The sequence below is a fragment of the Gadus morhua genome, chromosome 2, assembly GCF_902167405.1.
Source record: "Gadus morhua chromosome 2, gadMor3.0, whole genome shotgun sequence".
NCBI lineage: Eukaryota > Metazoa > Chordata > Actinopteri > Gadiformes > Gadidae > Gadus > Gadus morhua.
Genome location: NC_044049.1, coordinates 21357315 through 21498211, shown reverse-complemented (window position 1 = coordinate 21498211; position 140897 = coordinate 21357315). Strand labels below are relative to the sequence as shown.

Below are 140897 nucleotides of genomic sequence, written 5' to 3'. Positions count from 1 at the left end.
TACTGGAGGAGATCCAGAAGCTGGGGGCCACCGGGGCGGAGAGACTAGAGGAGGTGCAGAGGGTGGAGGAGGGGGGGGGTCCCCGTGGGTCTGGACCTCTCCGCAGAGTGCCACCCGGCCCCGGGTCCGGTCAAAGGTGTAGACCTGGACGTAGCGGTCAACCCTCCAACGTTGTCTCTGGTTCCAGGAGCCCTTACCGACCCCTCGACCCCCGGGCCTAAACCCGGTCCGGTCCGGACCCCGGCCCGCGCCCGGGCGGCCCCCACCAAGGGCCGGCGCTTCATCTGCCCCACGTGTAACTTCAGCACCAAGACCTCGCAGGCCATGGCCAACCACGCCAAGACGCACAACCGCACCAAACCGCCCGCCCGCCGCAAGTCCCAGCGCGCCCCGTACTCCCCCGACACGGACCCCCCCGGCCCGAGCCCCCCCGGCGCCCAGTCGGGGGCCACCTCGTCTTCCACGCAGCACCTCCATCTCCCGCCTGAGGTGACCCAGACCTCGAGGCCCACCCTGGACCGGTCCAGGTTCGACCCGGGGTTGACCAAGGAGCTGGTGTTCAAGTGTATTGGGAACCGGAGAACCAACCGGCGAGAACGGGTCTGGACCGAAGGGACACGGGCCGGGCCTAGAGCAGAGGGCAGGAGGCGTCCCGGGGTGACGGAGGAGGAGGAGGAGGAGGAGGAGGAGGAGGAGGGAGGAGGAGTAGGAGGAGAGCTCCGGGCTGTGGCGGAACAGAAGTCTTCTGGGAGGTTGAAGTCTCACACAAGGCCCGCTTTCACACAAGGTAACACGGACTAAAATAATCCTACCATACCACAACAAAGACCATCAATGACCAAACACTTGTGGTGGTTTAATATGAGAGAGCATCTGATAATGAGCAGGAAGTGGCTCCTGACCAAACCTCAGCAGACACCTTGCTCTGAGGAGCATAGGAGATGAGAGCTGTCTGTGGATCCTTCTTGTTTGTCGTTGGCCTCATAGCATTATTGCCATAGTCCAACTTTTAGGTTTGTCTTCTATACAGCGTTTATTTAGACTTAGAACGACAGTGGTTATGGAATGTAAAAAGCCCTCTGATTGGATTCGGATATAGCCAATGAGGCACAGTGAATAAGCAGGGTTAGGAAAGAAGAGCGAGGTTAGATATCACAATTTGGCCAAAATATCACAATTATGCGCTGAGGTTAACGCTGTATTTCTCCTAGATGCCTCGGGTTTAACCCAAAGTTCTGCCGCGTCACCTCCTCTGGAGAAGACCGTGAAGGAGGAGGAAGAGGAGGAAGAGGAGGGAGCAGAGCAGAACGGCCGGCTCTCCTTCTTACGGAGGAGGAACCGCCTCCTGGCACCCGCTGAGGAGGACAGCGAGGAGGAGGAGGAGGACATCGACGAGGAGCAGATGCAGCGCTTCCTGTCGGAGGCCATCTTGGAGGAAGAGGAGGAGGAGGTGGACGAGGAGACGGGCCGCCCCCGGAGCGTGGAGAGGAGGTGCCCCTACTGCCCCGACCGCTTCCACAACGGCATCGGGCTGGCCAATCACGTGAGGGGGCACCTGAACCGCGTGGGCGTCAGCTACAACGTGAGACACTTCATCTCCGCGGAGGAGGTCAACGCCATCGAGAAGAAGTTCTCCTACCAGAAGAAGAGGAAGAAAGGTCAGTGCTCCTCTCCCTCGCCCTGCTGTGAGGCCTGATGTTACTTTAGGTCAGACCTGCTCTTTAATCTGATGAGAGGTAAGAAAGCTGAGGTTTTACGCACTTTATCAGCGCAACACTGTCGCTGGGTTCATACCCACTAACAGAGTGTTGATACGACTTGAAGAAGAGAACGTTGAAGTAATGTTAACAGAACACATAACAACAGGAACTCCCAGGATAGGAAGGTTACTGTGTTCTGAGGGGTCACCTGTACGGGAAACAACTTGTCACGAGACTGAGGCTCAAACATCTACGATAACAGTTCCATACACTATTACAACTTTATACACTAGTACAAACGCAACAATCATTATCTTAACCACAGTTAGTTATAGTAGAGCCCTTAACCAGCTATGAGTAGAGCCCTTAACCAGTTATTATTAGAGCCCTTAACCACGGTTACCGTCTCAAACGAACCTACAGGCCACATATGGATGAGTCAACAGTCCTCTGAGGTCAAAGGTCACCCTCTGCCCCTCCCCCTCTCCCCCCAGTGGCTAACTTCGACCCGGACACGTTCAGCGTGATGCGCTGCGAGTTCTGCGGCGCGGGCTTCGACACGCGGGCGGGGCTGTCCAGCCACGCACGCGCCCACCTCAGGGACTTCGGCATCCTGAACTGGGACGTGACGGTCTCGCCCATCAGCATCCTCAGGGAGATGTTCTCCTCCCGGCCCGACCTGGTCATCCCCACAGCCCCGCCCCGCAGCCCCCCCTCTCCCGGACCCCTGGACCCCTGCGGAGACGACGAGGACGACGAAGACGAGGAGGAGGAGGATGAAGAGGAGGAAGAGGAGGAGGAGGAAGAACAGGGACGGGGGAAGAGGGTGAAGTTGGAGGAGGAGTCGGGTGGAGGTGGAGGAGGAGTAGCAGGAGCCAAGGTCGCGAGGAACAAGTTCAGAGTACTGCCCCCGGCCTGGAGCCGAGGGGAGGAGGAGGAGGAGGAGGAGGGAGAACCAGGAGGTAGGAGCTACTGGGGCCGAGTGGAGAGAGTCTGCTGGTTATAGTGGTTGTACTGGTGGCTGTCGTACTGTTTGTAGGAGGCTTCTGAGGCTGATTGGAGAGCCTGCTGGTGGTGGAGGTGTGGTGGTGGCTTTCGTACTGGTTGTACTGGTGGCTTTCGTACTAGTTGGTCTGGGTTGGCCGCTGGGTGAACTTGTGGTGGACTGGGAGTCTGGGAGAAGCAGAGAGATGTGTGTGTCTAGACGCTGGCCAGACAGAATCACACCCCCTCAAACGTGACCCATATTTTATTTATTTCCTTTAAAGTCACTTGGCAGCAGGAGATGGATTGGCTCTTTGTGTGTGTGTGTGTGTGTGTGTGTGTGTGTGTGTGTGTGTGTGTGTGTGTGTGTGTGTGTGTGTGTGTGTGTGTGTGTGTGTGTGTGTGTGTGTGTGTGTGTGTGTGTGTGTGTGTGAGAGTGTGTGTGTGTGTGTGTGTGTGTGTGTGTGTGTGTGTGTGCGTGTGTATGTGTGTGTGTGATTCCCGTGGATGTGGCACGCGGTGCCTTTATCCCAACCTCTGCTTTGACTCGATTGGTTACGCCTTAGCTCAGCACTGCTTATGGGGGCAAAATGGCTGCTTCCACCTCCCCGCAGACCCAAACAATAGCGGAGGAACGGTCTGGCTTTAGCGGTCGGGAGTCCGATGCACTGCAGCGTCTGACCGGTGAGTACCGACAGAGGATTCGCGTGCACCGCGTGCCCCGTTTTATCACTTTGTTGCCGCGTCGATGCCGCGCGCATCGCGCTTTAACGTCTCGCAGCGTAGTCTGCTCATTGGCAGAGAGACACAACATTAATAAAGTCTGGAGATCAATCTTGCGCTGCATATAATATATATTTAAATATATATATTTATTTATTTATTTATACCAGTGTGGCTGCACAGGTAGCGCATGTCATGCACAAAGCGAGCCATTGTCATTGTCTTGTGTTACCATTGTGCGTGCGTAATAACGCGTCGATCTCTTTATTGTAGCAGTGTTATTGTTTAAATAGTGAGAAGACGTCCGACTCTCATCGGACCCACGCAGCGTCCTGTGTTCAGTGCTGCAGGATCTCTTAAAGAATTACCTTCAGTTCCCCACTCCTCGCCATTTTACTCTGATTGTGATCGAGGAGCGGAATGTGTTGAGCGGTCACTAGAGAGGGCTTCGACCTGGTAATGTAGTGCCTCTTAAATCATAAATCACCGTGTCTGGGAGCAGATCTAATGTTACGATCACTGTCCGGAGTGGAGTATAGGCTGCCTAGAAGTGTTACTTTACTTGGAAGTATCGGGTTGCGAAATAAATATCTGGCGCAATGGATGCAAACTCAACTGTAGTTCGCTGGTTTTGGTTCGAAACCCGCCGGTGTGGTGGTGCGCCTCTATGTGCCTCTATGCGCCTGGTGAAGGAGCGTTGTTGGTGTTTTTAAGAGAGTTATGAGGAGACGGGAGCTCCGAGTTGCCGCGCGCACCCGCCTCTTCACATCGCGTCAGCGCCGCGCAGACGCGGCATCATTGTCTGTCTGCGCGTCTCTTTTGATTTAGCGATTTGTCGCAGAAAATGGCACTTTAGTCCCAGGAACGCGGCGGCGGCGCGCCTCCCCTGCCATGTTGGTTCTAGACTCGTCTCTCTCTGCCTGAACCACCGAGCCAGGCAGCTGAGACCCACTTGGTTCGGGATTTGATTTTCTGGGTTGTTTTATTAACTAGATCGCAATTAATTAAGCATCCGTTTAGATTGTTATTATTATTTATTTCAGTATTAACGTTATTTAACACACAGTAAGAGTAATAATAGAGCAAACTATGAATGATCTGTCGTATCATTTAAATTACGTGGACCTTTTTTAATCTAAAATGTTTTTAACCTGCGCTAACGTTTAAACGGGAGTCGCTGCCGCTCTGCTGCCCGGCGTCGTTCCGCTAGTTTGCCGCTCCGTGTAACGTTAACGATGGGGAACATTGCAGGTCATGCGGGGGGACTAGAGGCGGACGACGAGACATTGTTTCGGATCCCCGGGTCGGACGCGGTGGTCTCCAGCGCTCCAGAGGAGGCAGACGACAAGGGTGAGTGGAGAGGAGGGGGGGGGGGGGGGGGGGGGGGTCTAGTGATGCTATTAATAACTGTGGAGAATCTGTCTGGAGTGTTTTACAGCAGGAGGGGGTCCTGACAGACATGTAGGCTATATCATTCTAAGTACCGTGTAATAACCTGATAGTATTGGTATATTTGGAGAATATTTTCCTGCTTGCCGATTGGGTGGTTTTAGACCCGAGCCCGAGAGGAGACAGAACACCGCAGGGCTTTGTGACGTGTGTGAGCTGAGGGACCGACCTGTGTGTACTGGAACCATCTGCCTTTATCCTCACACCTGCTGGTGAAACACAGCCTTAAGAGAAGAGCAAGGTTGGTCCAGATGTTGGCTCTAGCTCACATCTGTCTCTCCTCCTCCTTCTGCTCCTCCTCCATCCCCTCCTCCTCCTCCTCCTCCATTCCCTCCTCCTCCTCCTCCTCCTCCTCCTCCTCCTCCTCCTCCTCCTCCTCCTCCTCCTCCTCCTCCTCCTCCTCCACCTCCTCCTCCACCTCCTCCTCCCCCCCCTCCTCTCCCTTTAGCCGCTCCAGACCTGACGTGCCGTGTGTGCAGTCTGCGGTTCGAGACGCGGCGGGGTCTCTCCAGCCACGCCCGCTCCCACCTGCGGCAGCTGGGCGTGTCGGAGGGCAGCGGGGCCCCCATCAACCTGCTGTACCGGGTCATCCAGGAGCGCCTGGGGCCCCCGGACCCCGCCGCCCCGGGCCGGGACCCCGACCTCGAGGACGACATGGACTTCGAGGAGAAGCCCCTCCCACTCTCCATCCTGGCCAAAATGGCACCGTCCCCGTCCCCGTCGTCGTCGCTGACCTCGGTGCTCATGGGGCCCCCGGGGGCCTACCCCCCGCGGCTCCTCTCCTCGGTGGTCCGGAAGGCGCCTGTCTCCTCGCTGCTCCCCGTCTCCTCCCCGCTGCGCTCCCCCGACCACAAGGGCAGCGGGGTCAAAGCTGTGACCTCTCACCTCTCTCTGGCCGGAACCGCCCCCTCCACCAAGCCCTTCTGGGCCCCCCAGGAGTCGGACGCCCCGCTCAACCTCAGTAAGTGTTGGGGTCCCCCCAGACCCCTAGACCTGATGAACCTACTGTGTGTTACCTCAGTAAGTGTTGGGGACCCCCTGCTCCCCTAGACCTGATGGACCTGTGTAACCTCAGTAAGTGTGGGGCCCCCCTAGACGTGATGAATACGTGGAGCCTCTCAGGTTCTTGGGTCAGAGCTAATATACATAAAACGTACCTAACATTATCACATTATTGCATACTTAGTGGAGGCTGAATCTTTTTCTGGTTAAAGAAACATTAAAAAGGTCTTGACATGTGTATGCTATCTATTGGAGAAATAATATTCAAACATTAGAATACCAGAAATGATGGAGTTTCTTTCTCTGGTAGTGGGAGGAGTTTCTTAGTAGAGTACTGTGAAGTGGGCGCGTCCCTTGGCTCCTCCTCTTCCTCTCTTTTCCCGAATATTGTGGCAGTCTGTCCAGACGTCCTCAGTGCCTCTCCCCTCCCTTCCGACTGCACTGACGCCGTCTCTCTCCCCCCCTGCAGCCCTGGAGGGAGACCCCAGCAAGGACATCATCTGCCACCTGTGTGGTGCTTGGTTCGAGACCCGGAAGGGGCTGTCCAGCCACGCCCGGGCCCACCTGCGGCACTTCGGGGTGGAGTACTCGGAGTCCAAGGGCTCCCCCATCACGCTGCTCAACCAGCTCATCCACACCGACGACTTCAAGCACAAGGCCAGCGTCCTGCAGGCCACGCCCCCCGGCCCCCAGGGCCCCGCCTCCAAGCGGCCACTCCTCGCCTCCTCCTCGCTCCTCTTCAAGGGGGCGGGGGGGTCCCCCTCCTCCAAAGCTACCTCCATGTCCTCCTTGCTGGGACCCTCCGCCAAGCGGCCCAAGTCCTCCATCCAGGTGTTCCGGCTCAGCAGCGGGGAGCTGCTCACTCTTCCTCACAGTAGGTCCCCCTCCTCACTCTTCCTCTTCCTCACTCTTCCTCCTCCTTGCTCTTCCTCACAGTAGGTCCAGACATCCTCACTCTTCCTCCGCCTCAGTCTTCCTACTAGTAGGTCCACCTCCTCACTCTTCCTCCTCCTCACTCTTCCTCACAGTAGGCCCAGTCTCACCTCCTCACTCTTCCTCCTCCTCACTCTTCCTCCTCCTCACTCCTCCTCACAATAGGTCCAGCGCCTCCTCACTCTTCCTCCTCCTCACTCTTCCTCCACCTCACTCTTCCTCCTCCTCACTCCTCCTCACAGTAGGTCCAGTCTCACCACCTCACTCTTCCTCCTCCTCACTCTTCCTCCTCCTCTCTCTTCCTCATTGAATTGTATTTAAAGAGATTTTCGTTCAGTCTTAATCTCTGTTTTAAGGCAATATTGTAGTTCCTGTTAATTGATCAATCTCAATTAGTAACCTTGGTTTGGTGTTTTACTTGAGGGGTACCCCCCCATACTCGAGCCCATCCTTGTCTTCATTGAGGGGTCACCCTGGTGTTGGGGTCTCAGAGGGGTACCCCCCCTACTCACCCCGTTCCTGTTGTCTTCCTCCAGATGAACCTCCAAAGGAGATCGGCTGCGAGTTCTGCGGCGAGTTCTTCGAGAACCGCAAGGGCCTGTCGAGCCACGCCCGCTCCCACCTGCGGCAGATGGGCATCACGGAGTGGTCGGTGAACGGCTCGCCCATCGACACGCTGCGGGAGGTCATCGCCAAGCGGGGGCTCCCCTGTGCACTGCCCCTCAAACCCCGCAAGACCCCGCCCCCGTCCTCTCCCGGCCCCCCCCGCTCCCCGCTGGCGGCGGCCTCCTCCTCGCCGCCTGCCTCCGCCCCCCTGCTGGGCCGTCTTCCCTTCGCCTTCGCCCGGCCCTCCAGCCCCCACCCCCCCGCCGGGTGCCGGACCTCCCGGGCCACGCCCCCCTCGGCCCCGCCCCTCTCCTCCTCCGGGGGCGTGGTCCTGAAGCCCAAGCCGGAGCCGGAGCCGCTGGAGGTCACCATGCCCGGGGCCGTGGGCGCGTCCGGGGGGCTTCCTGCCGAACCGCTCAACTGCAGCTGGAACAGCAGCGACAACATGCTGCCCCTCAACCTGGGTGAGTCTACTGAGCCTAGATCTAGAGCGTAGAACCTGCTGCCTCTCAACCTGGGTGAGTCTACTGAGCCTAGATCTAGAGCGTAGAACCTGCTGCCCCTCAACCTGGGTGAGTCTACTGAGCCTAGATCTAGGGCGTAGAACCTGCTGCCCCTCAACCTGGGTGAGTCTACTGAGCCTAGATCTAGAGCGTAGAACCTGCTGCCCCTCAACCTGGGTGAGTCTACTGAGCCTAGACCTACAGCGTGGAACCTGCTACCCCTTAACCTGGCTGAGTCTACTGAGCCTAGATCTAGAGCGTAGAACCTGCTGCCTCTTAACCTGGTTGAGTCAGACCCTAGATCCAGAGCAGAGAACCTGAGTCTAGAGGGTAGAACCTGACCAATTTAATCTGGTCTTTAGGTTCTTTAGGTCAGGGGTCGGCAACTAAGTTTGGCCTCTTATCCAGCCAGTAGGTGGCGGGCAAGAACATTATCAAAGTTCAAGGAATTGATTAATGAAAGTGCATCTGGAACTGCGACGCAGGCCTGTCGGCTGGCTTAGTCATATGCCTACCAAGCACTAGATGACTCTTAAAAGACGTACATATAAACAAGTGTATGCCCTAATCACGTAAATGTCATGCCTGATCACGTTGGGTAGTGGTGTTGCTGCGCTGTCTCCACAGAGACAACGCAGCGATATCATCATGAGCCGTTCTAACTGGAGAGAAAGTGAAACCCTCTAGCTGCTGATCATGTAAGAGAAGGTGATGCAGTCGTATTAAACAAAGACATTGAAAGATGGTGCGATCTACGAGAGAGACGCAGAGGAACTGTCCTTACGAGGCTTTTGTCGGGATAAAAAACCCTAACATGTCCCTAACCCAAAAGTGGTCAGCAAAATAAAGAATATGTTGCCGTTCTTGCACTTGTAAATAGTTAATCGCGTTTGTAGCCTTCAGAAATCATTCTTCATTCACAAAAAAAAAAAGAAAAAGGGAATATGCATATTATTCATATTATTATGCATAAGAGGTCTAGACTCCGTGCGCAGCCCCGCCTACTCCAGTGAACCAAGAAAGCCCGCGCCGCGACTTACGGGGGATATTATCCCCTCGGTTTTACCCAGGAAACTTGAGATAAGACGGTGAAATCGCCGGGCGTGCCAAGCCTGACCGAACCAGCTTGGCAGTGTAGAAAGGCCTTAAGCTGGAGAGAAAGCAGTAGAACGTACCTAAAAAAGCAGCCAACCACTCTTAAAACAATTGACACAACACAACAAAACACAACACACACACACACCACGGCGGTTGCATACGGACTGCACACACACAAACACACACACACACACACCACGGCGGGTGCTGATTGACTGCGCGCACATATACACACAACATTGGCGGGTGCTGACTGACTGTGCACACACACAAACCTCCTTTCCTAGCCTACTCACCGTTAGAAGAGCTGTAGGCGAAGTAGCCTCATCAGAAACTCTACTTGCGTTAAACAGCTTAAATATTTTGTATACTTTTGTCAACGGCTCCTGCCTTTCTCTACGTGCAGTATCACACAAAAATACGTAACGTCGGGTCGCCATGGTTGTTGTATATAGGCCTATGAAGGGGGGTTCAATTTCATTGAATATTGCATAGTTTCCAATAACTCCCGCTCAGCCCCTCGCAGCTTACGCGTGACGAGTGTGTCTCTAACCTTCCGGGAGTGGTAGCAGGATTTGATACAGTTAAATTCAAAAAATGGTTGTGAAAGAAAAAAAAGTGAGATAGATATTCAATATAAAAAACAAACAAACATATAACTTCAGAATAATCTGGCGGGCCAGATATTATGTCTGGCGGGCCAGTTATGGCCCGTGGGCCGCCAGTTGCCGACCCCTGCTCTAGGTAATAATAACAGAGTGAATAGAAGAACATTGAGTGAATAGAATTGTTTGAGTTTGCTGGTGTCCAAAGGGGAAATACATGACAGAATGTTGACAGTATTCACTTCTTAGCTCGGTTTTGAACCTAGTTTATGTCGCCGTGCGTGAAGTGTGATGGGGTGACCCCATAGTGAGGTCACCACTGTCTCGTTTCAGAGAGTGATCTGTGGCTGTTGCACTCCTCGGAAACCTTCATGAACAATTCCTCCAAATCATGGATGTGATTGGAGTGTTTCAGATGACCTCCAGGTCAGGGGTCAGGGGGGGGTCGTCAGGGGGGGGGGTCCTCCTGCTGAAGGGGGCTCATCGGCTGCAGGTTGATGTCCTGAACCCTGGTGTCATGTTAACCTCCACCTCCCCCCTCCCCCCAGTGGTGTCCCACGAGACGGAGCCCCCGCGGGAGATCCAGTGCGAGTTCTGCGGCGAGTTCTTCGAGAACCGCAAGGGCCTGTCGAGCCACGCCCGCTCCCACCTGCGGCAGATGGGCATCACGGAGTGGTCGGTGAACGGCTCGCCCATCGACACGCTGCGGGAGGTCATGACCAAGAGGGGGGACGCCCTGCCCCCCGACCGGGGGGTGAAGAAGGAGGCGGGGAGGCGGGGCGCGGCCAGCCCCGTCTGGGGGGACCCCCCCGGGGGGCCCGGCAGTTCCGAGGGGCCCGGGGGCCCCGGCTTCCAGCTCACCAAGTTCCGGAAGTCGCCGCTGAGCCTGCTGCACTCCCGGCTCCAGAAGCAGAGTGCGGCGGTGGGGGGGCTGGCCCCGGGGGGGAAGGGCCTCCAGGGGCCCCCCCTGGGCAGCAGGGCCCCGCTGGAGGAGCCGGGGCTGGCCGGGCAGGCGCCCCCACTACTGCCCAAGGCCCTCGCCGCCCTGCCGCCCGGCTTCCTCTTCAAGAGGAAGGGGTCCCCCGACAAACACGGAGCCTCACCCCAGGGTAACACACACACACACACACACACACACACACACACACTAGTGGTGGATTGATTGATTCGTTTCCATGATTCAGTTTGCGTCGGTCAGTTCGCCAAGATGAATCGTTCGTTCGTTCGTTCAGTCGAGTTTCCGGTAGCGGTGAATCGAATCATGGAATGCACGGTTCTCAGACTCAGCTCCTCCCTCCTTCTCATTCTCAAACGTCAACATTACAACTTTAACCAAACACAGCGGCGGGATGGGGAGTGTAGTTGATTATCGGATGTTTAACATATCAGCAAGATAATAGACTTGATTTAGCAATTATGGTGGGGGTCCCGGGTGTTTTAGGCTCTCATAAACAGAACCCTGTGCAGCCCAAGACTAAATCTAAAATAGCTGCCAAAATTAGGTTGTGAAAAATGAATTAAACTGTATTCAGACCACGCAATTATCTGCTATAGACCCTAGAGTATCTGTAGTATGAAGGCTGGGACGAATTACAAATTACAAATATGTAAACTTTATGTTCAAATTATAGACAGTTGCGATTCCCATTGAAACGAATGACGCCGTGACTAGTCTTCACAACGAGAGCTGGTAGGTTGTGAAAAATGAATTAAACTTTAATCAGACAATGCGGTTAGATGCTATAGACCAGGGGCGCCCAACCTTTTTTGACCCAAGATCTACTTTTCAAGTAGCCAACCTCCCGAGATCTACCGGCCTAGTGTCAATATTGCAAACCTACCTTCAAGGGGGGGGGGGGGGTTGTATCGTGAACCTACGGACTTCAGTTGACGGCTTTCAACAGCTGTTAACAGCGCATGCGCTACCGCGCGTACGTATATGTCCCGCGCAAATTCTATTTTATTTAAAAAAAAATATATATATCTTTTTTTTTTTTTCTTCTTCTTCACCCCTCGCGGTCGACTTGGGATCTGTCGGCGGTCTACTGGTAGACCGCGATCGACTGGTTGGGCACCCCTGCTATAGACCATAGAGTATCTGTGGTATAAAGGCTGGGACAATGACGCAATTCCACTATATATCAGGACCTAAGAGAGAGCGTGATATCAAAAGGATACGACAAGCCCTGGAATGTGTGTACGGGTCGCGTGCGGCAGAACGAACCATGAAAGAACGAGACAGATTGACGAGACATTCAAATATATTTATATTTTATATTTATTAATTTGGCATGACACATACAATACAAAGAAAACATGCATTTAACATTTCACTGATATTTAATTGTATTATCGTACGCTCGCTCACTAAGCCCATTTGTTTTTTTTCCCAAGAAATCGGTTGATTTCTGTCTCTCATTGGCTAAAATTCAACAGGAGCGTCCTAGACTCAGTCCTAGAACAGCATACAATTTGCTGGCTCTCGTGAGTCGTGACGTCTCTTAGTCGGTCCCTCTTCACCACTCACACAGTGAGTTGACAAACTGTGTGTTCACAGTGGGTGAAAGAACTGTCAGCGAGTCAACAAGTCTGCGACTAGTGGGTCTGGGAGGAGTCGAGTCTGAGAACGAACAAAGACGAACGAGAGAGAGGAACCAGTTCGGTTCGTTCGTCTTAAAGATTCGTTCATTCGAACTGATTCGTTCGCGACCGAGCCACCTCTAACAAACACACACACACTTGCGTTTCAGGAATGCAAAACATAAATTCCTTGTTACTAATTTACAAGCGATATAAATACGCAAAACATTTCAGGTGTTCTACAAGCTGTTTTTCAGAACGACATTAAAACAAGTCAGGGTTCTGTTTCTCTGCTTTGGTCAGGAATAATTCCTAACACTCGTCAGCAATCATCAGCAATCATTTCCATAAAAATGAAGCATTCCTGTGCATGTATGTAGATACATACTGTATATCTATGTTGTTGACATTGTTAAACTATATATCACAGTTTGTAACCGGTTCCCCAACATTATGTTTAATTCTCAGGAATAATAATTTATTTATATTGTATTCTCCCCCTTTCTCCCCCGGTCCCCGGTCAGACGCCAGTTGCGAGCTGTGCGGGTTCTACTTTGAGAACCGGAAGGCGCTGGCCAGCCACGCCCGGGCCCACCTGCGTCAGTTTGGCGTGACGGAGTGGTGCGTGAACGGCTCGCCCATCGAGACGCTCAGTGCCTGGATGCGCACGCGGCCGCAGAAGGTCCTGGAGATGCACCGCAGCTACATGCAGGTCAACCGCTCCAGCCTGAAGAAGGTACCTCCCCCTCCCTTTAGAAAGGTACAGCAGGGCACCACATGAGTTACAGTGGGCTAGTTTTAGACTGGTAGTTAAATTGGTTTGTAAAGTTACCTCTTTAAACTTAGCAGGTCAACCTCCGGCCTGAAGGGCATTGGTTAGCTACAGTATAGCTAGTTAGGTGAGATAGTTGGGTAGTTAAGGAGTAAGCCAGCGCTGAGGGAGGGGGAGACGTGGTTGAGTCTAATCTCACAATCAGATGTTGGATTAATATCCTGAGTAATCTAGAGTCTGATGACAGAGGAGCTCAGATCTGGGTGGACGAGTCGATGCACATTCCTTCTCCTCACATATTTTTGTTGTTAATCGTGTGTGTGTGTGTGTGTGTGTGTGTGTGTGTGTGTGTGTGTGTGTGTGTGTGTGTGTGTGTGTGTGTGTGTGTGTGTGTGTGTGTGTGTGTGTGTGTGTGTGTGTGTGTAGGCGTGATTTGAATTGGGCAGGTGAAGAGTCTTTGACATCCATTATATTCCAAATGCCACCGAGTGTTTACCCTCTCCCATCGCAGTGCCTTAGTCTGTCCAACACAAGGAGCCACTTAGGAACTGCCCAAGACAGACAAATCCAGAAGTTTTATTCTGCGTTTACATGCACTGTGCACGCTCAGTGCGCAGTGCAGACAGTGGTTGTGTTTTTGACAGTGGTTGTGTTTTTGGAAATGTGATCATTCTGAGTGCAGGGCAACATTTCAAAATGCATTGGAACACCTGAACATTAAGTTCTTATATGGAAACGTTCACGTGTTGGCCAGTAGCAAGAAAGGAAACAAAGGTCAGGGTTGTGACCATCCTGGATAGTTTAGACACGTCTGCCCGGCTGCAAGACAGTTGGCCCGGCTGCAAATCTACAGTCAGTCAGTCGATTGGCCTCAGCACCAGACTACAGTGGAAGTGCAAATGCAAACTACCTTAACATATTTCCATAAGAGAGAGGATGGGAGACATCTCTCGGTCAAAGGAGAATGCCTTTTCAATTGACTAGTAATGATATAAACAGGGTTTATATCATTTGTATATCATTTTATATTAAAGTTATGATTAATATTTCTATAACAAACTCCCCCCTCCTTTCGAGAATTCTGAGCCCCAAATGATTATCTTGTATCTAATTTGAGCTGATAAAGGGGGCATACTTACATTTGAATGGATTAACTAAGGGGTTATTTATAAAGATTGTATATAAAGCGACCGTCATTGTTCACTGCGTCGGACTTCAATGCGTCAATAGGGGGATAAAGATGCAGGGGGCAGCATTAAAGGAGGCGTCTGTGAGGGTCTCGGCCACCCTGGTCAGTAGATCAGGTTTCACGCCATCATGCATCCGTGACTCCACTGTCTCCGAGCCTGTGACACAGACCTGCCACCGACGCACTTTTTCTCCTCAGCCTGCCGCGCTACAGACCCTCAGTGTAGATTGTTACACCTTTGGAATATTACCGCAGCCAGGGACATCAAGACAACCCTGCAATTGGCTCGATGGTTGCCATAGTAACTGTGGTATGTCTGACAGTGAACGTTTCATCTCCGGATAAACGATGGCGTGCCGATGCAGTGAAATGCTTTGTTTTTCATCTGAATTACTCAGAGGCGCGGTCGCGTCAGCAGCACAGTCTCGCTGGGCTGTGATGTGACACACATACCGAATACGTTACCTTGAAACAACCTCAGGGGCTGAATACCTGCAGTTCTACTACAGTGCAGGCTCTGTAGACCACCGGTGTGAGTGAAGGACAGACTGGTGTACAAAGGACACATCTCCGCCAAGCTTGAATATTGGAGCCAGTTTATGTATCGCTGCTATTTATCAGCATTGATACGTTAATATAGTTTGTGTGTACATTTACATTTACATTTTAAATTCACATTTAGGGTTTTAGCAGACGCTTTTATCCAAAACGACTTCCAATTAGTACATTTGTTAGAAGAAAGAGAAGAAAGAGATACAACAATTTTAGTCGCTACAGTTAGGATGGTCATAGAACCAAGAATTATGTCGTGTTGATTTTGTCTTTTGGTCATGGTCTGTTCTTGGTATTAAAGGCATAGTTTAAGTATTGGCCACAGGGCCTGCTGCTGCTTAGGTAGGTACCATAACAAGAGTGCGGCTCACTGGATTGGTTAACATATAATCAATCCTCATTCATTTAAACTAATCTAAATCTCCAAGTTTTACATTTGGAAATGATTGTCCCAATAGGGAGGTGATACAGGAGCTCTTCACCAGCCTGGTTTCAGTGGTTCTCTGTGAGCTGGTGTCTCCCTGGTTCTCTTCCTTAACGCTGGTCTGTTCCTCCTCCTGGCAGAAGAACGTCTCCCCTCTGTCCCCGTCGTCGGACCACCTGATCTCCATCCCCGCCCTGAAGCCCTCCTCCTCCTCCACCTCCTCCGGCTCCTCCCCCTGGTCCTCCTTGGCCCCGCCCCGTCTGCCGCGCTCCGACCGCAGCGAATTCCTGTCCCCGCCGCTCCACGCCACGCCCAAGGCGGGGCCCGGGGGCCGCAGCCCCTCTCGCCAGGGGCCCGGCCTGCCGCTGCACGCCCAGGTGGCCCGCAGCGAGCTCAACGTGCGCCTGCCCAGAGGTACGTACACACACACACACACACACACACACACACACACACACACACACACACACACACACACACACACACACACACACACACACACACACACACACACACACACACACACACACACTGTGTTCTATGTGTGTGTGTGTTCTATGTGTGTGTGTGTGTCCCCCCCCCCCCCACACACACACATCCTGTTCATCTCTTCGTTGGTTTCCTCCCCAGGTTTTGAGCGGCGGCCCCTGAAGCACCCCTCCCTCCCCGAGGGGGCGGAGAGGGAGAGCGCCCCCAGGCCCCCCCGCTCCGGGACCATCCCCTCCCTGGTGCCCCACCCCCCAAGCTACCCCCTGGTCAAACTGGTGGGGGCGCTCTACACCCTCAAATGTCGGTGAGTGACTCTACTCTGTACTGGGAGTAAGCTTACATTTCCCATCGTAGTTAATTCAAAGGAAGCAAAGGTGAGGGGGAGTGACCATCGTGGAGAGTTTTTGATTGGTCATGGTGGGAGAGTGTGGTTCACACTACGGGTGAAGTGGACATGTCTGCAAGGCTGTAAGACCGTTGAAGTAATACACAGAGAAGTCCGTCAATTGGCCTCCGCATCAGACCTCGTGGCTACAGTTGAAATGCCAACCCCGTCCACACGTAGCCAAAACGGGCGAAAACTATCCGGTTTCGTTTTATGCGGTTCAGGAACATCATATACCAGTTACATATGTCATTGCGAAATCGCATCGATCTGTAGAAACGCTGTAGTACACATTCCAGGCCCATGAAGGGCGCTGTTTCTGCTACAGAAATCCAGGAAAAAAAGAAGAAGAAGAGGCGAGCATGCGCATAAAGGCTGCTCGTTGTTTAGAAACATACATTTCGAGAAGAACCAGTAACACGAACAGCTCTTCTACGAAGATTGATCTATATATATTTGGTGTATTTGTCCGTCCGTAATCATTTTTCGCTCATTTTGGTCGCGGATTCTCATTAAATAATGCCCTAGCAACCCAACAAGGGACATTATCTGCTGCAGAATCATCACAAGCATGTAGTCCGCCATCTTTGTTGTTGTGAGTTCTGAGAGGTCATTGGCTAGAGGGTCGAGGGGTGGGCGATGACGTCATCGTTTGTGTTTCAGGCACCCACACGAATCCTAAGGCAAAACCGCATAGGTCCGGATAGATTTAAAACGGATTCGCCGGCTCCGTCGACCGAAACGCACTTGTGACTTGGCGGTTCCACCAAAAAATCGGCTCCGTTTGGACGGGGCTTAAATCCGAGAGGACAGTAGGGATCTCTAGGTCGACGGAGAAGGTATGGAAAATCCTTTTCATTTCTCACTGGCTCTGCTGTGTTTGTTGTGGCCCCCAGGTTCTGCGAGGTGGAGTTTCAGGGGCCCCTGTCCATCCAGGAGGACTGGATCAGGCACCTCCAGCAGCACATCATCAAGATGAACTACAGCAAGCCTGATGGGCCCCGGGGCCCTGCCTCCACCGACCCTCCAACGCCCCGGGGCCCCGCTTCCACCGACCCGCCCACACCCAGAGGCCCCGTCTCCACTGACCCGACCACGCCCAAGGGCCCCGCCTCCACTGACCTGGCAACACCCCGGGGCCCCGCCTCCACTGACCCGACCCCTCCCAGGGGCCCCGCCTCCACGGACCCACCCACGCCCCGGGGCTCCGCCTCTTCAGACACTAAGACCCCCAAGGGACCAACGTCAAACGGCCCTGCTCCCCCCAGCGGCCTCTCCTCCCCCCAACCCGCTACACTCCGGGCCCCTGGCTCTACAGACCCTCCCACACACAGAGGGGCCACTGACCCTCCTACACAACAGCCTCCTGCCTCCACAGACTCTGCTCCCCCTGGGGGGCCCCGGTCCACCCACCCTGCTGTACCAAGGGCTCCTCCACCCCCAAGCCCTCCGGCGGCCCCCCACAGCGCCCAGGCTGAGGGTCTGTCGGCCGGGGCCCCAGCCCAGGATGAGGAGGGGTCTTCTGTAGAGGAGGGGCCCATTCCGGACGGGGGCCCCCCCGCTTGTGTTTCTACCTCTTCCACTGCCGCCGCCGTAGCTCCCCCCTCCGACCCCCCCTCACAGAGACCCCCGGCCCAGGGGGCCCCCACCGTCCCCGGCCCTCAGGGGCCGGAGTTCCCAGAGGAGCAGCCCATGACAGACTCCGCCCCCGCCCCTGCCCCAGGCCCCGCCCCATAGGTGTAGACACGCCCCCTCCTGGTCGTTCCACAAGCTTGCCTTTACTCCGCCTTCTTCATCTGCTTCTTTTATTTGGCCTTCACTGAGATGTTCTGAGGACCGCCCCCCCCCCCCCCCCCCGCTCTAGCCTCTCAGACCCCCCAAGCACCTTCGCCTCGCTGCGTCCCTCGACTGTTACTACGGCCCGTTGCCAGGGGGGTAACTCCGATGCTCTCGGGCCGGTCGTGCGTTACCATGGTGCGACCGTCCCGTCTCGGACTGGCCGGTTTGCGTTGGGTCGTCCTGAATGTCTGACTGGGTATGGACCCTCTGAGCAGAGGTGAACGAGGACTCACCGCACAGTGACCATCCTACAACCTCCTCCTGACAGGTACACCTTACTCTACTGGTGCTTACTCCCATTATGCATTGCAAACGGTTTGTAGAGGTATCAGGGGTATCAATGGTATCGTTAGCAAGGGTTTGGTTTAGGTGAAGGTTAGAGAGTGCTAATTTAGGGTGTTAGGCTAGAGATGGTTAGTTTAGGTATGTTTAGTTTAGGGGTTAGGTTAGAGATGATTAGTTGAGGTACTTGGTTATAGTTGGTTAAGTTAAAGTTTAGGTTAGCGATGGTTAATTTAGGTACTAGGTTAGAGATGGTTTAGTTGAAGTTTAGCTTAGAGATGGTTAAGTTGATGATGTAGGGAAATGCGTAAGAAGTGCAGTTCAAGGGGACCTATTATGCTTTTCGACTTTTATGACCTATAAACGTTATAATGATTGATAGTCATGTTTAACCATACACAAAAAACGATGTAGATTTTCGGGAAACTCTTCCTCTCATCTGGGCGCTTTCAGCATTCTCTGTCAACGCTCGGTTTCGTCCTTCTCCGCCCCCTCGCCCCCCTCCTGCCAACCCAACTCCGTTGTGATTGGTTACCTTCCTTGAAGCGTGCGCGCGGGCAGATTTGACCAGGCATATGGGGGGGCGGCAGGAGTGCCTCTACGTAGATGATTTCCCGGAAATGTGAACAAGTGAATCGCAAACGTTGTCCCGAGTGTTTAGCGCTCTGTCACCAGGGAATACGTCGAAATGCATGTACGTCATTATTTGACACTTTAGTATGGTTAAACATGACTATCAATCATTATAACAACGTTAATAGGTCATAAAAGTTGAAAAATCATAATAGGTCCCCTTTAAGGTCCAGGATCTGAGTTGGAGCGATGCATGATGGGAATATCGATCAGAAGAGAGGGTATAGTCGCACCCCGATGCCACCCTGACGCACTTTACCACTGGTGACCCGATTCTCCGCCCCTCTAGAAGCACTAGTAGCTTTAGCCTTTGTGATTTCACCAAGAGAGCATTTGACTGAGATTAAGTGACACTTTTATAACCTTTAACAATGTAAGTCTCGAGGTAGGGACTTTAAACACATAAAAACGGTTTAGAAACATGAATCAAATACTGAGCACTTAACCCATTGTCCCTAATTTACCAGGGCGCAGCAGACGAAGCTGAATTCTGATTGGTTTAGGTAGCAGGAATTGAAAGCACACCTTAAAAGGGAAACAAACCTTTGCTCACTTTTTGACGGGTGGACATCAACTAAGTCCCTAAATTACTCTGTTGCCTGAATGTAGCTGAAGCACCTAATCGATGAATATATTTATATGCACACATTTGTAAACAATCAAAGATCTAACTTTTGGCCCCAATTCTCGTGCCGTTTCTAATGTTTTGTGGCGTTTCTACTCGCACTTTGCTGTGGCGGCCACCAGAGGCGCTGTTGTGCCGATGGCGCACAAGCTCTTTTTAACTCGCAGTTTCACTTTTTTATATTTTCCATACCAAGTAACGCCATTTCTTTGTCCTGCCTTTTTCCTTGTAATCAAAATTCTTTTATTTATTTATTTCACATCTGAATGTGTTAAGTTTAGTCATTTTTAAGCTAAAACGGAAAAGTCTGACGCTTGAGAACGGTTGTGTGTGAGAGTGTTTGTACCTGGACGTCGGCAGTGTGTGTCCTGCGTCTCCCTCGGACCCTGAACAGAGTGCCGTACTGAGTGCTCCTCCTCAGTCTGTCGGCTCTCTACGTCTGTCCTGTCTTACCTTTGGGACCGGATGTGCCAAAGAGTGACTTTACTTCCGCGTCTTGCCTCTGTAAAACCTGCTGTTTCCATCGGAGGCCTTGAGAGAGTACTCCCAGGACCCCTGGGCCCCTGGCTGGACGGCGCGGGGCGGGGGGGGGGCCTGGGGGACCGCCGGGGTCCCACACACCCGCAGCCTCCACTACTTGAATTACAGAGGGGACGCTTTCAGACTCGTTGAAATCCAGTAACTCCAGTAACTGTCCAGTAACTGTCTTCAGACGGACGCCACGCAGACGACCGCCAACCAAAACTCTTTCAGCGCAGGGGGCCGCGGCACCGAGGGCCCCTCCTTCCAAACACGCAAACACACGTATGACCTCGAACAGTCGCCGTTCCACAGACCTCGGGTGTTTTATCCCTGCAGTGTCATCGTTATCGACCCCAACCCGCGTCTCTGGGTCCGTGTTGACCAACCACATCTCAACCACGTGTTATTTTCTCCGTAGGATGACCATGTTCCAACATGACTGTTTAACCCACACACACCCCTTCCTCTGATGTTTTATGGAGAATATATATATATCTATACTATATAACTACATGTACTTAACTAAACTGTCGACGCTAGTAGAGCTATCAGCGGTTTTATTAGCAAGCTAGTTACAAGGGAAAAAAAAGAAGTGATCTTAAAATCCTCTGTTGTGAATTGATTTCAACATTTGATGCTACGTATTTTTATTGCTCTGTGCATTTCCGTATTTGCAGTCCTGGAAAGGGTGACTCTTAGAGTGTTTCTTATTTTTTATTCCGTAAGATAGGTTCCGAAACAGCTGAGAGGTAACTGGTGCTGGTGTGAATGAGACGACGGTGAAGTATGATTGGTCCTCTCGTCCTGCTCACAGGACGTTAAACTAAAACATGATAAGCCCACGACGACTAGAAACACTCCTCCAATGTCCGTGTTACAGCAGCCAGAGTCTGTCCCCTCCGGGCATCACTGGTCAGTTACTGGGCTAACAGTAACTAATGCAGCCAGTCATGGTTTATCTGAATGTGTCGCTATACCCCAGCTAGTACAACTGGCTATAAGGGTTGTGTGTATGTGTGTGTTTGGGTGTTTGTGTGTGTGTGTGTGTGTGTGTGTGTGTGTGTGTGTGTGTGTGTGTGTGTGTGTGTGTGTGTGTGTGTGTGTGTGTGTGTGTGTGTGTGTGTGTGTGTGTGTGTGTGTGTCTGAGGTAAAAAAAAAACAAGATTGTTATGAGATGACAAAGTAGGGGAAGGATGCCAAACTGTTTTGTACTCAAAAGGTCAAGGTTCATCATGTGAGTCAATCAGCTCCTAGAAAAAACTAAAATAAATGTGATTTCAATTTCAAAGATGCTTGTCTTTATTTTTTAATAGTTGTTTTCTTTAGATTTGGTTTAGACCTAACGTTACATTTCAGTAACGTCTGGGTTCGCGGCAGGGGCGGATCTACTGGGGTGGCATGGGGTGGCAACTGCCACCCTAAAAAAAGCCTTGCCACCCCAGCTGCCACCCCAGTTGGCTGCGCAAAACTCTTTTTTTTTGCTTTTACAAGACATTTACAAAAGCGAGTTTCAAAAGTCAGACTGCAAGTGAATGCAACCAGGAAATATTGCCCCATCCCGCCTGCCCCCCCTCCCCGAGACTCCCGCCGGCACTGATTTTAAATACAAGGAAGGCGCGAGAGTCCTCCAAACGAACGAAGCAAGCGGCGCGGCAGAGAGACTACATTCTTGAGGTAATACTGATCAACCGTCTATCTATGAAGAAATTATAATAATTAGAAAAGAGCAGGGCTGTGTATTACAGAAACATCATAGTTAAAGACTTAAGTTAAGATTGGAATGCCTTATTCGCGGCCTTATTCAGTATGCTGTCTTCTGTAGCTGTGATTCCGCCAGCAGGGGGCGCTATTTGTCAAGTTTCGACGAACGTATCAAAGGTAAGGCGAAACGCACCCCCTTCTAATCATGAAAGAAATATGTCGTTTCTTAACAGTAAACGATTGGGAAAATGCTCGAGCCTCAATATCCACAGTAGTTCAAATAAAATGTGGTTATCTATTGAGGTAGAAAAAATGACCACTTGTGGCATCGGTCAACCGAAAGCTTACCGACCGCAACTAATCAAGGTCAACTGCCATTTCCACTTAATGCCTGAGGCCCACTCTCACGCTTCTGGCGCTTAAATCAGGCTCTTATCTCCAGGCAGCCTCACACTTTCATCTCCGGCCTCACGCTCTCACCCGACCCAAACAATTTGAACAGAAGTCCTTTAAAATGTGCTCGAACCCCTGGTGATTACGTGGTGTTTCCACGGAGCGTCTCTTAATTTACTTCCTGATTGGTGCGCGAGGTTCATCTCAGAGTAACATGGACAGCTGGTCAAGTTCACAACAGGGAGCGAAGAACTTTCATCAGTGAACGAACCTCGTGGCCTTTCATTGGGTTGGTGTTTGTCTAATATTGTGGTAGGCTATTTCACTGACAGGGATTCAGGCTATTTCCTTAAATCTCAAACCTCTGGCTCCAAGCACAGGTTAAAGGTCCATACCATTATGATCCTGGTTAATTGATTCCAAATATTTGCACGTGCTCGTCCGCGTGATTGAGCCCATCGCCTCACATCTCACTCCACCTCCCTCCATCAGGTACCAAGGCAGTTCACCCTGACCTGACCAGATGAGAGGGTGAGGAGGTCTAGGGGTCGGACCAGGTGACCTCCAGGAAGAATTAAAGAGAAGAGTTGGAGCGTGCTGTCCTCGCCAGGTACCCCTCCCCTCCAAGCTTTTCCATGGCTGTAAGAACGTGTCATCGTCGTTAGCACATTAGCTCGTTAGCTACACTTTGACCACTGTTTCCTTTCGTTCCGTTATGTAGAATCAATTTAATTAATATTAAATATGGCTGCTTTGGCCGTCTGTGTTTAACTAGCGAGCTTTATAATTTAAAATACTGAAAACTCCACAGAAAAGTTGTATTGTAGCTTAGCTGCATTTGAGCTTGGCTAATCATAGCTTTCATGGTAAGTCTATTACCAAGGAGAAAATATTACAATATATTTTGATAGCTATTTGTATGTTGTAACTGTGTAACTTGTGCTGCCTTTTTTGCTGCTTCTTGGCCAGGACTTTCCTGGTTAAATAAAGGATAAAAAAATAAATTATAATAATAATGATAATAATTACAGAACTTTTAAGAGAACCTAAAGGTAAGGTATTATCTAAATATTTAACTGACGGATGGAAGACAGCCTTTTATTGAGTTCTCTTTCTCAAAACACTGGTTGGTTTTTGTGTGGCTTGCGATGACTTGTATTTGCGATGACATGCAGTTTCTTGCTGACGTTCCTTGTCAACTTTTCCCATGAAGGAGACATTTTCCATCTTCTGCCGTCGTGGTTTAGTGGGGTTCCAGGGGGCCATGTGGGGTTTTAAATGGAGGAGTTATGGGGTCAGCCGCCCTGAAACTAAGAGTTTGGCTCTTATAAATTTCATGACAACAACCGTGACGCAACACTCTAACCAGCGTGTGTGTGTGTGTGTGTGTGTGTGTGTGTGTGTGTGTGTGTGTGTGTGTGTGTGTGTGTGTGTGTGTGTGTGTGCGTGTGTGCGTGTGTGTGTGTGTGTGTGTGATGCACACACACACCCTGCACAATGTGCATGCGTCTCATTTAAACCTTTTTATGACTCAAAACAATCTTTTCTCTTGTAGTACAACATCGATAAAAACAATATCATATAAAACACACAAAGCCCATAAAAGCACGCAAACAAACACACACACACAAGTGTGTTATTATTTGTTATGTTTACCAGTGTTAAAATGTTTACAGTACTACTCCATAAGCCTGGAATAGCACCAGGCTTATCCAGTGAATGTTTTATCTGTTGACGTCTGACTCACGCCTCCGTGCCAGTGTAAACGGTCAGGAATTGCACCAACGACACTTCCATAAACAAGTCTTGTATGCGCTGTTTTGGAATTCAACTGAGATGGTTATTTTTAGCACAGGAGTCGCTTTGACAGAGTTCTGTAATTACCACTTTTTGGAGCGATAAAATGTTGCAAATATGTTGCAATTAAATCCCAGAATCAAGATACCGATCATAATAACATCAGGACAAGATCTTTGAAGTGGAACAACAAATACTTAGCTGTATTCAGGCCTGCCTCAACTTGCCATTGGGCCCTCGGGCTGAGAGGTTTCGTACGCCCCCTGAGGGGGGGGGTGAGACGACTGTGGTTGTGGTGTCAAGGGGCCACTGGACCCAGCTACCACTAGGGTTAGGGTTAGGGCCCTCTTTTTTCTTGTATCATGATAGGCCTCTGATCTTTGTAAGCCCCAAACAAAAAATCACATTGTCTTGGGCCTTCGCCGATCGGGGGGCCTATCGTGGGCCAGTATAAAAAAAGAAATAAAAAAAAAAGACAAAAAGGTTTTGTTTGTCATGTATATTTGACATGTATTTTTTACTGCAGCTCATGATAGGGCCCCTAATCGACGTAGGCCCTGGGGCTTCAGCCCAGGCAAGCCCGTGCATTAAGGCGGCCTTGTGTATTTGGGCTTCACAAAATGTACACTTTTAAAGGGGAACTATGCAACTTTTTTGGCAAAATGTAACTTAATATAACAGGTTAAGAGTCATTGTGATGGTTATATAAAACTTTATGGGTTGATTGGTCACTCTTTCGACTCCCCCTAGCGCTTCTGGGAGGAGAAAGGGAATATGCAAGTTTCTGCCGGCGACCCGCCGCCCACTCTCGCAGGAATCTTGGGTCTCGCGATGTAACGAATTGTTTTACGGCACTACAGACCCACAAACACGGAACCGGCCCCGATATAAACACAAGTAGCGAAGGGATTGTTACATTCATCATGGATCAGCAGACTAAAAAGAGACTGAGAAACCCAATGTCAGAGGAACAGAAGAAGAGAAAAGGGAGACTGACCGACAGAGAGGCCAGACACGAGTAAACGTTGGGCGAACTTCTCAGGAATAGCATGAGCTGAAAGAAAAAGACTGCATATCGGATGCCGACTTGGCCGTGTTGTCCTTTAGATCTTGGAGAAAAAGTCATCCTTTCCATTGTAAAGATCTCCTTGATTATATCCCTCCACTGTTGAAGGCTTGGAGGCTGAGGTTTGTACCAATGCCATGTAATCGCTTTTTTGCAGGCAATAAACAATATTTTACACAAATACCAGTCCTTTTTATCAATAACATCATCTCTTACTATACCTAAATACAGGACCTTAACATCAATAGCTAGATCGTATCCCAGAACCTTTTTCAAAATTAAAAATATTTTACTCAAATATTTGAATTTTGGGACATATCCAGAAAATGTGCGAGTGATTGGCATCCATTTGTCCACACTGTCTCCAACACTGTTGTTGTGACTGAGATGATTTACTTTTAATTTGGGGAGTGATGAAGAAGCGGATCTGATTTTTCCAGCCAAATTCTCTCCACCTCTTGGAGCATGTTGTTGAATGTTGTGTTCTCCAAATTAAATGCCAATCCTCCTGGGGTATTTCAATTTTCAATTATTTTTCCCATTTTAGCTTAATATATTCAGTATTGTTTCCCTTGTTTTTGGAGACCCTGATATAGTTTGGACATTACTTTTTGCCCTCTTTATATGCTTTAATAAAAAAAAAAATAACTTCATTGCCTTCCTCAGATAATTCCGGTTTGATCTCTCTATCATAATCTCTCATTTGTAAATATTTGTTTCAAATTCCTTCCGTAGTTCTCCAAAATTCTTGAATATATTCCCTTTGGTCAAAGTGCATAACGCTGTTATGCCCCTATCCCACCATTGTCTGAATCCGACGTCTATGGAGAGAGAGAGAGAGAGAGAGAGAGAGAGAGAGAGAGAGAGAGAGAGAGAGAGAGAGAGAGAGAGAGAGAGAGAGAGAGAGAGAGAGAGAGAGAGAGAGAGAGAGAGAGAGAGAGAGAGAGAGAGAGAGAGAGAGAGAGAGAGAGAGAGAGAGAGAGAGAGACCCCCTCATTGGGCTGGGAGCGAGCTTGTTCTTGGTATAGAGAGAGGGAGAGAAACCTTTGGGCTGGGGGAGTGAGAGTTTGGCAGCTAACATCTGGAGAATCTCTCTGTCGTTTATCATCCTGTCCCTGGCCGATAAACGTCCATGTTTGGTGTGAGGAGGATAATCTCAGCGTTTCCAGGTTTTTAATCCCCAAAATGCCTCCTCCCACGCTGCCCCTGACCTGGTCCAGAGAAGGTTGTTGGTGTGAGTCCTTTCCCTCCGGCTGTTTCCACTGCTAATCGCTTATCAAGATAAGTTCCTTCCAGACCTTTCCGTTGGACCTTCCTCTGTGCCCGGGCTTCGTTGAGCTCTTCCGGGCATTTGTTTCCAATCCCGGGCCGAGGTGTTCTGTTGGCCAAACGAGTGTGGAGGATCAGGGTGAGGGAGCAGTAAGGAGTCTGTACCCCCCCCGGGACCCCCTGGGGTGGAAGAAGAAAGAAAGAGAAACGACAATATATCGCTGTCAGTAAGGATGTTCATAGAGCCAAGTGCCAAGCACCAACAACCACTGGGTGGACCCATTCCCCAAATACAACAAAGACAGCTTAGATAAGATGCTACACGACGCTGAGTACTGTTTTTAAGTGCCAGGACGTACAACATACATAAGTGAGGGGTGTGTGGGGGGGGTGGGGTTGAGGTCTTCTCACAGAGCTGAGACCAACCACCCTCCAAACCCTCGAGAAATGTGCATCAAACATGGAGCCTGAACCGACCTCCCCAGGACGGGGACGGCAGTGTTTGTTGAAGGTTTTCTTTAAAGGGGACCTATTATGCTTTTTCGACTTTTATGACCTATAAACATTGTAATAATCATTGATAGTCATGTTTAACCATACTAAAGTGTCAAATAATGACGTACATGCATTTCGACGTATGCCCTGCTGACAGTCTGGGGTGGCTGTGCAGAGCGCTAAACACTCGGAACAACGTTTGCGATTCACTTGTTAACATTCCCGGGAAATCATCTACGCAGAGGCACTCCTGCCCCATATGCCTAGTCAAATCTGCCTGCGCGCGCGCTTCAAGGAAGGTAACCAATCACAACGCAGTGGGGTTGGCCGGAGGGGGGCTAGGGGGCGGAGAAGGACGAAACCGAGCGTTGACAGAGAATGCTGAAGGCACCCAGATGAGAGGAAGAGTTTCCAGAAAATCTACATCGTTTTTTTGTGCTGTGATTCGTGTCAGGTTGCGCTATACAGAGCTGCAAACTTGTCGCTTTTCGGCGACAATCGCCGTTTTCTTGGTCAATTTGGTCATTCACGTGAATCGTGTAGAACCGGAGAGTTTTGTTTCTGGGGGGAGGGGGGGGTCCAGAATTGCGAAAAATTATTGGATCGTTCTTATAATTGACATTTCTCTGGGCCAATCGGAATCTCAGCACTTGCTTCAGAATCTTTCTTATAATTGACATTTCTCTGGGCCAATCGGAATCTTGAAGCACACAGCGCCAACTGAGCTCGCCATTGGATGAGACGGTCACCTACCGCTCATGCGCGCCAAACAACGCAAGAGAGCTTGCGAAACCCTCGTCCAGAGGGGTGTTCCACGAACGGAGGTTTACCAAACACTGAGTTAACGCTGAACTCTAGGTTGATTTACCCTGTGCCGACTAACCCAGAGTTTTCGGTTCCACAGCAGCGGTTATGCATTAGTTCAATCAACTCGGTTGGAACACAGGGTTGTGCGCGTCACCGCCAAACCTAAAAAGATGTGATGTATGGTTCATGGAAACCCTGTTCGAAATGGCGAAACGGGCCGCTTATTTCAATGAAATGGAACTTCAGGTTCTCCTGGAGAGCTATGACGAGGAGAAGGACATTATCACAAGAAAAGGGAACGCTAAAGCCTCTGCAACCCGGAGAACCAAAGCCTGGCAGCGGATCGCTGACCGCGTAAATGCGTTAGTTACACCTCAAAAGCATGATCCTTAATATTTGAGCCATGAATATATAAATATCCCAGTTAAGCATTCTTAAAGATCCTACCACATAACCCCTTTCTTCTAAAAAAAGATGTACTCCGATGGCTTCCAAGCGGTCAGCGGATCAAGTAGGCCTATAGAAATGAAGTATAAAAAACATAAAAACTGGTAAGCTTTTGCCACCATCGTATTGGTATAAATTTAAATTAGCCATTTTTTTAAGCAAATCGTGAATAGGCCGACAGTCGGCAGACTGGATCTGGCCCTCAAATTGTCTTGACCCCGGTGGAGGAGCTGTTAATAAACATAAATTCAGGGCGCCCTGGCATGGAGGTGGTACCTGGAGGTACCTACCTCCTCAGAGAGTCAGGGGCCATACCCCACTGGTTGAATGTAGGTTTTTGTGTTTTCTTGTATTTTAGATTTTTTTTGCCTTCGAAGTAACGCATGCAAACCATGTGCTTGCCACAGCGCATACTATTCCAAATGTTTATTTTTTTGGTAACTGGGTAGAAAACCTAAAAGTGACAATTCATGAACTTCACAGAATAATAATTATTTTTTGTCTCTCCAATAATAAGAGACAAAAAAAAAAATGGTGACAGTTGTAAATAAAATATTTTTTATAAGCCTTAAGGATGTTTTGACATTGATTTTTTGATAGAGTTTTGTTAAGTCACGCTTAGAGTAGTGTCATTTGTATATTACAACAAAAAAATTTTAGTAATTTGGTAATGGACAAATGAAATGAGTGTGCCTTGGCCCTTGACTCTCTGGTGGGAATAGTGGTGAGACTTCAGCCCCAAACAGATTGTGTTGTTCTGCATCTACAGGCCTTCCAGGGAGGAATCTGATGATTGATTATCAGGAGGTCAAGATTGAGTGCCAGATAAGGCTTATGTTTGAGGTCAACTTTGCTACAGATGGTGTGTGTGTGTGTGTGTGTGTGTGTGTGTGTGTGTGTGTGTGTGTGTGTGTGTGTGTGTGTGTGTGTGTGTGTGTGTGTGTGTGTGTGTGTGTGTGTGTGTGTGTGTGTGTGTGTGTGTGTGTGTGTGTGTGTCTGTGAGGTCATGTGATTTCCAGACCAGGCTAAATTCTCCTCGAAGTCTCCTCCAGCAGAATTTAAGTACACTAGGCAAGGCAATAACTCAACATTATCGTTTGTCTTTTAATGGCATTGCCATGAAATGAAGGTATCGATATCGATCATGTCTCAATTATTTTTTTCTTTTCCACAAATGATAAATATTTAATAACAATGTTCACCCTCACTCTACAGTATGTCACAGAGCACTTGCTCACCACAGGTTTTAATCAGTCCATCTTTTAGGCTAATTGCTAATGTTAGGAAAATGCAAAATAAGGAAGTACAATAGCTCAATTACTAATTGAATATATCTTGCTGATTGAAACTGAGAAAGTTGCTTCACAGTTTAACTATTTTCCCCTTCAAAACATGTATTCATTATTCCACTGTGTAAGTCAATAGTCCAGTCAGTTGTCAAATTCGGTGAGCCCATTTATTCATAAATATCAGTGGACTCTACTGTAGCAATCACACTTTACTGGTTACTCTTAGGCTATACATAATTTTCCTTTTTTGTAATTTTGTATTATATTGCGCTGTGTATGTTTTCTGTTTACTGTGGTGATAGACTAAAAATACTAAAAATAAAATTAAATGGAAATGTGAGTGCAATGTGGTAAACTTGACTTTTTAAAGTTTTATTCAAAGTAGCATTCAGTTTGCCAGACAGCAATAACATTCATTACAGTAACATTCAGTTTCAATAGAATAATAGGACATGACATGACATGATGAATTTTACCATCATTGTTTACATGATGCCAAAGGAACTTTTCACTTGGCGTCCAATTACTTTTTATCTCACACAATATTTTAGTTTTAAAGAGTTAAATGTTGCAGGTGAGTTACGACCTTTGACAGGTGAGCTATGGTGTGGTGCTGAAGCATATAGGCTATTTGAAGGAATACGCCTCCAGCTTTCTCCAAATGTTAAATGCCTTTTCAAATTACCCCTAACAATTGAGTAAGTGTATATGTCCTTATGATTTAATAATGGACTCGTTGATAATATCTCAGAACTTCCGTGGAACTTCAGTTGATGTTGTCTTTGTTTCTCCCAATGTTTTCCTATGCTTCCTGATTCATCATCTGAGAGGTATTCCAAGTTGTCTAGGCTTCTTGAGAAACACAGACGATTTAAGATTATATCTGCTTCTGTTATACACTCTGACCAAAATGTCCCGCTATTTTTAACCCATCGCCTGAATCGCTCGCTTCCTGATATCCAAAGCGACGAAGTCAGTGAGACACTGAGCAGAAGACAATTGGAGTTCAGCTCAGTTCATCTCCAGCAGAACCTTGGATCAGGGACACAGGTCCCGGCCTCGTCTCAGAAACACGTTCCATCCTCCCGGAACGCTGAAGGAGATGGACGATGAGGAGGAGGAAAACTCTGTGATTCATCATCTAAATGTTTAGCTTCTTCCCTCTTCCTCTTTGAAATCCCACATAACTTTAAACTCAGACCTGATCCTGCAGAGCCCTCTCACACATAGTTGACGGTTTCTGCTGCTCTGGTGTCCTTTGTGTTTCCAAACTCCAGCAGGGTCTCCCATTAATGTATTTTTCTCCATTTTCCGCCTCGACTATTGCAACTCCCTCCTCGCCGGCATCACCACCACCTCCATCAACAGACTCCAACGGGTCCAGAACGCAGCAGCCCGTCTCTTTACTCACACTAAATCGTGGCACCACATCACCTCAGTCCTCAAAAAACTCCACTGGCTCCCCATCTCCCACCGGATCCACTACAAACTCCTGGTCATCACCTACAAAGCCCGCCACCATTTGGCCCCCCCATATCTCTCTGACCTTCTCTCCCTCTATCAAGCCCCCCAGGCCCTCAGATCCTCCTCAGCCAGTCTCCTCTCCACCCACACATCAAAACTCTGCAGCCTTGGCGACAGAGCCTTCTCCAGGGCAGCTCCCAGGCTCTGGAGCGCCCTCCCCAAACATATCCATGACTCCGAGTCCCTCACCATCTTCCAGTCCCACCTCAAGACCCATCTCTTCTCCTCCGCCTACCCCTAGATCACCCACCAACCCAAGCCCCATCAACTTTACATTTCCTTTTGTTTGTTTCTTGTTGTGCTCCTATGTAAAGCGCTTTGAGTGTGTTGCGTTTTTTCTTGAAGAAAGTAGTCCAATCCTTGGTCGCTTTTAACTCACTTTATTTGTTAAAGTAGGCTTATTTCGGTATGGTAACTATGAAGCATAAGGGAGGGAATTGTAATTCACGCGTATTGGAATAATTTCGGGCACTACTTTGAGTCCCGGGCAAAGGCCCAGGACTCTCGGCCGGTCTCCTATTGATTCTGGCCTCTCAATCTGAATTCCGCGCTGTGTTCGTCAAGTGAGCGTGGCCTATGTGAAGTGGGCGTGGCCGGTGTGACGTAATGGCTCCACCATCCTCACCTGTCTAAAGGTGCTGCCATCTGTAGCTGGAGTAGTTATTGCAGTTTATGTGTTCGATCCTGCTTCCTAGTGGCTATGTGAGGGTAATGCAGCTTGTGTGTTCGATCCTGCTTCCTAGTGGGTATTTGGGGGCAGCTTATGTGCTTAAAATACGTAACAAGTGTGAGAAAAGCGCTATATAAATTGAATTATTATTGTGATTATTATTATTCTAGAAGGAAACATTTCAGATCGTCAACCTGGTCAATGTCGGTGCTGTTGGGTTCCTCAAATGTAGCTACCAGAAAACCAATATTGCCTAAACACCAACGTAGAATGACCAAAGAACTGTCTGAACAGCAAATTCACCTTTAAAGGCCTTTGGAACTCGAACAAACTGGTAGAGCATTAAGAGCAGAATACACACTAACTACAGCTAAGACTACTGAACTTGTAACACTATCGACCGAATTGGCCAATTCTTTACTTATAAAGCATCAGAAATTATGCCCTCTTCAACATGGCCATGGCAACGGTCTTTTGACAGTAGCCTGATAACAGTCAGTAGGTCTTCACTGCTCATTGTCCAATTGTTCTTGAATAACTTCTCAGTGGCTCAGACTGTCATTTCTATGGCACTCTCATAAGATGACCTCTTTCGTGAATGTGGTTGTTAAAGGGAAACTTCACCCATTTCCATTAAGCTTTGTATCGTTAGAAACCCACTCATATTTTTGAATGGTCGTGCATCATTTCCTTATTTTCCCCTGAGACCAGAGAGATCTGTATCGATCTCTAACACTTCCTGTTTTAAATGACACAATATGACGAGTTTTGCGTCATTTAAAACAGGAAGTGTAAGAGGGGAGGATTCTCGTAAGACTACAAGCACTACTAAACACTGACGCTACAGACCTATTAGATCAGTGCCAGTGGGTGGGACTTCACCAGCAGAAACTAACATCCACAGCGTCTGAAGCTAAGCTAACATACGCTGTGGAGAAAACTGAATTAACGACGATGGCCGAAGGTAATGGATCTGATATAGATGATGGGGATTTCGAAGATCTGATGCTCAAATCAGATGTTCATGGCTACCTTTACGAGCTGTAATATAGCGACGAGCAGCTGAAGCGGATGGTTAGAGGAACAGGAGGCGGCTGCTGCGGCTGCTACAGCCGAGGCAGGAGACCTGCCTGTCGCGGACGAGGATCCCGGATTAGCTCGAGCTGGGGCGGATTGGTGGTGCCTGTGCTCTCCCTGTGCGCCTATGGACGCAGATGTAGAGTCCGTCTACTGCAAAGAATTTCAAAGATGTCGTTTTCTGCTGGACGAAACCTCTCAATCAGGCGAAGACGTATGTGTTGTGGAGCATCCTAGTTTCGCACCACATATGGACAGCGGAATCCTGGAGACCTATTTCAGAATCCCAAAGGTGAACTGGAAACGTCAGCCAAAGCCTGTAGGGACGAACGGATGTCTGGCTGTAAAGAGTGTTTTAATTTTCTTTCTGTTACTATCGTTGCATGTTAATTGCATAAAGACCATCTGTGGCTAAATTTGTGCTCAATGTTTTGTCTAGACGATATCGCCTAACAGCCTACCAACACTTTCTGGAATGGGTCCTGCAAGGCGAGAGATTGAGCAGGCTGTCGTGTCATTTTACCTACTTGCGTCGTGCATACCATCCTACTGAATTCATCTCAAATGTATTATAACCAGCATGGTATTTATTAACTGATTGCACTTTATATTTATGTCATATTTTACACATATGACACTTTTAGAGTCAGTTCTCCATTTATAAACATGCACTTTGCATATTTTATGCATATTTATATAAATGTGTGTATTTGTAGACACCTGTGCTTGTGTGTATTGTCTGCCAGGTAGCAATGCTGTGTTTTCGTTTTTTTTTTGTTTGGACATGGCCCTTTTCTTTGTAATGCTGCTGCTATGTGCCCTCAATTGCCCCCTGGGGAAAAATAAAGGTTTTTTTGAGTTTAATTTGAATTTTGACTAAAATATCCAGCTCCAGACGGCCAGTACTGCGGGCACCAAGAAGCTGACGACGCTCAGGAGGAACTATAAGTTTCATTGTTTACATTTTTTTGTTCAAATTCACATTGTTGTAGTCCATAGTAGTGTCGCTACTTGTGTATATTCGAGAAATAATATTTTTGGATGACCAACATTTCACAAGTGGAGCTACTAAACTACTGTCGCCTTAGATGAAACCAATAGCAGAATAACAGTCATACATCATTTTTATAAAGTATTATAAGTCTAAATTGCACTATAAGTTAGTTGCATATCACAGGGATGCAAACTTGTCACCTTTCGGCGAAATTTGCCGTTTTTGTTCCGAAAAAGGTCATTTGTGTGATTCATGGAGATCTGCAATAAAAATATTTCGGGGGGGGGGGGCGTCCAAGTAATCGGCGAACGCAAGCTGTCATAAATATTTATTCCAAGCTTGTTCGTTTGGCCAACCCGTGTAATCATGTCATCTTCGGGTCTGTAGCTGCCTTGATGCCGTACTAGACAGGAGTGACGTTGGTACGCTTCAAAAACGTCAGGCTTTCTAACGTAGGCTAAAGCCCAGTTCAGACCAAAGATTCACCTTGCAACGACTTGCAACACGCAACTCCTTGCGACGCCTTGCAACGAGACGGGCTGCGACGTTCTAAAACTGGGCAGTTCACACTGGCTGCAACACGCTGCAACGGTCTGCGGCGGTAGGTGGTTTCCCTAGCAACTGTGAACGCAAGTTCACAAGTTGATCTGGCTGCCTTTCGTGTTTTCACGAAGAATTTATATTTTTTTTGCGGAAAATTTCTATGTGGGTTTACGGTACAACAGAATGAAATCCGACCTTATTAATATTCCACCTCACGATAGTATGAGTTCGAATCCCGTAAAGTATCATATTTTAAGCATTCGTTTTTCATTTATTTCGGCTTTAAACGGTTCTACGTGACAGGTTTTTTCCAATTACACTCCAAATACGAATGAGATGGGAATGTTTTTGACATTTTATTGAAAGACAAATCAAAGAGGCATTCGCAAGGACGGCTACGTGTCTGCCCCGATTTCCAACAGCTGGCGTAGCCACGACAACAAACGACGCATTCGGCTAATGGTCACCAGTTAACACGGTCACGAGTTGAACTTAATAATAATAATAATAATAAATGACATTTATATAGCGCTTAATATGGTACTCTAAGACGCTTTAAAACACCACACCAAGTGCCACCGCAATGTCGCAACAACATGCCAACGTCGCAAAGGACAGGTTGCTCCTCCAGCAAGCGAATTCAATTATCCTCCCTCTCCTCGGACCAGAAATCTGCCATCTTCGGATATTTGTATGCTGGAGTGGACAGTACGGTACCGGGACGGAGTAAGGCCGTGACGTACAAGTTGTTCTGTGCTGTGATTGGCTGAAGAGAAATAGTGAAATCGCCGCGTTCTAAAACTGGACCGATTTGACATGTGCAATCTCTGGCGACTCCTTGCAACTCCTTGCAACGGCTTGCAACGACCCGTTCACACCGCCCCTGCGACGTTCTAAAACCGTCTCGTTGCAAGCCGTTGCAAGGTGAATCTTTGGTCTGAACTGGGCTTAACGTGCTAATGTCAGACAGTTCGCTGACATACGCATCGCAAATCACAACCATTTTTGCTGGTTACAATAACGGTGTTATCGGATAGTACAGTGTCTATTTCTCAGGAACCTTTGAAAAATCTAAGCGAGAAAACAACGTCAAATGTACCTACCATACCTTCACATGAAAAAAAAAAACCTAAAATAAATAATGGAAAATCAACGGAGCAAAGGCTTACTCTGATATCGATGTAATGTTAGCGAATGAGGGGTGAGAAGCCCCCTACCTCCCCTTGCTAATATTTATTCCGTTCGTCCAGAGTCAAATCTATTCTTGAGGTTCGAAAAATTTTCAAAGCAGTTTGTCTTCTGTCTTATATATATATATATATATATATATATATATATATATATATATATATATATATATATATATATTCCGCGAGGGGGTTTGGGTCCTTGTCACCTTTTTCATCCCTGATGAGTTTGCACCCCTGATATCAGTTACCTCCTTCCAAGTTTATAATGTTGAACTTTGGTGTAGACAGACAGAGCAGGAGTTACATTATATTTTTTATTCACAAAATAAAAAAAAAATCATAAAATGAAAGAATTGTGTCATGGGTAGACAACAAATTAAAATAAACGGGATAAAACTAAATAAATTATAATATAGAGGGAGAATCTAAAAAGGCACTGCTGGAGGTAAGAGCAGAGTAGAGAGAGATGCGTTAGAGTTGGGCGCTATGGGAAGAGGTCTCAGAAGCGGCTTTGGAACAAAGTTGTGGGAGCCTTCTTTTGGTGGTTTAGGTACAGGGACAATGTTGGGTGACAAAGCAGGTTGTGGCAGGGTGAGTGAGGAGGTTGGGACTTCGAACTTGATGTTAGGGTCATGTCTTCTGTCCATGACCCTCTTGGTTAGATGTCCGATAAACTGGGTGGTGTGGCGTGAATATTTTTTTCAATATCCATTGCTTGGACTTCTTGCAGTACACCTGTTTGAACCGTGGTTCTCCTGTAAAAGGAATATGATTACACAGAAAATCTGAATGAAGATTTGTCTAGTAGACTTCTCTCCCCAAGAATAGATTAAACCTTTCAGCAACGTATGCCTATTGAGTTAGCTGTGTACTTTCTAATTTTGGTTATTATACATGGTAACACACCTGTCACTGTGGTGGCTTGTTCCCTTCTCACAATGTTTTCATTGTGCTCTAGGATAGCGAGATAGTACCTCTCCCTCATTCCATCATATGAGAAGGCCTGGCGTTTGGGGAGGTATTTCAGGAGAGCACTATGAAAGATCTCCAGTGGCCCTGTGTGCAATTAAAAGGAGAATGGATAGGACACATTAAAATATGTTCATTAGTGTCGTGGAAATATCAATCATAACTAAAATATTAAAATTATATTAACCTTGTTTATATAATTACTATTCAAATTAAATGGAATTGCATTCATTCTCCCTTTCGGCCCAATTTTAGCGGTCTGAAACGCAAGTGAGAAGTGCCAAGCGCAAGTAGTTTTGTGGGCAGTTCTATGGCGATGTCGCTATTTTACCGGCGCAAAAAATGACTCTTGCGCCCGGCTCAAATCTAAAAAGGGTTGGTCTGAAGTAGCCTAATTACCCGTAGGTGTGGTTTGGGCGTAATAATTGGTATTTTGACAGCGCGTCTGCAGTCTCCTATGAGACAGATTCACATGAATTTCAAACTTCAAATAACTCAGTTTATGGCCAAATAATAAATGGCCTAATTCACACATTGAATAAGGTTTTCTTCCACAACTTCAGAAATACTGTCCTCAACTAAATTTCGGCAAAGAAAACGTATATGATATAACATATGATATGCGGTAACTGTGGTTCTATTTAATGATATACGCAATGCATTATCAACAATGTTTCTTATCAGTATTGTATGCATTATCGTTATCGACTTGTGTTCCTAATATGCATGTGTCCCCCGTTATTTGCCATGGACTGTATTATGCGTCCGGCATTCATTCATTCAACACTCACTCGTGGTAAAACAATGTTTCCTCACGATCAAATACTCATCCATCCTAAAAGTTATGGTCATAATAATTTCCCAAGAATGTGTGGCTAGGTAGATAGCAAAGTGTATGCGCGAGGTGCATAAACAACATTATGCATGCGCCCTTAAAATAGCATCTGAACAACCCGCCACTGACTTTAAACCAGGTATTTCCTGGTTTGTGGCGCAAGTGGTTTCTGAAACACGCCTCCTCCTTTCGCCGAACCGCCCCTTGGGGCGCAAGATCTTTCCCTAATTTACCGATGCGTGGCGCAGGAGGGAAAAGAACGCTCTGCGCCAGTTGCAAACTAGCAACGACACATGTGCCAGTGATTAAGGCCCCGATTAATACTGATTAATACTCTTCGCTAGAAATGTTGTGTAAATTGATTTTCAAGCTGTCTTGCGGTATCAGCTTGGTAGATGGAACCGCGAGGTCTCTGATAGGTGGAGATCTAGATCAGCGGGAGTGGCCTGCGAAGCTGTGCATCGGGGTGCATGGTGGGAGTTGTTGTCTTCAATCCACAAGCGCTAAAAAAAAGTCGCTTTCTGCCTTTTCTCGGTCAAGGCGGCACAAAATTAGGAATTAATTTCCACCAGTGAAATTCCCCTTTAAGGTTATCTGTGATACAATTCAGCTTAAGCAATGTTTATTTACGAAGAAATGTTGATACTAAACGGGATTTAAGCTTCATCCTAAAGCCCCAGACCCCCCTCGAGGGATGGGAGTCCATCCGCTACGGTCTCTAAGGATCCTGTGGGAAACACGGTCCTGCAGAGCAAACCTCAACCCACATCTGTCTCTGTCAGCGGCTGCCTTCCCCTTCAGGTTTTAGCTGTTAATTAGTGGTGGTTGAATCTGAGTCAATCAGATTCAAAGATCCGAATCCTTACATTCACCCATGAGTCACGAGTCCGTGGTCTCAATTAACCCGAATCTTTCGGTTCTGGCTGCTACGGACGACATTATTAAAACAATGCACGAATGTCATCAAACTGTAGGTCTATAACAACATTAACGCATCCGTTTTTCATCTGCATAGTAACTTAGATTAAGCATACGGACCCGGAGCTGCCAGCTGCGTGGTTGAATAAGAACTTCCTGTAGACAGAGCTGTACACAGATCCAGATCCATAGACTGAGCGAATTCATGGGTCGTATTCGTATCCGGTTGAGTGAAAGACTAACTCAAAGGATTCAGATGAAATGGGTCTGACTCGTATCCGGCTGGGTGAAAGACTAACTCAAAGGACTCAGTTGAAATGGGTCGGACTCGTATCCGGTTGTGTGAAAGACTAACTCAAATTACTCATATTGAATGGGTCGGACTCATATCCTGTTGAGTGAAAGACCAACTCAACGGACTCATACTAAATGGGTCGGGCTCGTACTGAATGTAAATCGTTAAACTCTTTTGTTACAAAGGCATTATTTTACGAGAGATTGTATTCTAAAATGAAAGTAGCTTATTAAAAATAAAGTTGTTTGCTGACTATGTGAACTCTCAGAATATTTCTGTGTTTAACGAGCTTCGAAGAGAAAAAAAATTAATCCATACGTTTTTTTCCTAATTCAAATAGCAGTCACGTTGGCGACATCTCCGATGTTTGCAATGCATCCTTTTTAATATTCAAATATGTTCCATAATGTTCGGCCTGCGCTGAGAAAGTCCTTCTAGAGCAGGTGACGTCAAGAGTTAATTGGAGACGGACGCTGTAGGCTATCCATAATGACGTCAATGGTTTTGGTTTAACTCAGCTGTCAACGAGCTGATATTGAATATAATTCCAATATCAAATATTTTATATATTTGATATTGGAAAATAATATTATAAGGAAATTCACTTTGTAGCATGCAGGGTATAGTTTTCAATGCTGCATATTTGGTCCTCTGCTGCTGTGGTCCTTATCCTTATCACCATCAATAACAATGAAAATAATAATAGGCCTAATATCAACAAAAATGACTGATCATGACTAAAAGTGGGAAAGGTTTATTTTGAAATAGAACTTTAAAAAAAAAAAAAAAGCAAAACACACAACAAACAAAAGCAAAACATGCAAATCAGTTAAAACAATAATAAAAACAATGTATGGTATAAAAAAGTGCAAAATATGCAAAACAATTCACACACAAGTAAATAGCCTTAAAACTCTTATTTCCCCTGGATATCCTCAAAACTGCATTACAGTGGTTTGCTGTGAGCGTGCGCATTAGGCACTAGGGAGTGGGCTGCTGGGCTCATTCAGCGACAAAATTTCAACTGATTCAGATTCAAAGGACTCAAAAGATTTGGATCTTTTTAGTGATTCACTCAAAGGACTATGAATCTTCTAAGTGAATCGAAATTCCCATCACTACTGTTAATACCATAACTCCTGCCTCTATTACTGCCCTATGTGCGCCGGTGCGAGGACGTGTGGAAGGTCTTCCTGACCAGCAGAGGACTGGGTGATCCACTGGGACCCACTAGGACCTGTCACAAGAGGAGGTCCTGCCTCCACCCTCAATGTCTCACTGGTCCCAGTAGCGCGGTCTCACTGGTCCCAGTAGCAGTGTCTCACTGGTCCCAGTAGCAGTGTCCCACTGGTCCCAGTAGCAGGGTCTCACTGGTCCCGGTAGCAGTGTCCCACTGGTCCCGGTAGCAGTGTCCCACTGGTCCCAGTAGCAGTGTCCCACTGGTCCCAGTAGCAGTGTCTCCCTGGTCCCAGTAGCAGTGTCTCCCTGGTCCCAGTAGCAGTGTCTCACTGGTCCCAGTAGCAGTGTCTCACTGGTCCCAGTAGCAGTGTCTCAGTGGTCCATGTAGCAGTGTCTCACTGGTCCCAGTAGCAGTGTCCCACTGGTCCCAGTAGCAGTGTCTCCCTGGTCCCAGTAGCAGTGTCTCACTGCCCGGGCCCCAGTAGCATTGTCTCCCTGTTCCCAGTAGCAGTGTCTCACTGGTCCCAGTAGCAGTTTCTCACTGGTCCCAGTAGCAGTGTCTCACTGTGTTTATGCCGGCCCACGGTGACGCCTGAGATTGGAGCTCAAAACTATCTTTTTGTGTTTATAGAAAAACACGCTATTAGAAATGTTTGTCCTAGGAGTCTCCTGAGAGCGGAGTTGTTTAGAGTGGATAATTCAGTGTCTAAAACAGTCAAATCCGCAGCCCTCCCCTCCAAATTGGAACGCACAGCAAGGTCAACCGATTCGGGACCCCATGAACAGAATATCAACGTGCAGTTTCCTTTTGGAATACATGTTTTCAAGATTAGACAGGAAGGAAACAGTAGGTGTGGTTTCAGCCGTTCCTAACCATTAGAGAAGGGAGGTTTCATTGAGAGGACAGAGCCTTTTATGGACCAGAGTTTTACAGTAGACTCCCTAACTTCACCTGCCACAGTAAAGCTAGCATTCCACTACTTGGATGGCAATCGGTTCATCATCGTCCGCTCGCTTTGCCGGCATCAACCCTCATCGCTCCACTGGCAAAGACCGAAGAGTTCTTTCACTACCATGAAGGAACCCGATTCAGAACCCGGCAGAACCGGGCCACCTGTAGAAGCCTGGTCCATTAACTGGACTCTGGAGGACTCTAGAGGACTGAGAGAAGCTGTTTGACCTTTGCTCAACAAGCATCACTGCCAACCGTTGACCAGGAACACCTGGGAAAACCACAGTGCTTTAACATTTGGGATTAGATTTATTTTAACCGCATACTCAGCATACTTCACACATTTCTCAAAACTCTGACTCAGTCTTTCATGTAGAAGCCAAGAACCCTGCATTGTCAAGCTCTGTCATTAGCTCTTCTCTGGAACTCCCCTGATCCGCAGATGTTTGTGGTGGCCGATGGCCCAGCTAATGAAGTAATATAAGTAGTAAAGAACTACTGTTTTTTCTGGTCAATTTGTTTCCTGTCAAAACATTATTTTGAACATTTCTTCTTTAGAAATCATTGCTTCTCTGGCTCGCGCTCTGACACTTTTCAAGGTCAAGCTGTTTCAGAAGTTTGGCTCTCCTGCTCCACAGAGGATGAGACTCAGCAAGAAGCCAACTGAGTTGTATTGATGGCTTTATATGATTGGGTTTGAATGGAAGGAGACTTTAGTTTGTTATCTAAAGTCTGGTCACAAACAGGGTTTTGAAGATCATCAACACACCTCCGTGAAAATGGTATCTAAAATTGTATGTAGGATATGTAACAACACAGCGGCCTGTACTGGAGAAACAATTGCATTTATTTGATTTTACTCAAATGCAAGAAGAGGAGAGGAGAGGAATAGGACAGAAGGGGTGAAGACAAGAGGAGAGCAGAGAAGTGGGAGAAGAATCCCTCAGTTCTGTAGAAACCTCCAGGTCGGTCTGACCTCCACAGTCCACAGTCCAGCATCCCTACATCTAAGGTCCTGACAGATGAGGAGATGATTTATCTGTCAGGACCTTGTGGAGATGCCTGCTGTTTCCCTCATGCATGCTTCTAGCCTTCCCCTATCAGAACACTGGAGATTTTCTCTTCTCTTATTTCATTCTATGACCACTACTGGTCCCTCTTGGTTCAGACCCCATACCCCCCCCCCCCTCACTGAACCAGAGGATGCAGCCCCCCCCCACAGACTAAATATCCTCCTGTTCTGTGAGACTGGTTCCCAGTACCCAGACCCGGGTCCCGGCCCTGGAAGGGGATGTGATTATTGTCTCTCCCACACCTTTCCCCCCCGGACCCGGTTTCATCCGAAGCCCCCCCGCCCAGGTGCATTCTGGGATGAGGTTTTATTAATAGTGCTCCCCTGGCTTCCTGTTTCCTGGGATGAGGAGTCAGTCTGTAACGAGCCTATGCTAGCAGGGTAGGGCCGAACGCCCCCAGTCCAGATACAGTAGAAACCTCGGCCTGCCCTGATAATGTTTTGGTTTTGCTAATTACTGTTTGTTTTCTGTGTATGTGATAAACATCGGAAACGTTGCGTGTTTGTTTCTGTTGACACCGGGGGTCTTCAACAGATTTCCTTGAGGACGGAACGTTTATTTTCCAGTTAATTCCAGTAGGTTGTGTGTTTCTTGTGTGGATGTGTGTGTACCCTATATGAACAATTTTTGCATTATTCATATTTTCTCATTCAAATCCTTTCCTTGAAGAGGCAAAGAGAGCAACGATGAGCACCCTCTTCTAAAACCATTTAATCAGCACTCAGGGTGCATTTAGAAATCATAAGCATATCTCTTTCTATATGTTTGTGTTGTTTTATGAATTGCTTGTAAATGTCCTTCTGTCCGGTAAAGGATCCATCATCAGAACAACTTGTCCTTATGGCCATGAGTCAGCCTGAACAGTAAGGATCAATAGCTTTATTGATCTGCTTATTGCAACTTCCTGTCCGAGTATCAGTGGCTCTGAGGCACACACTAGTATTTTGTGTAGTCATTATGTTGTGTAGGGCTCACGAGCCAATAGTACTGCAGAGCCTTTCAGGACCATGTCCTTTGTCCAGCCATGCTGGACATGGTCCAGGATGCTGTGCCAGTCCAGACTTGAGTCGGACATTTGGTTCTACCTCCTCCCAACGCCTTCATACCACAGTTGCTTGTTAAACTCTCTGCCCGTATCCCTAAGGATCTCATGAAATGCAATTTCATGAGGGTCACAGGGTTCGCAGATCCGAGCCATAGGATTGAGACTGTGATGTTAAAGTTCAGTAAGTGGCGAGGAGAAGAATGAGGTCATGACTCACTGGAGGTGAGTGTTTAGGTTGAGATACAAATTTGAACATTTACTTTTTTGTCTTTCTGATCTCATCTTCGTCTGCTTATCCGGGGTCGGGTCGTGGGGGGAGCAGCTCAAGCAGGGGGCCCCAGACTTCCCTTTCCCGGGCCACATTGACCAGCTCTGACGGGGGGATCCCGAGGCGTTCCCAGGCCAGTGTTGAGATATAATCTCTCCACCTAGTCCTGGGTCTTCCCCGAGGTCTCCTCCCCACTGGACGTGCCTGAAACACCTCCCAAGGAAGGCGCCCAGTGGGCATCCTTACCAGATGCCTGAACCACCTCAGCTGACTCCTTTCTAAGTACAGGAGCAGTGGCTCTAATCCGAGTTCCTCACGGATGGCTGAGCTTCTCACCCATTCCTAAGGGAGACGCCAGCCACCCTTCTGAGAAAACTCATCTCGGCCGCTTGCACCCGCGATCTCGTCCTTTCGGTCATCACCCAACCCTCATGACCATAGGTGAGGATAGGAACGAAGATCGACCGGTAGATCGAGAGCTTTGCCTTGCGGCTCAGCTCTCTTTTCGTTACAACGGTGCGGTAAAGCGAATGCAATACCGCCCCCGCTGCTCCGATTCACCGGCCAATCTCACGCTCCATAGTACCCTCAGTCGCGAACAAGACCCCGAGGTACTTGAACTCCTTCACTTGGTCTTTCTGTTGTTAATGCTAAATGATCACTGCCAGGCAAACAATAAATGCTGAAAATACTGACAATCAACACTGTATTAACAACAAACTTGTTTGATGCCTTATTCAGCCTCATCAGAGGAGTCCGTGTCCACATAAATCTGCCATATTGCCTCCAGCATCATAAAGAGCGTCATAAAGACTGACTTCCCGTAATCTACCGGCAATTGATACTGTTTTTTAAACTGTGATTTTATTTTGTTCCACTTTGATTCCCACATGTCTGGGTGTGATACATGGTTTATGATTTGGTTATGAGTGAAGATATGTGCAGCTGCCCAGTTTGGAGATTCCTGCCAGATTATTTCCTACAGCTGAAACTTCGACTCATTGAGCTGACACCGATCACTGGGGAGGGAAATCGCTTTTACAACTGATGAGGTCACTGACCGGAGAAGCTGCTTAAATTAACAGATTGGGTTTCTTTAAGAGCGTTCTTCCTTACATGTTCATAGAACCTGAAGAAGGCCTCTCCAGCTCTAAAATAGCGAGTGTGTGTCATGTTTCTCCTGGCGTGATCAAACCAGAGCACAGATTTAAGGTTTATCATCATAACTTTCGGTTGCAAAGATATCGACGCAAACCCGACGATTGGCCCAAAGATCTGTGAACTGGGAATCTGACCTGGAAGTACATCTGTATTTCAATCTTACTTTCTGAGGAGTGTAACCTCAAACATTTTTCCATGAAGGCCATATCCAGATCTGAGCGTAAGGCAGGTTTGGTTGTCTCAACGTGTTGACAAACCACTTCAAAACAAACCCTGAAGAGTGGAATGGAAATGTACTCTTTAGTATAAGAGCAGTCAGTCTTTTAGGCCGTCTGTCGGCCACCCCCCCAGCCTGTCCCACCCCCAACTTTGTCTTGACCCCCACCCACCTCGGTCTCAACCCCAACCCCAGCATCTCCTTCACCCCCACCCATCCAGACAGAGGCAGGCTTGTGCTGAACTCCCGTAATAGCAGAGCTAATGGTGGATGGGGAGCAGAGTGACTCTGACCGGCGCGGCGCCGCTCAAACACAGAGACACTTGAAGACGTCCCACACAGAGGGTCGGTGGGCGGTGAGCAATGTGGAGGAATCCACTCCTCCCAGATTATTCTTGGCTGTGTTTACCCTCTGGTGTTGCTGTTTGGGTGGAGGTGATGTGTAGGTCATTATGCGATGGACCTTATGTCACAACATCCGTGTGAAGTAACGCCAACATAACTCCTTAAAGATTTAGTGACTAGCAGACACAGGCCAAAGGGACAGGTATGTTTTGTCTAAACATGTCAGCAGGAAGGGTTAGGCTTCTTGTATACTGCCTCCTGACTTATGTAGTTCTGTCCAGCATATGACAGTTGGGTGTTTTACAGAGTCTGCTTTTACAAATACAAGCGTCAACTGCTGAGGTGAGATAGACAAACACAAGGCTGAACGGGGAACTTACCGCGTGAAGCGCAACACCGCGACATTACTCAAGGAGGCAATGGAATTACTGCGCAGTACTGCTAAATCAAGGATAACGATTAAAGAATAAAACAGTTTTAAATTAGAAACATCAATCAATTCCCTGACAACACTGCCTGCATCCCTTTCACCGGCAAGCGAGTTATTAAGCAAATAAGTAAACAGCCACACAAAAAGTACAGCACCTCTAAGTCTAAACAGGCTGTATCCACAAGATATAACGCTCCCCCCTAACATGTTTCAAACATCCACGCACAACACTGCACTACTGATGTAACTCACACTTCTTATGAGCGATTGGGAACATGCTCCCTTGTTTAAATACTTTTGATCTAGGTATTGGCATGCCTGGTCTTGGCATGCCGGGCGTCAGTGGCTGGTGGTTACAGTGACCCCAGGTGGACCAGAGGCTGGTGGTTACAGTGACCCCAGGTGGACCAGAGGCTGGTGGTTACAGTGGCCCCAGGTGGACCAGAGGCTCCCCTGCTCCCCTGTGAAGGATGTTACGTTTTCATGACCATAAAGAGCCAGTATCATTTCCTCGATTTGGCTGTAAATAAGAAGGATTGGCCCAGTTTTTGATTGGTCAACAGGTGTCATGTGTCTCATGGGCTTGGCATTCTCCATATGCCTGGGAAATGTGTTCATGAATTGACGCCCATAGTGGATAGTTTGGTCTCAGCCTCCTCCCAACACTGCCAGTACATGTTGCATAAGGAGCTTCAGCATATGTTTGCATTCAGGAGATCAAAGATCCTTTCATTCTCCGTCAGACTCAAGCGTTTGTAGAATAAAAATCTTTTAGAGGACTGCGTGTCTGAGCTTCAAACGCTGAGCTAACATGGAGCCTGACGGGAACCCAACCTGAAAAAACCCAGTGAGGTTTCGAACCCAGGCCTTACTGCTGTGTGTCAGCAGGGCTAACCGCTTAGCTACCCCAGCCCAGCACCCTGCTGTTATTCCACATCAACTCATCCAGAGGGCTTTTAAGTCATGTGTGAAGGGGGAACCTCCACGGCCCATTGAGCATTGACCTCGACCCCCCCCCCCACCCCCCTCATCTCCATGGACCAATGAGACGACAGACAGGATAGCTGCTGAGTAGACAGAAGATGGTAGGGAGGGGGATGTTAAATCGATCGCGGCCCTAATGGTGTGGAACCGTGGCTGCAGTCGTGTCCCCCTCCTGCCTCCGTCTCTAACGCTCTACCTCTGCTGGGTTTATGGGCTGTGGAACCCGAGTCCCCCTGCCTGAGGCTCCCCAGCTGGGGGGATTAGCGGAGGACCTGACCACAAAAGGAGAGACTGAGGGAACGCCCGGTCGAGAAGGGGAGATGAGCTCAGCACGTTGGACATGATCTATGGGAAGTCTGTCAAAACTATCATCAGGTCTCGTTTTTGTTTCAAAATCCCATTTATCAGTCTGTTTGGAGGTCCCTGAGAGCAGATATCAAACTAGGACTTGGTGGTCTGGGGGTTCATCAAACAGGGACCATGGTGAGACAGCCCTCGTTTAATCTCGTTTTAATGAACCAGTTCAGGTTCCTGAAAAATCTTGATTATTTATGTATTTCCAGGACTGACTGAATGTGTGTTCCCCAGTTATTAATCTGAGAACAGCGGAAGAATCGGATTTCTCCTGTTTTAAAGACGCAGCTTGGGACCAAAACCAACATGTTGACAATGCTCCTCACCATTCTGTAGTATTTATAATGAAGTCATAAAAGGTGGACAGAAACTGCAAAGAGTTCCACTGGTGGCAGAGCGGAACACAGTCGCCCAAACATCATAAAACACAAGCCCACCCTCCGTTGTGTTTATCTTTCAGTGCTGTCGGCATACACGATGGAATGTCCTAATTTGCATATCCCTTGATTTCCTCTGAACAACAGAATCATTAGTGTCTGTTTCTCTCTTTATGTTTGGATTTGATTAAACCCAGCCTTCTCCAGAGCTACATCAGCATACTGTGCTGTGTGGAGACTGTGTGTGCAGACGGACACCTGCACTATTACGCAACCTCGCTGCAATTTGTTCTTCTGATGTGGCCAACGAACCACAGCTTGTCTGTTCCTTCACCTCCTCCTGACACTCTTGTAATGGCTCCCTGGGCTCAGGAGGTCAAACTACAGAACAAGCAACACACAGAAACATTCAGACTTCCCACCTCTCTCTTGGCTCCAGCGGGAGGACTGTAAATCCTTGAAGGAGAGGTTTGGCCTTGCAGTCTTTTTGGGGTCGGAACAGACGTGCGGGAAATGCTACTCCTCCTGCTGCTGCTCCTCCTGCTGCTCCTCCTGCTGCTCCTCCTCCTCCTGCTGCTCCTCCTCCTGCTCCTCCTCCTGCTCCTCCTGCTGCTCCTCCTCCTGCTGCTCCTCCTCCTGCTCCTCCTCCTGCTCCTCCTCCTGCTGCTCCTCCTCCTGCTGCTCCTCCTCCTGCTGCTCCTCCTGCTGCTGCTCCTCCTGCTGCTCCTCCTCCTCCCGCTGCTCCTCCTGCTGCTCCTCCTCCTGCTGCTGCTCCTCCTGCTGCTCCTCCTCCTCCCGCTGCTCCTCCCTCTGCTCCTCCCGCTGCTCCTCCTGCTGCTGCTCCTCCTGCTGCTCCTCCTGCTGCTGCTCCTCCTGCTGCTCCTCCTCTTGATGCACCTCCTGCTGCTCCTGCTGTTGTTCTCCTCTTGCTGCTCCTGCTGGGGGAGGGATGAGCTCGTCTTGGGGAGTGGCCCCCTGCCTTCTTGTGTTCAAGGTAGTGGTCGACATTCCTGGGAATATGAACCAGACTTCTCTGAACCCTGCCTTCCCTCCCGTTACCACCTTAAGGGTTTCCTGTCCGGCCCCGCTGTGTGTTCTGTTCTCTGGACGGAGGCCCACAGCCTACAATTAGGATGATCAATAATCAATTGTTGTTTGATCAATCAGCCCGTCAGTCTCCTGCTGGGTACTGAGCACCGTCAAGACCTCCGCTCTGGCCCCAGGCCCGACCCCGGTCTATGGGGCTGGGTCCCTCCCCTCCTCCTGTGATGTAGTAGTTAGAGCCAGGGCAGGGAGCAGCAGGGGGCTTGTAACACCGTGCTGGGGCCGGAGAGAGGGCCCTGTGGCCCCTCCAGGTCCCAAACAGGCATCAGGGATACGGACGAATAGCACAAAAAAATAATACAGGAATGTAAAAAGACAGGGGAGACATTAGAAGAAAAAGATAACAAAGATGAAGCGACTGGAGCCTGTTGGAGACTCAGCCTGATGGAGACTCAGAGTAGGGCTGTATTAGGACCGACCTCAGGGCCAGGATAGAGGTTATAGTGCAGTGGATAGCACATGTCCTTCTATTTGCAGTCCATGTGTAGAACATGTGCAGTACATGTGAGGTCTATGCGTACTCTATGTGTATGGCCATCCTCTGACCCATTTTTTCGCTGTTATTGACCATGGAGCGTACTCATAACTTTAGTTATGCTGTCACGAAAAACTAATGCTCCCACATGGGTTGATTTGAGAGACATCAACATCACACCTTGTAAAGCAGGGCTTTCTGATATGTAAACAAACATCAAGGCGGCTCGGACCGGTTCCCTGTTCATCACACTAACAAACATCACACTCTCACCCGGCTCCACAGACCTCCCAGGAGTGGATTCATCAACACGGATCAGACATTACAGATCACTAATCCCACTGGTGTCAGAGGATGAGGACATGCAGACCGCACTGAGGAGGAGGAGGAGGAGGAGGAGGAAGAGGAGGAGGGGGAGGAGAAGGACATGCAGACCGCACTGAGGAGGAGGGGGAGGAGAAGGACATGCAGACCGCACTGAGGAGGATGAGGAGGAGGAGGACATGCAGACCGCACTGTGGAGGAGAAGGAGGAGGAAGAGGAAGAGGAGGACATGCAGACTGCACTGTGGAGGAGAGGAGGAGGAAGAGGAGGGGGAGGAGGAGGAGGAGGCTTTGGCCGTGTGTCTTCCCAGGGAGCGAGCAGCAGCATCTGGTAGTGATCGAGGACACTGCTGCCCTGGATGGCTGTTTTCCGCTGGCTGGCTGAAGGGCCAACTGCCTCTGGCTGACTGGCTGGCTCCCTGACTGACTGGCACGCTGTGAATGGGGCTCTTTCTGCTGGTCTGGGCGCTGGGTTAGAAAACACCCAGTTCAAGGTCCAGGTCGACATTTAGAAACATGCAAACCGAGGAGTGGGAAACCCTGCTTCCCCCGAACACAACACATGCATGTTGTTCTGATTATGTGTTATTTAGATTAGGTTATTCCCCTCCTAAGGGCACTTGCAGATCAAGGTTAGTGTTAGTGTAAACCGTCCAGGTGATTCTATAGTGGTTAGTCTAGATATACACCGACACATGTTAACAGGACACTTGAAACAAGCAACTGTCAAAAAAAAACGTTTATTGAGCCAACACAACTGAATATCAACTTACACGTGTATTAATTCAACACAGATGTGTTGATTATTCTCAATATATATATTTAAACGCACATCTTCTTGAGATGAATCTCAGTGAACCCTGCTAGTTCGTTTGAGTTTGTGTAAGTCCCTGGTAGTTCGTTTGAGTTTGTGTTAGTCCCTGGTAGTTTGTGTTAGTTTGTGTTAGTCCCTGGTAGTTTGTGTCAGTTTGTGTTAGTCCCTGGTAATTCGTTTGAGTTAGACCCTGGTAGTTTGTGTTAGTTTGTGTTAGTCCCTGGTAGTTTGTGTTAGTCCCTGGTAGTTTGTGTTAGTTTGTGTTAGTCCCTGGTAGTTTGTTTGAGTTTGTGTTAGTCCCTGGTAGTTTGTGTTAGTTTGTGTTAGTCCCTGGTAGTTTGTGTTAGTTTGTGTTAGTCCCTGGTAGTTCCCGCTGGGCAGTGGCCCCAGGCTGGGCTGAATAAACAGCCCTTATCTTTCTGGCTGGTGAACGCACGTTTCCATGTCCCCATGTGCTTATGATTTATGAGACATAAAACATTGCCGTTGTGTTACCATCACCCCTCCAACCCAAGTATCCCAGTGTGTTAGTGTGTGTCTCCTGAGGTCAAACAGATCCAAGAAGCTCCCCACCCTCCTCGTTCAGATGGACTCACTCTTGTGTTCCGTGCTGACTGCTAGGAATGCTAACTAGCGTTCCATACAGAAGGGAAAGCTGTTCAAATGGAAAGGAAGAAGGAAGGGCAGACCGTTCTAAAGTCAATAGTGAAGTTAATGACATTTCCCACCAAGATTTGAGGGATTAATAACAAATTAATGTCATACCAAATATAATTTAAAAAATTGTCTGATTCCCCAAGGGTCCTGCCTTCATAGAAATATACGATATACTAAAGTCAACATTCAATTTGCTTTTAATTTTAGTTTGGGGTTCAACTGAAGTTGCCTTCCGTCCACACCTCTTGCCGTTGAGCAGGTGCTGAGTGATCCAAGAGTTGGTTCCCTCACCATCGTTGGTGGGTCAATGGGGTATAGCATTCCTCCTCACAACTCAACCAAGAAAACAGAATTAGAAATAATCCAATTGTCAGGAATCTAAAACGGCATCAATGATTCTGTCAACCAGACTCCTGTTTTAGTTGCAGCTTTACATCTCCTGGCTGACTGTTTTGGGGGCAGCTTTATGTTTCCCTGGCTGACTGTTTTAGGTGCAGCTTTATGTTTCCCTGGCTGACTGTTTTAGGTGCAACTTTATGTTTCCCTGGCTGACTGTTTTAGGTGCAGCTTTATGTTTCCCTGCGGTTACTACAGCTGGATGACTGTAGTTTTCACTGTTGGGCACATCGCCTTAGAGTTCAGAGTTCTTTCTGTCTTTTCCTCTTCTCCACCAGAGCTATAACCATTTAACTATATGAGCAGAGCCGGACAGTAACGGTGTACATTTACTTGAGTACAGTACTTAAGTACAATTTTGAGGGATCTGTACTTTACTCGAGTATCATTTTTGGGGGGTACTCATGAATTTACTCAAGTAAATTTGAGAGGAAAATATTGTACTCTTTACTCCGCTACATTTCTATCCATAACCGTGAGTACCCGTTACTTCTTCTAAAAAAGAAAAGGAGAAAAGAAAAATCTCGGAAACCCTGAATTTGTTGTTTCCCTCTCAAACGTGATTGGATTGTGCAGGCGCCACTGATTAGGACAGCCTTCAGCCTATCAGCTATCACCTTTGCTTTCCGCCAAAGTCAACTTTAGATGAGAGACGATTGTTGATTTGATTGATGAAAAAACAGAGAAACTCACACATACATACAATTGTTAGCTGAATTTTCTTTTCTGATATTACATATTTAAGTAAGCTGAGCAATTGTTTTTATGTTCTTCAGTATAATTTTATACTGCATACTATTGTGCTATTGCCTTGTGGGCAAGTGAGAAATGTTAAATAAAGCAACATGGTAAAAAGATGAAAATTACTTGATTTTACTTTCAATTCCTTTTCCATTCTCCAAGGTATTAACATTTTAATTTCATTAACTTCATGTAGGACGTTTCTATACATAAATGTAAGCACTGTGGGAGTAGTAATGCAATATTTTGAAAATGTACTCTTGTACTCTTGATACTCAAGTACTTTTAAAACGTCAGTACTTTTACATAAGTAGACATCTGACTGTAGTACTTTTACTTGTACTAGAATAAAATTTAGCATGGGGTATCTGTACTTTTACTCAAGTAAGGAAGCTGTGTACTCTGTCCGCCTCTGTATATGAAATTCAGTGCACTCACGTACAGGACTCATTAAAAAAAAAAAATAATAAATAGTCAAAAAAAATACATTCTCATCATCTCATTCACTCACTACATTCATGTCGTCATACAATATACAGTCAACTCAGTGTCATTGTATGCCTTAAAATAGTAGTGCAAAATATATACACACATTGCATTAGGTGTGGATGTCACTAGTTAATGCTGTCGGAACTAGTGGGTTTGTTTTCAGGTCAGAGTTGAGCATGGCGACTGCTTTGGGATAGAAACTGCTGATGAATCTTGTGGTGTGTGTTCTGATGGACCTGTAACGTTTCCCTGAGGGCAGCAGTTCAAACAGATAATTGGCAGGGTGGAATGAGTCTTTCAGAATGTTGTGTGTCTTCGGCAAGCATCGGGAGTTGAATATGTTGTCCATGGTAGGTAGCTGTTTGTTGATGATGTTTTGGGCGGTTTTTATAATCCTTTGCAGTGACTTCTTGTCTGCAGCTGAACGGCTACCATACCATGACAGGATTCCGTAGCTGAGCACACTCTCAATGTAGCAGTGATAGAAGGACCTCAGTTGCTGTTGTGAGAGATTGGCTTTCCTGGGTGTGCAGAGAGTGTATAACCGCTGCTGTGCTTTCTTTACTATTGCTATGGTGTTTATTGTCCATGATAAGTTCACTGAGATGTGTATGCCCATGAATTTGAAGCTGGAAAATCTCTCCACCGTCTCTCCATTGATGTGTATTGGAGTGTGTGTGTCCTGCTTCTTCCTGTAATCGATGATCAGTTCTTTTGTTTTTTTGATGTTGAGGCTCAGGTTGTTCTCTGAGCACCACTCTGTCAGCCTGTGAACCTCCTCTCTGTAAGCAGACTCATCACCTTTGGTAATCAGTCCCAACACAGTTGTATCATCTGCGAATTTCAATATGGTGTTGGTAGTGTGAGATGGAGCGCAGTCATGTGTGTACAGAGAGTAGAGCAAAGGTCTCAGCACGCAACCCTGTGGGGCCCCTGTGCTGAGTGTCAGAGTGGGGGAAAGGTGCGGGCCCATTCTGACCGCCTGTGGCCTGTTTGTCAAGAAGTCCTTAATCCAAATGCAGAGGTTGAGCGGTATACCCAGGTAGGACATCTTGGAGAATAGTCTGCTGGTGACGATGGTATTAAAGGCAGAGCTTTAGTCCACAAACAGTAGCCGTGCCTAGGTCCCCTGCAGCCCCAGGTGGCGCAGAACGGAGTGGAGGGTCGTGGAGATGGCGTTGTCTGTTGACGCATGAGAGACGCTTTGCGGCCCGCTAGCTTGATAGCCTCATCCGGGATGGTTGGGGTGAGCCACGTCTCAGTGATCACCATAACACAGCAGTCCTGGATGTTTTTCTGCTTGGATATGGTAAGTTCCAGCTCTTCGATCTTGTTGGAAAGTCATCTTGCATTCGTGACGAAGAGGCTCGTGATGAAGGCTTGTGCAGTTGTCTGCTTAGCCTAGCTCAGGGGTGCCCAACGAGTCGATCGCGGTCTACCAGTAGACCGCCGACAGATCCCAAGTCGACCGCGAGGGGTGAAGAAGAAAACATATATATATATATATTTTTTTTTTAATAAAATAAAATTTGCGCGGGACATATACGCGCGGTAGCGCATGCGCTGTGTCAACAGCAGTTGACAGCGCATTTTCACCCTGAGTGGGAGGAAGATTATTAAGAACCTACGGACCCCCACTGAAGTCCGTAGCACCCCCGCCCTCGGTAGATCTCGGTAGGTTGGCTACTTGAAAAGTAGATCTTGGGTCAAAAAAGGTTGGGCACCCCTGGCCTAGTCGTACTCCGGATCGACATCCCCTCTTCTGCCTGCGCTCTCGACGCCGCCATCGCTTCCTGTCTGGGAGAGTAATCCACGGGGACCCCGGTGTTCTGATGAGCTCTGTCGGGATGTCGTGTCCGGTGTTTGGTTGCTTCAAGATGCAACTATCCTGCATCAAACCGATACTGAGTAAATAGTTTCGGCTGTATCTTACGTAAGTCTGTGCATTAGTGGCATTTAGTAAACAGTAAACTGCTAATAGACCAAGTAAAGAGTACTGACACGTGGAGTGCTTAGCCGCAGCATGTACACGCGCTGCCATGACCGCAAACAGGTTCTCCCATTCATTCCAAGATATGAGAACTGGAGGTTGGTCCTCGGAAAAGATGACCAACCTACTTTTGTTTCTCTTGCCTCTTTGAAGCAAGAGAAACAAAAGTACCTCCATTGGTTTTTCTTTAAAAAATCAGCCAACTAGAGTGTGATCTAGCTTGAGTGTGAAGATTAGCAGCAGATCTAAATTCTGTCTAAATCAAGACAAAATCATAAGCAGTTATCAGCATCATGGCCTCCTAATAGCAAGCTGCCCAATCACTTAGAAACCTGGCCTACCCATAGCAACCAGCTCTTCCTGAGTTCCTGAAAACCTTGAAATCAAACATTACTTATTTAAGTAGGCTTTCAGTTGGCTCTCATTACTAGCAGTGGTTTTAGTAGAAGAAGTATCGCCACCTCAACAACACCCAAATGAACTTCCAATGAAACTATAAGTCATTTTAATAGTTGTATTTATTGGATATTAATATCCAGTCCTTTGACTGGTGGATCTATTTTATGGTCATTTGATTGTGGGGTGAGAGGCGGCCAGAGAATGCAGGGAAGTATCAAAGTGTTTTATGGTGGTTATTATTTAAAAGTGGATTATGGACAATAGATGACTAATGACTTAATTACTGCACACACCGCTCCCTCTTCTCTTTCTCTTTCACTCTCGCTCTGTCTCTCTCTCTGTCTCTGTATCTCTCGATTTCTCTTTCTTTGTCTCTCTCTCTCTCTCTCTCTCTCTCTCTCTCTCTCTCTCTCTCTCTCTCTCTCTCTCTCTCTCTCTCTGTCTCTGTCTTACATTGTGAACCCTAGTCACCTCTGGTTCAACAAATAAAGTTTTAGATTAATATCTAAAGTCTGATGGCAGGCGAGCTCAGATCGGGGTGAACCGGGCATCTAACTTCCTGTAGCTTATTGGTTTCTTGACCAATCATGTTGATGGAGGCCCAAGATACAAACTCGGCCAGTAGGAGGAAACTGTAAACAATTGTCTGGAATGGTTTCAATTAAACTCAGTGTAGAGCAGCCACCGTAAAAACGCCCTTATTAAAATCCCTCATGCACGATTTATCCACTCAGAGAATTAGTTTCCTTTGGTATAATATCTCCATAACAACGCATATTTCCGTCCCTTTGGTATAATATCCATAACGAGGCGTAGCTCTGCCCCTTTGGTATAATATCTCCATAACGAGGCATGGCTCCGCCCCTTTGATATACTATCTTCATAATGATGCGTAGCTCCGCCTCTTTCGTATAATATCTCCATAACGAGGCGTAGCTCCGCCCATTTAGTATAATATCTCCATAAAAGGTGTAGCTCCGCTCCTTTGGTACAATATCTCCATCACGAGTTGCAGCTCCGCCCCTTTGGTATAATATCTCGATAGCAATGCGTAGCTCCGCTTCTTTGGTATAATATCTCGATAGCAATGCGTAGCTCCGCCCCTTTGGTATAATATCTCCATAACGAGGCATGGCTCCGCCCCTTTGATATACTATCTCCATAATGATGCGTAGCTCCGCCTCTTTTGTATAATATCTCCATAACGAGGCGTAGCTCCGCCCATTTAGTATAATATCTTCATAACAAGGTGTAGCTCCGCTCCTTTGGTACAATATCTCCATCACGAGTTGTAGCTCCGCCCCTTTGGTATAATATCTCGATAGCAATGCGTAGCTCCGCCCCTGGTAGTTGTTGGCTCCCAGGCTCTGTGCTGTTACATTAAGTAACTGGATCATCAAGGGCCATGCAGACTGATACAGGGCATCAAACATCAGCTTGTAACATGGGAGTTCAGAGCGAGTAGAGAGAGGAAACACTACCTCGTCTAACGCTACAGGTCATGGATGTAACAACACTAACCCCTCGTCTAACACTACAGGTCATGGGTGTAACAGCACTATCTCTATATATGGTAGATAGGATTTACATGTGGTCGATAGGGTTTACATGTGGGCGATAGTGTTTAAATGTGGGCGATAGTATTTAAATGTGGTCGATAGGGTTTACATGTGGTCCATAGTGTTTAAATATGGGCGATAGTGTTTACATGTGGTCGATAGGGTTTACATGTGGTCCATAGTGTTTAAATATGGTCAATAGTGTTTGCATGTGGTCTGTGGTCGATAGTGTTTAAATGTGATCGTTAGTGTTTAATTATGGTCGATAGTGTTTAAATGTTCCTTTCCCTCTCTCCACCTCATCCCTCACTCTCCACCTCAAGCTGGTGTGTGGTGAGCGTTCTGGCGCCGATTGGCTGCCGTGCATCACCCAAATGGGTGCTACATACTGGTGGTGGTTAGTGAGGTCCCCCCCCCCCCCCCCCTTCACTGTAGGCGTCTTTGAGTGTCTAGAAAAGCGCTAAATAAATTCAATGAATTATTATTATTATTATCTCGTCTAACGACACAGGTCATGGATGTAACATAAGTATTTTTTGCTGCCGGACCAGTGAAGTAAAAATAGTGAATAACCAACACTAAACCATAAAGCCAATTGATTGTTTACAGAGCATAATATTACATGATGCCAAAGGACCCCGCAAGGAGCTTTGGAAGAGCAGGCAGCATTTCCTGTAAGAAGACTGAATTGCCCATAATTACAGTTCATATGGTGGTCTTTGTGTTTGTTAGGAGGAGAAAGACGAGAAACCAATCAGTAAAACATTTGGTGCTTTGGCGCCCGTCAGCAGTAGTAATGGAGCTCTGTTCGTCTCTTCTGTTCAACTTATTCATGCTGCCTGATTCATAGAATAGGGCTTGTGTATCAGAGAGCATCATGGGACTCTTGGTCTGCGATATGCTGCTATATTGACAAGAGTCGTAGTACTGTAGGATTTAGCAGAATAGCAAAAATGCACCACAAAGTACGGGCGGGGAGAATCCTTTCCACCTGAACAACTTGTATTATATGAGTGCTGTTGTTTGCATTTGTATTTTTTTGGATGGTCTCTAATGGTTTCAAAATGCTTTTTCCAGACATCATGTGTCCTTCTAGACCGATGTTCTGAAACGTGCCCTTCTTCCAAAGGAAATGCCTGGTTAGTGGTGCTGTCATCACACAAAGGGTTTATATATAAGGTATGAGGGTGGGCCAGTTTATATACTTAAGCGTCTTAGAGTACTATATTAAGCGCTATATAAATTTTATTTATTATTATTATATACATATGTATGTATGGATGGATGGATGGATGGATGGATGAATGGACCGATGGATGGATGGATGGATGGATGGATGGATGGATGGATGTATAGATAGATAGATAGATACATACATACATACATACATACATACATACATACATACATACATACATACATACATACATACATACATACATACATACATACATGCATACAACTTTATCAAACTAACTAGAAGCACATTTATTGAAAGCATCACAGCAGATTGCACACAGTAGACTGAGTCAAACCACAACTCCCAAAATAGACCTTGTATAACTTAAAGGCTTGTGCTGTAAAAGCCCAGCAGCTCTGTGGTATCACTCCTCTACTTCCTGTCCTCCAGATGGAACGTCCTACTGTTAACACAAATATTCATCTGCTGAAGAGGAAGTCCACTAAATGTTTTCCTACAGAAGATTTACATCAGAAACGTTTCAAGGTCACTCCTACCCCAAAATAAATCACTATCGCTTCCTCATTCCCAAGAGGGGTTAAACATGAGTTACAAATCCAGTCAGATCAGTTTCTAGTGAGGAAGGAGATCTGATCACCCTGCATGACTCACTGAGACACTGCAGTCAATGCAGTAAATCACTTGCGAACTGAAGACACACACACACACACACACACACACACACACACACACACACACACACACACACACACTGCAGATGAGCCTGTTAACGCATTAACGATATGACAAAAGTTGATGCGTAACTTTTCCGTATTCAAATATAATAAAACGACCAGCACTATCTTTATATTCTGCTGTGTTGTGTGATTACATAATCCTAAATGTTTCGAGGAATGTTCAAACCCAGAGAGGTGCGTAACATTCAGTCAATGATGTCCAGTTCCCTGAATTTAGAGAGAAACAATGTTTGTTTAGAGATCTAGCCTACTGCAATGTGCTAGGAAAATAATTTGCTGTTTGAAAATGATTAGTTTAACGCCACAGTCAAATCTTTTGTGTGTGTGTGTGTGTGTGCGTGTGTGCGTGTGTGTGTGTGTGTGTGTGTGTGTGTGTGTGTGCGTGTGTGTGTGCTTTTGGGTGTCCGTGTGTTGGTGTGTATGTCCCCTAGCCCTAACTCAAACCTATCCATCCCAACCTGACACCGAACGGTTTGTGATGACTGAGCACCCAGCCCGGGTACCACTGGTGACTCTGGAGCAGGTGAGGTGGCACACCTGTTGTTTATTAAACCATCCTGGTCACAGGTTCAACCAGCCGTCAACACACAGAGAGAGAGAACAGGCCAGCTCTGAACACCTGCTTTGACCGTCACAACTCAAACAACCCTGCAATGAACCAGTTCCACATCCCCAACCTGGTGTGAAGGGCCCCAGGAGAGATGCCTAGCTGGCATAGTGTAGCAGGGTGGGCCAGTACAGTAACATCTTTAACTTAAACTTTAACTTAACCATCTCTAACCTCGTACCTAAACTAACCATCTCTAACCTCAATCCTAAACTAACTTATCACCAACCTCGTACCTAAACTAACCACCTAAAGCCTGACTCTGCTCTCCTCTGGGTGATGAAGCCTTCCCGCTCGGGGGGAAATGGAGGCGTGCGCGTGGGGGAGGGGGTTACCGGAATAACGGCGTCATTCATCGACAGCTCTTCATCACGGCGGCTCCTCTGACAGGCTGACCTTTCAGGTGGCATACGATGCCGTACTCCTCCTTGATGTATGCTAACGAGATCCAGCTCAGCTAACCCCTGAGCCTGCTTTTCCTCCGAAACATCCTCCATCACGTAGCATCACCCATGACGCAGCATCACCGATCACTTAGCATCATTCATCACGCAGGGTTCAAAGTAGCAGAAGCTCATTAGACACTGGACCATCCAGAGCAGATAAGGTTAGTGCTGAGTCTGTAGCCGGTCCACGGGAGGCCGGTCTGGTTCTCTGAGTCATGGTTTGGACCCGCTCCTGTTATAGGGAGAGATGAGTCTCCAGTCCCACCGATGGATCCTCGCTGTACAACACAGCCTCCTTCAGACCACCCAGACGGTACGGAGAGCAGGCTTCACCTCAGTGTGGTCTGATGTACTGTAGATGTAGTGTGGTAGAGGACAGTGCTGTGATCTGAGGAAGGCGGAAATGTGTGGTGGTCATTGTGCTCTCAGTCACCATCACACCACCACACCAACCACACGCCCGCCAACCCCAACACCACCCCCACCACCACCATCATCAGACCACACCACCACCACCACCACACCGCCACAACCACAACACAACCACACCACCACCACCACACCGCCACAACCACACCACCACCATCACCACAACACAACCACCACTGTGTTCCAGGGGAGAAGCCATGTCCTCCTATCTTCAGTGGGGTCCACAGGGAGGGAGCTAGTTGATGGGAGGGGAGCTCTCCTCCTATTGGATGAGTGTCTCCTCGATGACTATCCGACCAGCGCAGACCTGCAGAGATTACCTTTGAACTACATGCACAGCTGTCCAGACCTTCATGCCATCAAAAAAGGCCTTTCTGCAGAATGTGGACTCAGAATGCAGCAGCGACCCAGACACAACTCAACAACCATTTTGTTTATGGTCCAGACAAGCTCACTTAACGAGCGTGGAACTGACTGAAGTGGCCGGATTAAAGTTCTTCGAGGCTTCATTGAGCAGAGCCAGGGTTTGGATGTTTTCTTCTTCACTTGCAACCTTCAGCAGTGTCAGACCACCGCCTGTTAGCGACCAAAGCACCTCCTCCTCCACCTCCCTCGCCCGAGGGAGCTGGAGGAGGAGGGTGGAGGACCTTGACCAACCCCTTCAGAAGCATTTTATGGTCCTCCGCCTCTGTCTCGGCCGAGGGAGGTGGAGGAGGAGGGTGGAGGAGCTTCAACAACCCCTTCAGTAGCAGTTTATGGTGTGTATGAAAGAACAACTGAGAAGTTAAAAACACGCCCGCCTAACGACCACTCGGAACACACACTTCATTCAGGATCCAAAACACTAACAACATCGTGTTTATTCTCGGTCCTCGTCGGATAAGTTCTACACAAGCTGTGTATCAGATGTGTATAAACGTGCAAGATGTACAAAAAAGGGTAATAGCTCTGTATATTAGTAGTATATTGATTAGATAAACCATGCCTAATAAACAAAGTGGTAATCGTGCAAGCTCACCGACATTAACGCTGCCAGGGTTTGGGGTTCAATTCCCAATGGGCCGAGCCATGCTACATGACGTTGCAGTCATGTTGTGTCTAAAGGCACAGTGTATCGTGCGTTCCCCTTTATGTCTCCCTCTCCATCTGGGATCAGATGACTCTGTGCTCTTCCGACAGCTCTAGTCCCCAGAGCACCTCCTTTGTGAGTGTGACCCACATGAACACTCTCCAGGGGCCCTTTTATTCATCGTATACTGTTCATTCCCATGAAGTGTCTCGGGCTCTTTGTCCCCTCTGCGGTGCTGTGACGACGGCCGCAACACGAGAAGTGACGGATGGGTCTGGTTCCCGCATGGCAGTTGGTTGGAATTTTGCTGGTACAGGAAACGATGATGGCCCTGAGATCTGGCTCCAACCCTGGCTCTGTAGCAGTCCCCTGAGCGCGGGCTCCCCGCCTTGCCCCTGAGCGGGCTCCTGACCGCAGCCTCCCCACCAGCTCCTAAGCGGGCTCCTGAGCACGGCTCCTGAACCCCGGCTGCCCACCTTGCCCCTGAGCGCCAGCTCCCCACCTGGCCCCTGAGGTTGAACAAAATGGCTCACTGCCCGGCACTCGGCCGCCCGCTCTCACGCGCCCCGGGCTCCTGGCCTGTCCCTCTGTCTGCGTAAACACTCTGCGGTGGACCGCCCCGCTGCCACTCTCCACTCTCTCTCCACAGTCAGGGCCGTTAAACCGAGGGACAGACGGCTTCCTGTCCGTCTGTTAAGCCGAGGGACAGACGGGCTCCGGTCTGTTAGAGAGAGAGAGAGAGAGAGAGAGAGAGAGAGAGAGAGAGAGAGAGAGAGAGAGAGAGAGAGAGAGAGAGAGAGAGAGAGAGAGAGAGAGAGAGAGAGAGAGAGAGAGAGAGAGAGAGAGAGAGAGAGAGAGAGAGAGAGAGAGAGAGGAGTGGGTTTCTGTTCAGGCGCTGGTCTCCTAGAGGGCCTTGTGTTAAGCAGAATAAATCTTCCTTCCCATTCAGTGTCAATCACAGTTCTTGAAATCAATCAAGCATTGTGGGCCACTTTGCAGCCCAGAATACATGTTGTGTAATTGATATGTTGTGTCCAGACCACAACTATTTGTGTCGTGTTCCTCTTCTGAATGTGGGTTTTACTGGTTTTATAGACCAATAGAAAGCCTGTCAGAGGAATGGCCGCGATGTAGACCGAACTACCCGTAAAAACTTTCCAATCACAGCAATCCATGTTCACGGTCAGATCTCTCAGGTGAGACCAGAGGGCAGATCAATCTACTGCTCACCAGTGTTCCCATGGGCTCCCTCTTGGGTCTGGGAAGGCCCTTGATTTGGAAAATCCATATACCAAAATATATATACATATAACAATCATATAACAATTGTTGTGTTGTTGAAACCCTACTTCTAACATTTCAATAGAGACTATTTAAACATGTTAAAGTGTTTATATTTTCTCTACACTTTTATTTGTTGAAGACTTACGCAGCCATCCGTTACAACTTGAGCAATAGTCATGCACAACAACTTGTTTTACCTTCTTCTCATAAACCTTGAGCAGGCTGACGGAGTTTTATAACCCAAACTAGTGACTGTGGACGCAGAGCTGCAGTGTTGATTGGACGGCACGCCACTAGGGGGGCTATAAAGAGAGGTAGGAGGCGGTAGAGAGCAGCAGAGTTGAGCAACATTCGTGTTGTTTGCGTGATGGTCGCTCTCTGCGGCCGCCCACAGGGACCTGAGGAGGAGAGGGGGGGGTCTTATTACTGGACCGGGAGGAGGACAGACCACATTAACTCTGTCATCCTTCGACACGGAGATGGAAGTCTGTTCACGGTGTGTGTGAGATTTTGCTGGTTATTTTAACAACTTGTTCCCGACATGGCTGAAGACGAATACAAATGGATTTATTATTGAACTTGAAGCTTACAAGGTAGGTTGGTTTTATTGGGGTTTTTAACACGCCTGCCGTTTATTGCGTTCTTAAGTTTGTGCGTGTCGTGGGGTGCAGTATTTAAATGTTTTGCGTTATCATTAATTAGCACATTTTTATTTTAAAACATGATCATTGCAAACCGGGTTTATATTTTTCGACTTTTGTTGGTAGGGCCACATTTGTCTCATGCAGGCCTTCAGTTAATCTGTACCCCATATGTTTTAAAAACTAAAAGTGGGATGACACAGGATCGCAGAAGGTGTGTCGAACAATATCTGTTTAAACTCTTTAATATTGAGTCACTAATCTGTTTACATTTCACCCTTTGTACCGATCTAACCGCACCTCCACCGGAGGTCTCATTACCTGCAGTTAAATCTTGATCAACACATACAAATTATCGGACTTTTTAATTCTATATAATAATCGTTTTTTTATATAGACGGTATTTTAGACCTACAACTGAAGTTCTTAAGGATGAATTATAAGAAATCAAAAAATATATGAGTTTAAATTATCTGATTTTCGCTTTGCATAAAAGGCAGTAAACAGTAAACTTATGCAAAGACATAATTCAGTATCCCCTTCAGAGAAGTCTATTTTGCATTTGATTGACAGTAAATCTGATATTTCAACGGTAGGACGGTAACACATATTTTATAAACATTAGGCCTACTACACTGTTATAGGCCTACCAGAAGAAGATATGTAGCCTCAACCCAAATACTGGCCCTTTGATTATCAGTAATCTGTTTGATTTCATGGCACTAAACCTTTATGAAACACTTCAATCTGTCCTTCCGCCCCTTTTTTAAAAGCCTGTTTTTTAAAAGTTGTAGACATGACATGATCCCCACCTCTCTGCCACATCGGACCTATGTTTGAATATAGGCCTTGTATGCATGCAGGCTTACTTAAGAATTCAAAGGCACTTTTGTACGCAGTGATATCTTTAAACACGTCTGAACTCGACTGAACCCGGGCTGGAAATGAATCCGAGCTCCTTGAAGAATGCAGGAGCTTCGGTTCATCTGATTAATTTTTCGAAATGTTGTGATAAATTAATGTAACTATGATACATTTAGTTTGGAGTAAAAATGCATACGTATCTTTCCTGAGTAGCCTAAACAATAAGGTGACTGTCATGTTATTAGCAGGAGTTTATAATAATACAATTACAAACATATAAATAAATAAAATTATTTAATAATACAATTATAAATGGCTGTTATTTTAATGGTTGTGTCCTTAAACTTAACTTAAATGTAAACGTGTTTGACCTTCGGTGTTTGTCTGAATGGTTCTGTGTGCGATGCATAATGTCTGCGGTCTGCGGTACTAATCCTGGAAGCAAGACTCCACAAACCTCTAAGCTCCACAGCTGAAACCGGGTCGACACGTTTTTGTCTGACCTCTGACCTTCAAGGGTCAACGAGTGTGGGTGTCTCTGACCTCTGACCTTCAAGGGTCAACAAGTCTGTCTCTGACCATCAAGGGTCAACCAGTGTGTGTGTCTGACCTTCAAGGGTCAACCAGTGTGGGTCCCACCTCTGACCTTCACCACCTCTCCCCCTCAGTGACCTCTGTCCCCCGGAGGCCCCATGAGCTGGCCATGCAGCGCTCCAACGCCTCCTCCCTCCTCTCCAACCTCAGCCTGGGGGCCTCCCCGACGCCGGACCCCGGACCCCGCTGGCACAATGGCAGCGAGCCGGTGCCAACGGCGGCGGGGATGTCCATGACGCTGGGCATCCTGTCCAACGTGGTGGCCCTGCTCATCCTCGCCAAGGCCTACAACCGCTTCCGGCGCCGCTCCAAGGCTACCTTCCTGCTGCTGGCCAGCACACTGGTGGCCACCGACCTGGTGGGCCACGTCATCCCGGGGGCGCTGGTGCTGCGGCTCTACCTGACGGTAGGGCTGGGCGATTCATCGAATTTTTATCGGGATTTACCCAAAATTAACATAATGCAAGTTTTGAGGGGGATTTTTTTTTAAATTTTTTATAGAAAGGGCAAAACAGCTGGATACATATCTGTATATTATTTTAGATTGGAACAATTTATTTTTGACCATTTAATGTATTTTTCATGTTCTCAGTTACAACGTTTTTTTTGGGAGAGAAATGCTGAATAAATACAACATGTTTTCAAACTCAAAAATAATCGTTTGAATAATCGTTATTCAATATTGACCAAAGTAATCGTGATTATGATCTTTCCCATAATCGAGCAGCCCTACCTGACTGGGCCCCGCCTTGGTCCGGATGGCACCCCGGAGCCCCCCGACGCGGCCTGCCTGTTGCTGGGCGGCAGCATGGTGTTCTTCGGCCTGTGCCCGCTGTTCCTGGGCAGCGCCATGGCGGCCGAGCGCTGCCTGGGCGTCACGCGGCCGCTGCTCCACGCGCGGCTGGTCACCACCGCCCGCACCCAGCTGGGCGTGGCCCTCATCTGGCTCGGGGCACTGGGCGTGGCCCTGCTGCCCGCGCTGCGCCTGGGGGCCTACAGCCCGCAGTTCCCCGGGACCTGGTGCTTCATCCATGTGCTGGGGGCTGTGGGGGGCTCCGACGTGGCCCTGGTGGGGCTGTTCTCCGGCCTGGGGCTGGCCTCACTCTCCGTCTCGCTGCTGTGCAACACGGTGAGCGGCGTGACGCTGGTCAGGGCCCGCCTCCGCCAGCGGAGCTGCTCTCAGCGCCGCTCCGCCAAGTCACATGACATCGAGATGGTGGTGCAGCTGCTGGGCATCATGGTGACGTCCTGCATCTGCTGGAGCCCCCTGCTGGTAGGTCTGGGAACTACGACATGCGTCTGGAAACGCAGCAGTGATTAGTTTGTTGTCGGTGTAGGACAGTGCTCTGTGTCGCTGTGTCAAGTATGAAAAGAATGCTCCGTTATAGATGTGGATTTTCCACAGTACAAACTATGATCTATAAACATGTGGAAGACTTTTACAACACCCTGAAAAAAACGTTTTCAACCACAGAATTATGAAACAATGTCCTGTTCCTGAAACCGAGTGTGAGGGAGAATTAGACCTGAGGGATGATGGTTGAGTCTTTCCGAGAAAGTGGACTTAACACCAACCTTCATAAAATCATCATCATATTAGTAGATTTGTCATCAGTCTTAGTCATCAGTATGTAGCAAGGTTTCATTAATCAGAACAAGACATAGGCCTACAGTATATGCTTTCCACATCCAGGAATATTCAGCCTACATTTTTAATATAGCTGTGTACAAAATAAGTGCAATTTTTTATTAACATTATTAATACTTCATATTTAATACACCTACAATTTATTCATATAATAAATAAAGTAAGACATATTCAATATATATCAAATGTTACTATATTAAGAATAAGTATTATTAGTGATATACCTTCTAAGCATAGCAATATACCTTCTAAATAGTAATATTTACTTTTAATATAGCAATATACATTGTAATCTACCTTCTAAACGTGATGGTTAGTGGACTGCCTTTATGTCATTGTGCTTGAGGTAACAGAGGGAATTCCAAAGGTATTTTCAGCCTCACTTTCACCCGTTCAAACATCTGACCACAGTGACAGCTCGTGAGGGGAGGTTATGATGCCTTGCCCAAGAGCAGCTCCACAGCTTGAGACAGGATGGGGTTCAGCCAGCATCCCAGCTGTCAGACTCTCCCTGCTGATCTACTGTCCCCTTCAGAGGCGTTGATCTGAGGGGTCAGAGGACGTCGTTAAAGTGACATCCGGGTGGTTTTTCAGACAGACAGACAGACAGTGTGAAACAAAACAAAAAAAATGTGACGTATTTAACAATGATTATTTTACAGCTACATGTAGTTCTTAATGATGAATTATAAGATGTTCCCCTGGGGGGGGGCACATGGCAAGGGGGGGAGCTATTTCATATACGCCTCCATTACCATACTTGAACATTACCATGACCCCCACCGAACACACCGGTCCAGGTCCTGATGAACAGCTATCTATCACCTCATAACCCCTGACCTCTAACGTGTCGTGCTTAGTCTGACCCCTTCAGTCTCTCCTGACCCCTGACCTCTGACATGATCCCTGACCCCTTACCCTTCTTTCCCCCTGCAGGTGTTAGTCTGTCGTGACCCCTGACCCCTAACCCGTCTGTCCCCCTGCAGGTGTTGGTCTGTCCTGACCCCTGACCCTTGACCCTTCTCCCCCCCTGCAGGTGTTCGGCCTGATGTCAGTGAGCCGGTCGTGGCGGGGGGCCCTGCGCGCCGACATCACGTACTACAGTGAGCTGATGAGGGTGGGCGTCCGGTTGGCCACCTGGAACCAGATCCTGGACCCATGGGTCTACATCCTGCTGCGGCGCGCCATCCTGCGGCGCATCTACCGCCTCACCAAGCGCCACGCCAGCTTCAGGGGCGGGGCCTTCCGCTCCTCGCGCTGGGAGGCCAGCTCCTTCGTCAGCTCCGAGAAGAGCACAGCCAATAGGATGTGAGGTGGGGGCGGGACCACGGCTCCTTCGTCAGCTCCGAGAAGAACAGGGCCAATAGAATCTGACCGGGGGAGGGACCCCAGATCCATCGTCAGCTCCGAGAAGAGCAAGGCCAATAAGATCTGAGGGGGGGCGGGACCACAGCTCCATCGTCAGCTCGGAGAAGAACAGAGCCAATAGGATCTGACCAGGGGGGGCGGGACCACAGCTCTGAAGCGGGGCGGGACCAGGGGGCTGGGGGCTGGAGATTGGACGCAGCATTCGTCACTTTAAACCAAACTGACTTTGGAACTTAGTTGATTAGAGAAGTGGCAGCTTATTCACAGTGTTGAACCAAAGGCACCGACCAGTGGTGTGGATGTTTTAGCGCTGAGTTCGTCCAGGGTCTGATGTTGGAGAACGAGGGGTGATAAGAGTGAACTGTCGTAGGAACGCGAGTAGTCGGGAGATGGCTGTGGGTTAGAAGTAGGGCCCGACTGATATTGATTTTTGAGTGCCGATGCCGATTATTTTCAGAGAAAAATTACGATTACGATTTAATCGGCCGATTAAAAACAAAACAAATACATTTACAGTCAAAAATTAGTGTAATGTAAAATGTAAAATAAATAACTAACTCCCAATGTGCTGCGCTTGTGAGCAGTGACTAACACGTGCGTGCTGAGCAGTATGGTCTCACCGTTAGAGTCTACAGTATAACAAATTAACATGGCCTGGGACCTAAAGAAAAACAGGCACTCAAACAACGCATCTTGTGTACATTGGTGAGGTGAGCGCGCAGCTGCCTGACCGAGCGTGCTTTCATGTTGTACGGTAAAATACTTTTTTTTACTTTTTTACTCCAGCTAAAGTTGTTAGTTAGCAAGGCGCGTAGGAGCGCAATCCGCAGGATACTAAGGCGCAATAACATTTCTAAAAAATAAATTAAAAAAATCGCTTGTAATCGGCGTCTTTTTGGCAGATGTTGATTATTTTCAAAAAGGCTATAATCGGCCGATTAAATCGGCAGGCCGATGAATCGGTCGGGCCCTAGTTAGAAGGTTATTTTTGACAGACTCAAACCATCCAACATCGGATTTCGGAAAAATATGCAACAAAGCAAAAAAAAGAAGATTCTATTGATTGAAAAAAGCTAATCCAATGGCATGATGGGAGGTTTTCCAGGGAATAGGCAGATCTCAGTGTCCCGTCCAGTCTTAAAGCTAATGTCTGGAGCTCAGTGCTTCGGAAGGAGAGGAGGTATATGATAAGGGCTCTACTGGCCCTGCTCACCTGTAAATAACCACACAGAGTGTACAGAGCTTACTGTGACAGTGTTGTGTGGGACTGGTCTACAGTGATGTATATGTGAAGTGGAGGCACCAAACCGTGTATTTCGTGGTATTTATTTTGAGTACCCAGTTGTATGGGTACTCATAAGATGCTGTAGCTGTTGAATGTAATATACTGAATTAAAATATATATTATGTTTCTTTTTGGGTCTTGTTTCATCCGTTCCTGCTTGGACAGTTGTAGACTCTCTGAAATACTTTGCAGATCACAATATAATATTATAAATATAACAATAATAATATGTTCATGATATATCTATGTCTATATCATATATGTAAAACACTATATATATTATACAGAAACACACACACACACACACACACACACACACACACACACACACACACACACACACACACACACACACACACACACACACACACAAACACACACACACACACACACACACACACACACACACAGTATTGGGGTACACTCGTCTCCTCATCCCCTAAATCTGCCTCGTCCCTAGCAGACTGTGTTATAAATTGCTACCACCGTTTGGTCCAATCATAAACCTTGTTCGGCCTCTCGTCCAATCATTGCCAGGCTGGGCCATTAGGGGCGTTCCCGTGGTGCCTTCAGACAGACCGGAGGCTGGTACTGGACGCACACCCTCCGTTGGCCAACAAAACGCATACACCGGTAAGTCCCAAACGCCTTAAAAAGATTACCCCAAAACACATTGCGTGGCATATTTCGATGAATTATCACTGTAATCCGTCGGTTGGCGTTAATTCACCGCTTTATTCGGCTACATGTTCCTTTGTTCGTGCCTTTTGTTCGTGCAGCGGCTAGCTCGGCGCTATCGCTAGCTGCGCGGCGCGAGGTGCGCGTGTGATGCGCGTGTTTTTATCGATCGGTTTCGATGATGTCCCTTTGCTTCGAGACGAGCAGTATCTGCCTGATCAATCATCGTTGAGCAGGATCGATTAATTCGGCAGGGAGCTGGTCGAGTGGTTCGGCGACCCGGGGGTGAAGCGGTGCTAAAATGGCGTCTGGGTTAAAATGTTCACCGAGCCGCTGGTCCTCCACTGCTGAGAACCACCTGGTGATGAAGCACTGGACTATAGTTATTATTAACATGCCTCAGCGGGCGGGGAGGTCGGGCACTGTCGCTCTGCACGTCTTTTCAACAAGTTGCAGACCGAAAGAGAACCGCAGATTATGTAATAAACAAGACGTCCACAGCTAGTGGAAAACCAAGGTTGTGATGTTGTGGTCCTATACCTCTCTGCTTCATCCGCAGCCTCCTCGCCGGGTTATGTGGCCGGTGGGTGGTTAATTATGGGTGGGTGGTCAGTTATAGGTGGTTAGTGAGCCGCTCACAACATAGCTGACCTTCTGAGCTGTGCAGCCCAGAACAGTTGAATGACCTGATCGCTGAAACTGCAGATAAGAAAATAGGAATGCCTGAACACTTATAGTAGTGCCATCTACCACTTTATTCCAGTGCGCGATCTACAGGTTCCCTCCTACATAAATACGACGTGGTGGATTTTTATCCCAAAGCATTCAGTCGCGATGTGGGGATAGCGCCAGTGGAAATTAAACCCAGTAACGACTGACTGAGCGCTGCTCTGTACGATGCTGGACGGGCCAGGGTATAACTGCTTGCAACGGGGCCGTGTTTGTGGTCGAAACACTTAAAACACCATTAATTTGAACTTTGATGACAAGTTGCAGAAGGGGACTAGGAGGGTTTTGGACAACATGCAGGGAGGAGGTACCAACGGAAGTATGTGTGTTTCTTCTGCTCTGTTTAAAGGATGTTTCAGGTCCCGACCAGGGTTGCAGGGAGCTCTGTGTCCGTGGATAATGTTGTCATTTGAACTGTATTCTTAGTGCACAGTACCGGCACAAATCAACTCAAGGCTTCAGGCATTTAACCGCATGGTGCTCACTGACAAGTGTGGGAGTATGCAGCATGCAACAAAAGGCATGGTAGGCAGTACTGTCGTCATCGCAAAGATAGGTATTGGGCTAGTACAGTAACATTAGTTAGTTGTGTGCAGGTGAGCAGTAGACATTTGGGTCAAAGCATCGTAGGAGTGAATACAGAAGTCTGCCCTGATCAGGGACTCGTTCCGTTGTTGTGGAACTGCCAACTGAGGCCCAATCCCATCAACCAATCAATCTAACGGGATTGGTCAAGGTAATGATTGACATGGTGAACACGATAATCAATGGTATTGATTGGTTAGGGTAGCTCTGGTTGTCTGTCTGGAGCTGCCAGCTGCTTCTCAAAGGGTCCGTTATTGTCATCTGGTTTCTTAGTGTTAAACCAGAGTCCTTCACTGAGCCTCATGTGTTCTGGTTCCTCCGTAGATAAAGTGCACCGCCTGGATTCTCTGCCCCCAGCCCCGACGCTGCTGACCTCTGCCCAACACACGACAGCAGCTATGGTAACTTTGTGTTCTATTCAATGCTTTTATCATCATTTACATCTTCATAACTTTGAGAAGTATTCGCCACCGTCAAAGAGAAATCCAATTTAATTCACCAAACAATCTTTTTGGATTGGCTGGCGGCCCATCACAACAGAACGTCTACTACTGATACCACTAGCGCAATGTAACCATGATGACCCCCCCCCCCCCCCATCTGTAATTGACTACCCCTCTGACCTCTCCCCCCGGTGATATTACTAACTATGTGTAACTAGGGATGGAAATTGATAAGAATTTCACGATTCTGCTTATCGATCCGATTCCTTATCGATTCTCATTGGGTGAGAAAATAAGTACAAATGTGTTTTTGTATTAAATCTCTTTAATATCTGATCAGAAGTGCGTCTATTATTAGGAAATTGTACATATTCAAATCAATTGGTCTAGGCAAAAAAATATATGTTTGGCTTTTTAAGCCCAAATACCATCATTATGTGCCATAAAACTAAAACACAGACTGAAAACAGTCAAGTCGATTCTTCCAAAAGGCTTGTGCCTTTTGGAATACTAACAGTGCTCATTTGCATTCAACTTGTAACAAAATTCAACTGACGTAAACAAAATGAAGTATTGATTAGATTTTTTAGATGGGCCTACCTAATAAAACGTTGGAACCCACAAGACCGGAAACCATAGCAACGCTGGTAAACAAACCCCGAGAAGCCCAATCCCTATGAGAGCTCCCCACGCTACGTCCATCCGGAGGCGCACAGAGCTGTTGGCCGTGATATTATATATACTATTATATCATATTATATCATATACTATTGTATATAGAGCTCCGTGAGTCGCAGACGGCAACAATCACTTTCTCCTCTATGCTGCAGTTTACTGCACTGAGTTTGACGTTTGAACGCTGATTGGCCGTTACGTTACACATGTCACTCAGTGGCCACGCTGTTGGACGCTGATTGGCAGTCATCACGCGAAATATGCGTCAAAGTTTAAATATTTCAACTCGAGCGAATTTGTCGCGGCACAAATCCTCGTGAACCTGCTCGCCTGTGCACGGCGAAAGTGTGGCGCGACAAATCAAAACTTGTCGCCGGTTTTCTCTAGCGAAAAATTCGCCCAATACGCGCCAATCTACGTTCACTTTGTATGGGACCTTGTCGCCCGTCGCGTTTGGTGTGAACGCACAATGCGCTTCTTCCTCGGCGGCGCCATGTTTGCTGCGTTCTGAACCAAAACAAAGCAGCGTGTGCGTGACGTCATGACGCATTTGCCACGACCGGAACCGATAAGCGGAAAAGCAGTTATCGTTAAGCAGGCTTGCTAATGATTCCAAGGAATCGGTTGACTCGGCACCGGTTCTGAACAAGAACCGGTTCTCGATTCCCATCCCTAATGACAAACCCCTGTGCCCCCTCCTCCCACTGTTATTACTAACTACGTGTAACCATGACGACTCCTGTGCCCTCTCCTCCCGGTGATATTACTAACTACGTGTAACCATGACGACTGCTGTGCCCTCTCCCCCAGCCTCAACCCATGCGGCACCGCTCCATGCGCATCTTCATGAACGACGACCGGCACGTGATGGCCAAGCACTCGGCCATCTACCCCACGCAGGAGGAGCTGGAGGGTGTGCAGAACATGGTGTCCCACACCGAGCGCGCCCTCAAGGCCGTCTCCGATTGGCTGGACGAGCAGGAGAAGTGCGAGCCCAAGCCCGACCCCGACCTCCCCGAGGCAGAGAAAGAGAGGTGAGGGGGACGGTGTTAATTTTGTAAACTATTTTAGATTTAGTCTTGGTATTTAGACGAAAATGCTTATTGGTTTTGTTTTCCTTGGTAGTTTTAGGCGACCAAAAGTCTTTACATTTTAGTCAACTTTTAATCATTGCTTTTAGTGTTTTAATGTTTTCTCTTTTTAAACTAATTCAATTAGGCTAAACCCTGATATATGGACCCCTGCTAAGTAGTTCCAGTCAAATTGTCTGTTTGGCCTTCAGAACGAGAGCTGGTGAATTGGGAAAAATGCATTAAACTGTAATCAAAAAACTTTGGGGAGGGAGAGCTGAGGGGGAGGCAGACAGCCCTGGATGACCTTGAGAGGCCAACAGAGAGAGGCTTTCTGATATTTTGAATTATTGATGGATGTAAAATTCTGGTTGTGCATTGCAGCCCTCGCTGAAGTCCTGGCATGATGGTTAACACTAAACAGCTCGACACAAGCGGCTGTACATAAGACACGTGAGACGTTCTTAGAAATGCCCGCCATTATTCATATTCATATTTAGTGTCTGTTAAGCAATAAGTCGCCTATAAAGGAAGAGAATAATGTAGGTTGAGGTGTTCCAGGCGTAAGGTACCAGGTTCGATTCCCTCAATGTCTGCAGTTTCCCTGAGGGAGATGACAGTGTTGCTTTATACCTTTTACAGACCCCTTAACCATTCACTCCGGCTGGCAGAGTTTCTGTCCGCCCATCACTGCTTTACAAAGCATGTAATGAAGTTGTATTTGACTGTTGTATGGAGGATGTGTTCTAACGGTCCCCCCTCCCCCTCCAGCCCCAGTGACCCCCGGGACCTAGTGACGCGCAGCCTTCGGGGCGTGATGAGGGTGGGGTTGGTGGCCAAGGGGCTGCTGCTGAAGGGGGACCTCCACCTGGAGCTGGTGCTGCTCTGCAAGGACAAGCCCACCGCCTGTCTGCTGGGGAAGGTCGCCGACAACCTGACTACACAGCTCAGGGTGAGAGAGGGTGGGGGGGGGGGGTAAAAGGGTGAAAGACTCTACTGGGGGGGGGGGGGGTGCAAATAACTTATTTCATTTCTTGTTTCTGAGAGAGACTGCCCTGTTGAGAACACAGACAGACATCAGATCAGAGGAAACTAGAACGCCTCAGCTTTGGGAAAGTTGTTTGGCGGGGGGGGGGGATCGGAACTTGGCATCGATTACGTTCCGGTATTTGGCTGCCAGCCTATCGACGTGCAATAGCATGTTTGTTTCAGTGTGCAGGCAGCGGATGGGCTGTTAAACAACATGTGGTAGGGAGAGAGAGCGTCGAGGGAAAGGAGCGGCTCAGCCAGATCAGTGAGCTCAGCGGCGCTCTACAGTGAAATATATGCAACGCTTACCATAGTAAATACAATCTAGAAAATCAATATGTGGCCGTCAACGTTGATAGTCTGGCAGACGGCCACAAATAAATCATTGTGCGGAGGCGCGGTGTTAGAAGTTACGTGTGTAGACGTAAGTAGGGCTAGAGGGTCTTCTGCCAGGCAGATGGCTCAGCTTCAGAGTCTTGTTTAGGGTTGGAATACTAGTTCCTGGTCCTGTGTACGTAGCTATCAGCAAAAGAGTGATCAGTTTAAAGCGAGTGGTGTGAGGGAACATAATGGAGAATGTGATCAAAACCCATCAGGTCTTGTTCCAATCTGGGAATCGGGAACTTGAGTCACAGTAGTGGTTATATGAACATCCTTCCTCTACCAAGAGATGTTTGTTGTTTCTACAAATTTACTTATTGTAAGTCGCTTTGGATGAAAGTGTATTTCATTGTAGCCCCTGCTCCTTGTGAACCCACTCTAGTGTCCCCCATCACGCCCTGACCTGAAGATGCTACATGAGGACATCCGACCCAACCTCTCCCTGTTTCTGCTCTCTGATAGGCCGTCAGACCCAACCTCTCCCTGTCTCTGCTCTCTGATAGGCCGTCAGACCCAACCTCTCCCTGTCTCTGCTCTCTGATAGGCCGTCAGACCCAACCTCTCCCTGTCTCTGCTCTCTGATAGGCCGTCATGAGGACATCAGACCCAACCTCTCCCTGTCTCTGCTCTCTGATAGGCCGTGACGGAGGACGCCTACATTGTGACCCAGAACCTCCCGGAGGCCAGCATCGTGATCCAGAACACCAAGGCTCCACCCCTCAGCATGACGGTCAACCTCACCTCGCCGCTGGTGCGCGAGAAGACGGAGAAGGGGGAAAAGGCGGAGAAGGGGGAGAAGGGGGACGTGGCCATGGTGGAGGTGAAGGTGGAGGAGGGAGGTAAGGCTGCGGGACAGGCCCCGCCCCCTTCTCGTGCTCCCCTAGCAACCAGCGGCCCCTCCACCACGCAAGGAGACCAACGGGCAGACAGACAGGGAGTCAGGCAGACAGACTGGCCGACCAGTGGGACAGATATTGTTTATTGGGCCTTCAATGGAGCTAGCTAGGGCACAGAAGAAGTGTAAAGTGAACTTTGACCTATGCTGGCATGGTTACAGCCCTCTAGACACCCTTGTAGTTCCATACGATGTAAATCTACATTTTTGATGGCCCAATATACAGTATAGGGACAGGTAGCGCTTGTGATGAGTGACAGGTCTGTGTACAGGTTTTAAAGCCCCCCCCCCCAACGATAAGAAGGCTTACTGAGATGGAACGAAACAAAACAAAAGAAACCACGTTGTTTGCATGTGTTATGATTCATATTCCTGACGAACGGTTCGCATTGCAGCAAAAATGAGTTGTGTGTCGTGGGGTCCGGTTCCCTTGCCCTTGGGGGGGCCCCTGGCCCTTAGGGGGGCCTCGTCAGCCCCGTCCCCCTGCAGGGACGGGTGTGGGGTTACAGATGAGGACCACGGGAAACGGGGCTCCACACAGCCGGCCGGGGGCCGACTCCCAGCCGAAAGGCTCTGGGTTCGACCCCCGACGGCAGCCTTACGTAAACTAACATGGATCTGAACTCAGTGGTATCAAACCGCTAGGAGCTAGTGACACTATAGCAGAGAGAGCAGCTGGCCTGTCAGTCCACCGCCCCTGTTGGCTCCAGGAGCCCCCAGTGATTGGCCCGCTCGGTGGGGACCCCTAGTCCTGCTCCTTGCCCCCACCCCACCCCCCAGTCAGTCTTGCTGCAGTGTGGACCGGTCGTACTGATGATGCTCCTTATGTGCGTCCTGATGCTGCTGTGGTTCCCGTTCTCTCTCTCTCTCTGTCAAGCCTTCTAGTTTGTCCGTCTGTAGGGACGCTGGACCTTTGACCAACTGGTCGCTCTCTGTCTCGGAAGGGGCTCGGCGCGGAACGCCGCCGCCGGCCGCCGGGTCAAAGGGGGGGCGGGGCTCCGCCTCCGCGCTCGCCCTGGCCGCGCTCTCAGACACGCCTCCCGATCACGCGGGCACTGGGGCGCACGTCGCCTAGCAACAGCCTCCACCACGGAGCTAGTAGTGTTAACAGTAGCCACACACACATTCAGTCCATAGTTTAAAGTGAGGCGGAGTCAGAGGCGTCTAGCGATGGGGTTGATGATACAACCGGCTGAACCTCCTCCCTCACCTCCTTTACACACACCGTTTAAACTGACACCTCAAGTCACGACACCAGCTACATGCCGCCGCAACCCACCCCTAACAGCACCACACCTAGCGTCCGCGTGGGTTGTGGCGTAGTGGGCCCAGGGCCCGGCGCGGTGCCCCAGGGAGGGTGGGAGCGCGTGGAGGGGAGCCCCCCTCCCCTTTACCCGGCCTGGCCGAGAGTCACCCCGCCGGCCCCCCCTGGCCGTCTGACAGAACTCCCCTTGGTCAAACTGTACCTTGTCTTCTTATCCACCACCACTAGAGTCGCTCTCTGTCCCCGACCCAGCGGATGCTCTGGACAGGCAGAAATGCCTAACCGCCTTGGCGTCCCTCCGCCACGCCAAGTGGTTCCAGGTTTGCATTTTGTCTTTATTTGTCTGAAGATAAGATTAAAGTGAAGAAGCAGAGGAACGTAGAGCGGAGACTCCTGTTCTCCTTTGTGTTTCAGTTTGCTGTGTGTCTTTGGTGTCCGTTTAACTAGGGGTCGTCACGCCTTGTTGCTGTCTGTCTCTCTCGTCTCTCCTCTCTTCTTGTCTCTCCTCTCCTTGTCTCTCATCTCTTCTTGTCCCTCTTCTCTTCTTGTCTCTTCTCTTCTTGTTTCTCCTATCATAGTACTGCTTTGCTTAGTAGGTTGCATTGCACTGTGGTGTTAAAGGATAACGGGTTAAATGATCAGGTGTATCACTTCCTGACTGCTTCTTAAATGGGCGGTCTCTTCATTTAACATGGCCCCCGTTGGGCTACTGAGCTCTCGAAACAGTCTGTTATTAGATGTAGTTTGTACTGGGTGCCACCAAGCACACTTTCTACATCACTCGGATACGGTGTTTATGTGGAGGTTATGGCTTCACCCGTGATGCTCAACGTGTCTCTGGCAGCACCTCTTTGAACTGTCACCTGATCACAAGTTCTATTGGAGAACCGCCCCCCTACCCTTACAGGAGCCTTGTATTAAAGGACTGTGCCTCCTAAAGGAGAACCGTCAAGCTGGGCTATCTCCTAGGGCTGCTCGATTATGGGGAAAAAATCATAATCACGATTATTTTGGTCAATATTGAAATCACGATTATTCAAACGATTCTTTTTGAGTTTGAAAACTATTTCAGTATTTATTCAGCATGTCTCTCCCAAAAAAAACTGAGAACTTTGAAATTTGCCTTAAAAAAATACTCAATGGTCAAAAACAAAATGTTCCAATCTAAAATAATCTTAAGATATGTATCCAGCTGTTCTGCCATTTCTGTAAAACATAAAATAAATATATATTTATATCTTCTTTTTAATCTAAATACTCTTATGTTAATTTTGTGATCTTTTGACGCTAAACTCAAAATCGCCCTGCCCTACTATCTCCTAATATAATCAAGTACTGCCGCAAACGTGTGGAAAAAATCGCAGCCTACGGACTCTGTATCCACTCACAGTTTGCGGAAGAGTGGAGGGTCCCCGGGCAGAACAAAAGACCTGGACATCGTTCCAGACCTTTTGTTCTGCATTCTTTCACAGCACCTGTTGAAGCAGTACCCTGAGGGTCATAGCCCAGCAGGACAGTTTAATTAAGATATACAATCATGCCCTTCAGAAAGGGAGACACACCCATCTTTATGTAATATTAACGTAATATTAATATTACTACGGTAATATTCTGTGTGTTATCAGTTCACTGTGTGTGTTAGACCTAGACCCGGTTCCACCCCACCATTCTGTTGTAGAGGAAAAAAGGAAGATGATTACTGTTTGCCGGTCATGTTGATGTTTAGCTTTATTGTTCCATACCTTTCTGTCTCTCAAACTAAACTGAAACCCTGGTCGGCCCCTGGGGCCTGTATGTAAGTATGTAGCCTCACATCCTCCGCTGTCTCTATAGGGGAGTGCTCCACATGTTCTACTGATTAATCAACCTTAAGCCAATCACAAGGGACTTTGATACCAAGGTCCTTTATGGAGCACTAGAATACTCTGGAACATCATCTCTCTCTTAGACAGCACTGCATGCTGTCTAAGTATCATTACTCCGCCCGTTCTCTGTTACCAGCCAAGGCTCTCAGCCCAAACCCCCCCCTCCTTCCTGCCAGCCAGAACGACCGGCCATTTAAATGCCGTTACCTCTCGTAGAAACACCTCCACAGGCTCTGCCTGCTGGATAAACCACGCCCAGTTAGTACTGTATGTGTGTGGTGCGGCTCGGGTAACTCCTTCTTCTTGTTATGTGCTCTGTTGTGTTGGCTGGCGGTGCTCCGAGGTCTAAGGTGTGTCCCCCCCCCACCCCTGCTGTGTCCCCAGGCCCGCGCCAACGGGCTGCGCTCCTGCGTCATCGTCATCCGTATCCTGAGGGACCTCTGCTCGCGCGTGCCCACCTGGGAGCCTCTGCAAGGCTGGGTGAGTCTGTTGGGCTCGGGTCAGTCCTACAGGGCTGGGTGAGTGCTGGGCTCGGGTCAGTCCTACAGGGCTGGGTGAGTGCTGGGCTCGGGTCAGTCCTACAGGGCTGGGTGAGTGCTGGGCTCGGGTCAGTCCTACAGGGCTGGGCTCGGGTCAGTCCTACAGGGCTGACCCCTAGCCTGCACCCCCTGCATTCATCCAAAGTGGTACCCCCTTTCAGTGTTTCCCCTAGAATTTTTTTTTAGGCCCGGTGGTAAGAGCTGATGGTGTGATTTGTTATACATTTTTCACGGGATGCTAGAGTATTTGTTGGTTATTTCCAAATAAAACACTTGCTTAGCCATCACAAGTTGGTTAAGTTATGGACATATAAAGAACGAGGCTAGTGTTTCGCGGGGGCGGTAAAAATGTCCATGGTAACGGCGGGCTGAACCAATCAGACGTCGCATTTACGCGATCGGTTCATGGTATAGTTCTTCTGCCGGAGAATAAACAGTGTTTTTCTAAAAACAAAGTTGATTTAATCTAAACTAATTTCATGTACAGGAGCATAAAGCACCAATACATATTGAGATAGCTGGTGGTGAGCTTGGATGGTTATGATATTATGGCTAATAATAATAATAATAAAAAAAAAAAAAGTTTTTTTTTTTTTTTCATTTTTTTTTTTTTTCTCTTTTTCATTTCTTTTCATTTTTTGGCCGGTTGTTGGCCTGGCGGGGGCGCTCGTTGGCCTGGCGGCCCGCCAGGCCTGAACAATGGTAGGGGAAACACTGCCCTTTTACGTGTACCCCCAATTGAGCACCACTGTGCTAAAGGCTTACCGCTGTCCACCACTGTCTAACCGCTGTGTCTGTCTGCACTCTCCCCCAGCCCCTGGAGCTGCTGTGTGAGAAGGCGATTGGCACCGGGAACCGACCAATGGGAGCGGGCGAGGCATTGCGCAGGGTTCTAGAATGCCTGGCCTCTGGCATCCTCATGTCGGGTATGCATCACGCAGGTGGAGAACACTAGTACCTACCCCTCTCACCTCACTGCCTTACCTCGTCTCCTTGACAAGCCTGTTATAACACTTTATGTACTGCAGTTGATTGACACCTGAAGTGTCCATCTTGGATTATTAAGAGTATATCTTATCGTTGAAGTTTGAGATGTTTGTGTGTATGTGTGTGTGTCAGACGGCGCGGGGATCTGTGACCCGTGTGAGAAGGAGCTGACCGACGCCATCGGCCACCTGGATATGCAGCAGAGAGAAGACATCACGCAGAGCGCACAGGTGAGCCGTCAGGAAGAGACATCACTGCCCCCAGAGCAGCCCTTGGGTTGAATCCATATCCTCAAACACCTGGCGGGAACAATTTGGACCTCTTCCTACTTAACGGCCGGTCACACAGAACCGTTTTTTTAAATCGCCGCCATTGATATCCTCAAAAACTGCTGAGCAGAATATTATTATTATTATTATTATTATTATTATTATAAAATGTAATGCTCCTTAAAGTTAAAATCTGTTCAACTCTGTACCTAGAGCAGCAGTGCCCTTCAGTGAAGGAGAAGACGTAACCATTCTATTGTTCCTGTCGACTCCTCGTGCTCTGCTCTCTTGGTACTAAATGCTGGGTCTCTATCTTCTTTCTTCAGCACGCCTTGAGGCTGGCGGCCTTCGGTCAGATCCACAAGGTACTGGGGATGGACCCCCTGCCCTCCAAGATGCCCAAGAAACCCAGAACTGAGATCCCCATCGACTATACAGGTACGTCTGTGGGGTTGGTGGTTAGAAGTGGAACATTGGTAACTGTTAAAGGTCCCATGACATGAAAATCTCACTTTGTGAGGTTTTCTAACATAAATATGAGTTCCCCTAGCCTGCCTATGGTCCCCCAGTGGCTAAAACTTGCGTTTGGTGTAAAACGAGCACTAGCTGTTCTGCTCGCCTTTGAAAAAACGGAGGCTCAAGCGCGCTGATTTGGAATGTCTGTGCTCATGACGTCATGAGGAATCTCGGCTCCTCCCCTTACTCTGCCTGGCCCGCCCAGAGACGTTGGCCCGCCAATGAGACTCGACCGTGCGAGCGCCACATGTGTGTGTGTGAATACACACACTGTAACGCAAGTGTTTCTTGTTGGTTCTTTGACGTGTCTTGTATTTCCACAACGAGACTGTCGTGGGGGTTATCTGAGCCATGTTTGAGAAGGAATTGGGGGAAAGGAACTTTGGTTTGACTCGCTGAAGTACATGAACTGCGACATGCCGCCGGTTGCCGCGAGGCACCATCGCCCGGCAGCGGGCAGCTGGCAGCAGGCAGCGCGCGGTTCAGTCGACTTCAGGTTGATGTGAAAGTGGAAGAACCAGAGACGTCGCAGAACCCGACAAAGTCGTTTGTGATTCATAATATCGTCTGGAGGCGCACACAATATATTATATGATATAGATATCTATGTATTATATGATATTATTTAGATATAGAGCTCCAGGACTGTAACGCAAGTGTTGTACACTTCCTTGTTATTTGGCGCATAACGCGTCGGACTCTCGTCTCTGGTATTTCTACAACGAGACTCGTATTGGGGGTTATCTCAGCCAAGGTTGAGAATGAATTGGGGGGAAAGAACTTTGGCTTCGACTCCCTCAAGTCAAGAACATGAACCACGACAAGGAGGAGAAAGGGATCTTTGCCGGGCAGCGCTTAGGCACCTCCGCCTCCGGCGGTGGTCCCTCAGCGGGGCTCAAGCGGGAGACATTCGCCGCCAACAATCCCTTTCTCCTCCATGTCGTGGTTCATGTTCTTGAGGGAGTCAAAGCCAAAGTTCCTTCCCCCCAATTACGAGTCTCGTTGTAGAAATACCAGAGACGAGAGTCCGACGCGTTATGCGCCATCACACCAACAGCAGAACGGTTATCCAAATAACAAGGAAGTGTACAACACTTGCGTTACAGTCCTGGAGCTCTATATCTAAATAATATCATATAATAAATAGATATCTATATCATATAACATATTGTGTGCGCCTCCAGACGATATTATGAATCACAAACGACTTTGACGGGTTCTGCGACGTCTCTGGTTCTTCCACTTTCACATCAACCTGAAGTCGACTGAACTGCGCGCTGCCTGCTGCCGGCTGCCCGCTGCCGGGCGATGGTGCCTCGCGGCATGTCGCAGTTCATGTAGCCTACTTCAGCGAGTCAAACCAAAGTTCCTTTCCCCCAATTCCTTCTCAACCATGGCTCAGATAACCCCCACGACAGTCTCGTTGTGGAAATACAAGACACGTCAAGAACCGACAAGAAACACTTGCGTTACAGTGTGTGTATTCACATTGATGTGGACGTTGAAGAACCAGGAACGTCGGAATATCGGCTCACACAGCTTTTGGCCGTGATAATATGTATTATATGATATAGATATCTGTGTAGGCTATATGATAATATTTAGATATAGAGCTCCAGGACTCCCGTGTGTTCTAGAATATTTACAGAACACGGCTAAAGGCTGTGTGCGCCTCGCCATTGCGATACATCCACTGTAAACAGAGCGCATGGTACCGTCCCTGGCTGCAAGCTGCTCAGGGCCACACCCCCACCCTCCTCCTTGACACGCCCACCGAAACAGCGCATTTGGGGGAAGCTCAATGTGCGACTGGCTCGGAGTGGCTGTAACTCTGCACCACGGCTGAATTTCAGGAACGTCTTTGAATACTGTGTTAGTTGCCCACTAATACCTATATTAAAGAATACATAAAATAGCATGTCATGGGACCTTTAAACAAAAATATCTATATCTATTGTTGTCAATGTTGGAGTCTTGGTTGGTTTGATCTTAATCTCTAAATCCACATTGTAAATTAACTTTTTCTCTGTCTGTCCCTCTATCTGTCTGTCTGCCGGTCTCCAGTCCAAATCCCCCCCAGCACCACCTACGCTCCGCCCATGAAGCGGCCGATGGAGGAGGAGGAGGGAGCGGAGGACAAGAGCCCCAACAAGAAGAAGAAGAAGCTGCAGAAGAAGAGTAGGTCCTCCAGGGCAGGTCTGGAAACATTGGGTCACCTGAGGGGGTTTGAGAGCATAGTGTGGTAGAGGGGAAGCCCCTGCATAATGTGGGTCTGAATCAAGCAGCACTTTGAAGTGTATGACCCCCTCTCTGGGATAAACCTGATACTGCAGGCATGGCTTCCTATGGCTGATTGACGCCCCGGGCTCCTGCCGATACCAGCCCTCCCGTCCCTCTCTGAGTGAGACTGAACTAAAGGGTGTTAACAGGGAGCCCTGTAACACTCAAACACTACAGGGGAGAAGTTACTGCCTCATATTTGGATACCTTGAATTGTGATCATTTTGTATAATCTGCATCATAAACTCTGGATATCGGACGTTACATTATACATTTCATTATATTAACATTTCCACGGATAGATTGTGGAAACATTGACTGAGATTGGGTCCAATTGGACCATGGATCCGCAATAATTAATTTTAATCATCATGGATCCATGACTCAGACATTTCTGCTGTTTGTTGTTGTTTGGGGGGGGCGGAGGGTTGAGTTGGCAACACATCCTCCCCTCCGCACTCCCAAAGCCGTTCTGAACAGCAGACCTCGACGCTTCCTCTCTCAGGGCCGCCGTACCAACTGATCTCTACCCCCACCTTCCCTCCTCCAGCGGCGCCCGAGGACAAGGCAGACCCCCCCCAGACCATGAACGCCCTGATGCGGCTGAACCAGCTGAAGCCGGGGCTGCAGTACCGGCTGCTGTCCCAGACAGGCCCGGTGCACGTGCCCGTGTTCACCATGAGCGTGGAGGTGGACGGACGTGCCTTCGAGGCGTCCGGCCCCTCCAAGCGCACCGCCAAGCTGCACGTCGCCGTCAAGGTGGGTCCCCCTCCCATCATGCACCTCTCCTGAGGCCGAGGCTCAGACTTGTCTCGCTGAGTGGGCCGGTTTTGTGTGAACTTGTTTGTTTCTTGATATGCTGAGAAAGCGCTGCGTAGGTGTTATCAGAGCGGCGAGGGTTAGATGCTTGGGTTGAGGATGACGTTATACTCATGAAGAGCCTTCTCTCTGGTGTTCAGAGTTCACCTAAACTCTGCATAGCCTCCCCCCTTACCCATCCACCTTCCTCTAACTTATTGTATGTTGTACAACCTAAACAATATTTCTTAGCATTGTGTAGCACTTTGTTGTATACGGGGAATGGGTCGACCTTGTGATTGTTAGTGAGACAGAGATATATTGTTTCTCTTTCTTCTGACAGTACCTATGTAAGACGCTTTGGGGAAAAGCGGATGTTGAATGTAAATGTAACTGGTGATCCCCCCCCCCCTTCCAGGTGCTGCAGTTCATGGGTCTCCCCACGGGGGTGGACCTGAAGACGGAGCCCGCGGCCAAGCCCCCGCCCGAGGCCCCGGCCCCCGTGCTGCTCGCCCCTGTTGAGGTCAAGCCGGTGCTGGTCCCCGTGGAGGCCCCCACGCCCGCTGGGGGGCCCGCCGGCTCAGGAGCCGTGCCCGCAGCAGACACCACGGACGCTCCTGAGGTAGGGGGGACACTCAGTCACACGGGGAGGGGGGCTCCATCTTTAAACACCTTTAAAGGAAACCTTAAAGCACACCCATTTAGCTCAGCATTCTATTAATCCATTCGATTGATTTATTTATTTTGAATGTATTGTTAAACCCCTTGTGTTGCAACTTTGCACGAAAGGCGCTGTATAAAAAAAGTTTGATTTAGTCTGCAGTCTAGGATGGACAGTTTTTCAGACTGATGCAGTTAAAGAAGCTGTAGCGTTTACAAGAATCAGAACATCATTGATATGTTTAGGTTGTGGTGCACTCATTAACTGCATTACACATGGATTAAAGTTCTCCGTCGCTACGACGGATTTCCGTCATTTGGAGTTCACAGAGGCCACTTCACATCTCCGATAACGTCGGGACAAATTTACAAACAGGCGTCATTTGGATAAACTAATCGCATATTAAGGATCTAAATAGGTACTTTCTCGCATAAAAAAATATTAAAACTTAAGAAAGTGATGTATTAACAGCACTGAAGCGAGAATTAAAACAGCTTTTAGCAGCTTTACCGCTACCGCTGCCGCGAAATGCATTCTGGGAAGCATACTGTATACTGCGGTGCAGTCGGTCTGCTGTATACTGCATACTGAATCCCACATTCAGTATGCAGTATACAGTACATACCGCGCAGTATGTAGTCGGCAGTACGGTAGTATGCAGTTTCGAACATGGACATAATACACGCGTGTATTATGTCGTCATACGTCAACGCCGGTAAAATTGTCAAATTATATAGTGAGTATTTAAAAGGTCTACCGTTAAAATTGACTGAAAACACAAGCATTTTAATGTACATCCCGATTATATATTAAATATATATTAAATATATTATATACAAATGTATATATATACACACCATTTTCGCGCCACATCTTACGTCTCTTTGTTGTGTTAGTGTTGAGTGTCAGAGCGAAAGTTAAGCTAGTATGAACTCCCTTATAATGATTGACGGCTCTGATGTATCGGATATTGATAAAACACAAAAAATTAAATGGAGATGGGCATGGCTGACGGAAACGGGGAACGATGGCAAGCCTTTTTTAGAGAGTAAAATATGAGACAAGCTTTGCAAAAAAAAAATCTTAGAGTCTAATTGAAAAGACAACAAAAAAATTGCAATAGATGCAAAAGAACAGCTGTTTAAAGTCCTCCTCCTGTAAAACAGTATTGGTCGAGCATTTAAACGTGATGGCTGCATTTGGTGCTGACGTCTTATACATTTGTATTTCTTAAGCAGGTGTCAATTAACCTAACCTGGAACATGTTTCACACACTGCACGTGACTTGGCTGTAGCGCGAATAAAATTTCAGTCAGAAGATTTTTTTTCACTTTAATCCCTGATTACATTAAAGACAGTCGGCAATAATCAGAGATTACATAGTTACTTAATTACAATATATATATAAATGTATACATGTACATACGGTCTAGTTTCTCTGACCGAGCACTAACCCCCCCCCCCCTCCCCCCCAGGGAGCCCGTCACCAGGGCCCCATCCTCACCAAGCACGGGAAGAACCCGGTGATGGAGCTGAACGAGAAGCGGCGCGGCCTGCGCTACGAGCTGATCTCGGAGACGGGCGGCTCCCACGACAAGCGCTTCGTGATGGAGGTTGAGATCGACGGGCAGAAGTTCAGGGGGACCGGCTCCAACAAGAAGGTGGCCAAGGCCTACGCCGCCCTGGACGCCCTGGAGCGGCTGTTCCCCGAGGGCGTCGCCAGCGAGGCCGCTAAGAAGAAAAAGGGGCCGGCGGCCGGGCAGCCCCGGGTAGGTCCCCCATCCCACCAATGACCCCTCTCTGGTTCCCCACCAGAGACCCCTCCATCTCTGGTGGGGTCCCCCTTCCTCCCTAATGAGCCCTTTCTGGTGGGGTCCCCTTAGTCGGTGGTCTCGACTCTGGGAACCAAGACTTCCCCATGGTTGACTCTCTCTCTCTTTCCCTCAGAACACAGCAGGCTTCGGGATGATGGGCGGGGCCTCTGGGGCTGACACGGCCACGCCCAGGGGGCGGGGCAGAGCTGGGCGAGGCCGAGGAAGGGGGAGGGGCTTCAATAACGGAGGAGGCTACTCCCAAGGAGGTGAGAGGAGACAACGTTTCACTGCCCTCAATCAGAGACCTGTGTGTGTGTGTGTGTGTGTGATAAATAATGTGTGTGTGTAATAATGTTTTAATATGGCCTCTCCTTCCCAGGTGGCTTCGGGACGTACGGCTATGGAAACAACGGCGTCTCCGGATACAGTGAGTATTAGATATTAATCAGTCCGAGACGAGGCACCAATGCATGCGCCTGCTGTATTCTAAGACACAAGGTCAATGGTGTCCACCAAAGAGCATATTATGAGTATCGTTACTTAATATAAGTCAAGGTGTCCACCAAATGGCATAAATTATGTGCATCGTTACTAAATACGCTCAGGGTGCCCACGACCTGATCGCTGATAGATGGTCAAACAGCCAGGTCTCGCTGTAGAGCGAACGCTTAAGTCTATTGACTAGACCAAGTCGCTGCCTGCTCTGAGAACTGTAGCGAGGTGTTGGTCTCAGGTGTGAGGCTACATGCTGCGATGGTACTGCTGGCTGACCACAAGAGAATGGCAGACCTCGGTGTGATGTTGACTGTAGCTGGAGCACCCCCATGCATCTCGAACCGACGGACGACGCTCTCACTGGGATGATTTTACATTTCTCTGCTTTGAGCCCCAGGCCTGGTTCTCCTGTCCGTTCGGCCCTGCCCCCCCCTCCCCCCCCAGCCTAGCAGTCTCAGACCCCCGGCTCTGCAGGCTCTGACCCAGTGACCGACGTAGCAGAGAAATCTAAAAACAACCTGAATAATCGGCCACCAAGTCCAATCTAATTCTGACATTTCTGCCTTCTCTGCCCTGTCTCACTCTGTAGGTGACTTTGTCTCAGACTGCTATGGCTACAGCGAGTTTGCTACCTAGACCCCCCTCCCCCCCCACCCCTCCCCCCAGTATTAAACCATTCATATCAAGTAGTCCGATAACCGACCGTGGTCACAAACTAGTTCTTCCAGTGGCGTCGTCTTCTCAACTCAAGCTCACCTCCAGTCCACCGCCTCGAGGAAATGTTGGCTCCTCCCATCGCCTCGGAGGGACGTTCGCTCTCTCATAGCGTTTACGTCTGGATCTGGATGCCTGGATCACGTCTGTCATAAATCACATACCTTACGTCTGAACTAGAGCCTTCCTTTGGCCTCATGAACAGGAAACTGCTGTGTTGGAACCGCCTTTCACAACCGAAAGATGGAGAAGCCAAACTGGGGGACAGCAGCCAAATCATGTAGCTCTCGCTGTTCCCTGATTGGCCCATATGTGTGAAAGCAGCAAAGATATTTAAATCATCAATTCAACGCATAAACTGGGTTCCCATCGGTCATTTTCCAAAGCTGGAGAGCTTTTATGTAGCCGTTCCTCAACATGGACCCTAGAAGGTCGTCATCTGACCTCCAAGTGGCTCTTGGACCACAGGTTGAACACCAACATCAGACTCAAGCTTGTGTCCATTCCCATCTTCATGAAGTTCTAGTGGCAGAAATGACTCGGACTCAACGGTTTGATTCCCTGACTTGGTGAATGCCTCTTTAACCCGTGATGATGATGATGATGATGATAATAAACAAAGCTAGGTACTTTGTAAACTGCTGTTTCTGACACATCAGCTCGCTGCTGTATGCATGATGACAGCCACTGTAGTCCTCAGACTACAGACTGCTGTGGCAACTGTGTGTGACGGCCGAAGACGTGACTCCTCTGAACAGAGACTCTGAATCTGACTATTACTGTGATTAAAGTTGAGCGGTGGTGATGTTCCCCGCTTGTTTTACGCTGCTTTGCTTGGATTTTCTAAATAAACGTGTTTTTTTTCTCCCACTGTAGTGTGATTTGGTTGCTGTCTCTGCATGCGGAAACGAATTCAAACATTAAATTGGCTTTAGTCACCTAGTGGCCATTTTGGTTTAAGCGCTAGCCGGCCATCTTGATTCCAAGCACTAGCCGTCTGGCCACCTTGGTTCCGAGCACTCGCCTGCCATCTTGGATCCAAGAACCAGCCGGCCATCTTGGTTCCAAGCACTAGCCTGGTGAGGGAAATTAATTAATTTCTCCCACCCTGCTAGTGCTTGGATCCAAGATGGCCACCAGGTGACCATGCCCCCTGGACCAGTTACTCACACATAGAGCTGAATGTGTTTAGTTCTGCTGTCCCCCTCTTAACCCGTCCGCTGTCCTGCCGCCCCCCCCTTCCCCAGACTACTACAACTCCAACGGTGGAGCCGGGCCCCCAGGCGTCCCGTCGGGCGGCCCCCCGACCAATGCCCCCGCCGGCCCGGCCCCGGGCCCCGTTGGGGGACCCTCCTACGGTTCCTACTACCAGAACGACCCCGCCTACGCAGCCGTCTCCCCCGGCCCCAAGCCCCCAAACAAGAAGGGCCCCATGCACCCGGGGGCAAAGGCCCACTTCCCGGGGGCCCTCAGCGGAGGGGGCCCCCCGGGGGTGCACCCCCCAGGGGTCCCAGCGGGGCCCGGGGTCTACAGCCAGTACAGCCAGGGCTACGGGACGGGCAAGAAGAACTTCGCCCAGCCGCAGGGCGGGGCGGGGGGGTACCCTTACAGCACCGCCTACCCCAGTCAGGTGACCGGCGGGGGCGTGGCCGGTAACCAAGACTACGGCTACGAAGGTGAGCAGGTCGGAGGGATAGCCTCGAACGTGTGTCTGTTTCTGCAACAGGTGTGATTCAATTAAACTTTATTTGTACAGCCCTGTTTATGACCCCGACCCTAACCTCACAGAGGTTGGGGTCGGATCCACCAGATCCATTTTTAGATGCTTTTAAGATAACACCGGGTGGTAAACGAGGGTTCAACTCACAATTTAAGCTTGGCTGTTCCACATGGTATTAAGTAATGTTTGATTATTTTTCTCAGAGGGAAAGAGGCAGGCTTTGTTCTCAGAGCTGTGACATTTACATTCAGGGCGTTCAGCAGATGCTTTTATCCAAAGCCACTTGCATAAGTCCATTTGTCAGAAAAAAGAGAACCAAGAATATATCTCTGTCTGTACTAGGGATGTTAACCGTATCAACGTTAACCGATCAAACTTGTCGCTTGTCGGTTAAAAAAAAAAATTGGGGTCAGTGTGGACTTGAGTGTGTTGGTTTCACTTCACACAAAAAGATGATCAGATGAGGTGACTTATTGGAAGTTGGACGGACACAGCGTCTCTAGCCCACTCATTTCTCCTCAAGTCTTAATTATTCAGGTGAAAAGAAATTATCCCTCACTCAATTTTTCCGTCTCCTCCAAACTGAACTAGCGGCATCTCTTCTGAGCTGTGATTTTCTTAAATGAGCCGTGGCAATGTTTCAAAGGAGCTCCTAACGCTGCCCTCTTCCGATTGGCCCCTGGTGAATCCCGCGCAGGGTCTCAACCAGGTCTGCGCCATCTCAGACCACTGTGGGCGTTCGAGCCCGTTCTCTACACACGGTCAACTTGCAGCAAGCATGCCTCGTGTTTCAATTCAAACACGGGTCGTGCCGCGGTTAGAGCCACTGCCTCTCACTCGGAGTGTGTGTGTGTGAGTCGGAGGCAGAACAGGAGAGATATGGGCACAGTTTTGAAATAGCAGGCAGCTGGCGCGGCTCGAAATGGTTATTTCAAATAGCACATTTTAATCTGATCGGTTAACCGGTTAATGAGGCTCGGTGGTCAGTCAAGAATATTTTACATTTTCGCCATCCCTTGTCTGTACAGTAAGGATGTTCATAGAACAAAGTGTAAACCCATCCCTGTATACAACAGATAGCTAGTATAAGACGCTACACCATGCTATATCACTGTTTTTAAGTGTTATACAATAAGAGCCGTTCTCCTCAAACCCTGACTCTCGCCCCCAGGATACAGCGACCAGTCCAGCTACGCCACACAGGGCGCTGGGAACCAGCAGTCCCAGTACCACAACCCAGCCGGCTACGGGCGAGGCGACCCCAGTATGAACTACCAGTACAGATAGACTCCGACCCCCCCCCCTCCTGGTTCAGCAGCAGCATCCTCCTCCTCCTCTTCATCACTCTCCTCTTCCAGCCTTTTCCGAAGAACGGGATGTAATGGCGGACGGTACATTGTGTTGTGTGGAGAAGCCGTCGCCCGTGGTGAGGAACAGACTTCAGACTCCTGAGGTCTGAGGACTCTTGTGCGGCAATGGCGTTGATGGGCGTGTTCTCTGGTTCCCTGCTCCTGTGTTTGGCTCCTCCTATGTTAATCTTTCTTTGTAAAAATCCCGCCATTCCTCCCTGGTGTTTCATTATAAAAGAATGCTTTCAGTTTCTAATCTGATTTCTTCAGTTGGTTTAGGACGGGGTTTGTTTTAGTTCTGGGGTGAAACCAAGAAGGACCACCTTGACCACTTAGTTCTGAACTACTGAGTTTTTGATTGACAGATTTCAGATTGATATTTTTCTTAAACGACACATTAGGCTTCTGAACAGCTTGTTATTTTTTATTGCTTGTAATTTTTGCTTCGTTTTGTAATATTTACCTCATTCAATGTAGTAATTTTAACAAATAGTTCTGAGAATTAATGGAATTGTCCTTTGAGTCTAAGTGTCCCACCAGTGTAAGCTTGGATGGTGTCTGTTGACAGTGTAAGATATTGGGTGTACCAATAAAGATGTTTTATTTTGAAAGCCTAATTTGATTTTTTTGGTTCTTATTTGGGATGGTCATATGTTTAAGTTGAACTTGTATTATGAACTAATCTTTTTTTTTTTTAAACCTGTAAACAATACGTGACACTATCGGGATAATAACTTGGGTCAACATTATATTTTTTAATACTAGTCTACCGTTGTACTTGACGTCCTGATTGAACCGCCAACGTGCAATGGGTTTCAAACGGTAACGTTTAGACAGATCTAGACATATAAATAACACGCAATAGACCAATGTCGCTAATTATTATAACACTACGATTCATTGTGGTCTAACTTGTCCAGCACGTATGTTTGCAGTCCTGCATTTGTTTTTACCCGTCGACTCCGTCATTTACGGTAGACTACCTTGTATACCAGCCAGTGTTGCCAGATTGGTCGGGAAATCTGGTCCAAACTGGCAACACTGCAGCGTCAGTTCAACGTCATTTCCGGTCTCTTCGCTCCGGAGCTCAGTGGAAGCATGGCGGACGCCGGACTAGTGGACACTCTCTTGCGGCGGGTGGAGGAGGCGGAGGACGGCGTGGACAGCCTCCAGGTGGCAGGCAGCCTGGGGTTGGACCATCAGGCGGTGGTCGGGGCGGTGAAGAGCCTCATCGCGCTCGGAGAGGTAAGTTCTGATCACCTGGGGAGCGGAGGTGTCACCGGCGGTCCGACTGATGCAACAGACCGGGTCATCATCACACAGATGGTTCCCTCAGGGTTCACCTTTTCGTTTAAATTTGCACACTTTAATATGCTGTGAAGTGTTGGTACTGGGCCACTATTTAATTAATATTGTTTATACCGTTGGTTTTGTTTGCCCTGTTTGTCATATTTGTCTTTACTTTAGCGTCTATTTTTGTTCTCATTTCTACTTTGTATTTTTATTGTATGTATTTTTATTTTGTGTTTTCCACTGCTGCTGAGCTGTTGTAACAAAGGAATCTCACTTTTTTAATAAAGTTATTATCTATCATCTAAATATGTCCTCATCCAGTGGCTTTAGGACTTTATAAAATCGCAGTCTGCGATCGGTTTCTATTGAGGTTTTACTCTCAGCTGTCACTTGGACGGACAGCACGTAATCAGTGAAACACATCAATACAATCGTTTATCGATCCCAGACGGGACAGATAGGCAGTACAGGACTGCAGAATGGAGAAAATAAACGAGATAGCAACTGAAAGCTACATGTGTTTATCTCCTAGTCCTGCATATTCTCTGCACCTTGTCCTTTTTTGTGTTGTCCTAGGCCTCCTGTCTGTACTACGGCGCCCTGTTTACGTTATTTGCACATCACCGACCGCCGGTTCAGTCTCAGGACGTATTCCCTGTTACTTGTGCAGGTTCCGTCTCACACCGTGTTCCCTGTTAACTGTGCAGGTGATCTCGGCCGACCTGCGCTCCTCTAAACATTGGGAGCTGACGGAGGAAGGGAAGGAGATCGCCGAGCAGGGCAGCCACGAAGCGAGGGTGTTCGGCTCCATCCCCGACGAGGGGCTGGCCCAGAGCGAGCTCATGGTGAACCACAAGCCTCCACACGACTCTTCTCAGTATAGCCGCTCACTGACCTACAGACGCTAGACAAACTTTTATCTACCGTCTGTAGCTCAGTGAGCCGCTGGACTGCCTGAGAGGAAACGTACGTTTCCTCTCAGGCAGTCCAGCGGCTCACTGAGCTACAGACTTGAGATCCCCTCTCAGTTGGTCTGCACTGTTTGAATCTCTCAAAGTAGTTGTTTAGCTTTCTCTCTCTCGCTCTTTCATATAAATATGTAATGTGTAATAGGCTTCACTTATTAAACCACTGTTATACAGAAGGCACTTCGTGATGAATTATCAAACTCTCAATATCACGGGAAATAATCGTGATTATAATTGATGTCCAAATCGTGCTTCACCAGCTCCATGCATCTATCAGTGTGTGTGTGTGTGTGTGTGTGTGTGTGTGTGTGTGTATGTGTGTCCTTGTAGCACAGTATTATATGGCTCTGCGCGTCCCTAACACTGTGATGTTGTCTGTGTGTGTGTAGCTTTATGCGTCCCTAACACTGATGGTGTGTGTGTGTGTTGCTCTACGTGCCTAACACAGTCCTGGGTTGTCTGTGTGTCTGAGCAGAAGCTGTCCTTCGGGAAGGTGGGCTTCAGCAAAGCGATGTCCAACAAGTGGATCAAAGTGGACAAGACCCACGAGGGCGGAGCCAGGGTCTTCAGAGCCGTAAGTCCTCCACTTCCTTTTTGTGTGTGTGTGTGATTGTGTTTGTGTTGAGCTGGTATAGTGGTGGACCAGTTGTGGGTGTCTCTGTGTGTCTTTGTGTGTATGTATCTTCATATAAGTGCGTGTGTGTTTGTGTATATCTACATGTATCTGTGTGTTTTCACGAGAGGTGGAGGTGGCTGTGGACCAGGTGTGTGTGTGTGTGTATCTTCATGGTTGTGTGTATATTACTGTGTGGTGCAGGTGGCGGTGGCTGTGTGTGTGTGTGTGTGTGTATCTTCACGGTTGTGTGTATATTACCGTGTGGTGCGTGTGTGTGTGTGTATATCTTCACGGTTGTGTGTATATAACCCTGTGGTGCAGGTGGAGGCGGTTGTGGACCAGGTCAGGGAGAAGCTCCTCCAGGTTCAGGGTGGGGCGGAGAAGCTGGAGGAGAAGGAGAAGAGCGAGTTGAAGAAGAGGAAGCTGCTCTCTGAAGTGTACGAACCGACACTCTCTATCATCATTCTACATATTATATACATCTTTAGATTGTAGTTAAAGGAACGCATTGCTTTGAAAAATATGCTTTTATTGCTGGTTTGGAGGTGAGGGATATGAATGGTGGTGGTGATGAGAGGTTATGATGTTTTGGGAGGGGATGATGTGAGGGGAGGTGATGGAGGTTAACTGACGGCGATGGAGGTTAACTGACGGGGATGGAGGTTAACTGACGGGGATTGAGGTTAACTGACGGCGATGGAGGTTAACTGACGGCGATGGAGGTTAACTGACGGGGATGGAGGTTAACTGACGGGGATGGAGGTTAACTGACGGGATGGAGGTTAACTGACGGTGCATGTGGATGTTCTCCTCCAGGACGGTGAAGTCCTACTGGATCTCAAAGGGCAGCTCCTTCAGCACCTCCATCACCAAGCAGGAGACAGAGCTCACAACGGAGATGATCGCCAGGTAGGAGTCTGACCTACACCTTTTATAGATTAATATATAGATATGATTATTATAGAGGGTCATGTCACCGCCGTTACAAAGACCCCTGGGTTTAAAGTTTGAAATATATAAACTGCAAAAAGTATAAAATATCTATAAATATAATAACTAACAAAAACTACTTGAGCCCGCGTTGTTTTTAATATTTTCGCATTAACGTCTGAGAACCATTCTCTATAATAACGATGGACAAAATAAATAAATCTAAATGCATAAACAAAGTTAGGCTTGGTGTCTGTAGGGCTGGGTGTCATCGGGTGAGAGAGGGTGTCATCAGGGGAGAGGGGGTCATCATGTGAGCCTAACCCTCATCATATCCTTATCCACCAGCTCTGTCATAATCTCATCATTTGACCTTCACCAGAATCTGAATCCACTCTCACTCTCACTCTCACTCGCTCTCTCACTCTTACTCTCACTCTCTCTCTCTCTCAGCGGGAGCTGGAAGGAGAAGACCTTCAAGCCCTATAACTTTGAGGCCCTGGGCGTGGCCCCAGATTCGGGCCACCTCCACCCCCTGCTGAAGGTCCGCACCCAGTTCAGACAGATCTTCCTGGAGATGGGGTGAGTCCCAGGACCCCCGTCCTCATTGTCCTCCCTCCTGGCTCTCTCTGCTTTTCCTTCTCTTATCCCGTCCTGTCGTCCAATGTTTGTCTCTCTCTCGCTCGCTCGCGCTTTCTCCCTGTCCCTCTTGCTCCTCCATCTGATCCCCTCTTTATTAATGTCTTATTCTGTCTTTCTCTCTCTCGCCCTTTCTCGTTCATCTGTTTTTACTTCTGTTTCTTCAGAATGCCCCCCCCCCCCCCCCCCTCCCCCCTCTCTGTCTCCCCCTCACTCTCCATCTCTGAATGTCCATGAAGTGACACAACATACTGCGTAGCTGTTTGCTAACCCTAACCCCTTACCCTCAACTTAACCTTAACCTCCTGAAGGAACAACTGAACAGAAGATCCACCCTAACCTCCTCCTCTCTCCTCCTCAGCTTCAGCGAGATGCCCACCAACAACTTTGTGGAGAGTTCCTTCTGGAATTTTGACTCCCTGTTCCAGCCTCAGCAGCACCCTGCCCGAGACCAGCATGACACCTTCTTCATTTCGGGTCAGAGGCGCTTCCTTTTCCCCCTCCATCTTTGTAGTTATATTTCCTACTTAAATACAAATGCGATGGCGTTGATGAGAGGGCTGGTTTTCATGCTCTGTTTCTTGCGTTTTAAATGTACGCTTCTACAATTTGCATCCCACAATGCTGTGGAGTCCCACGTTGTAAATGAGATCAAGGATGTATGTTCTTTAGCTAAAGCGACGATCCGACATGTCCTGAAGGAGCAGGGAGGGGCTAGGCGTCCTGCTCAGTGATGGATTCAGGTCGGCCCACTAGTGTAGGGTGGAACGGTTCTGGGTTCGATGGCCGATGTCTGCAGTCTACCTATTGAGCAAAATTCCCTTACCATGACCGGCTCTTTAGAGGAACGTATCAGAGCTCATCCACTGTGAGGGAGGGCCATTGCCGCTCCTTCCTGGGATTGGTCCTCCTGTTCATGTGTTTATTCTATCGTCCTCCTGGTCATGTGTTCATCCTGTTAACGCCCAGGTCATGTGTTCATCCTGTCGTCCTCCTGGTCATGTGTTCATCGTGTCGTCCTCCAGGTCATGTGTTCATCCTGTTATTGTCCAGGTCATGTGTTCATCCTGTTATCGTCCAGGTCATGTGTTCATCCTGTTAACGCCCAGGTCATGTGTTCATCCTGTTATTGCCCTGGTCATGTGTTCATCCTGTTATCGTCCAGGTCATGTGTTCATCTGGTTATCGTCCAGGTCATGTGTTCATCCTGTCGTCCTCCTGGTCATGTGTTCATCCTGTCGTCCTCCAGGTCATGTGTTCATCCTGTTATTGTCCAGGTCATGTGTTCATCCTGTTATCGTCCAGGTCATGTGTTCATCCTGTTATCGTCCAGGTTATGTGTTCATCCTGTTATTGCCCTGGTCATGTGTTCATCCTGTTATCGTCCAGGTCATGTGTTCATCTGGTTATCGTCCAGGTCATGTGTTCATCCTGTCGTCCTCCTGGTCATGTGTTCATCCTATCGTCCTCCTGGTCATGTGTTCATCCTGTTATTGTCCAGGTCATGTGTTCATCCTGTCGTCCTCCAGGTCATGTGTTCATCCTGTTATCGTCCAGGTCATGTGTTCATCCTGTTAATGTGTTCATCTCGCCCCCTCAGACCCGGCACAGGCTAAAGGTTTCCCCGAAGAATACCTGGAGAGGGTCCGCAAGGTCCACTCTGAGGGGGGCTACGGCTCACAGGGGTGAGACACTCACTCACTCACTCACTCTCTGACCTGGTGAGAGGGGGTTTGGTCTTGAGCTCACCTGTGTTTGTGTGTCAGGTATAAGTACGACTGGAAGATCGAGGAGGCCCAGAAGAACCTCCTGCGTACGCACACGACGGCCGTCAGCGCGCGCATGCTCTACAAACTGGCCCAGCAGGTGTGGAAACGCAGGCACACACGCACGAATTTGATTCAATGGAACATAATATTGTGATTGTTCTAAAAATTAAATAATACTTTTTTTAAAGTTATTTTTAGAACAAATTATAAATCTCTCCCTCCCTTCCCCTCTTCTCGCTCTCCTCCCTCTTTCTCCCTCCTCCCTCCCCTCCCTCTCTCTCCCCTCCCTCTCCTCCTCCCTCCTCTCCTCCCTCTCCCCCCTCCCCTCCCCTCCCCTCCCCAGGAGGAGTTCAAGCCGGTGAAGTACTTCTCCATCGACCGGGTGTTCCGTAACGAGACCCTGGACGCCACCCACCTGGCGGAGTTCCACCAGATCGAGGGCGTGGTGGCGGACCGCGGCCTAACGCTGGGCGACCTCATGGGCATCCTGCACCAGTTCTTCAACAAGCTCGGTCCGTACCACACACGGTCACACACACCATGTTGTCCTTCCAAATACCAATTCCTGAACTTGAGTATCGGCCGGTACCGAGTATATACCGATACAGCCGTTTGCTGCATTGTAACCACTAGCGGCACTGGTTCTTTTTGGAGGGTTCTATTATGATGACGGCAATTTAAAGTCACTTCACCTATTGTCAACAAACTCTTCTTTCCAATCATCATTTATAATCTATCATTATAATTGTACATTTGTATTTTTGAAGTTCGGCGTCCGTGTGTAGATGGAGTTCCCCACCTCCGACCGCTAACGAACGCAGCATAACACCGTAACCTCGTTGTCTGGGTTTCCACCCTGGAGCCTCACGCTGCTCACCCTCTGCTCGCCTCCTCCTCCAGGGATCACCAAGCTGCGCTTCAAGCCCGCCTTCAACCCCTACACTGAGCCCAGCATGGAGGTGTTCAGCTACCACGAAGGTAGGGGTCCTCCAACACGCCGTAGACATACAGCCGTGGTGTCCCCCGTTGGTTTACACAGGCCACTATAAGGTTGTCGGTTCTGCCTTCACGGCCGCCGCCATTGCTTGATATTTTCGCAACCAGAAGCAGGAAACAGGAAACTCCATATTTAGGCTGTTGAGGGCAGGAGTTAATGAATTAATATTCAATCAAATCTTCGAAACGGGACCTCTCAAAACATTATTTTGTGTGTGTGTGTGTGTGTGTATCTCAGGCCTGAAGAAGTGGGTGGAGCTGGGGAACTCGGGGGTCTTCCGGCCGGAGATGCTGCTGCCCATGGGGCTCCCAGAGGACGTGACAGTCATCGCCTGGGGGCTGTCTCTGGAGAGGTACGCAGTCACTCACACCTTCACTCACGCACACACACACTCACAAACAGAGGCCAAGACGCACACACGCACACACGCACACACACACACACACACACACACACACACACACACACACACACACACACACACACACACACACAGAAGGAAGTGCCTCACAGTCTAACTTCCTGTCCCACACCAGACCCACCATGATCAAGTACGGCATCAACAACATCCGTGAGCTGGTGGGCCACAAGGTCAACCTGCAGATGGTCTACGACAGCCCCATCTGCCGGCTCGACTCCTGAGACCAAGGAGACCCCCCACCGGACCCCCCAAGCAGACCCCCCTCCTGAAGGGCTCTCCTCACTCTCCCTCTAATTACAACTTTTACTCACTCATCCTCTCTCTCACACACACACACACACACACACACACACACACACACACACACACACACACACACACACACACACACACACACACACACACACACACACACACACACACACACTGTGTGTGTGTTGAGGTGAGCTTAGGGCTGAGTAGGCCGTCTAAGCCCTGCTTTGGAGCCTGTTACACACGGCCAGTGTGTGTGAGGGAGAGGCTTAGGGGAGAGGCTTCGGGGAGGGAGAGGGGGAGGGAGGTTCCAAACCAAGACTTTACAACGAGGACCTGCTCAGGTCATGGTCCTCTGGGTGCTGATGGGGTGCTGAACACCCGGTTTGTACAGAATGTTGAGTGATTAATGTTTTGAAAAACCATGAATGAAATTAATAAATTCCTTTTTCAAAACACTTTCGTATGGTTGGTGGGTTTTTTCTCCAGGTAGGCGAGTCACAAAGTGTGGAACATCTTGACCTCTGAACTGTGGACAGCTTTAGGATCTGCTATTCTGCATCAAGAAACTGTTTGTAATTACTCTGTCACTATTTTCTGATTAAGTTTGATTAGGTTCTGTCACACGTCATTCATTCAGGTGTGAAGGAGAGCTTTATGTTGCATTTGTGTGTGTTAATTAGTTGGCCCCTTCTAACGTGGATGTCTTGTATAGTATTTTGTATTGACTTGGTCATAAATAGATGTGTCTTTGTGTGGTGGGGCCTGCATGTAAAAAAAGCAATGCTCATGGCATATAGTATATGGGGCTCTCTGTCACGTCCTGCAAGAGTAAAACCTTTTGCACGTGTAAGACACTTTAAAATGTGTGTGTGTTTGTGTGTGTGTGTAGGAAAGCCCAACCTGTTGACTCTAAGGATTTACCAGTCAGTCTATTCTTGAGTTTCTCAGGGTTTGGGATTACGATTGGCTATCTTCCAGGTATACCTGGAGGTACTAAACCGTGTGTGTATGGTGTTGACAGGCACACGGGTGGAGCTCTGAGACTGCTTGGTGGTGCTCTGCTCTCCAGGTTTACATCACAAGGGAGGAGGTGTGAGACTTAAGTCACTGGGCTCATGAAGTCACTGAGCTGTTCTGTCTCTGTGGGACAGAACTAGCCAAGGCCAAGAGGTTTCCAGAGTGGTTCCCCTCCAGAATGGGGATCTTGTCACTGGGTGAGCGGCCGTAGGATTAGGCTTGGATCTTCGGTGAAACGCTGGAACTCTGAGCTGAGCTAATCCCCCTGAAGTCCTGAAATAACATTAAACCAGAAGAGGGAGGGTCCATGGTGTTTGCACTACCGTGTGTAAGGTAGAGCAGGACAACATAAAGGGGTTGTTTGTTCTGTTGTAGAACATCACAACAGGAAAGGGTAGCAGCAAAAGTTACTGGTATCTGCTTTCTTAGTGCACTTTCAAACAAAAGTTAACTTGTATCATAATTGCGTCCAATACTTTTAATATCTTTCCATGAATGTAGTGTTTACTACAATAAAATGATGAATATGTACTAAACACGCTGGAATCTGAACATTATTAGTACACATAGGCCTACGCAACATTACACGCTTATATATGACAACCAAAAGTTCACTGACAGTAGACTAGAATAATAGTTTACTGGTGTAATGGTGAACATCTCAACGTGGAGCATAGTGAGCATAGAAGCCATGTTGTTCTTTGTGTTCGCACCAGGGTACACAAGTCTGTGTCTTCATACATCAGTATTCATGAGTCACATGTTGAACCATCTTATCACAACACCCAGTCCACAAGCTGCTGGTCTTCGTCCATCCCCTGGGCCTCAACAGGTCTGCATGTGTTGCCCAAGCATGTCGTAACGGAAGTTAAAGCTGCAATATGTAACTTTTCAACTAGCGCGTAGCATCAATTTACCCGGACACATCTGTAGTCAATCGATGAGTCAATTGATTTCAATCATTTGTTTGCAAGTATCTTTCTGTCGACTTTCTACTGTCTCCTAGCCCCTCACACTCACGCCCCCTCACACAGCGTCACAGCTGGTCAGAACGGACAGGGCTCTGTTATTATTGTTGCACGGGGGACCAGCAAACTGTATCGACGTACACCCCTCACAGGAAGTCAGAGATCAGAAATGTGCGTTGAGACCAGAGTAGACCGGATCCACCCGGTCTAGATCCTATGATCCCTGATTGGCTGGGGGCTGGTGGGGGAGGGGGGCGAGGCCAGCCCGGTGTAGTGATGGGGGGGGCTGTGGCCGTGGCCGGGGAAGAAGGAGGGCATGTAGGGCATGGCGCCGTGTATCAGGGGGCTGCAGGGAGCGCTGTCATCGGCGGCGGGCAGCGAGATGACCATGTTGTCCGTGTCCCACACGTGGAAGGCGTTGCCGTGGGCCAGCTGCAGTACCGACTGGGCGGGGCAGGGGGCGCTGTGCTGCAGTTTCACCTCCTGCTGCTCCTTCTCCTCCTCGCCAGTGGGGCCCAGGACGCACTCTGCAGGACACACAGAGCTTATTATGATGGGATGGACCCGGGGGTGCAAGACCCGAAGGGACCCCAAGGTCCAAGGTCCTGCACCCCAGGGTCCTAGGGTCCAGGACCCTGAAGTCCAGTACATTGAATTGACCCTTAGGAGGATTATAAACAGTATCTGGCCTTAAAATTAATGATATAAGCATGAAACACTGATTCTTAGGTGAGTCTCCTGAGGAGGTTCTGGTTTCTTCAGAAGATCATCTGATTTTCTGGGCCACCAGTATGTCAACGTAATGCTTGGAGGATTTATTGAAAGGAACGGAGAAGGGCATCCCCAAGGTGAGGGTGAGGGAGGCGAGGGAGACGAGGGGAACTAGGTGAAAAGTTTGCGTCCAATACGGGTACAACCAAGTGGTGCTGAAGACTGTGAACAGAACGAGAACCCCGGGAGAGGGTCGGTGGTGGAGCCGTGGAAGGGCGTGTTGGATCTGCTCGGAGCTCACGGAGGAACCACGGAGCTCTAACGCGGCGGGCTGCAGGTGTTGCTCGGCTTTTCTACTACTTACGAAGCTTCAAAATAAAAGTCTATAACTGTATTTATCTCTTTCCTTTTTATTTTACTTATATATGTAAGTGTTGTACTTTCCAGTTCACAGTCTATGAGGAAGCCTCTCAAATCACAAATTGAAAATGTTTTACCTAAATTTGTTAAACCCTTATTCTAAACGATATATTATTTAGCTGCTGATTTGCCCGACAAGCGCTTTATCAATAAAGTTGATTGGGTCTAGAGAAGGTCCTCACCTGTGATGTCGATGGCCAGGTCTTTGATCAGATGTCCCACTATGGCGTAGGCGACCCCTACCACCACCAGGGCGGCCATCAGCAGGTAGAGGACCGCCCGGGGCAGGGGGATGAGGTCCCGGGGCGCCGGCCGGTACTGCCGGTACAGAGGCTCCTCGGTCACCGTGAGGTACGGGAACCCCTGGCCCAGACCCGTGAAGTTCAGGGCGGTTCTGTTTATGGGAATAATACCATTCATGGTCGCAGCCGAGTTGACTTTCGTTTCTTCTGAAAATATTCTTCAAAAATAGCCTACGATTTTCCACTTGATTTGTGATTCGAACCGGGTCCTACAGGAGCGAGCGAGTGTGTTTTTTTTAGGAAAGGACAGATGAAGAAAAATGTGATGAATTAATTTGTTGAAGGAAAGTTAAATGTTAAACGAAACAGTTACCTTGATCCGTTTATCCTATTCGGAATACCATGTTTTAAACCCTTTTCTAGCCCTCCCTGTCGCTGTCCTCGGTACTGAAAGTGCACCAAAGATTACGAGGATTTTGTTCACTTCTTCACCCCGCCCCTTCCACACATGACACTCCCCCTTCCACACGGGACACGCCCCTTCCACAGAGGACACGCCCAGGCGACAGGTCAACGGTTGAAAAGCAACTGATTTCTCAGAGGTCTCAACGTCTCCACGAAGTTCAGGCCATTTATAGCCCTTGATTCATCCCTCTATGATCCTATTACTGCATCTTAGTTGTGCCTTGTTGCTTGTGTTGAGGTAATAGAAAGCTATTTATTGATACCTTTTTTTAACAAAAATTAACAATGCATTATCATTTGGTTGCAGGAATCCCCCAAAGATTTTAGAAGCGTTCCTCACCCTGTTTACCAACATGGCAGCCATAGGAGAATAAGGTTTTCAGACTAGTGCCTCCTAACTAGCCAATGCTCTTGAAATGAACCTAAAATGACCAATAACAGCACATTCTTCTCAGAATGTGGGTGACCTCATCACTCTGGGAGTGTGTTTGGGGCGGTTTAGGGAGGATCAGAGTCGTCCCTGTTGGATGAATTAGGGTTCTTAAGGCCCATCTCCCCGATTCGTTGGGATTAATTAGTCACGGCTCGTCTGAGAGGGGTCCGGAGTCACAGAAGCATGAGAGAAATTCTGTTATACAAGACCGAACACAGACACACACACACACACACACACACACACACACACACACACACACACACACTCACACAAACTCGCACAAACATGCACACACGCACAAACACACACACACACACACACACACACACAGCCTTTTCTGGACACACACACAAACACACACACATATACAGTACATGCACGCACACACACAAACACACACACACATAGTCATTTCTGCATCCACACACCAAACACACACACACACACACACACACAAACACACACACACACACACAAACAGACACACACACTTTCACACACACTTAAAAGCATGCCACAGGAGGTCTTTATCTGCACTTCCAACATTCCCAAATCGTCCAGAAGATGAAGGGATAACGACGAGACAGTTATAGATGAAGAGGAGCAGAGAAAATGAGAGGGAGAGATGGGAGGGAGAGAGAGTTGGGGAGAAAGAGGGAAGGGGAGGGAGGGAGAGAGAGGGAGGTAGATGGGGAGAGAGATAGAGATAGAGGGCATTTTATCTGAGCATCTGAACAGTGTTTTTTAAAAGGACGCCATAGACCATGTCAACAACAACGATATCTATATATAAATCCATATTGTCTGATGTAGCCACGCCTCTTGTGCTCATGTCTGACCCTATCGTCTTACCGACGGTCCCACGGCAGGACGCGGACGCTCAGAACATCACCTGGGCTTCTGCCAGGGGCGTCCGTCCGTCTGTCCGTCCGTCCGTCTGTCTGTCTGTCTGCTCGGCCTCTGCCAGGGGCATCTGTCTGTCTTTCTCTCTGGGCCTCTGTCAGGGGCGTCTGTCTGTCTGTCTGCTGGGTGACCGTCTGTATGTCTGCTGGGGGACCTGCCAGGACCGTCTTTCTGTCTGTCTGCTGGGGGACCAGTCAGGGGCGCAGCCCTCTGTAAGACAACACCTCGGTCGCCAAGCCCCGCCCCCACACCGCGCCCTACGGCTGGGGAGGAGTCAGGAGTCAGGAGTCATGGCCGGTCGCTGCATAGGAGACAACATGGTATTGGAAGCTACATGAATATAAAAGCAGGCTTTTAATGACAGATTAACCCTACATAGATGATACAATGTTTTTTTGCAGTTAATAAGTAATGGGGATCGGCTTAGATCAGGAGGTAGAACGGGTTGGCTGGTAACCCAAAAATTGTTTCGATCCCCGGCTCCTCCTAGCTGAGTGTCGAGGTGTCCCTGAGTGAGACACCTCACCCTAACTGCTCCCGACTAGCTGGCTGTTGCACTGCATGGTTGACTCAGAGTGTGTGTGTGTGTGTGTGTGTGTGTGTGTGTGTGTGTGTGTGTGTGTGTGTGTGTGTGTGTGTGTGTGTGTGTGTGTGTGTGTGTGTGTGTGTGTATGTGAACCGTTGCTTTGGATAAAAGCGTCTGCTAAGTAGCCTAAATGTAAATGTAATGACAGATTCATGCATTGTGATGAAATGTAATTTAATCTTCTGTGGAGTCGTTGATTGGGGCTATGAACCCTGTTCAACACAGGGTTCATTCAGAGACACAAGGTCAACGAGCTGACACTCTGGAGGTGATTCATGAAGCATCTCTCGAACACAGGTCAAATCCAGTCCAACTGGTAATTTCCGGTAGAGCCCATGGGACCTATGAGATCGACAAATATGAAAGGGTTTCAATGGAGAGAAAGTAATTATTTTCTGGTCCCAGTATTTACATGCCCCGGAAAACACAACGGTGCGGTAGGGAGGGGGCGGTATAGCCCAGCTCAGTTCCGAGTGAGCGTTTCCACCGCCGACAGTACCCTTTAAGGTAGGCCGGATGTCGATCGCCGCGGCAGCTATGTAAACAACGTCTTCCTCCCCAAGAATGCAGACGAACGTCTCCACCTCCTTGTTCGCCCAAGCAAGCGTTTTACGCGACATGTTAATTGTAAAGAATAATACCTCGAGGCTACTGTTTGTTTGTTTTTATCCCCACGACGCCCGGAAGTGATGATTCTGTCGACCAATCAACGGAGGGGGTGTGTAGCTAGAATTTCCCGGGACCCTTTCAGGCGTCTCGTCTCGTTTTCAGTACCCCAGCGGAGGAGTCCTGAAAACGAGGCCAAAACGGGTACGGCTAAGTCCGGGTCACGCCCACTTTTGGCGGTGGAAACGCAACCCGTACCGCACCTCAGCGAACCGATCCGTTCCGCACCCTGCAGTGGAAACGCGCCAATAGGCGTCGATTACGGGGGGGACGGGGGGACATGTCCCCCCCACTATTTGAAATACGAATTTTGTCCCCATCACTTTTAAAAATGTGCAAACCAATTGCGACTGAAAAAATGCCCACATACTCAACCAAAATCGTAGAGTCTAAAATCATGCGATAGGCGCGCACGAAGACAGATTTATTAGATAGGCCTACCTAATAAACCATTGGAACACACACAAGACCGGAACCCATAGCCGAACCCAACGCCGGTAAACAAACCCTGAGAAGCCCAATCCCCGCGCTACGGCCATCCGGAGGCGCACAGAGCTTTTGGCCGTGATATTATCTATACAATTATATTATATTATATCATATACTATTATATATAGAGTTCCGAGAGTCGCAAACGGCAACAATCACTTTCTCCTCCATGCTGTAGTTCACCCCGGACTGCACTGCACTGAGTTTGACGGTTGAACGCTGTTACGTTACACATGTCAATCAGTGGCCACGGTGTTGAACTCTGATTGGCTGTCATCACGCGAAATTCGTGTCAAAGTTGAAATATTTCTGTCACGGGTGTTCTGTCACGCCAGAGTGTTGTTCTCCGGGGCTGCAGCTGGACCCTACTCGAATTACGGGCAGTCCCCGCTCCTAGCCGGTAGCTCGTAGCCCCATGCAGGATGTAGACACTGCCGCTCCTCTTTGCCGGGATGTGAAGCAACGTTGCACTCATGAAGCCTCGTGATGGATTAGGACACGTTTTCACTGTATCTACCCTGGTTAAATGCGATGTACGCCTCTTACTGATGTCCACAACCACTTTATTCTCTCCAAAGTTACGGAACACCGTGAAAACTGCAGCAAATTAAAACACCTTTCACATACATTATTTTCACAGATTGGTTGCTAATACATGGGTACTTAAGTCTCAATATTGAGAATAATTACCATTTACGCCTGTTTAGCCAGTAGTAGACAGTCCTCTCTCGTCTCCCTTAATACCTCTCCATCCATTTTGTTTTAGACATTTCAATTTTAACAGCAGAACCATGAACTAGACTGCATTTAGTTTCATCATTAACTTATATAACGTAATAAAATAAACATAATAAAATAACAGTTAGAAATAAAATGACAATTGTACTCTTACTTACGGTGTTGCCATAGTGACACATTGCCGTATTTCGAGCGGCAGCTACAGGGAGTGTTTGTGTGCGTGTGTGTGTGTGCAGGGCCGACGGACTGCGGGGACAAAGGGGAAAGTTGTGGGGGGGCCCAAGGCAGAGGGGGGGCCCATGGAAAAAAAAAAAAAAAAAAAAAACTTAGCGCAGGGGGGCCGATTAGTACCTATAGTATAGGGGCCCAGGATTTGGTGCTACGGCCCTGTGTGTGTGTGTGTGTGTGTTTTCAGATGCCGAGTGACTCTATGGTGGTACTGTTGTCATGGATAAAAGCAATCATTGTATTAATTTCCTACTGAGGAATTGGATTGTTTACTGTTGACCTCGCGGTCAGGAGGATGGCAACTAGCAATTAGCTTAAGAGCATCAACTAAATAATAGTAAGCAGCTAACGATTAGCTTCAGAGCATCAACTAAAGAACAGCCAATGTACTCCCCATCCTCATTTGTCCTGATGACCGCTTCCCCCCAGATGGATGCAGGTATATCTTCCTCCTCCATCATTTGAAACTCCAGGAACTCATCATTCAGCTGGTCTTGCTCCCTTGGTTTGTTGTAGGGCAGGAGATGGTTGAATCTAAACAGAGATATACTGGTTTGAGAAAAGGGTCTTTGCAACAGAAACAGAATGAACCAATATCACTCTACAGCCCAGATGGTTGCATCCATACCTATGAACGAAGTAGAGCATCCAAGGTGGTATCCATTTTTTGTCCGAAGTCCACCAACCTTGAATGCTCCAGCACAGGGTCATGTAAAGGGAGCTTAGCTGTGGCGTACTCGACTGCCTTCACAAAAAAGCTCCTGGCTGCGAGATGGAAGTTTTTAGCTGAGTCCATGAAGACATCACCTGCTTCCACAAGGCGGTTTAACGTTGTCCTCGTTGTGAAGCCAACACCAAGCTGAGAATCGAAAAGTTATGTATGGATAATTTAGTGCTTAGAGTAACAGAAGACCTGCAGACAATGCAAACATTATATCAAACCATTGTTTTTGTCACTCCTAATATTTACCAATTGGCTCTCCTCGTCCCTGAGGTCCACTGTGTCCACATTGACCTCTCTAAAAGCTCCTGGCTTCAGAAATTTGGACAGGAGTTTCTTGACGAACAACCTGATCTTGAATACACAAATAGAACTAAAAGTATTAGGTTATCGAAAATACGGACTCTCACACATTACCCTAAACAATATACCCCCTTGTAAATTATCCCTATTCATACAATTACTGAAGGCACAGGGCTAAAGGAACTCTGAAATAGTGACGTGAATAATATACAAATAACGTTTTACATATTTGTGAGTTCAACTACAAATAAAAAACTAAATACAACAATAAGTGCTATGTACTTGTTCATGAAGTAGATAGACACAAGGGTCTTGCCGCTGGAATAGAAGGTTGAAATTTGTGAAAGTTATCAGTGTCGACTGGTAGAACAAGAGATGGATCTCCGTCATTGGGTCCTGGAACGATTCACGCAGCCGGACACACCTGGCTTGCTTCTCATCTGTGGAGTTAAAGAAGAGGCACAGCAAAACAATTAAATAATAATTTTGAAACATTCTCATATTCCTTGACACTGTGAACTTGTGACAAAAACTGATACCTTGTACATTAGATGGATACATCAAATAGGTTTCAAAATCTAAACTAGGCTTATACTTATGGCTGCTTCCAAAATAACTCTTGATTATAGAGACGTAGAATCCGACTGAGCACCCAACCCGGTCTCACGAAAATACGTGACACTGTCACGTTATTTAATCTATTGAAACGTGATCAGGGACACGTATTTTCAAAAATGTTGCGTCAAAAAGCACAATTTTCAAACTCATGTATTTCAATTGGAAGTATTTGTCGTGTCACTAAGCACGACTTCCAAACTAAGGTTCTGTCCGGGAGCGTTCTCCCTAATGTCCCTTAAGGAGCTCCGTACAGAACATTTATTGTTAAAAATTGTCTGTGATAACTAACAATATGACAGCTTTTGCCTTTTGGCCACCCGTTTCTACTTAAAATTGTCTGTGATAACTAACAATATGACAGCTTTTGGCCACCCGTTTCTACTTTCTCCTTTAATTCTGAGAAATTGTGACAATTCACGGATATATTAAATGCAGGTGCGCTGCTCTGTAGGCAAGCCGCGAAGGAAAAAAAAAGGTAGCTGCTTCATCTGTTCTTTTTAGAATTGTATGTCTGGATGTTTATTTTATCTAGCCATCTATTGTCTTGTTTTTGGCTATGTGAATGAAAGTCTGCGTCGATGCCTCGCAAGTCCAGTGTCGCGAGCGAACGTTGCCATGACATCTAGAAATCATACCGTATTTAATGGGTTATCATTAATATTGATGTGTAGGCCGGGGTTGATTATAACTCGTGAATAATATTGTTTATACCACGGTCTGGGGGAATACTCGTATTCTGATTGGCTGCAGGGCGTGCATTAACTCCTGATATAGGCCTACAGACATCTGCTAAGTAGTTCCAGTCAGTGTTTAGATTCTCTGATTCTCGGCCCGACCCGAGCCGGTTCGGGCAGATATATCCCACCACTATCCTCGGGCCGGGCCTTTGATCGAGCGTTTTTATTTTTATTTTATCATTGGTTTATTGGCCTAATCTGAGGAGAAATCTATGCCATAAACAGAAATATTATAGGCCTTTATTACACGGGTCTTCTCAATGCTGTGGAACGCTCCGTTCACTTGCATGGGTAGTAGTCCGGTGACTTGCCAACCCCAGCGTCTTCCGTTGCTAAGCAACGTCACCGTCTTTGCGGACAAATTATTTCTCTGCTGATCAACACTACGAATGGCCAAAAGACTTGTATGCCCCCCCCCCCCCCCCCCCCCCCCCCCCCCCCCCCCCCCCCCCATTATCATCATTCAACTTGAACATGTGTTTTTACAGTATAGAGTGGTGGAGGGATGCTGTATGTTGGCCAACCCGGAAGTGAGCGTCGCCCGGGGTTCCCTTGACAAAAAGCCAACGGGTTTTTCCATTGGATTTTGGATTATTGCAGAAAAATTTGCATCTTTGAAGCACCTCCTCAAAAACTGAAAATAAATAAATAAATAAAAATTACCGTGCTCCAAAGAACGAAATTTAAACCAATGCATTCTGAATGGGAGTGTTTCTCAGATTTCTCCATGCTACACAGAACGAAATGTAAACCCATGCAAATAAAGACTTCATGGTCATAATAATTTAAATATCATTAATCTCCTGAGTGTGTAGGGTGGTATTCTATATTTTTCAACGGGGCTGCATCCAGTCACTTGACGTCATGGTTGCTATGGTGGTTGCTATCGACCGCCCCCTCTAATCCTTACATGGCTCTAAAAATCACGCGGCAAAGGAGCTGCCGTCAATTGTGTTGTTTTTGTCGTAAACTAGGGTCCGATGGTTAAAAAATAGACAGATATTCGAAGGCATCCTTAAAAGGCAGCTTGGATGTTTTGATTTTCTGCAGTTTAGACTTCTTCTATAACCTATTTTTTAAAGCAAAACACCAAGCTCATTGCTCTAACGATGCAGGGTTATTTGAAACCGTTTATTAAATAAATATTTGTGAGAGGTCATTCCTTCTCCTGAGTTTGCTTCCTATTTATGTCTCGTGTACACCCCTACTGTCCACAAGCACCCCCCCCCCCTCCCCATATGGATTTGGAGAATTGTTGCCACGTCCCAGTGGTGGAGGTATCATATTTATGAAAGAGGACATTCAATTATACTACAATGATCAATTAGGAGGCCGAAGCCCTAAAGGAAATGATGCAATAGGTGGCTGAGTCGAGAACATTTAAGTAAGCTGTACCTTGGGGTCTTTTATATATCAAAGGGGGTCTCAAAAGACGCATACGCTTCAACCTGTGGCTCCAGCCCTACAGGAAATGACTCAGCAAAGGTTCCATCTCGTTGCGCCTCACCCAGCGGCTCGCTTGCAAGATTTTGGCCTGAAGTTCTTCCCAGACCTACACCCTAGCCATCCAACATGCATTGTGAGAATCAGGCCTCTCTTTAATAATGACAAAAAGTTATGAGAGAAATACACATTAACTTTTTGTTATCTCATAAGCGGCGTGGCGCCGGCTCCTTTTGACCTTTTGACCCCAGACTTCAAAAACGTGGCCATAGGCCAGCTGTGTCTACACACCTTAAGCCACAAATGTACACCTCCATCCCACAAAAAATGGTATGTACATTTACTGTACTGTTGGAGGTCATGCCCCTTTTCCGGCCTTTTCGGGATAGCTAGGGATGCTAAAATGTTCACACACATTTCCCGGGGCCCCGAGAACGACATATCCGAGATTTGGAGTTCTAGCCCTTAGAGAAAAAAAGTTTTCCCAAATGGACTGTCATTTGGACAAAGCCCCTCAGAAGTGTTGCCTGCAAGACCTAATGGTTCAGAATGTGGTGGAAAAACACTTTTTGAGATAGGAAGGTCCTACCGCCCTGAAATTTGAATACCTTATTCTAGGGCCTAACTGGGACCCCCGCACCGAAACTTGCGGGGGCAACTCCCTGCCCGTTCGGACCCCGAGGGCAGGGAGGGGGGGCAACTTCCTGCCCGAAACTTGGCCTGGTCAGACCCCGAGGGCAGGCCCCCCCTTCCTGCCCTCGGGGTCCAACCGGGCCAAGTTTCGGTGCGGGGGTCCCAGTTAGGCCCTAGAATAAGGTATTCAAATTTCAGGGCGGACCTTCCTATCTCAAAAACTGTTTTTCCCTCACATTCTGAACCAGAAGCTCCTTTGCCGAAGAAAATGCAGATGAGAGCATGATTGAAAAGGTAAAGTATAACGTAAAATATGTGCTTTGTATTATTAATTGACTAAAAAATGTGGGTGCATAATACCATACAATGTATCTCATTGTAAATTGTAATGCTCTTTTAATTGTTTTATTTGGTAGGTGCAGTGTGGATTGTGCAGTCGGTGGCCACATTTTGAGTGTGCCCAATATGCCCATGAAAATAAGGCAGTATATATTTGCAAGAAATGCCTTAAAATAAAATAAAGATTTGAGATCCTAATGGTGGTTTTTATCATTGGATCTTTTGAATAATTATTATCTATTGCACATATACACACACATAATCCCATTCACAAACATATACAAGTTTTAACAATACTTTGCTAAACTTTTCTTGTTGAAGTTATTTATTTAGTTTAATTGATTATTGATGGTTTTTTTGTGTTTATTTTTTTTACATTACGTACATTGCACATACTGTACCGCTGGAATATATTTTCAATATACGTTATAAAACAGCATCAACAGTGTACATAGGGTGAGTGTAAAATAACGTGATTCTGCAGTGGGAGCATTATTTGATAGAGGCGATTGGTCTATCCACATACGGTACTCCTATCTTAAATTAAGACGTTATAAACAAGCATCAAAATATGCTCCCCATATTCTTACAGTGTACATACTGGGTGAGTAGCGGTTTAAAAGAATGTGATTCTGCAGTTGGAGCATTATTTGATAGAGGCGATTGGTCTATCCACATACGGTACTCCAGCTATCTTAAATAAAGACGTTATAAACAAGCATCAAAATACGCTCCCCATATTCTTAGTTTACATAGGTTTCAAATAATGTGATTCTGCAGTGGGAGCATTATTTGATAGAGGCGATTGGTCTATCCAGATACGGTACTCCAGCTATCTTAAAGGCCCACTATGCAACTCTTTCAGCCAAAATTACATTAATTATGCTGGTTGAGAGTTATTCTGATGGTTTTGCAACCATTTCTGGGTCGTTTGGTTGGTGTGTCATTGCCCCATGTCACCTCTCCAAGGAAAAAGCGCATATGTAACTTGCTCTGTTCGGACCGACACAATCCGGATGTGACGCAGCGGAAGTATCCAATCGCGCCTCGAAAATGTAGTCAGATTGCAGTTTCGAAAATGCTTTACGGCACAGACACACACCCAAACATGGCACCGGCTAGATATAAATAGCCAGTTGCGAGGCAATTGTTGCATTCATCATGGATCAATCGACTGATAAGGGACCCAAGAGGCGACTGTCGGTGGAACAAAAGAAGAATGGCCCAGAAAAGAGATCAGACACGAGTGAAAGGGGAACTATGCAACTTTTTTGGCTTGATTTACCAGAATATAACAGGCTAAGAGTCATTGCGATGGTTCTATTATACATTTATGTTCGATTGTTCGTTGTTTCGACTCCCCCTTGCGCATCTTGGCGGAGAAAAGGAATATGTTTCTGCCGGCGACCCGCCGCCCACTCTCGCGAAGTAACGAATTGCTTTACGGCACAGACCCCCAAACACGGAACCGGCTCGATATAAACACAAGTAACTAAGGGATTGTTACATTCATCATAGATCAGCCGACTAAAAAGAGACAGAGAAACCCAATGTCGGAGGAACAGAAGAAGAGAAAAGGGAGACTGACCGACAGAGAGGCCAGACACGAGTAAACGTTGGGCAAGCTTTTCAGGAATAGCGTGAACTGAAAGAAAAAGAAGACTGCAAATCAGACGCCGACTTGGCCGTGTTGCTTTTGAAATTGAAAGTACCCTTGGGTGAACTTTGTCTTCGTGGTATTCTTGATATTGATAGTCTCTGTACAAATGTGTTTGCTCAACCATTTTGTTGTGAGCCCTGTAAAAATTGTTTTCTCGACCGTTTTGTTGTGAGCCCTGTATGTTTCTAGCTTGCTTGGTTGCGAACTTGCGACCATATCAACACCTTTGTTTCCATGGGTGTTTTGCTGTTCGTCTGTCTAGTCCCGCAGATAGGCCTACAGACTGAATCCCCGAATCCAGGTTCTTGTTTATTTAGATTATTATGTTGGCCAACACTCTTACACTGATGGTTCTGTTCAACCTAAGATAAAACAATTATAATCTAGGATATCAATTCTCCCCGTCAACTATAAAAAGGATGGATTTATGTTTATTTCAATATAAATACACCCTTTTAAAAATGTATAACCTTGCCTACACTTTATGAACATCTACTTCGGACATGGCTCCACGCATTCGCCGGCTTCTTTGAAAACAAATGCACATGGCTCGCGTAGAAGTGCATGGGGAAGGGTCGTCAACGAGTTGTTACGACAGTGTTGTAAAATATCTACTACGAAGCTGTAGGGGGCGCTGTGTAGAGAAATGTGCGTGCCAAAACCAAGAAAACAGCGAAGAAATGCCCGAAGTTGCATAGTGGGCCTTTAACTTGAATTTTGAAGCATACCTCCTAAGGTTTAATTTCTGGGACTTATCAAAGCCATCCGGGAATGTTCCCAGAGGCAGGAGGTCAAACGATAGTTTCAATCTTTCCTCCATAGCTTTACAAACACAAGTATTTAGAATTGATGTAACACGATAAATATCTTGTTATAACAAGACAAGATGTCGTCGTCCCCCTCCCCCTCAACCGACGAAATCTTTCTCCGCTCCCAGATCCGTAAAGATAACACATATATCATCTTATTTCGACATTCATCAGAAGTGTGCACATATTTAAGTGCTCAGAGGTGAAAATGCGCAATGTTAAACATATGCGTAAGGCCTATCTCACGAAAATCGGAAATGACGTCACACCGGGTAAACATTCTTCCGGCGTAGTCATTTTTGTATTGCCGTCAATGCAAAAATGGATCGTTTCTTCGCCACTTCCCTGGTGGGTATTCCCAAATTGCGATTCGAAGATGTGCAGAAGATTGTGGAGACACACTCAGCAACACCACAGCCCAGGCTGACAAAGGGGTACAAGTTTTTTGTGGAGGAGTTTGTACACAATTATCAAGGTAAGTTGTCTAAGGTGTTTTGTTGTTGTCAGTAGGCTACTCAATGGCCGCCTTGCTCATTCATGTTTTGTGATGACAAGCAAACCATTTACGATCCATATAAATCGTCAGAAATATTGTCTGTGTGTGAAATGTGTGTAAAATGATCATATTTGTTACGTGTAGACTATAATATTATGAATATAATTAGCCATGGTGGCTATGAAGTCTCCGTGTGTAGCGTTAGCATTTTAGCATTAGTTTAGCCAAGGATAGGTTCAGCTAGTTATTTGCTGACCAGTTTTCTTCCGATCAGCGACATATTATTAACATTATGTACATGCTAAGTGTCAAATATAGTTGATGGAAAGGTGGTAGTGAGAGGTAGATGCAACCGCTCGATGAGGAGCCCCACATACTACAGGTTTCTGCTGAGTTAGGGCCCGTTGGCCCAAGTCTGTTAGTTTTGATAGTCTGTCTGGACCAACAACTGCAGTTGCAGTTTTCCTCTTCTTCTGAAGTTCAGATCATTTTCATTGTTCTTTCTTACAAACAGTAGCGTGCTTAAGACTTGGCCCACCTAGCTTGCTGCAATGTTGTGGCTGTACAGAGTAGACCTATGTATTTTTCTTCCTCTTCATTAAGGCACAAGCCGTAAATAAAGGAAATGTGTTGAGTGCATTAAAAGGACAAACATCTGGGCTAGTTCATGTTATAACATTGCTAAAACAACAGATGTAATGGTGGCCCAAGAGTTTTGCACGGAACTGTACATGGCTTTTCTGCGGTTGCAGGCTCCTTGCCAGTTTCCAATGGCCTTATATCAAGGTCCTACCTACTAAGTTCAGTAACTCAATTCTTATGGTGTTCACAGATCACCCTGGAGGCTGTTGGACAACTGGGTCTCTCAGAGCTGTAGCTGTGCTGCGGGCAAAGGCTTCTGTAGCCATATAACCGCTCTGCTGTTCCAGACAGCGCATTATGTGCAGCTGGGCCTTGATGTGGTTCCACCTTCCCTGGCCTGTACCAGTCAACCACAGATGTGGCACCGACCTCGAACCCATGTGTGCTGTTGTGTCCTCTGTTCAAATCATACACTTCAGTATTTGTCTAGAGTATATGCATTTCCTGTATTGTTGTTCGCCTCAGGGAATCCATCCAGAGGCTGTGAGTGACCTGGTGGTGAAGAAACCCAAGTCGGTGGGGAAGACTGGAGTCAAGTCCACACTCTACAGAGCGTATGCTGGTAAGACATTTGTTTTGCAATTTGCACTCTGTTAAACTTGCTCATTATGAAAAGATGCATATTAGAATACATCTGTTATCACTACAATATAAAAAAAAGTCACATTTTTATTTGACGTTTCGCCCTTTAATGTCCCACATCCTAGAGGGAATATCCAGCTTGGAGTTGGTACCATCTCAGCTGTGCTGACCTGGAAGATGTCAGCAATGACCTGTTCTTTAAGGCCAGTTGCTACTCTACAACAGTAGATGAAAACTCATCAATGAGTGGAATCTTCCTTGAAGGGCGTGGTGTTGGAATCGCCTCTTGTCCAATCCTCTGTGCTTTGCTCCAATGAAGAATATATTGTGTTGAGGGGCAAAACAGACTCCCAAAACACTTGAAACACTTCTTGAGATGGAAACCGAGTATAATATGTCATGGTCTGATCAGACACACAAAACCTGTTGAGGACAGTTTGTGGCCCCATGGACATTTCTTGCAGCCTTGCCTCCAGCTCAGCAATATACTCCAGGGCATCATCCAGTGCACCTACAAAAAAAGAAGACAAATAAGTCTTCATTACCATTCATTCGTATTCACCCTTTCTTTTTATTGTATTGTTATTCTGTATACTTAAGTTTATTTATATTTCTTATTACTAAATTTATTTGTACTGTTTTCTGTTTTTATTTTTTATGTATTAACTATAGGTTGAGTGTACATAGAGTAAAAACCAAAGTCATATTCCTCGTTTGTTCGCAAACCTGGCCAATAAAGCTGAATCTGAATTAATATGCAACCCCAGTTTAACAGTACGTCTGATGTTGATTGAATGTTTTAACGTTAACCATGCCATGTTTGGCAAAATTATACAATAGCCCAACAAGTGTTGAACACAAATAACAGACATAACAGCTAGTTAGCACACATCTACTTACCGGCAGGGGGGCGTGTCGCGTAGTCATGTTCCCCGGTACCTCTCCGGTCCGTTCGTGTTTTGTCCTCTCCTTCAGCTTTTCGAGCTGACACCCGTTTATACACGGGTGTTTTTTTCGGGGCTGTGGTGTAGCTGTTCCAGTCAAAACGACTAGGAACAGCTCCAGTATTCAGCGTAGCACTCCCGTCGTCATAATCAGCCGCTGAAAAAATGCCGACTACAGACCAGTGTACTCCCCTTCTGAATTACGAAATTAACTCCTTCATTCCGTCTGATCGCCACTGCTATATTGGGTATTATTTGGGAAGTCGTGGACATGTAAATACGGTTGTTTTTGTTTTGAATTGGCGCATAGAGGTACACAACAGAAGCTTTTGTTTTTTGACCGCGCCATTGTCAAATATCATGGACTACGCGACCGGAAGTCACTTTACCCGGTGAAGGCAAAATCGAACGCCGAACCAGGAAGTTGTGAGATAGGCCTAATAGCGCAGTTAAAAACTTTTTTTAAAAGAAATTAAAAAAGAAAAAAAATAATGCGCAGAACCACAAGGTAGCATAATTTGATGGTTAGCAGGAATTGGCAGAACACCGTGATCACGTTGTAGGTAGGCAGATGTTACAGCTGCTAGTCTGCTCCCGCAGAAAATGAACGGGAGGATTTTTTATTTTGGCGTGACATTTCTTGCGTGTGCGTGACAGCGTGAGATTGATGGTGAAAGCGTGAGAGTCACGCCAGGGGTGTGACTGTTGGCAACCCTGCAGCCAATCGACTGAGAGGAATCAGCAGTCGTTCCGATTGGACCACCGACCACCGGTCACAGATCTGACGAGTACGTTTTAGTTACTGTTAAAAAACCGTTCGGATAAAGGTCGTTTCTGAGACTCATTCTACAGTATCTGGCTCTACAGGTAACTCATATATCAAGTTGAAACCACTTTACACAACTTTAAAGTTCGTAACAACAAAGTTCGTGTTTTGGTTGAATCAACCATCGTGTTGAAACAATAAAACTATCGAGATAGTCGAGCTAATTTAACGGAGTGTGGACCACCAAACCGTCTGTCTGACTATAACCTTAAAGACATGGCCTTTATGTTTTATACATCATCTGACTTTTCATTGATCATTAAGGAGAAGAATGGCAGAGTTTTTCCCTGGGAAATCTGCGCCCGTCTACCAGTCCACCCCAAAACCCGGGTCCTCAACATCCAGACCCGAGTCCGACCTCCTGGTCCCGCAGCCCGCCGAGGTCACCCCACACCGGGCCACCTTCACATCAACCTACTGGATATCTTAAGGATTCTGGCGGAGATGAGTAATGGTCGGTCTCTTATTTCCACTACAGAACCTCTCCATACAACACGGCACCGGGGACCATGTGATGACCAGGTGAAGATGAAATCCAGGTTTATTCGCTCTAAGTCGATATTTTTAAACCGATTTAGAGCTGGACAATGATTATACTATGTTAATAATTATGAATTGACTTGACTTTGTTATGGATCCGACCAAAGTTGTAAATAGTGTAGTGACCCCTACACTAGACCCCCTAACCTAATGGGTTTAGGGTCTTGAACAGGGGCGTTGCTAGACCTAGAGTTTTCCTGGGGCACAGGCCCATGACTGCCAATACTTTTTATTCATGATAAAAAGTATTGGCATAGATGGATACAGAAGGGTATGTAAATCATTGTCACTGTCATACTGTAGGCTATATTAAAGCACTGGTAAAGGTAAAGATTCAAAGATCGATTCATGAGTACCGTACAATGATATTTATTTAAACACATACACATCTCAAAGATTTACAAATAAGGTAACTGACAAATAAACAAGTCTCTTTATGACCTTCACCTCTTTATCAGGAGAAGTATACAGATCTATATTTATTTAGAAGCTGTGTGGAAACAGCATAATTTTGCCCGAACGACATTGACTAAAAAGGCGAGAAACAAGGTTTAAAACTAATAGAATTTCTGACTTAAGAGTTGAGGTGGCTCATTGCCACCAATCAACCTGGAAAATGGTATAGAACCATCAAAGCTCTTAAATTAAACTAAATACACTACTGCATAGAGCCTTTTTAAATGATTATTTTTTCACTATTAAGCTGTATCGCCGCACCTTCATGGTGGCAAAGCGGTCAATAACTTGGCTTTGACTCACTTTGCATAGTTGCTCCCTTTCAATGGACAAAAGAGAAAGTTGGTGAAGCCTTCCTTGCCCCATGGTTGACCTAAGCCAGTTGTGGACAACCTGTGTATCCATAATTTCCTTTTTTGTGTTAAGGAGGTTTTTGGCCACTAAAACTTCCTCAAGTTTTGAAGACAGACAGTTTTTCATTCATTATTCATTTTCCGTGTGTGCGTGTGTGTGTGTGTGTGGGTGTGGGTGTGGGTGTGTGTGTGCTATAAAACTACAGGCTACAGACACTCAGTATTGAAAAACTGGTGCTAATTATGTGGGCAACATTCTCTAACAGCAATCAAGTTGTCATTGTTTGTGTCAAACAAGTTGTGAATTTGTTGTAACGTTAAAACAGGAGATGACTACTCTGTGCTGTTTCCAGCTCCCGTGGTTTCCAACGAAACATTCAGAAGAGTCACGTGGACGAATCCGGAAATAACTGATTTCTTTCATTGGTTGTTGCGTTAAATCGTACCCAGATACAGTAGTGCTATTTTCTGATTGGCTTTTATGTAGCCCCTTTCGTTCTTTGATTGGCTGGTAAGTGGCAGGCTCGACTGAAGACTCCCGAGGCAGCAGGAGATGCACTTGATGAATCCTGCCGATTCCACAGCGAGAGCGGCGCTTCTGCAGATTAATTTAATAATGATCAATGGAATTTTACTGGGGCACTGGAGGCTTTTACTGGGGCACGTGCCCCAGTAAAAAGGGGCTGACGACGCCTCTGGTCTTGAATGTCAGATAAAACCTAGTTCTGGGTTCGAACCTCCTTGAGAATGAAGCCTAACCCCTACCTGATCTTAAAGACCTGTATCTGAATTCACCGTCAGCTGCTTCAGATAAAAGCATCTGCTAAAGTAAATGACTAAACATCCACCATCTTCACAGCGAAGAATCAGGCGTCATACTGGACATCTCCAGCATCCCCGAGCAAGAGCCCAGCCCCAGCCCTAAGAAGCCCAGGCTGGGAGCCCCCCAGACAGCCTCCTCCTCCTCCTCCTCCTCCTTCTGCTCCCTGCCGTGGTCAGATGTGGATGAGCTCGGGAGACGAGCCCAGGAGCTGGTGGAGAGGATCAACCAGAGCCGGGACCGCGACCAGGAGATCATCTGCAGCTTCCAAGACCAACTGCTGTCAAAGGTACTGGAGGAGTCTGCCACACCCAGGAGGGGGCTGAACATGAAGCCAAGCCTCATAGAGGAGGGCAGATTGAGTACATTATTGGTTGGAAAGGGTTTCGTACATAGGATTTGTGAACTACGATTTGTTTTTAATTAGGGGTCTGAGAGGTCCCCTATCGTTTCTGTAACGTTTATTTTTTCCCTCAAATTTGGTAAAAGTCGTGCTGCAGCCTATACCGTAAATCGAAAACTCTTGAAATTTTCAGGTATGGTTACCATTACCAATAACCCCCACTACCCATAAACTGAAATTTGTTGTACTGCACCCGAAGGTGGTGCTTTTGTAAAAAATCATGATTTAGGCTTATTTCTCCTCACCAGATTGACCTGGACTCAAAATTCTTTCAGAATATTAATCTCGAGAATCAGATGCATTTATAAAACCCCTTATGCCCTAAAAATGTTTACCTTTCCCAGTATTTCATATTAAAGCTAAACATGATAAAAGATTCACAGGCTACAAAAATAATCAAAAATTCACCAAAATCGCCGCATGAAATCTTTAGACCAAGCCTCACAAAAGTCGTCGAACAGAATTTGTTTTATTTAGTTCCATTTGAGAAATATTGGCCTATAAAGTTGGAGCAGTTAGCCCATTTTTCTTATATGAACATTTTGTTATTGTATAAAAAAACATAAGACTATTATTAGGTGGATACCAATACCCCCCCACTACCCATAAACCCAAATTGTGGCACTGCACCCAAAGGTGGCGCTATTTAAAAAAATTATGAACTAGCCTTATTTCTCCTTACTACAGTATATTACCCTGGACTCAAAATGGACTCATCATATTAATCTCTTAATGGTGCCATGGCATGAAAATCTCACTTTATGAGGTTTTCTAACATAAATATGAGTTCCCCTAGCCTGCCTATGGTCCCCAGTGGCTAAAACTTGCGTTCAATGTGAAACAAGCACTAGGTATTCTGCTCGCCTTTGAAAAAAACTGAGGCTCAAGCGCGCTGATTTGGAATGTGGTTTCATATGTCGTCACACTGCAGTAAGCTCCTCCCCTTACTCTGCCTGGCCCGCCCAGAGACTTGGCCCGCCAATGAGACACGACCGTGCGAGCGCCACATGTGTGTGTGTGTGTGTGTGTGTGTGTGTGTGTGTGTGAATACACACACTGTAACGCAAGTGTTTCTTGTCGGTTCTTTGACGTCTCTTGTATTTCCACAACGAGACTGTAGTGGGGGTTATCTCAGCCATGGTTGAGAAGGAATTGGGGGAAAGGGACTTTGTCTTTGACTCCCTGAAGTACATGAACTGCGACATGCCGCCGGTTGCTGCAAGGCACCACCGCCGCCGCCGTGAAGCACCGGCAGCGGCCAGCCGACAGCAGGCAGCGCGCGGTTCAGTCTACTTCAGATTGATGTGAAAGTGGAAGAACCAGAGACATCGCAGAACCCGACAAAGCCGTTTGTGATTCATAATATCGTCTGGAGGCGCACACAGCTTTTGCCTGTGATAATATGTATTATATGATATAGATATCTATGTATTATATGATATTATTTAGATATAGAGCTCCAGGACTGTAGGAAACTCCAGGAAAGCAGAACGGTTATCCAAATAACAAGGAAGTGTACAACACTTCTGTTAAGTGTTTTCCCTGTCCTTATTATTTGGATAACCGTTCTGCTTTTGGTGTTATGGCGTATAAAACGTCAGACTCTCGTCTCTGGTATTTCTACAACGAGACTCGTAGTGGGGGTTATCTGAGCCATGGTTGAGAATGAATTGGGGAAAATGAACTTTGGCTTTGACTCCCTCAAGAACATGAACCACGACATGGAGGAGAAAGGGATTGTTGGCGGCGAATGTCTCCCGCTTGAGCCCCGCTTCCCGCTGCCGAGGGACCACCGCCTCGGCGCTGCAGGAGGCGAGGTGCCTAAGTGCTGCCCGGCAAAAATCCCTTTCTCCTCCTTGTTGCGGTTCAGTCTACTTCACATTGATGTGGACGTGGAAGAACCAGGAACGTCGGAGAACCCAACGCGGTCGTTTGAGGTTCATAATATCGGCTCACACAGCTTTTGGCTGATAATATATATTATATGATATAGATATCTATGTAGGCTATATGATATTATTTAGAAATAGAGCTCCAGGACTCCCGTGTGTTCTAGAATATTTACAGAACACGGCTAAAGTATTGCAAGACAACCCCACCAGAAAACGCCATCATTTAGTCGCGTATCACCTTCATTACGCTGTAAAAAACGCCGTAAAATGTAGAAAAACAGCGTATTTGACGCCGTCATGCGCAAAAATCCACTCCTCTGCCTCCGCTGTGCTGGCTCTGTGGCTTCACCATAATCGCCTGGATCTACCGCTGGCTTCTTCCGACTTCACAACCTGTGGATTTTAACCTGTTCCTCTGGATTGCGCTATGTTTGACTCTCACGTAACGAGTGCATCTCTGCCGCTCCGTTACTCGGTAACGGAGATGTTACGTCTACGGATCTTCTCAAGGACACAACCACCTCAGCTTGCATCCCACCAGGACATTCTCAAACGACCAAAATACATCCACCGAGGCTCTGGACGGAATTTTCAGTACACTCACACCAGCAACAAAAACATCCGCTCCTTCTGGTCCACTGGGCCCCGCCCCCCTCCTCGCACAGCCCGTACGGTCAGTCCCGTCAATCACAGTGTACTGTCCCCTCTGCTCAAAGCAACCTGCTACACTCCACTCACCTGTCTGAAACTCTGTCTGCTGAACACCAGATCCCTCAGTAATAAGGCCCTTTTGATAAATGACTTTATTGTTGACCAGAGCCTAGATATTCTCTGCCTCACTGAGACCTGGCAACAACCAAATGACTTCTCCCATCTAAATGAAGCTGTCCCACCAGGTTTTTCGTTTATTAGTAAACCCCGGGTTAATGGGAGGGGGGGTGGCCTTGCTCTCCTCCATCGTGATAACATCAAAGTCACCACTGTCACAGTCCCCCTTCATTCCTCCTTTGAATGTCTAGCTGTAAAACTCTCAGGCCCCAAACCCACTATCATTGTCACCATTTACAGACCACCAAAACCCTCCGCCGTTTTCCTCAATGAATTCTCATCACTACTTACATCTGTATGTGCAATGTCCCCCACTGTTATCCTCCTTGGTGATTTCAACATCCACATTGACAACCCATCCTGTACTTTTGCTAATGACTTCACATCACTTCTGGACTGTCTTGGCATCACACAACATGTCAACCTCCCAACCCATAACAAAGGTCACATTCTGGATTTAATCTGCTGCACTGACATCACTCCCACTAACCTTGATGTCATTGATTTCCCCATCTCCGACCACAAAGCTGTACTTTTTGACATTCATACCCAACTACACAAAACCAAGGAACAACGGACCATCTCCTTCAGAAACATCCAACTTATCAACACCACAGACCTCTCCACCCTGATCAGCTCCTACCCCAACCCTCCCCCAGCTTCCTCCCTGACTGACCTGGTGACTCACTACAATAACTGCCTCTCCTCCTCCCTCACCACCCTGGCCCCCCTGAAAACCCGCTCAGTCTCATTCACCCACACTGCTCCCTGGTTCACTCCTCATCTGCGCCAGCTCAAAGCCACTGGTCGTCGACTGGAGCGACTCTACAGTAAGACTCAACTCACTGTACACCGCCAAATGTATTCGGACCACCTCCATGACTACAAGAATGCCCTCACCACTGCCAAAACCTCATACTACTCCAACCTCATCAACACTGGTACAGGCAACAGCAGAGTCCTCTTCTCAACAGTCAGCCACTTACTTCAGCCTCCTAAATCTCTCCCTCCAGACATTTCCACCACCCAATGCACTGCGTTCCTTGACTTCTTCAGCTCTAAAATCAACACCATTCACCAACAACTGGCCTCATCTCGCACCCCCTCTGATGACCCACCCTGGATGATCACCTCTGGCCAACCTCTCATCAGCTCCCTCTCTGACTTCACCCGAGTAACAGAACAGACCGTTTCAGAACTCATCCGCAAAGCCAAAACCACCACCTGTCAGCTCGATCCTCTTCCCACCTCCCTTGTCAAAGCATGTCTTCCGTCCATCTCCCCCATGATCACCAACATAATTAACTCCTCCCTCACTACTGGTACTGTACCCCCCACTCTCAAGCTGGCTGCCATCACTCCCATCCTAAAAAAACCTGGTGCTGACCCAACTGACCTTAACCATTACCGGCCCATCTCCAATCTCCCTTTCATCTCCAAAACACTTGAAAGGGTGGTTGCCGCACAACTACAGTCCCACCTCGACACTAACAATCTCCACGAACCGTTCCAATCTGGCTTCCGTCCAAAACACAGCACTGAAACAGCCCTAGTCAAAATCACCAACGACCTCCTCCTTGCAGCCGACTCTGGATTACTCACCATTCTCATCTTCCTCGATCTCAGCGCAGCATTCGACACCATCTCCCACCCTCTGCTCCTGGACCGCCTAGCTGGTATTGGGATCACTGGTGCTGCACTCTCCTGGTTTACATCCTACCTCACCGGCCGTCAACAATTTGTTCAACTAAGCAACCACAAGTCTGGGTGTTCAGGTGTCTCACTGGGCGTCCCCCAGGGGTCAGTCTTGGGTCCACTCCTCTTCACCACTTACCTCCTCCCGCTGGGCACACTCCTCCGTCACCATGGGGTCCATTTTCATTGCTATGCTGACGACACACAGGTCTACATCTCCACCAAACCCACCGCTGCCATCCCCCCCACCTCCCTCGTCACGTGCCTGGAAGAGATCCGGAGCTGGTTGAGCAGGAACTTCCTGAAACTCAATGGAAACAAGACCAAGGCCCTGCTCATCGGATCCAAATCCACCCTCACTAAATCACAACACACCCCAGCTCCACTCATAATTATCGATGGATTCCCAGTACCCTTCTCCTCCAAAGTCAAGAGCCTCGGCGTCATCCTGGACAACACCCTCTCATTCGCACCCCATATTCACAACATCACCCGGACTGCATTCTTCCACCTCCGCAACATCGCCAGACTCCGCCCATCACTGACCCAATCCAGCGCTGAAATCCTAGTTCACTCATTTGTCACATCACGCATAGACTACTGCAACGCCCTCCTCACCGGACTCCCCACCAAACTTATCAACAGACTGCAGATCATTCAGAACTCAGCCGCCCGGATCATCACCCGCACCAAATCATCTGACCACATTACCCCTGTCCTCATTCAACTTCACTGGCTCCCAGTACACTACCGCATCCAATACAAAACCCTACTCCTCACCTACAAAGCTCTCCACAACCTAGCCCCCAGTTATCTCTGCGACCTCCTCCAAGAATACACTCCCTCCCGCTCCCTCCGCTCAACCTCTGCTGGACTACTATGTATCCCCACATCACGACTCACTTCAATGGGTGCCCGGTCATTCAGCTGTTCAGCACCCAGGCTCTGGAACTCCCTCCCCCCACACATAAAACAGTCAGACACCATTTCAACCTTCAAGTCACAACTCAAAACTCACTTGTTCAAACTCGCACACAACGTCTAACTGATCAGTTTTTTTTTTTTTTTATTATTTTTTTTTTTTATTATTGCTTATGTTTATTTATTTTTTATTTTTTTCCACAATGTCTTGCTTTTTAAAAAATGTATGATGACTATATGCTCTGTAAGGTGACCTTGGGTGTCTTGAAAGGCGCCTCTAAATTAAATGTATTATTATTATTATTATTATTAAAAAAGCGTTGCTTTTTACGCCGAAATTAAGCCTTTCAAGAGCGAGCGTAAAAAGCGCAGTTTTGAACATCAAACCGCGCGTAAAATATGCTGCGTTTGTGCACATCACAACGGCGTAAAACACGGCGTTTCTCTAGTATGCTAATAATCTCCGCCCTTCTTTTCTCTCAGCCAATGCATTTGAAGTGTTTGCGCCCAATCGCTGAACAAGACAAGCAGACCAAATCAGTTCAGCACAGATGTGCTTTGAGGAGTTCTCCTCTCATTTGTTGTTAGTTGTAGCGTCATATAGATATATATTAGTGAATCCAGTTTCAACAGTGTGGTCACCTTGGCCCAATCAATAGAGACGCTTGCTCTGTAGACAAGAGGTTGTCGGATCGAATGTATTTATTGTCAGATTTGTGCTTTTGTCAAATGGTCACGCTTTTATGATCGCAATGCTTTTTAGTCCGCAAGCCAGACCTCCTGTGTTATAAGTTCCAAATTCAGTGCCTTTTTAGTCAGCAAGCCAGATCATCTTGGTGTCTTGTTACACGCTTTTTAAGTTAATTATATTTAAATTATTATAGCCATGGAGCCTTTATTTTCGTGGAGTTATCGTTACATCCTCTCTTGTTCAATCGATATAAATACACAGTGGAAAGGAGTGAGAGGGAGCCATAGAGAGAGACACTGATGAACTGGGGAGCCAAGTAGCCTAATTGATAGGCTTAAAGGTCCCATGACATGCTATTTTATGTATTCTTTAATATAGGTATTACTGGGCAACTAACACAGTATTCAAAGACGTTCCCGAAATTCAGCCGTGGTGCAGAGTTGCAGCCACTCCGAGCCAGTCGCACCTTGAGCTTCCCCCAAATGCGCTGTTTTGGTGTCTGTAGCTATAATCCAAATGAGGAGGAGCGAGGCGGGTCAAGGAGGAGGGTGGGGGTGTGGCCCTGAGCAGCTTGCAGCCACGGTACCATGCGCTCTGTTTACAATGGATGTATCGCAATGGCGAGGCGCATACAGCCTTTAGCCGTGTTCTGTAAATATTCTAGAACACACGGGAGTCCTGGAGCTCTATATCTAAATATTATCATATAGCCTACATAGATATCTATATCATATAATATATATTATAACGGCCAAAAGCTGTGTGAGCCGATATTATGAAACTCAAACGACCGCGTTGGGTTCTCCGATGTTCCTGGTTCTTCAACGTCCTCATCAATGTGAAGTAGACTGAACCGCGACAAGGAGGAGAAAGGGATCGTTGCCGGGCAGCGCTTAGGCACCTCCGCCTCCGGCGGTGGTCCCTCAGCGGGTCTCAAGCTGGAGACATTCGCCGCCAACAATCCCTTTCTCCTCCATGTCGTGGTTCATGTTCTTGAGGGCGTCAAAGCCAAAGTTCCTTCCCCACAATTCATTCTCAACCTTGGCTGAGATAACCCCCAATACGAGTCTCGTTGTAGAAATACCAGAGACGAGAGTCCGACAGAACGGTTATCCAAATAACAAGGAAGTGTACAACACTTGCGTTACAGTCCTGGAGCTCTATATCTAAATAATATCATATAATACATAGAAATCTATATCATTCAATACATATTATCACGGCCAAAAGCTGTGTGCGCCTCCAGACGATATAATGAATCACAAACGACTTTGTCGGGTTCTGCGACGTCTCTGGCTCTTCAACTTTCACATCAACCTGAAGTCGACTGAACCGCGCGCTGCCTGCTGCCGGCTGCCCGCTGCCGGGCGATGGTGCCTCGCGGCAACCGGCGGCATGACGCAGTTCATGTACTTCAGCCAGTCAAAGCCAAAGTTCCTTTCCCCCAATTCCTTCTCAACCATGGCTCAGATAACCCCCACAACAGTCTCGTTGTGGAAATACAAGACACGTCAAAGAACCGACAAGAAACACTTGCGTTACAGTGTGTGTATTCACACACACACACACACACACATGTGGCGCTCGCACGGTCGAGTCTCTTTGGCGGGCCAACGTCTCTGGGCGGGCCAGGCAGAGTAAGGGGAGGAGCTGAGATTCCTGATGACGTCATGAATACAGACATTCCAAATCAGCGCACTTGAGCCTCCGTTTTTTCAAAGGCGAGCAGAACAGCTAGTGCTCGTTTTACACCAAACGCAAGTTTTAGCCATTGGGGGACCATAGGCAGGCTAGGGGAACTCATATTTACGTTAGAAAACCTCATAAAGTGAGATTTTCATGTCATGGGACCTTTAAGAGGCCCATCAGCCCATCATTCTTTCGAACCTTCGTAAAAAATTTCAGTTTTTCCCAAAAGTCCTCTTAACATGCACGCACGTGCACTGCTCTAACAACGTTCAGAGGCTTGTAACAGTATACTGACACGGTGCTTAAATGGGCTCTGTTGGAGGGGGAGACGCAGGAATGTTGTTGGATTCAACTATTTGTGCATGGCAGCAAAAAAATATCTCCCCATCAAGGCCAACAGCAGAGTAGCGTACGAAAAGAATAGATTAATATGAATGCTTCAAATATTAAAACACGATTGATTAGGCCTAGGCCGACATATGCTATATCAGTCCTAATCCTGAACGCACCGTGCGTACATTTTTCACGGCATTTTCCCCCCGACAGACACAGACACTTTATTTACCCCAAACTAACTTTCATAATCCAGCAGGTTACACAATACAAATAACTCTTACACAAATACAGACAGCCTATACAGTAGGCTAATACAGCGACCACCTCAGCAAAAGGTAAAATGTAAAAAGAAGATATAAGCTACATTTAAAATACAGATGCTGTAGCCTACATAAAAATACAGATGCCACATGAAATATGAAAATAGGATACAATGTATAAATATGCAAAACTAGAATATAACTAGGCTAATGAGAATACTTGGTTACAGCTGTGCAATGACTATCCTAAATTAAATTAATTATATGGAAATACTTTTGTCTATGGAATGTCACTTTACTGCCACACATTGTGTGTGTCAGTAAAGTGATAGAATATAGGAGGTAGGAGAATCCGTGTATGGTTCGTTCTTTGAATATTCAGATTTAAAACAAAATCAGAAAAAACAATTAACAGGATTGTTTTTTGGTTTTTCTGATTTGGTTTTGAAACTGAAAAAGGGCAAAAGGAATAAACAAATAAACGGCATTTGATTTGTGTTTGTGTGTTTTGTGTGTTGGTTTTTTAAACCCGAAACAGAAAAACAAAAACAAAAATAGATACATGTATAGTTATAGGCTACACCAGAAGGCAGAACGCAGCGAAGAAAAAAGAGCCAACCACCTAACCACCAATAGACTGTCTAATTATATTTAGCCTTGGTTATGGCCGCACTTGAACCTTATGGTGATTTTATTCGTGAACTATTTGACACTGGAAAGACGCACGACGCGATCAGTACCGCTCTAAAGCAATCTGGTGCCCCGAAGTGCTCCGTTATGACGGTGAGGAGGTTCTGTGTGGAGCACAACCTTCAAAGAAGAAATCTAGTTTCCGATTTAGTTTCAGATCGTCCACTCGCAGACTAAGTCGCCGGCTCCCATGGGAAACAATAAAGCTGGCCATTGTAGAATGCGAGAGACTCGATGGAACGTTTGAAACGTCTTTATATGTATTTTTATTTATTTTTTAAAACAACCTCTTGCCTACAGAGCAAGCGTCTATCGATTGGGCCACGGCCACGGTGACCACACTGTTGTAACTGTATTTACTAATATATATCTATATGACGCTGCAACTAACAACAAATGAGAGGAGAACTCCTCAAAGCAGATCTGTGCTGGCTGAACTGATTTGGTCTGTTTGTCTTGTTCAGCGATTGGGCGCAAACACTTCAAATGCATTGGCTGAGAGAAAAGAAGGGCGGAGATTATTAGCATACTAGAGAAACGCCGTATTTTACGCCGTTGTGATGTGCACAAACGCGGCGTATTTTACGCGCGGTTTGATGGTCAAAACAGCGCTTTTTACGCACGCTCTTGAAAGGCTTAATTGCGGCGTAAAAAGCGACGCTTTTTTGCGCATGACGGCGTAAAATACGCAGTTTTTCTACATTTTATGGCTTTTTTTACGGCGTAATGAAGGTGATACGCGACTAAATTATGGCGTTTTCTGGCGGGGTTGGCTTGCCATACTAAAGGCTGTGTGCGCCTCGCCATTGCGATACATCCAATGTAAACAGAGCGCATGGTACCGTGGCTGCAAGCTGCTCAGGGCCACACCCCCACCCTCCTCCTTGACCCGCCTCGCTCCTCCTCATTTGCATTATAGCTACAGACACCAAAACAGCGCATTTGGGAGAAGCTCAATGTGCCATAGGTTCGGAGTGGCTGTAACTGCACCACGGCTGAATTTCGGGAACGTCTTTGAATACTGTGTTAGTGGCCCACTAATACCTATATTAAAGCATCCATAAAATAGCATGTCATGGCACCTTTAAGTCAGATGCATCTTTTTCCCCCTGGTCTTCTGCTCTAAAAATGTTTACTTTTCCCACAATTTGATAGAAAAGCCAAACGTCCACAGTCTCAACCCATTTTGCCTATATGACCATTTTGTTATTGTATAACTACCATACGGCTATCATTAGGTGGATACCATTAAAAGTGCAATTTTTCAGATCTGTGCTCTTTTAAGAAAGCCCTTAATTCTCTTGTGAAATGTGTTCTTGGAGTTTTCTTGATGTTGTGTGCTTATCAATCGACATTTTCACGATGTGAATGAGGCTTCATGCAGTTCAGGAATAGTATCAGTGGCTCAACGGGATAATGCCGTGTACTGGTGAACCTTAGGTTGAGAGTTTGAATCTTGATTAGAGCATTATGAACAAGCTCAACATGACATTCTGTCATTGCTACTCATTTAAGAAACACAACATTGAACAGTACCTGAAATTCATCAGGCAATCAACATTCCGGCTCATTAGTTCCCAAGAATTGGACTGCGAAGACACAGTATGGCATTAAGGGGAACTTCTTCATTAACCATTTTTCCTTCATAATTAACTCATATTTACATTTCTTCCATTAGTGTTCTTCCAAATGTTTAATTTCCCCAGAATTTCAACGATTTTGAAGAAACCCCTTAATTCACTTGAGAAATGTGTGCTTTGAGTTTTCTGGATGTTGTGCGCTTATCAATAGACATTTGACCATGTGAATGAGGCTGCAGTTCAGGTTTATAAGTGGAACATCTTTCCTTAAATATGACAATTATATGTTAGATTTATGTATCTTCCTTTAGTTTGTTCTTGACTTATAATTTTGCTCGGACCCCGTTAATCACCGCTTGCGGTTATATTGGTTTTCATCTGATCCATCAAATTAATTAATAAAAAGTATTTAATTACTCAGTCAATATGTTCTGGACCTTTGTTTTGGGGTTCTCTTGTTGAGAACGAAGGTGCGTCCCTGTGTGTGTGACTGCGTGCGCCTGTGACTTTGTGTGTGTGTGTGCGTGTGTGTGTGTGTGTGTGTGTGCACCTGTTTGTCTCTGCATGCCTGTGTATGCGTGTCTCTCTCTGTCCCCGTGCCCCCAGGTGGGGGACGTGTGCCAGCAAGTGAAGGAGCAGCTGTTCTCTAGCTATGAGGAGCAGGGCCAGAGCTTGGAGCAGCAGCTGCAGGAGCTGTCCCGGGTGCTGGAGAGGAGCAGCTCGCTGAGCACCGAGCTCCAGGATGTCAGCGCCACGCTGTCTGTGATCAACACAGGCCTGCTGCACAGCCCCCGGGACCACCCGGACCAGCCCAGTCCTCTAGACACCACAGACCCCCTTTATGATAAACCAGGTCCGTGAGGAACACAGGAAGTCCATGTCAGCAGGTGGCGGTTTTGAGCCGGTAGTTATGTTATATTATATGTAATATTTCACCCTGCTCAACACATCACTTGATAAGTGTAAGCCCTGTAAGTCTACAATGGCATTTTAGTTCATATTCAATGGTATTTAAAAACAATCTTGGGAGCATTTTGTTTACTTTCCAAAAATTCTATGGTTTATATTATAGGTCTGACTTTTGACTGTCAAGAACAGTGAGTCTTTTCAATTAGGACCCGTTTCATATTCACTTTTGAATACCAAAGTGTAGTCAAAAAATAAATCATTCTTGACCAAATTTTGTTTGAGGTAATCTTTATTTTAAATTGTATAAAATCGTATCTAATGTGAGATGAAAACATGAGACACGTGGACATTCAGGGTAACCAAACGTCTGACTTAATGAGATCACTCAGAAACTTAAATAAGCTTTTATTAGGAGCTCCGAACCGCCGTGACGCGCCATGCAACGCACGGCCAGTAAAGGTGCAGGCCACCCTCACAGGCAACAGTAACACAGGGACTCATGCGGGGTACATCCCCCTAATGAGCAGAATCAGACACATTAAAAAGGTAGGTGTGATTAAAAAGGGCCCTCATTTGACCAACAGGTCGGAGATTTAATGAGCCATTACAGGCCGTCAGTGTCCAAAGTGATGTATGATGGATTGATCCAACTGCCGCCGTATGAGCTGGTACAGTCCAGGAGAGGAAGTTGAGTGGGGATTTGATCTATCCACCATAAATCTGGGTCTGTCCTGTCATGACTCATCCCCCTCACACCTGTGGGTCAATTACATACCCTTTAACCCTGGGCTTTAGCACTAAAAATCGATCCACTGAATTGTGCTACTCATTCTGGATCTAAATAAATCCATTATCGTTTCACCTCGTGGAGAACTGTTCATTCCGTACATTCTATTCAACAAGTCCGCCTCTCCACCATGGTACATTCACACTCACTTAGATTCTTGACTTGTTATGGGTGTGATCATAGAAAAATAGTTACAAATCTTCTGAAAATAATTACACTGCACAAGATATTTATCCTCCATTTAACACACCTGATCTCAAATCAACAGCAAGCCTCAATAGATGGAGAGCTAAAGCAGTAGTGTTATGCAGAACACCAGGCTAGTGTCTGTTACAGTCTGAAGGGGGTGGGGGGTGGGGAGGGTCCTAGTTGTCCACGGTGAAGGACTGCAGGCCGGTGATGGCTCGGCCCAGGATCAGGGCGTGGATGTCGTGGGTACCTTATGGGGGGGAGGGGGGAGAGACAACAACATCTCATTAGCGTCATAGCATCTTTAGGTCACTCCCTTGTGACAATTTGACTTTACCGTTACAGTCAACGGATCTACAGTCAACGGATCAGTCAACCACTGCCCTTTGCTGATCCAATTTCAGTCACTAAATTAGTCTGTCATGTTTAGTATACATGTCATACATTCGCAACCCCTGCTGGTGAAATGCTAAATCCATTGTTTCCCATTTAAATGTCCCAATGGGACATTGAACATTTAGGGTAAAATAACTTCCTGTTCCTTTAACTTTAACCTAAGGCCGGTTCTACAAATGTCTGTCGTAGCACCTGCAGGGTCAATATATATATTTACTTGACTGGTTGTCTCTTTTCTGGTGCACCGCCTTATCTAAATCTAACGGACCCATCATTTATGTTAAGACTGTTCCCACTGGGGAGAAGGTCCCCTGTCCTCTATCTTGGCCTTATCGTGTCAGGCTTCAAGCCTTGCCCTGTTGGGGCAAGTTCCTTAGCCTGCTGTAAGCCTGACACGATAGGGCCAAGAGAAAGGGCAGGAGACCCTGAATGTGAAAACCCTTCAGTCCTAAATCAAGCCTCTCTAGTCAGCCTGACCTGCAGGACTGCAGGGTTCGGAGGAGGAAACCAAACTCCAGTCTCACTACAGAAGGCCTCCACAGTGCCTGCCAATCACACTACCAACTCTAGTAGCTATCCATCAAATACACGCTTACTGGATATTGTACTGTGCCAGTTCTAGAAGAAGTGGGCGGGGCCTTAGCATTTAGACATTTTAAAGGTTTTGGGGGAGTCTTGGGGTTAGGGTTAACCTCAACCCTTAAACATTGAGGGCAAAGTGTCAGCTCCGACAGGGGAGGGGCTTCGTGTTGTTGGGCAGAGCCTACTCTATTCAACAGTGGGGTAGTGGAAGAGGTAGTGGGCGGGGCCACAGCATTCAGACAGGTTAAAGGATGTAGGCGGAGTCTTGACAGATGGGGAGGGGTTCAACAACGAGTGCATTAAACCAGTGAGGGTGAGAGGCAGTGGGCGGGGCCTACCTTCGTAGGTGTTGACGGCCTCTAGGTTCATGACGTGGCGGATGACGTGGTACTCGTCGGCGATGCCGTTGCCCCCCAGCATGTCCCGGGCCTGGCGGGCCACATCTAGCGCCTTACCACAGCTGTTCCTCTTCAGCATGGAGATCATCTCTGGAGCCGCCCTGGAGGACAGAGTCTTATGTTAAAGACTCATCTCATGGTGAGACGCCTTTTATTAAAAAAAGACTGATCTTCCATCAATTTGTTACTCATCTTCTTACCTCAGTTTGACTTATATTAGGTCAAATCAAATGATAGACAGTTTGAGGTCAATGAAACTGCGACAGCTTGTGTATGAACCAAATCATTTAAAGTAAAGTACTCTGAAGTTCTTTGACTTTTCTCATTCATTAGTTATATTTCCACCCCCTTTGAGGATGATCTTCAGAATGGTCCAGGCTAGTCTGTGGACATGGACTGAGTGTATAGAAGGGGCCGAGGGTATAAAAGGGAGTGACTGACTTCTTTTCGTCGATGAGTCTCCCCAGCTGCAGACAGGACTGCAGGCCCAGGGTGATCTCTGTCAGCATGTCCGCCATCTTCTTCTGCATCAGCTGGTTGCGGGCCAGTGGCACTCCGAACTGGATCCTGGGAGAACCACAACACATGTAGGATTGAATGTTAAATGGAGCGGAGCCTTTCTGTCATTCATCACGGTCACCGTCCTACTCCATTTAGATTCAGTCATCTCAACCATTGACTAGCAGCTCGAGGTAATGGCTTTTGTCAAATAATATTAATCTAAATATGAATCGATATTCTCACAGCATTGGTTCTCAACCTTCTTGTTTCTATACACAGGGCCTTGATGGGAGGTCTTCACTCATATCTACAGCTGTAATGTATGCAATCTCACCTGACCCACTAAACACATTAGGTGCCTCCCCGCGGGCTTCAGAGTCTAAAGCTGAGGAACCCTGCACTACATTCCAGGTAACCGTTCATCATCATCATCAGCAGCGTGCGTGCGTGTGTGTGTGTGTGTGTGTGCTGAGCTCCTCCTCACCGGTCCAAGGTGTACTGGCGCGCTGTGTGAAAGCAGAACTCGGCGGCTCCCAGGGCCCCCCAGGCGATGCCGTAGCGGGCGTTGTTCAGACAGCCAAACGGTCCCTGGAACCCACAGCAGAGCTCGTTAGAGAGGTCATTATACAGAGAGCATCATGGGGAGCATGCTGACAACATCACCACCAACACACCCGTCCTCACACAGCACTGTCTTAAGGTTAGAATAAACCCATTTTGTTGATGGTTTCAGACCAGCAACATTCTTGCTGCATTTCTTAAATATTTAATTTGGCATTTTTATGCTTTATGATAGAGCGTGCAAGTAAGGAAGGTATGGGAGATAGAGGGGAGGACATGCAGCTAAGGACCGCGGGCAGGAATCAAACCCGGGCCCCTGCGGTCAGGCCTGCGCCCTGAACGGTACGCTCGGTACGCTCTACCCGGTGAGCTACCAAGGCGCCTCCTTGCTGCATGACTGTTGTTCATGTGAATGCTGGTGCTCACCCCCAGGCCGCTGATTTTGGGCAGCAGGTTCTCCTCGGGCACCTCCACATCCTCCATGACGATCATCCCGGTGACCGAGGCCCTCAGGGAGAACTTGCCCTCGATCTTGGGCGTGGACAAGCCCTTCATGCCGCGCTCAAGGATGAAGCCGCGCACCTTCCCGTCGTCGCACTTGGCCCAGACAACGGCCACGTCTGCCTCAGGGGAGTTGGTGATCCTGGGGGGACAATTTCATCTTTTAACATTGTGATGGAATTTGATGGATTCATTTTCCCCCACACTCCTCTTACGCCGTCTAAACACTGCACCGCCCGTCAACGGATGACGGAAGGCATGGCTGACGGATGGGGGAGTTGTCTTTGCAGAGGCATACGTCAGCCAAGCCCGAGCATACGTGATCTAATTGGATGACGGATCCGTCGCTGCCTGAAAAGTTGAACATTTTTCAACTTTCTTGACGGAGCCATCGGAACGGATGGATCCACAATGCATTGCGGCTCCGCCCCATTCAAAGTCAATGGGATCCATCCGTTGACGGATGCAGTGGGCAAGAGGGTTTACACACTTATTGTATGTTGTACGTTCTGCCATTTTAAAAATATTACTTAGCATTGTGTAGCGTCTTATCCTAGTTATCTTTGTTGTATACAGGGAATGGGTTAACCTATAGATTGTTAGTGCTTGGCACTTGTTTCGATGAACATCCTTATTGTACTGACAGCGATATACTCTGACAAATGTACCTACTTTAAATTATTTGATAAAAGCGTCTGCTAAATGTAAATGTAAATTTGAATATAAATGTGTAAACTTCAGGCCACATGGTGTACTGGTAATTAGTGCGGAGGGCACCCCCTAGTGTCCATCTAGCGCTATACCAATGACATGTTGTTTACTGGTGAAGATATGCGACCACCAGAACGTTAACCTTGAACAGGAAGACTGTTACATAGCAACCCACCAGGAGATTATATAAATCATAAGGTTCATTATACAAACAGATATTGAAGGTCAACTGAAAACAAGATGGAGGCTCACATGATGAACCTAAGTCATATAAAAGCCATAATTTAATGAAATAAGCAGTTGGAGACCATCAAGATGTAGGTGTGTATAGTAGTATAGTATAGAACAGCATAGTACGGTACAGTATGGTATCTCACCAGGTCTTGGTGCCGGTCAGGCTGTAAGTGTATAGTGTAGTATACTATGGTATGGTTAAGTGTAGTATAATTTGGCATCTCACCAGGTCTTGGTGCTGGTTAGGCTGTAGGTGTCTATAGTGTAGTGTAGAGTACTATGGTACGGTACAGTATATAGTATGGTGTCTCACCAGATCTTAGTGCCGGTCAGACTGTAGGTGTCTATAGTCTAGTACAGTACAGTTACAATATAGTATGGTGTCTCACCAGATCTTGGTGCCGGTCAGGCTGTAGGTGTCTAAAGTATAGTACAGTACAGTGTACAGTATAGTAACTCACCAGATCTTGGTGCCGGTCAGGCTGTAGGCGTCTATAGTATAGTACAGTACAGTGTACAGTATAGTAACTCACCAGATCTTGGTGCCGGTCAGGCTGTAGGTGTCTATAGTCTAGTACAGTACAGTGTACAGTATAGTAACTCACCAGGTCTTGGTGCCGGTCAGGCTGTAGGTGCGGCTGGAGGGGTTGAACCGGGCCCGGGTCTCCATGCCTCCGGGGTCGCTGCCATGGTTGGGCTCCGTCAGGCCGAAGCAGCCCAGGATCTCACCTCGAGCTAAACACACCACCATGTTATTATTACTGTAGTGCAGCATTACTGACCAGGGGGGGGGTGTTTCAACAGACACCACCATTTTATTGATACTATAATGCACTATTACTGACCAGGGTTCGATGTTGACTATCAAAGTACTGACTTGATGAACGTTTACCCAAGTGACATCATCTAATGTAATGAAGGGACTGAAGTTCAACTATGGATCAGGACTCATACTTCTGATTTAATATAATGATTGACATTCCATAACCCTAAGGGTTTACCATAACCGACACACTGAGGTCTATTGTGCAGTCTATAGGGTACCCCCTTAGGGTACCGTTAAGGGGTTATTCTAGGCTAAGGGTTACCCTAACGTCTGCCTCCTAGCGTCTGTCATTCCTTTGTTAATCCAAGACGTGAGAGTCTGTAAGAGGAATGATTCAAGGTTGAGTGTGGTCCTACAGGCAGCGATGTTGTCCCGTGTTTCGCCCCCACACTCCCCTTGAGTCTGACCTAGTCTGGGGGGGGGGGGGTGGGGGTCTCACCTAGTCGGGGGAGCCACTTCTCCTTCTGCGCCTCGGTGCCGTAGGCGTAGATTGGGTGCATGACCAGCGAGGACTGGACCGACATCACGGAGCGGTAGCCGCTGTCCACGCGCTCCACCTCCCGGGCGATGAGGCCGTACGCCACATAGCTGGTCCCCGCGCAGCCGTAACCTAGGCGACGAGGAGGACACCGCAGTCAGGTGATGTCAATTGTAGGCAAGAGTTTTTTGGGAAGCAATTATTTTCTTTTTCGGTTGATGTTTGGCAGAGGTCATAAAACAAACAAGATGGTCATTCGTTGGGTTTAGAGAACAAAGTCCAGAGAATGTAATAGAAGCAGGATCCTTAAAGTCTTTTACTGGAGTCTGAAAACAACTCCAGGCTTGACACCCATTTTCCCTACACTCACACAAAACAAAAAAATAACCCACACATAACACAACATACATATAACACCAACATACCCGACACACATTACATGCACAGGTAACACAAAGGACACCAACATACACCAGACTAATCAGAGACAACCAAGAGGATTTATTTACCTACCCTGTTCACCTAATAAACTGTTTTTTCGAGTCTCTTCCCATACACTTCTACTTGTAAACCCATCCCAGAGTCTGTGTAGGCAGACATTACAACGGCCTCATCAAAGTACCTTTGTGAGGGCCAGGCGATGAATAAAGCCCTTTTATATTGTCTAACGTAAAAAGGATTGGAGAGTGCCTCTCCAATATCGTTAGATGAGGATTCAAAGTTCTTCATGTTCACTACCTTTGATGGTGGGGCCCAGAACCCCCATTTCCCCCATCTCGGAGATGATCTCCCTGTGGAACACTGAGGGGAAGAGAAAGAGTCGTCAGTAACACACCAAGGACAACCAGCCATCACATGCTCCCACTGTCCTGTTGGGACGTGTTCCAATAGGAAACGCCAGCGTTTCCTCAAATCTCTGAAACAGGCCTAATAGATGTTAGATGCAGATGTACGAGTGGTGATTGGTTGTGTGTGTGTCTCTCTACCTTCATTCCTATTGGCCAGCAGTATGCGGGGCATGAGCTTCTCCTGGCAGTAGTCTCTGAAGGAGTCGCGGATCATGACCTCCTCCTCCGTCAGCTGCCCTTCCAGCTGCAGCGCATCGCGCCAGTCAAACACCGGCTTGGCTGCAACAGAAACACCACCTACACTCAGACCACGTCCTCTACCACCGGATAAAAACCCTACCTGCTCGTTCTACAACTAAATAAGAGGCCCAACCCTTACCTGCTCATTAAGGACTTTCATCCAGAGGGACATGGTGATTTTTCTTACTGTAATTTCACTTTAGTTACAGTGAAGACACTGTACACACCCAGTGCGACAACCAGGCACTGGTCACAGACACACACACACACACACTAGAAGGCGACTGAACCAAGTGAGTAGATTATAGACACCTACGTGCTTTAGGCTTCCGCTCAGTCTTTTCTGTTGCTGTGAAAAAGGAGTAAAGAAAAATCAGTTTAGTAGTATATTCATCCTTTACAAAACGATTGGGTAAAAGAAGTGGTAGTAGTAGTAAACTAGTTTTAGCTAAAGTAAGACTGCCATATGTTTAGGGGTCACCTCAAATCAATTCCAACAATGCAATACATTACAAAACAGCGTTTCTGTTGGCATGTTGTTTATGAAGTCTTAATTAACGCTCTTGTCCATTATGGTCTTTATTTCCCCAGTACAGCCCCCCGGGTTGTGGACCATCTCTTACCCATCGCAGGTGCGGCGCTGCCTTGGGATCTGCTCGACGAGATGACGGCACATCTGCCGGGGACCAGCAGACGGCACACGGCGTTCCTCAAAGCCATGGTAGGGGTTGATCTATGGAGATCTGTAACACAACGTCCCCCGTTACACGGGTACAGACACTCTGAGCAGAGAGAGTGGAAAAGGCTCTTGGCTCGATCTCAAACGCTTGAAGCCGTCGATCAGAAGTCTCCTTGATATGAGCTTCATGTCTTCTCGATTGCCTGCTAGTAAACAGTGATCACATTGACATACAGCCAGGCCTGTAATGCGGCTCTTGGGTAGATAGTTCAAACTACAGGGAGGACAAGACACGACTTTTAAACCCGTTTAGCAACCTAAAATACTAGGTAGGTGGACAGCTGAGCTAGCGAGGCTAGTTAGCGTTAGGTAAGGTTACCGCAATATGAATCGCAGTAACTCCTTAGCAACTGGATTGAGGACATCATACATAAACTTTTGTGTTGCAAAACAAGGTGATTATCTGATTATGAAATGGTAGTTTACCTGGGATTCGCTGTGCTGTGACCGTTTATCTGTGTGGATCCGAGGTGAAGAACTGTTGTACAACACTGGCTGTGACGTATGTGCTGACGTCAGCGCGTACTAAGGAGGAGGCAACGTAGCTTCTGATTGGCTCGTTTTCGGGGGCGTTGGAGTTAGAGGCGTGGTTATAGATTTAGGTTTCATGTTTCATTTTTTAATTATTTTTTTAATAGTGCGGTTAACGAATACACATCCGGTCAGAAACAAAGTCATTGCATTAAATTACAAAATAAACAAACAATCTTGAATATAATGAAAAAGGAGAACGGAAAAGGGCGGAAATCTTAGTATATTTTTGGCTGCGTGGATCTACAACCGTCAATCATGCAATGTTTGACATTTAAAGAATTTGGGGTAGCTGTAAAGGATAAACCCTGCTGAAATCAAGCGCATGTAATGTGAAGTCGATTCATATAACATATTCATACAATAACGATTCATATAAGAACAGACCATCATTCACACACAGTGGAGCACCTCAATGAAGTATCAATGTCACACCGATAGAGAAAGCCATAACTCAACACATAGTCTGGTAGAATACATGATTTAATTAACGACTAAATTAGTTAATGTCGTGTCTGTAGGATATTAAGGCCATTTTGGGTACTAAATGTAAACACACTGTCCATACTGATAATGGGGTGTCTGTGACGCTCCACCGCAATGTCATAGTCCTACATAACCCTCTAGGGTTACTGCAGGGAGACCGGAGACAGCGGGCAGCTGTGGACGGTAGTAATCCAGACAGTCATGTGTCCCAGCATCCAATAAAATCATTCAGATCGTATTCACATTAGGTCTAACAACTCTTGTTCGACTAGAAACAACAGAGAAAAAAACTAAATATTGTATTGATATTGTCTCAGTGTCCGATTATCTATTGTACCTTATTGAAATGCATCTTCGCTTTTTTTTATATCAAAGCTGTAATTACTAATTATTTAGTAATAACAGATAACCTAATTGCCCAGTAAACGCTACAATCCTTCCCCGTTCTCGGATTGGTTAACGTGACGGCCATCTACGTTTTTCGCGTTCTCATTGGCTGTTCCTCTCACCGAGGATTTTATCTGAGATCGTTCGGAGTAAGTTCAGATGAGGAGCGTAGTTCGACCAGGTCGCAGTGAACAGACCCTCAAGACCACCTCTCATCGAACAGACCCTCACGACCAACCTCTCAGGTCCGGAAACTATGAGAAAGTCTTCATTTAGTATTTAATCTGAACAGAAGAGCGCGTGGGAGCCATGGAGCCGGAGGAGGAGAAACCTCAATATGGTAAACAATGAAGCGTGTCTTTAAATAGTCCTACGTAAGACCCTGCTAACTCTATTAATACTTACTTTACTACAACGCTTTTGCTATACAGTGCTGAAGTGGTTAGTATACTCCGTTTGGTCTGTTATCATGGAACACATTCTTAAATATATACATGAGTCTAACCGTTAGTGACACATGTCAGTATAAAGTCTGTTATTACCGACACACATGTCCTTGTATGTTATTATCTGACAAAGATGTCAGTTAAAAGCCTGTTATTACATTACTGTTATTGCGTTTCATTTCTATACACGGGATTCAGGGCGTAAGAACCCAGTCCTGGGACGCTGGTTCCAGTGAGTGTGTATGGACGGGGACAACGTCGCGTCCATTGAGTGTGTCGACTGGGACAATGTCCCGTCGAGTTAGTGTGTGGACTGGGACAATGTCCCGTCCAGTGAGTGTGTGTGGACTGGGTCAATGTCCCGCCCAGTGCGCGTCCGGGCGCCGCTACATTCCTCAGATTGGCATGATGGATAGGACCATTTGCTCACTGCCACGAGCATGCGAGCAATTACCGAATACTTGACACATAAAGCCTTTGTGTCTCAACTCAGCAACTGTGGCCTTTCTCCCTGCACTGAATTTAATAAGTGAATATTAAGGGCTTGTTATCTGTTACAGTCACAGGTCGTGACTGTCATGCATTGGCTCATAATCCACCCCCGTGTAGCTTGTCTTTCAGCACTCTTTCAGCACTTTCAACACATTAAGAGAACTTAGTGATGTAGTGCTATCACAACGTGTTGCAGACAACGTTAGTTGGGTGTTTTGTTGTGTTGTACTCAAGAAAACAGTAGGACCATATCTTGATGACATCATATATCTCTGGGTTCATAATGAGAATATTGTTCTTGTGTATATTTATTAGGGAGTGACAGATATCATTGTAAACATAGTCACAGCATGTAGTGATGTGGTGCTGAAACAACGAGTTCAGTGTGGTGTGATGATGTGTTGTACTGAAGGAAGAGCTAGGACTATATCTTGATGATGTTGTATATCCGTGGGTTCCTAATGAGAATATGGTTGCCTGGCCATATTGTGCAGGGAGTGGCAGATCTCATTAGACCGCCTGGTTGTTGTGAGTCTGCACTCTCAGCCTTGCAAAC

General features: G+C 47.4%; 9 protein-coding genes and 2 long non-coding RNA genes across 20 annotated transcripts in view; 9 read left to right on the top strand and 2 right to left on the bottom strand.

Moving 5' to 3' along the window:
- The window catches only part of LOC115529408 (basic salivary proline-rich protein 2-like), a 4822-nt gene extending 4574 nt beyond the window's left edge, over positions 1 to 248 (top strand). Inside the window, exon 6 of the mRNA XM_030338119.1 lies at positions 1 to 248. This exon is cut by the window's left edge and continues 768 nt beyond it. Within this exon, the coding sequence (XP_030193979.1) occupies positions 1 to 221 (221 nt within the window). The 3' untranslated portion in view covers positions 222 to 248.
- Positions 249 to 274: 26 nt separating this feature from the next.
- On the top strand, positions 275 to 21183 carry wizb (WIZ zinc finger b). Of its 3 annotated transcripts, none has more exons than XM_030338076.1 (12): positions 275 to 787; positions 1212 to 1658; positions 2195 to 2662; positions 4659 to 4757; positions 5314 to 5817; positions 6328 to 6732; positions 7328 to 7861; positions 10152 to 10712; positions 12708 to 12919; positions 15261 to 15534; positions 15751 to 15913; positions 16891 to 21183. In XM_030338076.1, the coding sequence occupies exons 1-12, from the start codon at positions 325 to 327 to the stop codon at positions 17729 to 17731; spliced, it is 4971 nt and encodes a 1656-aa protein (XP_030193936.1). In that variant the 5' UTR covers positions 275 to 324; the 3' UTR covers positions 17732 to 21183. The 3 variants fall into 3 exon arrangements, with proteins under 3 accessions (XP_030193936.1, XP_030193945.1, XP_030193926.1); XM_030338085.1 differs by having other exon boundaries at positions 5305 to 5817; positions 7328 to 7476; positions 10316 to 10712; XM_030338066.1 differs by having other exon boundaries at positions 5305 to 5817.
- A 286-nt stretch (positions 21184 to 21469) lies between these two features.
- Positions 21470 to 48524, top strand: LOC115529422 (uncharacterized). The gene is made up of 4 exons (XR_003973523.1): positions 21470 to 21569; positions 21718 to 21773; positions 22482 to 22599; positions 48424 to 48524. It is a non-coding gene; the product is annotated as an uncharacterized LOC115529422 (long non-coding RNA).
- Positions 48525 to 61604: 13080 nt separating this feature from the next.
- On the top strand, positions 61605 to 67808 carry ptger1b (prostaglandin E receptor 1b (subtype EP1)). The gene is made up of 4 exons (XM_030350024.1): positions 61605 to 61872; positions 63453 to 63784; positions 64106 to 64651; positions 66063 to 67808. Exons 2-4 carry the CDS (start codon positions 63488 to 63490, stop codon positions 66336 to 66338), a joined length of 1119 nt encoding a protein of 372 aa, XP_030205884.1. The 5' UTR covers positions 61605 to 61872; positions 63453 to 63487; the 3' UTR covers positions 66339 to 67808.
- A 402-nt stretch (positions 67809 to 68210) lies between these two features.
- On the top strand, positions 68211 to 90052 carry ilf3b (interleukin enhancer binding factor 3b). 7 transcript variants are annotated; one of them, XM_030381557.1, is made up of 18 exons: positions 68211 to 68312; positions 69996 to 70072; positions 71600 to 71823; positions 72631 to 72811; positions 73907 to 74108; positions 75657 to 75748; positions 77678 to 77773; positions 78647 to 78773; positions 78952 to 79049; positions 79415 to 79526; positions 81669 to 81782; positions 82435 to 82643; positions 83101 to 83304; positions 84819 to 85112; positions 85291 to 85423; positions 85537 to 85584; positions 87614 to 88042; positions 89258 to 90052. In XM_030381557.1, the coding sequence occupies exons 2-18, from the start codon at positions 70070 to 70072 to the stop codon at positions 89371 to 89373; spliced, it is 2682 nt and encodes an 893-aa protein (XP_030237417.1). In that variant the 5' UTR covers positions 68211 to 68312; positions 69996 to 70069; the 3' UTR covers positions 89374 to 90052. The 7 variants fall into 7 exon arrangements, with proteins under 7 accessions (XP_030237417.1, XP_030237426.1, XP_030237469.1 ...); XM_030381566.1 differs by having other exon boundaries at positions 78647 to 78758; positions 89258 to 89373; XM_030381609.1 differs by lacking the exons at positions 87614 to 88042; positions 89258 to 90052 and adding an exon at positions 86242 to 87236 and having other exon boundaries at positions 78647 to 78758.
- Positions 90053 to 90476: 424 nt separating this feature from the next.
- farsa (phenylalanyl-tRNA synthetase subunit alpha) lies at positions 90477 to 97779 on the top strand. The gene is made up of 13 exons (XM_030381617.1): positions 90477 to 90680; positions 91436 to 91573; positions 92172 to 92270; positions 92634 to 92749; positions 93129 to 93221; positions 93696 to 93824; positions 94243 to 94358; positions 95482 to 95566; positions 95648 to 95747; positions 95994 to 96162; positions 96551 to 96628; positions 96885 to 96999; positions 97184 to 97779. The coding sequence occupies exons 1-13, from the start codon at positions 90534 to 90536 to the stop codon at positions 97287 to 97289; spliced, it is 1491 nt and encodes a 496-aa protein (XP_030237477.1). The 5' UTR covers positions 90477 to 90533; the 3' UTR covers positions 97290 to 97779.
- A 1024-nt stretch (positions 97780 to 98803) lies between these two features.
- On the bottom strand, positions 98804 to 101129 carry LOC115561504 (uncharacterized). Its single transcript, XM_030381629.1, has 2 exons — positions 100622 to 101129; positions 98804 to 99835 (listed from the first exon to the last, which is right to left on the bottom strand). The coding sequence occupies exons 1-2, from the start codon at positions 100857 to 100859 to the stop codon at positions 99516 to 99518; spliced, it is 558 nt and encodes a 185-aa protein (XP_030237489.1). The 5' UTR covers positions 100860 to 101129; the 3' UTR covers positions 98804 to 99515.
- Positions 101130 to 112750: 11621 nt separating this feature from the next.
- Positions 112751 to 114394, top strand: LOC115533371 (uncharacterized). The gene is made up of 3 exons (XR_003974181.1): positions 112751 to 112930; positions 113784 to 114155; positions 114301 to 114394. It is a non-coding gene; the product is annotated as an uncharacterized LOC115533371 (long non-coding RNA).
- A 1447-nt stretch (positions 114395 to 115841) lies between these two features.
- On the top strand, positions 115842 to 130279 carry syce2 (synaptonemal complex central element protein 2). The gene is made up of 5 exons (XM_030343866.1): positions 115842 to 115986; positions 116210 to 116327; positions 116424 to 116467; positions 118154 to 118403; positions 129706 to 130279. Exons 2-5 carry the CDS (start codon positions 116217 to 116219, stop codon positions 129958 to 129960), a joined length of 660 nt encoding a protein of 219 aa, XP_030199726.1. The 5' UTR covers positions 115842 to 115986; positions 116210 to 116216; the 3' UTR covers positions 129961 to 130279.
- On the bottom strand, positions 130280 to 138495 carry gcdhb (glutaryl-CoA dehydrogenase b). The gene is made up of 12 exons (XM_030343853.1): positions 138426 to 138495; positions 137884 to 138003; positions 137577 to 137609; positions 137159 to 137299; positions 136911 to 136973; positions 136134 to 136304; positions 135474 to 135603; positions 133849 to 134065; positions 133346 to 133449; positions 132802 to 132927; positions 132301 to 132461; positions 130280 to 131234 (listed from the first exon to the last, which is right to left on the bottom strand). The coding sequence occupies exons 2-12, from the start codon at positions 137978 to 137980 to the stop codon at positions 131161 to 131163; spliced, it is 1317 nt and encodes a 438-aa protein (XP_030199713.1). The 5' UTR covers positions 137981 to 138003; positions 138426 to 138495; the 3' UTR covers positions 130280 to 131160.
- Positions 138496 to 139510: 1015 nt separating this feature from the next.
- The window catches only part of LOC115531092 (choline transporter-like protein 2), a 23165-nt gene continuing 21778 nt past the window's right edge, over positions 139511 to 140897 (top strand). For both annotated transcript variants that reach the window (XM_030340154.1, XM_030340126.1), the window contains exon 1: positions 139511 to 139743. In XM_030340154.1, coding sequence (XP_030196014.1) covers positions 139713 to 139743 — 31 coding nt within the window. In that variant the 5' untranslated portion in view covers positions 139511 to 139712. The remainder of the gene's footprint in view (positions 139744 to 140897) is intronic.

What these genes read in the sequence shown, in the direction of transcription:
- LOC115561504 (XM_030381629.1), bottom strand. Translation starts at nt 100,859, where the DNA reads ATGAATGGTATTATTCCCATAAACAGAACCGCCCTGAACTTCACGGGT. An exon ending in CCTGGCCATCGACATCACAG is followed by an intron (nt 99,836 to 100,621) that starts GTGAGGACCTTC and finishes TGTGTCCTGCAG; the next exon opens with AGTGCGTCCTGGGCCCCACT.
- ilf3b (XM_030381557.1), top strand. An exon ending in GATCCCCATCGACTATACAG is followed by an intron (nt 79,527 to 81,668) that starts GTACGTCTGTGG and finishes GCCGGTCTCCAG; the next exon opens with TCCAAATCCCCCCCAGCACC. An exon ending in AGGAGGCTACTCCCAAGGAG is followed by an intron (nt 85,424 to 85,536) that starts GTGAGAGGAGAC and finishes TCTCCTTCCCAG; the next exon opens with GTGGCTTCGGGACGTACGGC.
- gcdhb (XM_030343853.1), bottom strand. Translation starts at nt 137,980, where the DNA reads ATGGCTTTGAGGAACGCCGTGTGCCGTCTGCTGGTCCCCGGCAGATGT. An exon ending in CTGACCGGCACCAAGACCTG is followed by an intron (nt 134,066 to 135,473) that starts GTGAGTTACTAT and finishes TTGTCCCCCCAG; the next exon opens with GATCACCAACTCCCCTGAGG. An exon ending in CGCCAGTACACCTTGGACCG is followed by an intron (nt 132,928 to 133,345) that starts GTGAGGAGGAGC and finishes TGGTTCTCCCAG; the next exon opens with GATCCAGTTCGGAGTGCCAC.
- syce2 (XM_030343866.1), top strand. Translation starts at nt 116,217, where the DNA reads ATGGCAGAGTTTTTCCCTGGGAAATCTGCGCCCGTCTACCAGTCCACC. An exon ending in TGGTCCCGCAGCCCGCCGAG is followed by an intron (nt 116,328 to 116,423) that starts GTCACCCCACAC and finishes TTTCCACTACAG; the next exon opens with AACCTCTCCATACAACACGG. An exon ending in GGGGACCATGTGATGACCAG is followed by an intron (nt 116,468 to 118,153) that starts GTGAAGATGAAA and finishes CCATCTTCACAG; the next exon opens with CGAAGAATCAGGCGTCATAC.
- ptger1b (XM_030350024.1), top strand. Translation starts at nt 63,488, where the DNA reads ATGCAGCGCTCCAACGCCTCCTCCCTCCTCTCCAACCTCAGCCTGGGG. An exon ending in TGCTGCGGCTCTACCTGACG is followed by an intron (nt 63,785 to 64,105) that starts GTAGGGCTGGGC and finishes ATAATCGAGCAG; the next exon opens with CCCTACCTGACTGGGCCCCG. An exon ending in TCTGCTGGAGCCCCCTGCTG is followed by an intron (nt 64,652 to 66,062) that starts GTAGGTCTGGGA and finishes CCCCCCCTGCAG; the next exon opens with GTGTTCGGCCTGATGTCAGT.
- wizb (XM_030338066.1), top strand. Translation starts at nt 325, where the DNA reads ATGGCCAACCACGCCAAGACGCACAACCGCACCAAACCGCCCGCCCGC. An exon ending in GGACGCCCCGCTCAACCTCA is followed by an intron (nt 5,818 to 6,327) that starts GTAAGTGTTGGG and finishes CCCCCCCTGCAG; the next exon opens with CCCTGGAGGGAGACCCCAGC. An exon ending in GCTGCTCACTCTTCCTCACA is followed by an intron (nt 6,733 to 7,327) that starts GTAGGTCCCCCT and finishes GTCTTCCTCCAG; the next exon opens with ATGAACCTCCAAAGGAGATC.
- farsa (XM_030381617.1), top strand. Translation starts at nt 90,534, where the DNA reads ATGGCGGACGCCGGACTAGTGGACACTCTCTTGCGGCGGGTGGAGGAG. An exon ending in TGACACCTTCTTCATTTCGG is followed by an intron (nt 94,359 to 95,481) that starts GTCAGAGGCGCT and finishes TCGCCCCCTCAG; the next exon opens with ACCCGGCACAGGCTAAAGGT. An exon ending in GGTGTTCAGCTACCACGAAG is followed by an intron (nt 96,629 to 96,884) that starts GTAGGGGTCCTC and finishes TGTGTATCTCAG; the next exon opens with GCCTGAAGAAGTGGGTGGAG.